At 40.7% G+C, this 144,179-nt stretch overlaps 2 protein-coding genes across 3 annotated transcripts; both read left to right on the top strand.

The window, feature by feature from the left end:
• Positions 1-63,083: 63,083 nt before the first annotated feature.
• On the top strand, positions 63,084-88,643 carry ARGLU1 (arginine and glutamate rich 1). 2 transcript variants are annotated; one of them, XM_058548463.1, is made up of 4 exons: positions 63,084-63,513; positions 71,932-72,157; positions 74,455-74,538; positions 87,816-88,643. In XM_058548463.1, exons 1-4 carry the CDS (start codon positions 63,167-63,169, stop codon positions 87,978-87,980), a joined length of 822 nt encoding a protein of 273 aa, XP_058404446.1. In that variant the 5' UTR covers positions 63,084-63,166; the 3' UTR covers positions 87,981-88,643. The 2 variants fall into 2 exon arrangements, with proteins under 2 accessions (XP_058404446.1, XP_058404447.1); XM_058548464.1 differs by lacking the exon at positions 87,816-88,643 and having other exon boundaries at positions 73,971-74,533.
• Positions 88,644-95,862: 7,219 nt separating this feature from the next.
• EFNB2 (ephrin B2) lies at positions 95,863-140,793 on the top strand. Its single transcript, XM_058548462.1, has 5 exons — positions 95,863-96,148; positions 118,270-118,553; positions 134,719-134,811; positions 135,539-135,652; positions 137,094-140,793. Exons 1-5 carry the CDS (start codon positions 96,027-96,029, stop codon positions 137,480-137,482), a joined length of 1,002 nt encoding a protein of 333 aa, XP_058404445.1. The 5' UTR covers positions 95,863-96,026; the 3' UTR covers positions 137,483-140,793.
• Positions 140,794-144,179: the final 3,386 nt, after the last annotated feature.

Raw genomic sequence — 144,179 nt, 5'->3', positions numbered from 1 at the left:
TAAAATGACTGCTTTGTTTAATGCATCATTGTCACAGCTATTCCTGCTAAAAGTTCCAAGACTTTCAACCACATTCATTCATTTGTTCACAGCTCAGAATATTTATTTAGCATCTACCTCATCCTATGCGGATATGTGGTACTTCTAAACAGTGGGCATCCGAACTCCCCTCTGAGTTTTGCCACAGTCCCTTTTCCAAACATAACAGAATATCAAGCATGTATTCATTTCCTAGGGCTGCCATAACAAGGTACCGCAAACTAGATGGCTTAAACAACAAAAATGTCTTGTCTCACAGTTCTGGAGGTAGAAGTCCAAAATCAAGGTGTTGGCAGGGTTGGTTACTTCTGAGGGCATAAGGGAGAATCTGTTCCATGCCTCTCTCTTAGCTTCTGGTGGTTTGCTGACAATCCTTGACTTGTAGATGCATCATCCCATCTCTGTCTTCATCTTCACATGGCATCCTCCCTGTGTACATCTCTGTCTCTGTGGCCAAATTTCCCTTTTTATAAGGACACCAGTCCTACTGGATTAGAATCTAACCTAATGACCTATTCCCAAATAAGGTCACATTCTGAGGTACTAGGGGTTAGGACTTCAACATCTCTCTTTGAGGGGACACAATTCAGCCCATAACAAGTTAACCTAAGCTTGATTGAATTGGCTATGGTTCTTAGGGCAAACAACGGAATTCCCTCTAGCTATTTTAAACAGAAAGAAATTTATTAAAAGACGTTAGCTAACTCTCAAAACCTCTGAGTGAGTGAAGAACCAGGCTTGGATGCTACACAACCAAAAATAATCTGGTAGAAAAATATCTAGTAGCAGAGTCATGTGACCTGTGCAGTCACACAGGGCCCCACTCAGAAGAGCACCTGTGCTTGGGTTGATGCCCTTCTCTCACTATCTTGAAATTTTAATGATTTTATCTTTGAACTTGTGCTCTATGAGTGAAGTCCAGATAGAATGTGCATGTGCAGAGGAGATATGCAAGATATGCTTGTGCTCCATTCTCAGCTGTCTCATTCACATATAGCATTCCCAATGCCTTGTGAGCTCAGAACCCACGCCTGGTGGTTCAGGGAGACTCAAAGCGAGCGCAAAGTAAGTGTGAAATCTGTGATGAGTAAGCGCTGACAGCCAGGCCACACTTTCCATCCCAACTAGACCTTGCTTCCAACACAGAATGAAGGCACGAGCGACTAAGGAACCCTATCATATCCCTTCTCACGTGTGTTACTTCCCTGTAAATGCCAACGACTTATACTGAAAACTGATGACATGGAAAGAAAGGGCAACTCTTTTCCTTTCAGTCCTTCATCACTCATCAGTAGCTGAAGGTGGAAAGTGTACATATCGAGAGTGAAATAAAAATAGTTGCGTTAGTTTTGTGTAGCATTTCCACTGTTCTGGTACAAACAAAATACGCATGCATGTACGAGCTATGAAACACAATTTGTGTAATTCTGGTGATTCTGTATATGTGTTAAATGCTCTTATCTTTACATTTAAAACTGGCATTGTACAATATAAAGATAATAATAAAATTATGCTAATAACATTTTAATTTTTCTTTACTTAGAAGTATATTAAATAGCAAATAGAAAATGCCAGCACAAGTTTAGAGAGAGACAAGAGGAAAAAAAAGGAAAAAGCTTTATATTTTAATACCTTAAAAGGTACTATTTTCTGACATTTTGAACAAGGGCCCCACATTTCCATTTTGCACTGGGCCTCACAAATTACGTAGCTTGTCTAGTAGTAAAGCCCAACTCACCACCAAAGGGTCCCAAGAGAAGCCCTCTGATCACAATGGGAGACCTGGCACCAATGACTCTCAAAACTGAATGCTAGAGCTAGCTAGCATGGTGCTAGCTTTCTATTAGTGCCCTAACGGATGACCACGCACTTAGTGGCTTAAACATCCAAATTTATTATCTTACATTCTGGAGATCAGAAGTCCAATCTGAATCTCACTGGGTTAAAATCGAGGTGTCGGTAAGGCTGGGTTCCTTGCTGGAGGCTCAAATGGAATCTGTCTTCTTGCCTTTTCAGCTTCTAGAGGCCACCTGCCTTCCTTAGCTAGCAGCCTCTTCCTCCGTCTCTGAAGCCAGCAATGGCAGGTTGAGTATTTCTCATGTTTCAAATCTCTCCTTCTTTTTCGAGCTCATGTCTCTAACCCTGCCAGGAGAGTCTTTCAGATTTTAAGGACTCATGTGATGAGATTGGGCCCAACCAGAGAATCCAGGATAATCACGGCCCCCATTGAAACCAGAGATCCAACCTCCCAGGCATACCCACGTCCAGGTCTCAAGGAAGGGCAGCTGCTTGGCAGGACTGGAGAACATTGCAGCAAGAGGGTTAAGGAGATATGGACTTGCATTTTCCTGGCTGGGTCCTATAGGAAAGCAGAGCAGTTGCCAAGAGATACAGCAGGCAGCATCTGACACGGCACGTCAGTTGGTAGAGGGAGACGGCAGAGAGAGAAACAAGAATTTCAGGTGATGCTGGTTCCAAAGCACCATCATATAAAGCGGCAAGAGAATAGGTTGAAAGGCACGGTCTGCATCCCTACACTGGTGCCCTAAACCCTCACATTGATCTTCACAGGCCCGGGTCTGTAATCTCGCTCTGCTCTAAATGGAGCAATTAAGTTTGCTGTCCTATTTTTTCTACTATTGTTAGATCTCTTTTTCTTTTGCTTGTTAAATAGCCGCAATACTCATGTCAGAGAGAGATTAAGACACTATAGAAAACATAAAATTCACATATAGCTTTTGATTTAAGTCGGAATTGAATTTTTAAATCTGGTTATTATTTATGGTGATATTAAATTTGGTTGTTGTTTTTAATGCAGTTGAAATTGCTATAGAGGCATAAAGTAACAACAACAAAAAAAAAACAATTTTAGTAACACCTAACAAGCAACAAAGTGATTTAGGCTAAAAGCCTAAAACTTGATTAACTCTGGGTAATACAGCAAAGGCCATACACCATGTGTTAAAGGAATCAAAAAGAAGGGGGAAAAATTTATGCCTACATCGATACTAATAGCATTTTTATACTGCTGATTTCCGAGTAAGCAAAGCATTAGAATCAGAGAGTACATTCATTTTTAGTTTGCACATATTTTTTGGAGAAATAGAATATTTTCAGCTAGAAAAAAAGCATGCAACAATTTCAAAAGAAAATGACTCTAAATGCTTTCATACAAAACTCTAATTTTCACACAACCTAGATGAGCTACACAGACTAAAAATGTTACAATAACAAGCTTTTTCTTAAGGAAGCTGGGGCAGGGAGGAGGAGGGAGAAAACTGGACAGCATGGTGAATTTGGTTAGCTGTTCAGTAAGCAGACATGGGAAATAAAATATCAGGATTAAGGAAAAAAAGAGCGGAAGACGGCCATCACAACATCCCATGGCCACAGGGAACTCATACAAGTGAATTTTATTTATATGTAAAATCAAATTCTGTCACAGGCTCTGATCAGTAAGTCAGCATAAATCCTTGCATCTTGGGAGAATAAAGGCGTTTTCCCATCCTGCCTGGGATGAAAGAGACTCTGCTCTTGGGCTCTCAGTTTTGGACTGCCTGGTTCAGCCTCCTGGAGATGAAGGTCATGCGTGAGGCTAGAGGAACGAGGATGCAGAGATCGGTCTGGGCTGGTTCCAGCCCCATAAGGTCTTCCCAGCTGAGCTTTGATCGGACACTAAATTTTCAGCATACATAAAAGCTCTTGATTGGCAATCATACCATCAGGACCAAAACTGTTATAGTAACAAGGCAGCTCCACGGGGATCCCCAGGAAGGGGCTGCAGCTGAAAGAAGAGAATGGAGTGCCCGCTGGTCAATCCTTTTCTCTTTGTGGACGTGTGGAGTGTCAGAATAGAGCACACGTGGCTGAGATCCAAAAATAACTACAGTCTGGTGAGGCACTCCCAACCAGAACGGAGGTCTGCACCACCACGATGCCACGCAGGGCCCCCGAGGCCCCCTTTAGTTGGGATTCTTTCTGATTTATTCCTTCTTTCAAACCTGACTTTCTTTACCCTCCGCCTCTCAGAGACCTGCCTCTGCTGGGAGACAGTGAATGATAAAATGCTGCCCTTCCCAGGACACGTGTGGGCAATCCATGTAAAAGGCGGGTCTCCAGAAGGTTGTAGGAGGTGCTCCCATAGCAGAATATCGGGGCACCAGGGCAGACTAGTAACACATCATTTTCGTCAGGTGGGCTTTTCAGTCTCCCTCAAATTATATTGTCTAGTGATAATCATCATCATTTTGTCCTCTGCTTTGCCGCTTGCGACGCATCTACACACATGATTTTCTTTGATCAGATGTTAATCCAGCAGGTCTTTATCAAGCAACCTGGGCGTGGTGGGGGGACGGGCACCATTCTCCTACAGGAGAAATAGATATGTGGCTGTGATACCAGGCTGAATAAAGATATGCATCTTCTAGGCCCACCGGGGAATTGTTGTCGAGGAAGCAATTCCTTCAGGCTGGGGCAAGGAGGAGGGATGAGAGAAAACATGTGGGGAGGAATGAGTGGTGCCACAAGCATTAAGAGCTGAAGGAGCTGCAGTAGCCAAGGGTGGAGATGTCAGTCACAGGGGTGCCCGCACCATAAACAGAGGGATAAAATCAAAGATGACACTACAGACAAAGGTGCTCTGGAGCCAGATTATGAAGATTTAAATATGATACAAATAATGTGATTTGACCTATATAACAAATATCTTATCCAGATGGGAGAGACCCCATCATTCCCTTTTATAGACAGAGGACCTGAGAGGCCAAACCACACAGCTACTAAGCATCAGGTGTGTTCCTCAAATCCAGGCCTCCTACCTCCAACGCACTCCCCTCTTCACATGGACTAGCCATGTGTTAGACCTCATGTGCTGCTTACTCTTGGGGCCCGTAGACTCAATTCTATATGTCTGTTGTGGGGTGAACTGAGTCCCCCAAAAGACATGTTGAAGTACTAACCACTGGTACCTGTGAAGGAAATAGAGTCTTGTCAAATGTAATTAAGATGAGGTCGTACTGGAGTAGGATGGGCCATTAATCCGATATGATTAGTGTCCTCATGAGAAGAGAAGAGATGGAGAGACCCACACAGAGAGTGCGCCACGTGAGGGTCGGGGCAAAGACTGGGGTGATGCAGCTGCAAGGCCAGGGACACCAAGGGTTGCCAGCCACACCAGAAGCCGGGACATGGCCCTGCTGACTCTGATTCAGACCTCTCGCCTCCAGAACTGAGAAAATACATTTCTGCTGTTTTAAGCCGCCCAGTTTGTGGTAGTTGGTTACGGCAGCCCTAGGAAACGAATGTCATATGCAGAGCACTTCTGAGGCACATATACAGGTCTCTGAGTGTCCAGTTTAGTTCTAAGATGGAATTTACACAGAATCTGTAAAAGTGGACAGGCTACCCTACCTTTGGGCAATGCAAACCTGAAAGTCATCTCGCCTTTCAAAAGGGCCAGAGCTGAACACTCTCCCTACACCCACTCCAGTGGCCATGGTCCCCGTTGGAAGAAAGTGGTCTTGCTCAGAGGGGAAGACATTTGCTCTCTTTCCTCAGTGTTCTATCCACAGTGGGATAAAGGTAAGCTAAACATTCTCCAAAAGGGTAAAATTGGGCCAATCCCAGGCTTATATAATTTGTAAGAGCATTTTAAGCCAGAAAGAGAAACATTTGACTCAAAAGTTTGAAAAGACACTAAAAAAAGTTCACCCTCCTTTGCATGCCCCCACTCCTTCCTCCAGTGAAACAGAGACTCAGTGATTTAAACTGCCTGGTATTTACACACAAACTTTATCCCAGAAACACATTGTGGAGTTAGTAAAATAAGGAGGCCAGGACAGAAAATTTAGAAGGCAGAAAGTCAAAAGAAAAGGGCTGACTTTCTAAAAACTACAGAAACCAAGACCAAATAGCAAAGATTGTTCTAGAATTCAAAACAGCTTGGGAAAAAGTTTGCTTGCCAACAATGGAAAACTCAGTAAGGAGACAAAACAGAGGAAAACTCTAAGCAAATGAAGAAAAGAAGGAAGAGTGGGAGGGAGGAAGCCTGTCTGGATTAAGCATCTGCTTTGCCCAGTAACGTCGAGGCTGATCTAAATGTGGGATCTTATTTCACTTGCAGGAGAAGCCCATGAGATAAATATTATTAGGCTTCATTTTAAAGATGAGGAAACAGAGACACAAAGAGTTGCACTTACTTGTCCAGGTCGCAGAGCTACTGAGCGGAAGAGTTATATTTCAAACTCCTGACTGAAAATCTAGTGTTTCGGTTTTGTTTTTTGTCTTTAGCATTCCCCAGCCAAGGCAAGAAGAGCGGAATTTTGGCATCCTGTAGAAAACATATCTGTACATGAGATGAAAAATCAAAGGAATTAAACTAAAGACTGTGTACATTGGTTTTGGTGTTTTTTTTTTTAATATGGATGATGGGAGATGAGAATTTCCCAGTAAAAAACAGAAAACTTAGTTTTGTTCAAATATCTTTGTTCTAAGGCAAGCGTGAATGAACCGGGCAATAAGGCAAGAGGGAAAAATCTGCTGAGGAAAATGACAATTTTTTGTATCACTTTGAATCTTAAAATATTTGGCACAAACCTTGGGAATAGTTTCCTACCAGCTATAAGTTAAATATTAGAAGTGAATGTCCTCATTGTGAATACAAACATAAATGCAAGAACATAAAACTGTCAGTTTCAAAGAAGATTGTATTTCTCGTGCAGCTGGTATCTTATGAAAGAAGCACGAGCCCCATTCTTTTCTTCGTTCTCATATGTGACCCTTGTGTTGAGGTGCCCATGGCCTGAAGCAAGATGGTTCTCTCTGGAAGATTATAAACAGTTTGCTTAACTCAAAGCATGGGGAGAGGGTGGGACATGGGCCAGCAGGTCATAAATACGAATATTTGAATCCTCACTCTGCCACTATACTGAGGGAAGGCAGCCAACCTCTTTTTTTAAGTATCCTTATCTACAAAACGCAGATATTGTAGAGCTGATGTAAAGACTAAATTAGATAATTTGTGTAAAATACTTGCTGTCCTGGATTTAATGGTGGCCTCCCCCAAAAAATGTTCACTTCTGACCCCAAGAACCTGTGTGTGACCTTATTTGAAAAAAAGGTCTTTATAGATGTAATTAAGTTAAAGATCTTGAGATGAGATCATCCTGGATACCCAGGCAGGCCCTAAATCCAATGATAAGTGTCCTTGTAAGAGGCAGAGGGGGAGAAGACACAGACACAAAGGAGGAGAAGGCCATGTGAAGAGACTGGCATGATGCCACCAAAAGCCAAGGAGTGCCTGGGGCCACAGAGCTGGACGAGGCAAGAGCGGATTGCCCCCTGGAGCCTTCATAGGGAGTGCAGCCCTGCTGACACCTTGACTTCAGATTTTTGGCATCCAGAACTAAGAGAGAAAAAACTGCTGTTGCTTTAAGTCACTCGGTGTATGTTAGTTTGTTATGGCAGCCCTAGGAAACGGATACACCGGGAAATCCTCAAATAACATTCATTTTCTTCTCCCCGTCTTCTCCTTCCCCAGCTTGAGTGAGGCCTTGACCCATGGAACTAGGACATAGTCCCCTAGTGGACAGCCTACCATACTCCCCGCTGTGAAAGAGGAGAAATCAACAGTGTCACCGTCACCCATGGTACTGTGGCATCACCACAGTGAGCAGAAGCCCATCGTACCTTCATGTGCGTTCCCACAGTGACATGCGGTCCTATGGGGGAGGAGAGGCAGGCTGTGATGCACATTGAGATCATCTGTAGAAATATCCAACATGGAGAGACTACTTCTCTGGGCCAAGCACTATCTACATGCTCTCCATGCATCAACACGTTTAATCGTTATAACAAGTTTACAAGGCACATCCAGCCTCATCTTACAGAGGAGACAACTGATGCACAGAGAAACTGAATAACTTGCTCACGGTCATAATGCTAGTAAATGCCAAAGCTGGGGAATTCTTGACCAGGCATTCTGATTCTTGAATTCATACTTTTAACCACTATATTAGTTTCCTGTGGCTGCTGTAACACACTAGGTGGCGTACACAACAAAAATTTATTGTCTCACAGTTCTGGAGGCCAGAAGTCCCAAATGCAGGTGTCAGCAGAGTTGGTTCCCTCCGAGAGCCATCATCTCCCTGTATCTTCAGATTGTCTGCCCTCTATGCATGTCTTTATGTCCAAATTCCCCCTTTTAATAAGGACACCAGTCATATTGGATTAGAGCCCACCCTAATGACCTCATTTTACCTTGATTACATCTGTAAAGACCCTATCTCCAAATAAGATCACACTCTGAGGTAGTAGGAGTTAGGACTTCAGGATCGGTTTTGGGGGAACACAATCCAATCCTTAACAACCACTGTCCCATACTGGCTCTCATAAATGAAAAATGAATGAATGAATGAGAAGGTGAATGACTATCTTTCCTGCCAGAAGTCACCAGCTCTGAAGGACACCTCCATAGCTAGTTCCACTCTTATTTCATTGCAGCCTAAGCTATTGCAAAACCATCAGATCAGAAGTAGTATTCAGTGGATCTGTTGTGAATCAAATCCTGGCTCTGACACCGTGGGACTTTGGGGAAATTTTTTATCTTCTGAGAACCTCCTTTTCCTCTTCTGATGAGAAAAAATACATAGTCCCTACCTCATAGGGCAGTGGGAGGATGAAATGAGAGAGCCCAAGTAAAGCAGAGTGCCCATAAGGGCTCCGTGACATCTGACCCTGTCCTTAGTCACTGCTGCCGCCCTCTTTCTTCCATGACACACGCTGTTCGTGTCCCTTGCTGACCTCTTCCCTGAGCAGCTCTGGAGCTCGCCACTGGACGGGGCCCTCCCCAGTATATCAAGCTTTGATTTCCCACAGGTTTTCCTGTTACCCTATCCTTCCCTTTTTACCATCAATGGGAATTAGGACTTTCCCAGGAACTGGTCTTGGTGGAGCAAGGTGACAGCGGGTCTAGGCATGGCCAGGGCTGAGCAACCAAGGACCGGCCATCAGGTTGTAAGTTGTCCAAATTACAGGATCTAGAAAAGGCAAAGAAAACTCAGACTTGACTCAAGCCAGTGTCTGTTTCCAAAGGGATACAATTCAGCTGAATTTTCTGGGCTCCTCATTTGACTCTTCAAAATCCTGTGAGATTGACAAACCAGATACTATCATTTTTAACCTAGAGAGAGTGTGAGTGGCTTGTCCAGAGCCAGTACAAACGCAATGGCAAAGTCAATGACAGTACAAATGCCAGGGAAATGGGGAGCCAGAGGGCACCACTTGGCTCAGTTCAATTGGCTCAACAAACATTTACTGAGAATCAAGTCATCATTAGACCCAGTGCCAAGCAACAAGAGCACGGAAGTAGAAACAGAGATGTGCTTTTCCCTGCCTTCTGAGCACTCACAGTAGAGGGGGGCAGATGTGTGCACATTATGGGAGGGAAGTGTGCACATGGTTCCGTGGAAGTCCTGCAGAGGGAGTGGCCAACCCAATCGGGGGTCTCAGGGGAACCACTGGTATGGGTGGTAGAAATGTGAAGGATGAAGGAATTTCCAGGCAGAAAGTGGAAGAGAGAAATGAGGACAATGGTGTGGGCAGCCTCTGTAGGCAGAGGAAAGAGCATAGAATTGTGGAAAACAATTCGTTTCTACGAACTGGAGGGTAACTGTGGGAAGGGGAGTGTGCCAGCAGAACCGAAGCTGTACATGGAGGCAGCGGCCAGATGACGAAGGGCTTGGAACTATTTCATGCCCAACATGAATGTTATCTTGTGAGTAACAGAAGGCATTTAAGTGTTTTAAACAGAGAAGAGACAAAATCAGCTTTGGATTCGAAGAACCATTGCGGAGGATGAACTAGGGCAGTGGTTCTCAGTCTTTACTATTAGCATAATAACCTGGTTTATTCAAACACAGATTGCCAGACCCACCCTGAGTTTCTGATTCAGTAGTTCTGAGCTAGAGCCTGAGAATTAGCATTTCTAACTAGTTTCCAACTGCTGCCACTGGTCCAGCCATCTTGCTTTGAACACTGCATGAGAAGGTGGTAATTCCAACGGGAGGGCGGCCAGGCAAGAGGCTCCCGCTCAAGGAGGCTGAGAGAGAGGGCCTGAGCTTAGGCAGTGTCAGCGGGGTGCAGAGGTGAGGCTGGGTCTGAGCGACGTCAAAAAGTAGAGTCTGGTACCCAGCAGAATACGATAAAGGGGAAGGAGCCTGAGGTGCCTGCCCGGTTTCTGGCTTGTGCGATTGGATAGACAGGGGCAAGCACCTAGCCAGTGGATGGTGGGTGGTGGGGAAGAAGGTCCCGAGAGGCAAAACAGGTGAAACCATGACAGGCTTCAAACATCTTTTGTTGGAGATGTCTTCTGTAGAAATGGGCAAAGCTCTCTAATTTGGGGCTCAAGGAAAGTGTCTGCACTGGACAGTAGCTTGGTTTTATAGCCATGGTAGTGACTCATTATATGATCAGCCAGGCAATTAATTAGAAAATTTCAATCTGTGTTACTGCTTTAGAATAACATGATAAATTATCAATACCTCTTAGCATGTGTTTTAAACACCAACTGTTCATAAACACTCCAGAAAAATGCAAAATAACATACTCTACATTTTACATTAATTTTCTAATCACCTTCTTAAAATATTACTTATTACAAAATAAATTTGAAATACCTACAATGTGGTCTGTTTTATGCATCCAGGCTTTATCTTAGGGGATAAACTAGGTCACTTACTTTAAGCACCACAGTGGGAAACGTATAATTTGTATTTTATTATTTTATTATTAATTTTATTCTCCGTAAACTAAATAAAAGGGATTTCACTAAACTGATTATGATTTCTGTTATGGACTGAACGTTTGTGTCCTCCCAAAAGTCATATGCTGAAGCCCTAACCCCCATTGTGGTGGAATGTAGAGGTGAGGACACTGGGAGGTGATTAGGTGTAGATGAGTCCTGAGGGTGGATCCCCCACTACGGGATTCGTGTTCTTATAAAAAGAGGAAGAGACACAAGATCTCTCTCCCTCTCTCTCTCTCTCTCTCTCTGCCTCTGTCCCTGTCTCTCTCTTTCTTTCTCTTTCTCTCTTCCTCTCCCTCCCTCTCCACAACCATGCCAGCACTCTGATCTCAGACCTCCAGCCTCCAGAACTGTGAGGAATAAATTGTGTTGTTTAAGCCTCCCAGGCCATGATATTCCATTATAGCAGCCCAAACAGACTAAGACAGCTCCCCACTGGGTTGTCTGACAATTGTCACATCTCCACCATGGTCTGAGGCTCTTCCTGCCTAATCCTGCCTGCTCCCCTCTTTCCTTTCACAGGTAGCAGATCTGTACTGCAATCTGGAGGTTTCCCTGCCAATCTTGCACAAGTTGTACCCCCTAATAAACCTAACTACACTTCTCACACCAGTGCTTAAAACATTTCAGTGGCTTTCAGTTAAGATGATGATCAAATCCTAAACGTGTGCCGTAAAGCATGAAGGGTGTGGCATGCCCTCCCCTCTAGCCTCACCGCGCGTGGAACTGGCCCTCCCGCCCCCCTCCCCATCTCTGTCTCTCTGTGCTCCAACCCATCAGCATCCCTCCATGATGTGATGTTATATGTACTGTCTTTGCACATGTGCCCTCCCCTCCTGGAACCCTCTGCTTCCCATCACTCCCTCTTCATCAGGTTAACTTTTATTCTTATTTCAGAGCTCAGCTAAATTATCCCCTTTCAAGAAAGCTTACCCTACTTCCCTGATGAAGCAGTTTCTCCTATTATTCATTCTTATTAAACTATGTACCTCTTCTTAGAAACATCCCCATCATTACTTTTACATTTATCATTACAATAGATTTGATTAATATCTGTCTCTCCCATTAAGTCATCAGCTCCACGAAGGCCAGACCACGAGGTCTCGGTCCCCTTGCTGCTTGCTCCTGTGTCATCTCCAACAGGAGGTGCAACACCTGCTGGAAGTCGACACTCACAAAGCGTTTGTTCAATCAATGAATGAATAACCCTTGTAGGATAGACGTGAAAAAGCTGAGATTCTCCCACACCAAGTTCCATGATTAAAAGATGAGAAAATGCTGATTTTCTTTCTTTGGTTTTTGCAAGTCTTTTCCCAGTTTCTCTTCCTGGAATCAATTAATACAACTGCAGCGTATGAGAGCTGGACTCTGAGATGCAGCCCTAAACCAAATGCAGGATTTGTAAACATTTAACCCAGGACACTATGCCAACGAACATATGTTGGAGTGAATTGTAGCCATGCGGCATGGAGCTGCGGAGAGATTCTCTGCGGTTTTTAATTGAATTGGAGGCTGTGGGCCTTTGCTGGAAGGCCCCCCACAAAAATAAAAATTATTTTTAAACCTGTAGAAAATGTCCGTGTTTGAACCAACTCTCAACTTTCACCCCTTCCCACTGCAAAGTTCAAAAGTTGGAAGTTCCTCTTGCTTAACTGCCCAAACTCAACTCCATCGTAAGCTGGGCTTTTCTTTTCAGTACAGTGGCTAAATAGGTCAGCCATTGAGTTAAACTTCCAATCCTCAGTTCAGCAGTGTTGAACCCATAAATCCTCAAGGGAGCATCAGCAATTCAGAAAGAATAAACAGTTTCAATAGGAATGCATTTCTTCCTTCAGTCTCAGCTAGGAATCAGAAATGCCCAACATCAGCAAAGCTAGTGACGCCCACACACAGCTTACAGCCCATACCTGCACGTCTCTTCAACATATGAGAAGTGCATGATGTGAAGAAAAGGATGAAACTAGAAAGATCTTTATGGCTCTATGCCCCTAATAATAAGCTGCATGCAGGCAAATATTTTCGCCTGTGTCATCCACAGCCTAAAACAGTTCCTGGCACATAACTCAATAAATATTCCTTGAATGATGAATGAGTGAATGAATTGAAAACTTAGTAAGTTCTAGGCACTTTTCTAAGCACTTTACATGTAGCAACTCATTTCATCCTGACAAGCACCTTATAAGGTGGCAGCTCTTGCTATGCCCGTTTGCAGATGAAGAAACTAGAGAGAGATTAAATAACTTGTGCAAGGCCACCAAGATTGACCATCACTTTTCAGCATAGGCTTAATCCTGTGCTAGCCAGACCATGAAGCCAGCGCTCTCCCAGTTCACACTCATGTCCCTGCATGCCCACACTTTCAATGAAAAACTCTGGCCTCAAGTCTACATTTCCATACCATATTGCCACTCAACCCTACGTCTCCCCAGATTTCCAGGCGTGGGATATACTAGCCTGGTATGTCGCACTATCACCCCGGTTCTAAGAGAATTTATCTACTAATGTATTTTCTACACTAAGCTGAGTTACCCCTCTGTGAAAAATATCTATTAAGTAGAGCAAGTAATTGGTAGGAGTAATAAGACACTTGAGACTGAAGGAAAAGAAATTGTGCTTTGCTAACGTATATTCTGCATACATAGCTGGCTTCACTAGCTTGTGACTGTGAAATGAGATCACACTTCTTTTTCATACCTATGTAATTTATGGCAAAGCCCCTGGGCCTACATGCCCGTTTGGGTATGGCCTCCTGACTTCTTGCAGCCACACTGTGGCCTCTGCTCTTCAGGACACAGCATCTCCCAAAGATAAATGCCCTGATACCCTAGACCATCTTGAAGAAGGAAGTCTGCCCTCTCGCCTAATCTCCCCAGTGCAAATGACAGCAACTGTGACCTTTAACAAGAATGTATGGAAGGTTTACTGTTAGCAGAAAGACAGCACCATGTGTCACAGTTGCTCCTAGAATCAGGCACTCACAGGTCCCAACCAGACTTCTGCATCCCCGCCTAGCCACCCCAGCCCAGGGCGCCCCCCTGGGAGAAGCCATGTCTGTCTCCATCGGTGGGAATCTTGGTGGCTCCAAACCTCTGAATCCAGACTTGACTTCCTCATAGTCCCAGAGAGAGTTCCCTCTCCTAGTCCCAGGCTCACCTCAAGGAGAGCAGCCACAGCTGTTTCCTTCAGGGTGTATCCCATGTCCCACCCCCTAGCATCTAACTCAGAAAGCCTGAACCAAACAATGACAATAATTCACAGAGCAATACCCAAGTCTGGTTCATTCAGTTTTAAGTAACACCATGTGTGGGAATCTAGCAGCCCAATTCTAGAAACTCTGTGCTGAGCCCAGTTTCATTGTCTTCCATCCCACATGAGGAAAGAGAACATCAAGCCTGCTTGTCCCTCATGCCATGATCCAGTTTTCCAATTCACATCTAAGGGCTTCGGGAAGAACTAACACACACACACACACACACACACACACACACACACACACACCCTCTAAGAACAAGCAATAATTTTGCAGGCATAGAGTACTTTAAATCATGATTCAAGAGGGAAAAAGAACACTGTCTATGATTCTTCAAGAATACAATCTTGGTAAAGTCTATAATTTACATGACTCAGCAGAGCAGTGCCCAGCCCATCCTGATGAACCTGCCTTTACGTTATGCCACGGCATTCAAGGCTGTGCCAGATATCACCCATCTGCCCTTCCAAACCCACTCTCCCCACCCACCCCCTGGCCCACTTTGCTGGCTGCCCTCTGACCTGTTTGGAGTACAATGCCCTCTGAATTCCAGTTAGGCTGGGCCAATGAGGAGTCTTGATGGAGACTGGGACGAGAATTAGAATCTTTCTTCTTCTAGCTCTGTCTCTGTGGGGTCCCCTGGAGCTAGCTGTGGCCCTTCATCCTCCAAAGGTCGTCTTCTCTACATGATTCTCCCAGGCCACAGTAACTCCCCCTCTCCTTGTCCCTCTGGGTCCAGAGGTGGGAACAGCTCTGTTTTACTAGCACTGCTTACTGCACTAGTCTTCGGGACTCCCTAACAGCCCACCAATATGTGTGTAAATAGTCCCTTTATTCAACCCCCTCTCCCCTAGTCATCCTAACTTGAGATGCCACTATTTCCTGGTGGGATGCTGACTGACACAAAGGCTTTTCCAAGATAGAGCTGCATGACTGAAAGAGCTGGACAGATTTGAGCAAAGGAAGGGTTTTCAGGGAGTTTCTGAAATTACTGAATATTTTAAGTCCCTGTACAGTAGTGTTCCTGCGTCCAGTTCTTTTCTCGTCTTCTATCTCCACCCAACACTCTTCCTCATGTTATAGCCAGGCTTTTGTTCCCAAATACAATAAAGAAAAGTGTCTGGAAGTGAACAATACAATTCTTGGCACCTATAGGCAAAATATATTATTATACTTGTTTTCATATGACCTGGAAAAGAAACAACATGAAAAGAAGAGGAATGTTATTATGAGCTGGCAACCTCCATCCTGGTCTTTCTAGGCTAACGTTTAGGACTTATTGCTTTAGAGTCTATTTTATAGAGAATGTTGGCTACAGGCGTATTTTTTCTTTTATGACAACTTGCTTTTTATATATTATTAAACATTTAGCCCTAGACTAAGGTTCTATTGCATTTTTAAATTATAACATTTCTCAAATGATTTGAAAATGTCCATTTAGAGCAATATTAAAGGGCCCAGAGATACTATAATTATGGTGCTCTTAACCAGGGAATGGCAATTCTGTTCAGCTTATGAAATACCCTTTTGGGACTGGGGAGCTACATGCTCTATTGGGGAAACAGTCAAGAGAATCAAATGTAAACAGTGAGATGGACGCAAAGCAGAAGTTTGGAGGCAGTGCGGGGAAGGGAGGGCTCTAAGCTGCTGTGTGCCTGGCGTTCTGGAGGCAGACACAGGTTCAAGCAGTCTGTACGAACACAGTCTGTAATTTTGCATGTCCGCATTTGTATTTCAGTGGGAACAGCATGCGGGTGGTGGACACAGCAGAGAAGAGAAGAAACCCTTTCTGCTCCCCTCCAGGAGTCTTCAGTTCTCCAGAGAAGGTTCATGCAAGTGAGTGTTAAGAGCACCCAGCGCATTAATTTCCCACTGCCCGAAAACCATCCACCCCACTGTGGTTTGTGCTGATTGAATTGGGTTCACGTCAGAGTGGCCTCAGAAGTCATGAACACAATTTTTGCCTCATTTGTTTTCAAGAGACTGGTATCTCCTCACTCACTGACAGGGTTATCGCAACCCTACCTGGTCCACCGGGACCTGCTTCGAGCTGAGGGGGCAATAAAGCCTTCGTCCTCACCACTGCCACTTTCCGTTCCTGCCACGTCAGAGAAGGGAGGAGGAAGGCAGCAAGAGAGAGAGTGAAATATGGGGTTAAGGGGATGAAAAAAGATCTAGAACGTTCATCTCACCAGATGAGACTGTGGACCCCTTCTGTGTGTAGTAGGGAGAAAGGGCCTGGTTCCAAGTAAGAGGACCAAAGTTCCAATCTGGAATACTGCCCTTACTTAAATGGGTTTCTTAAATTCTCCAAACTCTTATGTCCTCGATAGTAAAATAGAGACAATATCAACATCACTAGGCTGATGTGAAGAGAAAGCAAGACAAGAAATACGCAGGAGCCTGGCACAAAGACCAATACATAAGGAGCATGCTGTAACTTAATGGAATAATATTAGAGATAGTTTTGAAATTCCTCATTTTTCTTATTCTGTGAAATGCTTACTATTCTCTCAACAGGCATTTCCTGAACATTTGGTGTCAATGAAAGGACTAGAATAGAGCATGCTATGTAGACACAAATACAGTTTCAACGACCAGTGACACGGCTCCTGGGGAGTGTTTCAACTCTGCTCTCCAGCAAGCACCATGCCTAAAAAAGGAAATGTACTGGGAAAGACTAGAGTGACTGAGAAGATATAGAGGCTCAAACCACACAATATAAAAAACAGATGAAAAAGGGAGGCTAATTAGCTTAAAGAAAAGAAAACTCTAGGGGAAATTAGTCAGCACCTTCAATGGTAATAATAATAATAATCTGTTATTGTGTAGCTACTTTATGCCAGGAACTGCACTAGGTGCCTTATACACATTTTCTCAAATCTTCACAACCACCTGGTAAGTCAAGTTTTATAATCACCATTTCACAGAAGAGACCAAAGGTCAGAGAGAACAGGACTCTGCCCACAAATCCTTCTCACTCTATCTACTGCCTCCCTTCTGAGAACTGAATGGCTGTCACAGAATGGAAAATAGGCCTGTTTCTTTCTGGGTCTGAGGCATATAACTACGAACAATGGGTGGAAATTACAGGAAGACAGATTTCAGTTCGATAGCAGGAAGAACTCTGTAACACTGGGATTGTTCACGGACAGAAGGCACTGCCTTTGGAGACTAAGTTTCCCATCGCTGGAGATATCTGAGTCTTGTATGGAAGGCAGATTTTGGAGAGGAGAATCGAGTACAATTCAAAAGTACATCTGCATTAGATGACTTTTAAGTTTCCTTTCCCCTCTCCTAAAATTCGTTCAGTCTGTGAAACAATCATTTCCCAGATTCAGAGAGAGGGGGACTCCTTTGCTTTCCCCTTCATGTTCTCCTCTAATGACTGAGCAAAAAGCTCTGTAATATGTGAGTGCCCTGGAGAAGAGCTTCCCCCATGTCACCTCCAGCCCAGCCCATAAACTGAAGGGCTCTTAGCTCAGGAGATTGAAAGAAGCCCTGACACCAATCCTAGCATCTTAGCATGTGTGTGATCTTAGCTTGAAAGTGTCCTGAGTCCTCTCCCTCCGGAGCGGGACCATGGTCCAGGCTCTTTAGTCCTTACAATCATGCACTTGGGTGTAGTAATCCAATACCTCACAAAACTTTAGCAAAATAAAATGAACCATAAAATATAAAATAACACAACTTTCTTGCATATAAAACTTTAAAAAGAAAGCCAACTATGTGTTTTAGACATCTCACAAAGTTCACATGGTATTGTGAAATTATTTTTAATGAAGCCCTTATTAGGCTATGAGAATGCAATAAAACATCTGAAACCTGAAATTTCCTATTTTTATCACCTCTTGTAAAATTTTCAAAAGGGCCAAAATGATTTGTTTCAAGACGTGTACAGGAATAATTGGATTGAGAGTTTTCATGCCAACTTTCCATTTGGAATGAAATCTAGAGTCCGTTACTTCATAAACCACTGAAAATATGAGCACAAAATGAAAAGGGTAAAATATTATGGACTATAAGAGTAATCAAATACAACATGCCCTGGAAGGAACCATTGATTTACCGTCTTCCAGTGTGTGGTTCAGCACAGGGACCTCTTTTATATAACAAAGTGTTCACAAATAATTGGTTTTACCTGAATCCCCTAATTACTTCTGGAAAGAGAAATGTTATATACATGAACTTCTGTAAGTGAGAACATAATGCAAAATACTAATCCTGCATTGGTTAGTTTTTAAGAACAGTATTATTCTGGATTGTTCACAAAGATTATATACCAGCTCTCTTAATTTTCTCTTTGCAACACAAATCTGAGTTATTCCTTGTTACAAACTCTGGCAAAAATGTCATCCTTGGGTGCTAAGCAAATGCATTTTAGCACACAAATTGAGTATGAGAAGTTTATTTCAGATTGTGATTTGTTATAACAGTCCTGCCAAATGACCACAAATTAATCATACACCCAGATGTCTAAGTATACAAGGAGACGTTACTAATCTTATTATTTCAGATTTAATTTTCAATTCACATCCTTCTTAAAGCCATGCTTGAAGATCAGTCACTTAGGGAACAGACAAACCCTCCTCAATTGCAAATCAAGTTTCTGTTTTCAGGAGAAGTCCTTTCCAAAGCATTCATCTCTGTCAATATATCCAGTGCACGCTCTTTCATGAACAGCTTCTAGAATTAAGTAGAGCAATTCTGTCTACCATCTGGCTCTGTAAGCAAACAGTTTTTTCTATGCGAAAATATAAAACTGACCTGCCTTCTAATCTAGACTTATAATTTTTCCAAGGATGTCATCCATCTCCTCATCCATTCCAAATGGATGGAATTTTAGATGGACCAGTGATTAGAGGTGAAATGATTGGAATCTTATTTCATATGTTTACTTAAGTTGTTTTTAAAGAACACAGGAACTGGAATCACTTTTTTAAGAGTACCACCATCCCTGGGAACCAGCCCAATATTTACTTTTTAGTATGTGACAATTGAGCACATTTTCAGAAATACAATAGGAAACACTGCATAACAGAAGCAACACGGGTCGTATTTAACAGTTGCAGATGTTGGTGGTTAAAACTACGCAGCTTTCACTGGTTGATCTGGAATTAGATCTCCTACCCTTGGTAACAGTTTTAACCACATAGATTTAGGCTAACATACTAGATAAAATCACAGTTGGGGAAAAAAAAAGCATAAAAAGTCACTATAACAAGAGTGAGCTTGATCTTTCTTTAATTGTTCTTTTAATCCAATGGACTGCCTGCATATGTAAAGCACATGTGGGTTTCAGTCACAGAGTTGTTTTTTTCCTCCATCTTTCTCGGCTCCACCAGAACAATATGCTGTACACCAACAAGTACGGTCAAGGCCACAGCATATGAATTCTCCTGGCTATTGCTGCTGTGAAAATTTTAAATTGCATCATTTTTAAAACACTTAAACCACCATGAAAAGACTTTCTTAAAAAATCTTATTGTCTTTGTTTTACAAATGGCAATTATGAAATTGGTGTCCATTGGGGGATAAAGGGTATTCTCATCTCTACCATGCAAACCCACAGAAATTGAGGCCACCCGGATTCCATCTCATCGTATTCAGCCTAGAATCCTTAAGGATAAGACATAATCCTGCCTGCTAAATTCAGCTTCAGTACAAGACCATCCTCTTTCAGACCTGATAGCAGTGACAATCAGTCAGTGTTGCCTAAAAGATCTTGGTAGACCCACTGCAACGTACCCGAGTCGTCTGGCCTAGTGTGCTGCAAGCAGAAAAGCTCATGCTTCCGACCCGCAGCCGCACGCTCCTCCACCTGGAAGAACAGTGTCGGCACCTGTGCCAAAGCACGAGTGTGCTGGCCAGGCTGCTAGGCTGGAATCTGCCCCTCGCTTCCTTGCTAAGTGACTCTAGTCAAGTCACTTGGCTTCTCCGTGCCTCTGTTGGTCTGAGCAGAGAATATTATAATAGTGCTGACCTCATAACGTTGTTGGGAAGATTTAATGAGTTAATACTTAACAGGTAAAATAAAGAATGTAGGTCATTCTTTCAGCCCCTGACCTGTAGCACAGACATTTTGGGAAGAGAAATTTTCATAAGGACTCATGAAATATCAATTTTAACAAGTTGTGCCCAAGGAGAGCTGGAGGTAAAGCTATGAGCTCCCTCTTCACACTCTTCTCCCACCTCCTAGAATGCTCCCCCTCCCTCTGCCCCACTTCTCACTCTCTTGTTCATCTTCCCCAGGGCATGAACATTGACCCAGCTCCTTACAGGACCATTTTTCCACTTCTTTCCAATGGCTCAAAGTTAGGCTTTTAGAGGCTTACCCATGGAAAGGAGAAAGAGTTGATAATTAACTGACTCTAACGACATCTGCCTGTCAATATGAACATTTGGCTTTTGTCCGAGGTAGGTGTATCATTTCAGGCCGCGTGACACAGGGTAAAATTTTTAGCCGCAGAAGGGTCTCCCTAGCCTTTTTCATATCACACAGCTCACACCATCCTTCTTAAGATTATTGTCAGCCTCAGAAATACACGCATAACCTCAGTATTACACAGTTTTTTCAGTAAAGCATGTTGACTCCACTCAAAAGGCCAATCAATGTGAACAAGATCAATCTTACAGAATCAACTTCTTTTATATTGCAATTCAGATATAAACATTCAGATAAAAATTTTTTTGTTTTTCATCCATTATATTTTATGTATAATAATAGAAAAATACCTAAAAGTCTTGATTGTATGTTATACCACAAAGTTGTTTCATATAGTAATTTTTCATGTGTATATTGTAATCAAATAAAAAAGGATAAATATCTCACGATTTCTGACGAGACTGTCTGTCGAGGCTAAAAGAAAAGCTGAACCTCCTCTGGGTGATAAATGTTTGTCTTCACCCGTTTTAATATCTTTTCGGTCTGCAAGAGAGCAGGTAAGCTGGGGCTCTGGTCAGCCACCTTCCAACGGGTGATTGACCGTACTTGCCGCTAGGGGGAGCTGCAGCTAAGACAGCGGACCCAGGTCTGCAAAGAAGGATGAAGAAGTGAAGAAAAGGTGATGAAGACGATGCCCAATTGAAGGGGAAAAGACGAGGCGCCAGGAGAGAGAGAAGCTCCGGCTGGACATCGGGGATCTTTAGGGAATCAGTCATCAGTTTCTTCGGATTAGTCATTAGGTGTCCTGACAAGTAAGCAAAGGTGGGGCCTGACATTGCAGAAGGCTCTGTTTCTGAGAGAAGAGGAATTTCTGCTCCCTCTTTCTTCCGCGCGCCCCAGGGAATGATGAATGCAGGGAAACGAAGTCTCAGGTTCCTGATGAGAACGGGATTCTTAATCACTTAATAAGAGACAGACGGGTCAAGGGGAGTTTAAAAAGGGGCAGTGGTGGCTGCCCAGGTCCCCTCATTGTCCCCCAGCTTCTGGGAGTGTTGCTGAAGGGAGAACGCCAGGATTTTGGAGGAATTATCAGCCATGACATGGAACCCATTGATAACATGCTTCATTTCGTTTTGTTTTTGTTTAGTTTTCCTACTTAACACAAGTTCCTTCCATAACCTCAGTGAGACAGAACTGGGGAGGGGATGTTGGGCTAGGAGGGGAAAATGCTGAGTGTGGGGCCTTCAAAGCACGCCCCAGTGACCAGCTCGGTAGAAATGAGCATTACGCCTCCAAGTTTAAAAAAAATCTCTCCTCCCAAAAGTCATGTCCTAGTCAGCATTTCCCAAAAATAATGGCAAAAGTTGCCATTGAAATGGATTGTTAATTGCCTGGTTTCAATCACTGATAAGAATGAACCTGCTGAGGTCAGCTGGGCCTTTGTCACTGTGGCTCATAAGCAACATTGTTCCAGCGTGTGGGGATCCCTGGAGGACAAAGGAAGGAAGAGGAGACAGGAGGGAGGTACCCCGGGCAGACGGCCTGGCCCTCTGGAAAGAGGCTACCACCCAAATGCCCAAATCCAAGGGGCCAGAAGAACCCCCATCCAATCATCACCAGGGCTCAGAACTTGTCTCTATGGGAGCCTTTTGTGCCAAGTTAGAGTCTGAACTGTACCCAGAAGATTCTAATTCTTGGCATAGCATTTATCACCACCTAATATTTATCTATCCGTTCAGTCATTCATTTCTTCATTTCTTCATTGTAATTGCCTGTCTCTCCCCACTAAAATGTAACCTCCATGAGGGCAGAGACTTTATCTGTATCACTCACCACAGCATGCCCAGAAAATAATCTCGGCAGGATGTGGCAAATGTTCAATAACTATTCCTGCAGGAATAAAGATTTGTATTGTAGAAAGCATCCTCCAGCAGCAGTGTGGTTGATGGACTGTGGTTTTGGAAGGGAAGGAGAGAGCAAAATTGAACACCAAGACTCAAAGTAAGAAACGTGCATGTGATATATCACAGTCCCACTCCCCGGTGGGTGGTGTTATCAGTGCTGGGAGACAGGAGGACAGGAGCCTGAGTCTACAGCGTGTTAAGGCAGGGGAGGCAGTTAAGGCACAAGTATAGAAGCAGTGTTTAGGGGGCGAATCAGAAAGTCAGGCAGGTGATGTGAACGGGGGCTGGGCGCAAACAGGAGTAGAAGGCAGCAGGTGGGAAACCATGAAGATCCAGGCACAGGGTGTAGTTAAAGCCTTGGCAGTAGATGTGATGTGTCCCCCTGCTCAAAGAAATGTGCATCAAAGAAAAAGCCTGAGAATGGAGCCTGGGGAGAATCCATGCTTAATAAGAGACAGACAGGTCAAGGGGAGTTTAAAAAGGGACAGTGGTGACTGCCCAGGTCCCCTCATCATCCTTCAGCTGCTGGAAGTGTTGCTGACTCTCTGCTGAGCCCCTCTCAGAGAACTGCCCTTAGTGAAGACAGCTGCCCTGCCCAAGTTCATGGCATCTCCCCAGGGGCAGCCCACATCCAATGACTGGTCGATGAAGGGGCGATGTAGAGGCCTGGACTCTCCCTAATAGGAGGACCACTCTGAAAGGCCTTACCACCTCAGATTCCCAGTGGGATTGACTGAGGCCCTTGTTACTACCACAACAACAATTCAGTGTCTAGGGCTACTTCCATTATTTCTTTATAGGTATAGATACCAAGGTCACTCCCTTCTCAGTAAACTTGTTTCACACAAATCTTCATCTCCATGTCTGTTTCCCAGAAAATCGGACCTAAAACAGCTGGTGCCAAGAGTGATCCAAGGAAAGAGACTCTAAAATGGAATTATAGAGCTGGATCATCCACCTGCCAGTTAGAAACAAAAGCCCATCCCTGGTGGTAGGTGAGCTTGCCCAGAGAAGCGCAATTGTTAAAACCTTCATTGGTGATGAACTTGGATGGGATACAAGTGGAAGAAAATGCACTGGTAGGTGTGATACCCAGGCTTTTGAGAGATTCAGAAAAGGTTCCACTTATGAGAACAATGGAATCTGGTGGCTCCTGCTGAGTCATTGATGCATTAGAGAAAGACAATGTGAGGCTCAGGACTGTGAATCATCAACTGAAAGCAAAGTGTGAAAGTTGGAATGCCTCATTGGTGGCATCCAAAGAGAATCTCATCTCCTACAGCTGGACAACAGAAAAAGCTGAGGATAGACAATGCCCAGGACTTAATTATGAGAACAGCAGAACAACAAAGAAGTTTGAATCCTCAGCCCTGGCAAATCTGCTATGACAATGTCAGGGGCCTCATTGGGATGAGTGGGACCCTATGACTTGGATGGGGACATCAGAGTTAATGCTCTCAAAACCTTGAAACCTCACTCAGAGCTGTGTGGGCCTGCAAAGGTAGCCCTCTCATTTTTGAGGCTGCACTCGTCCCTTGTTTGAACATAAGGCAGAAGTCTCTGCATTGCAAGACAATACCGGCCCCGAAGGATCTCATAACTAGAGTCCAGTGCAAACAGGACCTGGCAGGAAAATGTTGGGCCTGCTGACAGAAGAGAATACACCCTAAGGGGGCTGCAGGATCCTGCCCACACGTACTGGCTGAGCTGGAGATTGTTTATGGGACTGGATCCTGAGGATGATAAATCAAAGGGAAGGAAAGATGTAGTTGGATAAGGGCAAGTTTATTTATACAGGAGCTGTCTACTGCAATATGTGATTTGCCACCCTGGCAAGGACTCTGGGAGACGGTTGCATCAAGCTGCTAGGATGACTCTTGGAACTTTGCAGAAAATTATAGCCCACACTAAGTAAAGCTGAAATGCCAGAACTGTTGTCACAGATGGTGGAAGAAGTGGTAAAACAAATATCAATCCCTGAGCCAGTTTTATGACCCAGAACCCACTAATTAAAGAGAGGTCAGGTCTTCAGGAGTCCTCGTGGCAAGTGAATACAGTTATGATTCCCATAGTCCTTTGCGAAAGGGATCTATAGTCATTTACTTAGGAAAGCATGCACTGGAAAAGTGGAATACTCAAGAATGGAAGAGCCTGCACACTTTAATCTCCTCATGTGATAAGTCCATCAGGCAAGAAAAGGAGTGATCATCCTGGCAGACGGACTGACCTTCATTATCAAGAGAAGGTGCCCCTGCTTTGACACAATGGAAACAAGAACATATGTGGTACCAAGTAGTCCACTGAGCTATCTCTAGGTGTTCTCATGACCAATACTGAAGGTAAGTGGACAAATGCTGCAGCCATTGCCTAAGAATGGCATGGTGACCAGGGGCTTACGCCTCCTAGAAATGAAGGTCACTTCACCAGGTAAGGCACCTGTACCAGCAGAGGTGCCTACTGAGGGAGCAGGCACTCTGGAATTGGTAGCAGAGCAGGACACAATGACTGTCAGTTGCAATCTCAACATCAGCTGCAGAGTCTTTATTTCATCCTGCTGTGGACTAAAGGTCTGTGTCCCCCAAAATTCATAAGTTGAAACCTAATCCTCAATGTGATGGTATTAGGAAGTAGAGCCTTTGGGAAGTGATGAGGTCCTGAGGGCAGAGCCCTCATGAATGGGATTAGTGCCCTCATAAAAGAGACCCCACTGAGCTCCCCCACCCCTTCCTCCATGTAAGGACACAGCAAAAGACAGCCATCTATGAACCAGGTAGCAGGCCCTCATGAGACACCAGATCTGCTTGTGCATTGATCTTGGACTTCCAGCCTCTAGAACTGTGAGAAATAAGTTTCTGTTGTTTGTAAGCTAGCCAGTCTATGGTATTCTGCTAGAGCAGCCCTAAAGGACTAAGACACATCCCATCAACCTTCCTCTTGTAACATCCAAGGAAAAGAGACCAAGCAAAGTCTTGAGGAAGCTGTGCCCAGAACTATTCTATGAAGGTAATGGATACAATAGCATAATGAATGGACTGTCGTGGATGCTGTGGTGAGCTACTCAGGTCTACTCTACATCAGCTAAAGAGAGCTTCACCCAAGTTCATGCCCCCTCCCTGTGAAGCAGCCCTGGTTCAATGACTGGTCCATGAGTTGGGGGCAGGGAGTAATAAAGACTTATCCCCTTGACCTTAAGGTGGGACAGCTCCAAATCACCATCCTAACTCCAGAACTCCCCATAAGATCAGAGACCAAGGAGAAAGGGCTAAAACGAAAAGAGATAATAAACAAGGAAGTAGTATCCCAGAAACTAGAGAAGAGCTGCTAAAAGGAGTGTGTGGAAGTCTTCCAAGATTTGTTTTAATATAATCTAGTTAGAGGGGCAAAGAGGGAGAGTGGAGGTAGGCATACACGAAACTGGATTGGCCATGACAATTGTGAAGTTGGGTAATGGATACAATGAAGTTCATTTATATTTTCTCTACTTTGTATATATTTGAAATTTTCTATAATAAAAAGTTAAAAAACAGAAAGGGTGTGGATATCAATGAATATTGTTTAGGTGGCAAACATAGAAAACCAGGAAACCAAGATTTACCTTTTCCTCATCACTCAGCGGCACTGTCCTAGGCACTGGGGATACAGTGGTGAAGAAAACAGGTGGAAATTCTTGCCCCTATGAAGATTACATTCTAGTTGGGGGAGAGACAATATACAAAATAATTAGGACTGGAAAGTGTTTTTGTGCACCTGTCTGGTGACGCTCCTTTTTCTTCCCTCCCCTAAGGTTCAGAGATCAAGGCAGTGCAATGAAAATATTGCATGAAAGTACTGGAATCACAGATGGCACATACAAGTTCTTCCTGGACCATGCTGTTATGTATCCCCTAACCTATGAAGGAGAAATATAGTTTCCTTCTCCTCAAATCTAGCAGGACTTACAGCATGGAAAGAATCACCTATAGAGAACCCAGAGCCAACTATACATTACACTGGGTTGATTTTTACTACAGGCTCCACAAGATGCAGAATGACTATAGCAGCTCCATGCCCTAGAACCTCTGTCATTCAAGTTGGCAGGGAAGACCAGAGTCTGGTTCCCAAGATATTAAGAAAAAGCTCCATTATGTGTGATCGGCTCTGATTGGACCATGTACCCTAAACCACCACTGTCACCAGATGAATATAATGCACTGATTGACTTAGGCTAAGTCTTATGCTCTTTTCCTGAGCTGCAAGTGAAGTCTTGCTTGAGGACAAATCATGTACTACGAATGGCACGATTCGTTTTGACTGTAGAGTTGACAGGACTTGATGAGGAATTTAAAAGAAATAATAGAGCAGTGATTTTTCAACGGGGGTGCCACCACTCAGGAGGGAGTTTCAAATTTTGTGGGAGCATTTGTGATTGATTATCACAATTATTAAAGGGAACTACTGGCATTTAGTAGGCAGGAGCCAGGGATGCCAGATATCCTGCTTTGTATACGGCTGTTTGCAAAGAGCAGATAGCCCTGCGTCCTGCACAATTTCCACGTATCTCATCCAAAATTAAGCCTCCGTGGGCTCTACAACAAGGTGGGCTGCAAAGAGAAGATTTGTTTTCTGTAATACTATCACCATCCTGGACCCATATCATAACAAAGAAAATTATTTTGTCCCTACACTTATAAATAATACACAAAGCTGAGCTCATTTATAAGATTACCATACTTCCTCATTTTTTTCACTTTAACAGTCTCAGTCTGTAACTTGTCTTGACATGTTATCAACTTATCCACTTCAATTAAGGATATTTCCCTCATCCTCTGATTTTATACACTTGTGGGAAAAAAACCCACAGAATATGAAGCCCCTCCAAGATTTTCCCCATGGTCATCAGGGAAGGAGGGGCCTCATACAATCAAATAGGGAAGGTGGTACATCCCGATGCCTAGCAGAGAAGGAAAATGTGCAGCTGTAGTCAAAAATTAGCACACGTTTAAGGGGAAAAAAGTCATTTAGAAGAGTGTTGATGATATGCATTTTTAAAAGATTATAAAATTTGTCCAGGAAAATATTTAGGTGCTATAAAAAAAATCACAGTGCTTGTCCAAGGAGGTAAAACATCAAGGATCTCACTGTTAGTCAAGTTTTTTAACTTAGAATACATGATATGAAGATCACCTGGCTGTAAAGGGGCTGATATTTTTGTCAACATTGGAGTAATTCTAGTTTTCCTAAAACTAGTTTCTAATCTAACACTGGTTTTTAATCAATGTCCACTCAGATCCCTGTTCTTTCCCATTCTTGAACTTTCTGTTCAGAATGACTTCTTATCTTACTTCTCTTCAGTTCAAATGATTCCCTAGAAGTAGATGCAAATATTTCACTAATTCATCATGGACTGTTAGTATCTAACAGTCTGAGTATCTAATCTTAGTATCTAACAGTATCTGAGTAACTCATTGCCCCAAAATTTAGTGGCTTAAAACAACAACATTTATTATCTCATAGTGTCTCTGGGTCAGGAATCCAGGTACAGCTCAGGTAGTTCCTCTGGCTCAGGGTCTCTGATAAGGCTGCAATCAAGATATTAACTGTGGCTGCAGTCTCATATGAAGGCTCAACTGGGGATGAATCCACTTCTAAGCTCACTCACATGGTTGTTGCAGGATTCAGTTCCATGTAGACTTTTGGATTGAGGGCCTCAGTTCCTCACTGGCAGTGGGCCAGAGGTTGTGCATAGTTTGTTTCAACATAGTCCTTTCTATGGCTATGGCTGCTTGCTTCATCAGAATAAGCAAGAACCAGAGAGAGAGAAAGAGAGACAGAGGATGAAAGTCACAGTTTTCATAATGTAATATTGGAAGTGGCATCCCATCATTTTACTGTATTCTATTCATTAGAAGCAACCATTAGGTCCACCCCACACTCAAGGGGAAGGAATGGACACAAAGGGATAATTTAACTGGGAGCCATTTAAGAAGCTACCTACCACACAGTCCAAGCATTTGCATATTAAAATGTATTACCCTACTACAAATTGCTAGTCCTTTTATTTCTCTATTTTATTATGGCTAAGACATTTTATTACCATTTTTATGAGGTGTAAGTTATATTGTCAATGAATTTCATTTTAGGAAATGAGAAAAGAGAGTATTGCAAAATATTTGTTATAAAAAAGAGGGATGTGAGTCTGACAGAGTTGGGTAATAGTATCCAAGATTATGTATAATTATAATAGGAATGACATATCAGAGAGGGAGAGATTGACAATGGAGCAGAGAGAGGGAATAGCAGTCCTTGAGAAGCCAGAGAAGATGGGAATCAGAGCACTCTAGAGGGGTTGGATTTCTATAAAGACAGAAAAATATGTATCAAATAAACTCAGAGGAAATAGGCTAATTATTTTCAAATATCTGAATGGCCATCCTGTGGAAGAGGAATTAGATATATTCAATACTGCCACAACTGGTAGAATTTAGACCAGTGAAGGGGAATTAGAAGTCATGATGGCACATGAATAGGAAAGAAGAAATTTTTACCAAATCAAGCCAACCAAGATAAACAAGGCTGCCAGGAAATGGGTTTAACAAACCTCACTGAGTGCCTGCACTAGTCCATAGATATGTTACTTCATCACATGATGGAAAGTTTAGAACATGAAGTGGCTGGAATAAACGGTCACTAAGATTCCTCCCAACCATAAGGTTCTCCAGACATTATGAACTGACATTTGCTAAGAGACTGTTTTATGAAGACATCTGTGCTATATACTTTTTGTATTCTCAAGGAGCTTGTCATTTAGAAGAAGAGAAGTTTTGTCTTTTTAGTTTACGTCCTGCTTATGTGGAAGCAGAAGTCAGCATCTACTCAAGGTTACAGATCCTTGACGGCAGAAGATATGAACTAGAACAAGGACAGAATGAGGCAAATGGATAAAGCTCATTAGAGAGTTAAATTAAATAAGTCTTTCACTCAAAAATATTTATTGAATATCTTCCATGGGCCAGATTTATGTTAATTATTGGGAACTGTGCTAGAGGCTAGATACAATTTTAATAGCAAAATATCCTCGTCTAAGTGAAACTAGGTCAGGGAGACAGAAGGACCTAGGCAGAACTTCTTAACTACCTCCAAAAGTTTCAGACATGTGATAGACTGGCATCTTGGTAAAGGTTAATTATGATATTTAGAAATGTTTAATATTTGACACAGATGTGGAAAGTTTTTCTCTGAACATCCAGTGACAAGTCACAGAGGAACTGTGTTATGCTGGGCTGCTAGAAGCAGAGCCTGAGAGAGGATATTTGTTCAAGAGGTTTACTTAGAGGATGACCCCGGGAAAAGAGGACACAAGAAGCAGGTTAGAACAGGAGGAAAAGCCAAGCCTGAATGTGGTTTCCCTGGAGACAAGCTTCAGTCTGATCCCACAGGGAGGCTTGGCGCAGAGATTGCACACAGAGTTTGTCCTACCTTGAGGCAATGGGGTGGCCATTTGTATCCGCATGTCATTTAGTCATTGGCCACAGTCCATGTGGATTAGCAACATGAACATCACTCACGACCTTAATGAAAGTAGGTTCAGTGATGAGGTAGTAGCACAAACCTATTGAGTGTATCCAAGAGAGAATGGGAAGGGAGAAATTGCAAACAGTGGGTGCAGACAACTCTTTTGAGATGTACTACTGCATATGGGAGCAGAGAAATGGAATTGTAGCTGGATAGGTACATGGGGTCAAGAGGGTCTTTGTAAAATGGAAAAAATTATATCATATTTTTATGCTGCTGGAGATAACCTAATAGAGTACAAAAAATGATGATGCCAAGAGAAAGTTGAGATTTGAGGGATAAAGGGAGTAGAAGCCAGTGCACAAGTGGAGGACGTGGTCCTAGTGAGGATAATTCATCTCTAGTAACGTGTGAAAAGAGAAGAGTATAAGGGAAACGACAAATAGGAGGGCAGGTATGGTGATGGGAGGATGTGGAAACTCTCTTCTGGTTGGTTTTTGTTTTTCTCTGAAATAGCACAGTCATGAGTGGAGGGTGAGGATGATAAAGAGTAAGGAAGACAGCAGAGATGTTGGAGGTTTGAGGAGAGAGGAGAAAGGCTGAAATAGTCACCTAGAGAGTGAGAACTAAGTGGGATGGGAAAATTTAGGATTACTAATAACTTTACTAATTCAAGTAGGTTTTTAGTTGATGATTTGAGATTCCCTAAGTATACAGTCTGAAAAGAATGACTTCTCATATTCTTTCTGTATCATAGTATGCCCTCTATTTCTATTTCATTCTTTTTGTAGTAGCCAGAACTTCCAAAACACAGAGTTCTGTTGATTTTCGTCTCCTAAATATCTCTCATTCTACTCCTTTCTCTTAATCTCGAGGACCACTACCTCAGGACAAGCTAAAATTTCTCACCTGGACGCTACAATAGCCTCTTAGTTAGTCTCCCAACATCTTGTCTGGCCCTCCTCCAAGCCATTCTCTAATCCAAAGGCTGAGTGAGTTTTTCAACACACAAATCTGATCCTGTCACTATCACTCTAAACATTTCAACAGTTCCCACTGCTTTTTGGCTAAAGACCCTAAACAACCTGCCCCTGCTCATGTCTCTGCTTCATCTCACACCTCTCCCCTCACTGTGTGAGCATCAGCCACACGAGCCTCTCAGCTTTTCTCAAGTAATTGCCTGCTATTCCCTCTGAAATACTCTTATACCTTCCCAACTTTGCTCAGTTAAGGCCTATTCGTCTTTTATATCTTGCAAAATATAAAAGAGAAGTAAAGAGAAATGCAAGGTATATTGAGATGATTAATACATGGCTAATTAGAGTTGCATAACTAATGGAGAGAGAAAGAGTAGGGAACAAGCAATGTTCAAAGATATATTTACTGAGACCTTTCCACAAAGACATCAGTTATTGAGTATATATTCAAATACTCAATAAATACCAAGCACAAAAAATAAAAAGAACTCCATACCTGGACACATCATAGAAAAACTGAAGAACCTCAACAACAAAGAAAAAAACAAATTAAAAAAAAAAGAGGAACCAGCAAAAAAAAAGACAGATTAACGGAGTGGCAATTAGACTTCCAGATCCTTCTCATTAACAAAAATGGAGGCCAGTAGACAGAAGGATACTGTCAAATAATAATAATAAACCTAAAATTATAGACCAGTGAAAATATCTTTTAAGAACAAGGGCAAAGTAAAAATGTTGTCAAAGACTGAGAATTTGCTGTTGGCAGTCCTCACTACAGGATAGCCTCAAGGTAGAAGAAAGTGATCCAGATGCAACATCTGAGATGAAAGAAGAAATGAGGAGCAAAATGATAGTAAATAAACGAACGGGCAAACTGGCTGTGTAAGGCAACAACAGTGATGCCGTCGGCAAGAACTTCAAGAATGATTGAGTCTTCCAAGTCCTTAGAGTTTCCAGCTGTAGGATAAAGTTATTACTTAATTTTAGACTTGGAAAATTTAAGCATAATTGGACTTCTAAAGTTCCAATCTTTGTTTTTTAACTGGAGCATTTGCCTCATTTCCATTTGATTGATAAATTAAAGCCTAGATGTGAAAGACAGAATTTTGAAACACTCAGAGAAATATGGAAGATGTTTATGACCTTGAGGTAAGCAAGAGTTTTTTAAAACAAGATACAAAGGCCATTTATCACAAAAGACAAGATTGATAAATTAGGCTATATTAAAATTAAAGACACATGGTCATCAAAAGATGCCATAAAGAAGGTAAAAATACAAGGCATCACGTGGCTGAAGGTATTTACGATACATACAATACTATTAGTACCCCAGGATATAAAGAACTCCCGTTACTCAATAAGAGAAGACAAGCAAACAAAAAGATGTAAACAGAAATTTTACAAAAGAGAAAACTCAAAGAGTCAATGAACATTTGAAATGATGATTAACCTTATTAGCAATATGGGAAACGCAAATCAGAACCACAGTGAACCAGCACGTCATTTCCAACAGCTAGAAAAATTAAGTCTGATGATACTAAGGTTGTCAACAGTATGAAGCAATGGAAACTCTCATAGAATGCTTTGGACAGTGTGAATTTGTATAACTACTTTTAAGAAATATTGGCAACATCTAGTTAGATTGAAAGTGTACAACCTTATTACCCAGCAATTCAATTCCTAGAGAATCTCTTGCACATAAGATATGTACAATAATATTCATAGAAGCATTATTTGTAATAGCAAACAAAAAAGGAAAAAAACTGGAAACAACATAAATACCCTTCAACTATAGAAAAGATAAATAATCTGAATATATTCACATAACGCTGTACTATACACTGAACATAATTCAGCTACCCACATCAACACAATAGAAATTCAATAATGTTGAGCAAAAAAAACCCTAGTTTTAGGATGCATATGGTAATATGTTTTATACAACAAACTAAAAAATGTGTAGTTTAGGGAGAAACAAAGACGGGAAAACTATAAAGAAAGGGATGATTATCACAAAGTTCAGGAAAGTGGTTACCTCTGTGGGGGTTGGAAAGGGTATGTGACGTAGGAACATCACACAAGAGACTTCTAAGGTGCTGGTGAGGTTCTGTTTCAGACACAGATTTCTAAATACGTCTTATATTTATACGAATAACAGAGTTACATATATAAACAAATACATTTGCTTTGTATACTCTTGAATGCATGATATATTTCACAATGTATCTCACATTTTGAAAAGTGAAAAGTAAATAGCAAATGAGAAAGCTACAGCAATACGTGTAGATGACTTTTTCAAGAAGTTTTTCTGTGAAACAAAGCAGAGAAATGGTGTTGTAACTAGAGGAATATGACAGGTCAATAACAGGTCCCTTAAAGATGGGAAACAAAACAGCCTGTCTGATTCCCCATGGGAATGAGCCATTAAAGAAGTGGACAACGCAGAGAGACAGGGTAACTTAACAAATAAAAGCCTGGAGCAGGCAGGAGAGGGAAAATGGTGCAGATCAGAAGGGAAGGAGCTTGCCTTTGAAAAACAGTAGTGATGTCTCACTCTTACAACAGGATGTAGGGGCAGATAGGTGTGCAGCTTTGGTGAAGGAGAGGTGAGGGATTTCCCATTTGGCTGTTTGTAAGTCAAGGTTGTCAGTAAGAGAGAGGGAAGTGGAGAGGAAAGGATGTAAGAGTTTCGAGAAGAGCTGAAAAGTAGGAAATATTGTGAAGAATGTAGCAGAACCATGAGGGAGTGTTGAGTGCTCACACGGCGCTTGTGGTCATGAATTTTCATTGAAACCCTTCCACTTGGTGTATAATTTTTCCAGATAACTTGTAATGTCTAGTAGGTGAAGGTGCAGAACAATTGGAGAGTTGGGTACTTGGGTTAACCACGGTTGGAGGGTGGTTGTAATCAGAGTCCAAATTTTGTCATAAATTACGATAGAGAGAAGGAAAAGGATCAAAGAATTGAGAATGGTAGCAAGGGAGAAAGGAATTGAAAACAGTGATGTTTCCATTATCACAGATTGATAAGGAGCAGTCAGGTCAAAGAGCTAGAGTTCTTGTGTGATTCAAAAATTGTTGGAGACAGGTACCAGAGCAAGTGAGCCTGAAGAAGGAGTGGTGGTATATGGGATGAATGAAGGAATGAATGAACTCATTGTGAACTGTTGCCTACTTTGTATATTGCTAGGAGGTGGTCAAGAAGCCCCCACGACCAACCCATGAGAGAGCATCTTTGGGGATTATGTGTCTAAACAGCCCCTGCAAGGCCAAAGAAGCTTGGCAGGAGAATTGCCAAATGGGCTAAGTCAAAAGAAGGGCCACAGGGGCTGTAGATGGATGGAGAGGAAAGTTATCTGGAGCTTTGAGAAGCAGAGAGAATCAAAGAGTAAATACAGAGTCCCGCTGAGGTTCACAGGCATGGGGAATGGAACAGGAGGTGAAGCCAAATGGGCAAGAGCTGAGAACACAAAGATGATGTAGACGCTCAGAGGGAAGATGGGATCACGGAAAGAGATCTGACACTTTTCAAGAAAGTTGTCAGATGCCTCTTACTGCAAGCGTTAGCCTAGGTTCAAGGCACAGGGTCAGCAGGGGAGCTAATTCCCACAAAGCAACCTCTATTGGAATCTCAAGACACTAAGAAGTAACCTGGAAAAGTAACATTTGGAAAAGACAAACAGTAGTTCACCTAGAATGGATAAAGGGACATCTGTCCAAACGTGGGTGCGAGGAGAAGACTGGTGTGAGCTGGTTTGTGAAGGTCAGAGAGAATGCGTGGCAAATAAGAAAATAAGTGCTGATTTTTCTTCTCATTTTTCAGATTAAAAAAAAGTGAAGGATGGGCCGGCCCGTGGCTTAGCGGTTAAGTGCCCGCGCTCTGCTGCTGGCAGCCCAGGGTTCAGATCCCAGGTGCACGGTGACGCACGGCTTCTCCGGCAATGCTGGGGCCAAGTCCCACATGCAGCGGCTGGGGGGATGTGCAGCTATGACATACAACTATCTACTGGGGCTTTAGGGGGGGCAAGTGAAGGAAGTTAATATTTAAAATTTAGTTAAGTTTTAAAGCAATAAAATGCTTTTTTATTTTTGTCACTGAAATTGACCTACGTCAGCCAAAACTAATGGAATAAGTCAAACAAGAAGCTAATTTAAGTGTCATTTATATTTTTAGCTGATTATGGAACCTCATTTGCCTTCTAATGTATGAGATTTGAAGGTTTCGATGGTTAAATGACTCCCTTGCCTTGTCATCTTCCACTCTGCTCTTACTGTTCATCTCTTCAGCCCTCTTCTCCACTTCATGGCTCCAGCTTGGTGGTCTCCTCCAAAACTATGATCTTTGCTAATATCTGTGTGTTAACGATTCTTAGATCCTATCTCCAGGCCCAAACTCACTCCTGAGTTCCAACCTCCCATGTATTAAGCTGTGCATTGAAAATCTATTCCCCTGTCTTCTGGGCACCGCAAACACAACCTGGCCCAAAGGAGGCCCCTCAATATCAATGTCTCCCAAAGCCTGCTCTTGCATTTCTGTATTATTGCTCCTGGAGATCCCAATTCCCAGAGCCCTAATCTCCCCAAAACACTGAAGATCACCCTATGTTGCTTTCCATACTCAATATCCCATGACTCATCAAGACTTAAGAATTTCATTTATTGGAGAAAAGTCAAGATGGCAGAGTAAGCAGACTCTGAACTCAGCTCCTCCTGCGGACACAGCCAATTTACAACTACTTGTGGAAAAATTACCTTTGAGACAGAACTGAAAACTGGATAAGAGGAACTCCTGCATCAAGGGACAATCCTAATTGAGGTGGAAGAGGCAGAAACTCCCTTCTGGAGAGGAAAAACGCCGCCTTCACAAGCCGCAGCACCACACGGTCGCCCAGGAACAGCCCACAGGTACGCAGCCCTCCCTGGAGGAGCGGGGCCTTGAGCTGGGGAGCGCCCCTGCTGTGGGCATTTTGTGGACCCAGCACAATCAAGAGGAGTGGCAGAATATCCGACTTTGCCTGCTACTAAAACATTGGGGAGTACCCCCCAGAAAAGCTGGTTCACAAAGAAATTAAAACCGGCTCTTAAAGGGCCCACACGCAAACTCACTCATTTCAGAAAACAAACTAAAATCAACAGAAAGAAAGGTGCACAGTGCTTTGGTGAAAAGAGACTCACCTGATAGGCTCGAGTGCATCTCAGTGAGAGGTGAGACCTGTCCAGGGACTGGGACATTGGCGGCGGCCATTGTTGTGGCCTGGTGTGGGCGTGCTGACACAGACGCCATTGGAGTTTTCCCTGGGACCTGCTAGCCCAGGTCTGCCCCACCCACTAGAGCACCGATTTAATCCAGCTCAGCCAGGGCAGGCAGCCCACCCTAGAGACTGGCCCCACCCAACAACAAGCCCTCAGGCAACTTGTGGGACTGCATAGATTGGTGACTGGATTCTCCACAGCCTGGCAACTGAGCCCACTTCAGTGGGGCAGGGTGTGCACAAGGAGCGGGTGGAGAGTGTGGGGCGGTAGTGGAGTGTGTGGGGCTCCCACCGTGGAAAGACTGGGTCCACTTCAGGAGGTCAGGGTGCGCACACGGGGCAGGACTGTGTTGACTGTGTGTGTGGACCTGCGGGCGGCAGGGCTTGTCAGCTGCAGAAGACTTGTGCTTCTCAAAGACCCACATAGGGGGTTTGCCCCACCTTCCAAAGCCTGAAACAACTGGGTGCTCCCATGCCTGAGGCCAGCCCCACCCAGGTGCAATCCTCAGAGAGCTGACAAGAGACCTAAAGGCTGGAGGCTTATAGCAATTGTAAGCCCCTGAGCCTAACAACCTGCCATGCTGGGGGCCTACTCACTTAAAAGAAATACTGCAACACAAATGTGGTATTAGAACTTGCAGCCAACTGTGCCAGGGCTCCCCACACCTGATAAAGAGACTGAAGGTGCCACAACAACTATAAGCAGCTAAGCATTACAATAACTGGCAAGGAGCATAACTCAGCCTTCCCGGGCGCCTATAGGGAGAGCAAACAGGCCACAACAGCAGGACACATGTAGCCCACATAGGGGTCACACCTGGAACATTGAGAACTGAGGGAATCGCACGGAGGGCCTCCTAAGCCATCACTTATATAAGGTCACCTATCCAAGAGCAGGAGACATAGCTGACCTACCTAATACATAGACACAAGCACAGGGAAAGAGGCAAAATGAGGAGGCAAAGGAATACATTCCAAATAAGGGAACAGGACAAAACCCCAGAAAAGGAACTAAGTGAAACAGAAATGAGCAAAGTACCTGACAGAGAGTTCAAACAAAGAGTGTTAAGGATGCTCACTGATCTGGGGAGAAGAATAGATGAACTCAGTGAGAATGTCAACAAAGAAATGGAAGATATAAAAAAGAACCAATCAGAAATGAAGAATACAATACTGGAAATGAAAAATTCATTAGAGGGACTCAAAAGCAGAGGAGAGGATACAGAAGAATGGATCTGCGAGCTAGATGAAATACTAGAAGAAATTACCCAAGCTGAACAGGTAAAAGAGAAAAGAATTAAAAAGACTGAGGACAGTGTAAGGGATCTCTGGGACAACATCAAGTGCACTAACATCCATGTTATAGGTGTCCCGGAAGGAGAAGAGCGAGACAAATGGGCAGAGAATCTATTTCAAGAAATAATAGATGAGAACTTCCCTAACCTAAGGAAGGAAACAGACATCCAGGTACAGGAAGCACAGAGAGCCCCAAACAAGATAAACCCAAAGAGGCCCACACCAAGACACATCATAATCAAAATGTCCAGAGTTAAAGATAAAGAGAGAATCCTAATAGCCACAAGAGAAAGACAGGTTACATAAAAAGGAAACCCCATAAGGCTATCAGCTGACTTCTCAGCAGAAACCTTACAGGTTAGAAGAGAGTGGCACGATATATTTAAAGTGCTAAAAGGAAAAAACTTAAGCCAAGAATACTCTACCCAGCAAGGTTATCATTCAAAATGGAAGGAGAGATCAAAAATTTCCCAGACAAGCAAAAATTAATGGAGTTTGTCACCAAGAAACCAGTGCTACAAGAAATGTTAAAGGGACTGATTTAAGGGGAAAAGAGAAGAACACAAATAGGAAAACTTATCTATTTCCATGATAAGAGGGTAATGGATACAAATGACAAAAAAGAGGTTAGATATGATATCAAAAACATAAAAGGAGGGAGGAGGGGAGTTAATGAGTAGAGCTTTCAGACAGAGGTCAAACTAAAGAGACCATCACTTCTGTATAGAAGAAGAAAGGAACAGAGAAGGACTACTAAAACACTGAGGAAAAAAAAAGTTAAAAAATAGCAGTAAGTACGTGCTTGTCAACAGCTACCTTAAACGTCAATGGACTAAATGCTCCAATTAAAAGGCATAGGGTGGCTCATTGGATAAAACAACAAGACCCATATATATGCTGCATACAAGAGATACACTTCAGAACTAAAGACACTCACAAACTGAAAATGAAGGGATGGAAAAAGATACTCCACGCAAATGGCAATGAAAAGAAAGCTGGGGTGGCAGTACTCATATCAGACAAAATAGACTTTAAAATAAAAACTGTTAAAAGAGACAAAGAAGGGCATTACATAATGATCAAGGGAACAATCCAACAAGAGGATATAACACTTGTAAATATCTATGCACCCAATGTAGGTGCACCTAAATATATAAAGCAATTATTAACAGACATGAAAAGAGAAATAGACTGTAACACAATAATAGTAGGGGACTTTAACACTCCACTTAACACCAAAGGATAGATCATCCAAACAGAAGATCAATAAGGAAACACTGGCCTTAAATGACACACTAGAACAGATGGACCTAGTAGGTATATACAGAGCATTCCATCCAAAAACAGAACAATACACGTTCTTTTCAAATGCACATGGAACATTCTCTAGGATTGATCATATATGAGGCCGCAAAACAAGTCTCCATAAGTTGAAGAAGATTGAAATAATACCAAGCATCTTTTCTGACCACAACGGTATGAAACTAGAAATCAACTATAGGAAGAAAATCAGAAAAGCCACAAATACGTGGAGATTAAACAAAATGCTACTGAACAACGACAGGGTCAATGAAGAAATCAAAGAAGAAATCAAAAAGTACCTGGAGACAAATGAAAATGAAAATATGACATGCCAGAATTTATAGGATACAGCAAAAGTGGTTCTAAGAGGGAAGTTTATAGCCATACAGGCCTATCTCAACAAACAAGAAAAATCTCAAATAAACAATCTAGCAATGCACCTAAAGGAACTGGAAAAAGAAGAACAAACAAAGCACAAAATCAGTAGAAGAAGGGAAATAATAAAAATCAGAGCAGAAATAAATGAAATAGAAACTAAAAAAACAATAGAAAAAATTAATAAAACCAAGAGCTGGTTCTTTGAAAAGATCAACAAAATTGACAAACCTTTAGCTAGACTCACCAAGAAAAAAAGAGAGAAGGCTCAAATAAGTAAAATCAGAAATGAAAGAGGAGAAATTACAACAGACACCTCAGAAATACAAAAGATAATAAGAGAATACTATGAAAAGCTATACGCCATCCAATTTGACAATCTGGAAGAAATGGATAAATTCTTGGAATCATACAACCTTCCAAAACTGGATCAAGAAGAAGTAGAGAATTTGAATAGACCAATCACCAGTAAGGAGATCGAAACAGTAATCAAAAGCCTCCCCAAAAATAAAAGTCCAGGACCAGATGGCTTCCCTGGTGAATTCTACCATACATTCCAAGAAGACTTAATACCTATCCTTCTCAAACTCTTCCAAAAAATTGAGGAGGGAGGAAGCTCCCTAACTCATTCTACGAAGCCAACATTACCCTGATACCAAAACCAGAGAAGGACAACACAAAAAAAGAAAATTACAGGCCAATATCACTGATGAACATCGATGCAAAAATCCTCGACAAAATACTAGCAAATCACATACAACAATACGTTAAAAAGGTTATACACCATGATCAAGTGGGATTTATTCCAGGTATGCAGGGATGGTTCAACATTCGCAAATCAATCAACGTAATACACCACATTAATAAAATGAAGAATAAAAATCACATGATCATCTCTATAGATGCAGAGAAAGCATTTGACAAGACACAGTATCCATTTATGATAAAAACTCTGAATAAAATGAGTATAGAAGGAAAGTACCTCAACATAATAAAGGCCATATATGACAAACCCACAGCTAATATCATCCTCAATGGTGAAAAACTGAAAGCTATCCCTCTAAGAACAGGAACCAGACAAGGATGCCCACTGTCATCACTCCTATTTAACATAGTACTGGAAGTCCTAGCCAGAGCAATCAGGCAAGAAAAAGAAATAAAAGGGATCCAAATTGGAAAAGAAGAAGTGAAACTCTCACTATTTGCAGATGACATGATTTTATATATAGAAAACCCTAAAGAATCCACCAGAAAACTTTTAGAATAATAAACAAATACAGTAAAGTTGCAGGATACAAAATCAATATACAAAAATCAGTTGCATTTCTATACACTAACAACGAAGCAGCAGAAAGAGAAATTAAGAATACAATCCCATTTACAATTGCAACAAAAAGAATAAAATACCTAGGAATAAACTTAACCAAAGAGGTGAAAGATCTGTACACCGAAAACTATAAAACATTGCTGAAAGATATTGAAGAAGACACATAGAAATGGAAAGATATTCTGTGCTCTTGGATTGGAAGAATTAACATAGTTAAGATGTCCATACTTCCTAAAGCAATCTATAGATTCAATGCAATCCCTATCAAAGTTCCAACAACATTTTTCACAGAAATAGAACAAAGAATCCTAAAATTTATATGGAACAACAAAAGACCCCGAATAGCTAAAGGAATCCTGAGAAAAAAGAACAAAGCTGGAGGTATCACTCTCCTTGATTTCAAAATATACTACAAAGCTATAGTAACCAAAACAGCATGGTACTGGCACAAAAACAGACACACAGATCAGTGGAATAGAATCGAAAGCCCAGGAATAAATCCACACATCTATGGACAGCTAATCTTTGACAAAGGAGCCAAGAATATACAATGGAGAAAAGAAAGTCTCTTCAACAAATGGTGTTGGGAAAACTGGATTGCCACATGCAAATAAATGAAAGTGCACCCTTACTTTACACCATACACAAAAATTAACTCCAAATGGATTAAAGACTTGAATGTAAGACCTGAAACTATGAAACTTCTAGAAGAAAACATAGGCAGTACGCTTTCGTCTTAGCAACATATTTTCAAGCACCATGTCTGACCGGGCAAGAGAAACAATAGAAAAAATAAACAAATGGGACTACATCAAACTAAAAAGCTTCTGCACTGCAAAGGAAACCATCAACAAAACGAAAAGACAACCTAACAATTGGGAGAAGATACTTGCAAACCATACATCTGATAAGGGCTTAATCTCCAAAATATATAAAGAACTCATGCATCTCAACAACAAAAAAACTAACAACCCAATTAAAAAATGGACAAAAGACCTGAACAGATATTTCTCGAAAGAAGATATACAGATGGCCAACAGACACATGAAAAGATGTTTAAAATCATTAACTATCAGGGAAATGCAAATCAAAACTACAATGAGATATCACCTTACGCCCGTCAGAATGGCTATAATTAACAAGACAGGAAACAACATGTGTTGGAGAGGATGTGGAGAGAAGGGAACTCTCATACACTGCTGGTGGGAGTGCAAACTGGTGCAGCCACTATGGAAAACAGTATGGAGATTCCTCAAAAATTCAAGGATAGAACTACCATATGATCCAGCTATTCCACTGCTGGGTATTTATCCAAAGAACTTGAAAACACCAGTGCGTAAAGATATATGCACCCCTGTATTCATTGCAGCGTTATTCACAATAGCCAAGACTTGGAAGCAACCTAAGTGCCCATCAAGGGACGAATGGATAAAGAAGCTGTGGTATATATACACAATGGAATACTACTCAGCCATAAGGAAGGATGAAATCCAGCCATTTGTGACAACATGGATGGACATTGAGGGTATAATGCAAAGTGAAATAAGTCAGAAGGAGAAGGTCAAATACCGTATGATTTCCTTTATTAAATAGTAGATAATTACAACAATAAACAAACACATAGGGACAGAGATTGGATTGGTGGTTACCAGAGGGGAAGGGGGGAGGGAGGAGGGCGAAAGGGATAATTTGGCACATGTGTGTGGTGATGGGTTGTAATTAGTATTTGGGTGGTGAACATGATGTAATCTATGCAGAAATAGAAGTATAACGATGTACACCTGAAATTCATACAATGTTATAAACCAATGTCACTGCAATAAACAAAAAATTAAAAAAAAAATTATTTCACTCATTTAACACCCGACACTAAGTTATTGAACTTTAAAAAAAAAAGGGTTCATCTTCACTAGTAATCAAAAACATAAAAAGCAATGGAAAAGGAAAAAACCATTTTTGTCAACCAGTTTGAAAATATGAAAAAGATAATACCCAGTGTGGTTCACAGTCAAATGAAGTGAGCGCTTTCATGTGCAGCTGGTGAGAAGGCAAAACTTTTGCAGGGCAACCTGGCCAGTGCCTCAGGAGTCTTTAAAAATGCACTCCCTATGCCTCAGTCACTTCACTTCTAGAAATCTACACCAAGGAAATAAACTGGCAAACATATAAGTATTTAACTACACTTAGCTCCACTACATTTTTTTAAATAGTAAAAAATTATAAACAGCATAAACGTCCAAGCAGCCTAAATAAGGGATTTGTTAAGTAAATTGTGGTACATTTGTAATTTCTTTGCAACCATTAAGAATAATTATATAGGTGTGTATTATTGACACAAATGATACCCACATATATTTTATATATAAAGAAAGGTTGCAAAACAATATAGTTTCTATTTTAGTTAAAAAACATATTTATGTATTTTCTAAACAGAAATAGATACTCTAGGTACTATCTGTGCAACTCATGTAAATCTAAAATTATTTCAAAATAAAACTGCTAAAGAAAAAAACTGATTTGCTAAGGACTTCTGTTTGCTAAAAGAGCATATGAACTCCATAAAGTTAAATTTTAGATCAGTACATAAATATGCAGAGTGGACTTTGAGACCATCAAAGGTAGGACGAATGTAAAACTGCAGTACCTGTGATCAGGGGGCAGCCCCTGCCTAATAAAAACACACGTAACTGCCTCCCACTCTCTTCTAAAGCCACCTTCTTATAAAGTCGGGTAAAACAAATACACCTCACCTTTTTATATAGAAATGAGATAAAACAAAACAAAAATTGAAAAGCAGGACACAAGTTCTAGTTGGACAGAAAATACCTTTACTTAAAGTAAAACAACAATCCTAGGCACCATGTCCTAAGGCAAGAGAATTAGGCTGCGGGTGCAGAAGACAGGGCCTGATAAGGTCAGAGGGGAGATCATGGAGAGGGCAGGCTTGAGCCTGACTTAAATCACAGGTCAATAAGAGGAGGAAAGTGTGAAAATATATTTCAATTAAGACACGTATTAAGAAAATGAAATTGTGGATAGTGAGTTTAGGAAAAATTAGGAGACCAATTGAAATGAAAAGAATGCTCTTGTAGAAGAGCTGTGAGAGATAAGGGTGGAAATGTTTAGACATCACACACACACTCAGACGCACACACACCCTACACACATACACACAACACACACACCATACACAACACACATACAACATACACAGCATACACACACATTCACATACACACACAACATACACAACACACATACAACATATACAGCATACTCACACACATTGATGCATACATACCCTACACACACACGCAATATACACAACATACACAACACACATACAACATACACAGTATACTCACACATTCACACACACACACCCTACACACAGAACACACATACAACATACACAGCATACTCACACACATTCACTCACACATACCCTACACACACAACATATACAACATACATACTACACACAATATATACAACACACATACAACATACACAACACACAGACATACCACAACACACAGACACATACAATACACATGCACACCACACACACCACATACACATAAAACACACACAACACACACACAATCCACACAGCACACAATATACACACATCATGTACGTAAAATGAGAGTAAACGCTTAATTCCTTGATCCAAAACAAGTTATATTATGGACAAAATTACATTTAGTTGTAATGTAATTTAATTTATTCATATTTATGGAGACAAAATATTTGTCTCCATCTGTCATGTTTCCGCCCTGCCCCTCCCTCCGCTGGCTTCGCCTCCTGCAGAATCTGGCGGGCTGGGTGCCTGGTGGTGGAGAGTGAAAGAGGCAACCAGCGATGCAACTGTTCTATACTCAGACTTTCAGCATTTCCCTCTCCTTTCAGCCCAGGCCTGTCAGTCTGCTACCACACCTGCGGCTTCCGCTGGCTCGCTTCTTCGTGTTATCCTCTTCTAGAAATGTCTAGATTCCAGATCCCGCCCCTCTCCTCACTCAGCTAGTTACCATTTTGCTTCCACTTTCCAGCTTGTAAAAACATTCTGAATTCATCACTCATCTGACATTGTGTCTTCTCCTATTAATTTTGTCTTTGTGTTTATTGTTTATACTTTTGGATTAAAATTACTATTCTGTCATTCTATTAGGGTTTGGGCAGGGGATGGAGATAGTTAATTACCTGTGTTTACTCTATGTTTAAATGAAAGTCCCTATAAAAGTTCTGATTGTGGAAATGAGAAAGTGGTCTGGATAACAGTGATGATTAAACCTTATTCTCTCTCATCTGAGATAAAGTTTTGCTTTTAATCCAACCTCTAAGTTTTTCAAAATAAATGCACACAAAAGAACACACAGGCACACACCTCCACCCACACACCCACACACAGCAGGGCTTCTGAGACCAACCAAGGAGCATCACATTTAAAATAAAACCATCGCAGGCTCTTGGCTGTAGGAGTGCTCAGCATGATATACAGCCTGTTTAGGCAAAAATAATAATAACTTTTCCCACAGATATAAATTGACTCTAAGCATGCATGACTTTGCATTTCAATCCTGTTGCTATTGGGTAGAACCAACTTTTATGAAACAAACTTAAACAATGAAAAGAAAAGTCAGTTATTTAAAAATGAGCTGGAGTTTCTACTCATCCAAACAAATAAGAAAATCATAGACTTAAATTTCTGGATAGCGTCTGTTTTTCTCCAGCCTTCAGACAGCTAGCACACAAGTGAATCTGTAAAGCAGTATTTCCTGCCATGCGCCAGGCTTTTAAAGGATGAGGAGGAGATTGTCAGTTTTCACAGGCTGCTGATGCTAACATAAATTCCAATACATTGTGCCTTTCTCCCACACCACCAATCCCAGCCTCCAGCCCCTCTGCAAACACACATCCCATTCAGCAATAGGAGAAAGAAGGTATTGACGAGCCAGTGGAATTGGTTTTAGTGGTGCTGCTGATAGGAAATTTAAACACTTTTTTTAAAGGCAGGATTGGTATGAGAAGGGGTGTTACAAAGATAGTGTCCAGGAAGTTGAACTAAAAAACACACTAATTTTTTTTGAAAAGACGATGAACTTGAACAAGGACTCTGGGATCCTCCAACTCTAGCCCCAAAATGGCACTCCCCAGGTAGAATGGCTTCTGAGGCCAGGGGCCTTGTTGTCTTTGTCACTGCTTTGTCTACAGGATCTAGCACAGGGCAGACACATACATCTTTGTGGAGTGAATAAATAGAATTATTAAAGGAAAATAGTTCAATAACAATCCTGTATATGTACTCTGGAATATTGTGCAACATTAAAACAAATGAGTTAAGTGTATATGTACTGAAAAGCAAAAACTCTAAGACATATGGTTGTCTTTTAAAAAATAAAATAGGGGCTGGCCCGGTGGCATAGTGGTTAAGTTTGAGAGTTCTGCTTCAGCGGCTCGGGGTTCGAAGGTTCAGATCCCGGGAGTGGACCTACACACCGCTTATCAAGCCATGCTATGGCAGGCATCCCACATATAAAGTAGAGGAAGATGGGTACGGATGTTAGCCCAGGGCCGATCTTCCTCAGCAAAAAGAGGAGGCTAGGCAACAGACGTTAGCTCAGGGCTAATCTTCCTCACAAAAAAGAAAGAAAATTAAACAGAATAATATATTTGATAAGTATAGGAAAAAAGTCTAGAGGCATATACAACAAATAGAATAGATGTTATTTCTGGGAAAGAGAATGGCTAAGGAAGACTTTGTTTTATCCATATTATATGAATATTTATTTTCAACAAGAGCATATTCATGTATTACTTGGGTAGATAAAAAATAAAACAAATGTTTCTGATTGCCAACTGATGTTTTTATGTTTTGTGTACTTGTGGTAAATTTTCATCTCTTTTATTCCTCTTTTAAATGTCCTGTTTAATTTTCATTTTTTTAATTTAAAATTTTAAATTAATTTTTAGAAATTCCTATTTTTCCTATAGATACTATTATTTTTACTGTAACAAATAACATCTATTTTTTTAAGTTATAATCTTATAAAATAACACACATAAACAAATACACACACTTAACAAAAATTGAACCATGCTATTTTTCAACCTGCATATTTTTTACTAAACATTGGATCTTTTGATATAAGTATTATACATCTATATCAGTATTCATAATGACTTCATTTTATTCCTTTGTACGGATGTATTATAATCCTACAACCCCTTTAAATTTTGGATATTTATGCTATATTCCAATTTTTTACTGTTACAAACAGTAATTCTAAGTATAAATTTGAGTTTGATTTGTTTGCATTTTTAAAAAAGCTTTAGTAGTGCCAGTTACTATCCAGAAAAGTTGTACTAGTTTAAACTTGTATGTGTAGGAATGCATTTTACTCTACTAAGAGAAGGATTGACTTTAGTGTTTAAAAAAAATCTTCATTATACGATAAGAGAAAAATAGAATCATATTGTTTTAATGCACAATTCTTTAATTATAAGTGAAAAATGTTAATATTTGTCTTTATTTGCCTGTTCATGCCATTTGCCTACTGGGACATTCATTTTTCTTATTGATTTATAAGCTCTCTTTATATATTAAGGCTCTTCGGTCTTTGTAGCATACATTGAAATCTTTTTTACCATGTCATTTAACTTTAAACATTGTTTCTAAAATTTTGTCATAGGACACTTTAAGTTCTTATTTATTAAAATTTAGTAATCTTTTCTCTTATTGCTTTTTCCTCGGAGTCATGTTTAAACAATCACCCAAAATATATATGTAAGAAAATATAAATTCTTAAAGCAATAATATAGTTTTGTTTTTTACCCTTAAATATTTAAAATATGAATAAAAAGGAAAATGTGTACCAGAGTATGCAATATATAATAAAATGAATTTAAAACATAAGTTTAAAATTTTAATTCATCTGGAATTTATATCTGTATTTATTTATATGCATAAGGGTAGGAAATGAAATTTATTTTTCCCCAAATTGTTAGTTAACTAATTATCCCAATACCAATAAATATCAATTATTTATCCACTGTAACATAATACCACCTCCATTATATACTAAATTTTTATATAAACTTGGGTTTGTTTCTGAATTTTCATTCATTCATTCATTTATTCGTTCAACCAATCTTTATTGAGCAAATACTATGTTCTAGGCACTGTTTTAGGCACAAGGGACACAGCACTAAATGAGATGGATGAGACCCCTGCCTTTTGTAGCTTTTGTTCAAGTAGTAGGCACAGACAATGACTGAACTGCGAGAAGCAGGAAGAAGAGAAGCAATGCAAAGTAAAGCAGTAGAGTGACCATACAGAGGGCAGGAGAGCTATTTCAGCAAAGTGGTCACAGTACGCCTATTTGAGTAGACACCAAAAAGAAGCAAAAGGAATATGAATAATGCAAGAGCCCCATACGTAATGAGGAAATAAACTTGTGAAATTCTGGGGGTAGAGGAACAGCAAGTGCAAAGACCCTGGGGCAGGGACAGGTTTGGTATTGGGGGGGGGGGCAAAAAGGCCAAAGCAGCTGAGCTGAAATAAATGATCAGAAGTTCAGAAATTTAGACGGGGCTCTTTGCAGGCCAGGGATGAAGATTCTTTAGCTAGGGAGTGTGATCTGATTTACAGTCCTTAAATGAGCACCTTTGCAGCTCTGTAGAGAACTGACATAGTGAGACAGGGATAGGACCAGGGAGGCCAGCAAAGAAGCACCTGGAGTCATCTAAGAGAGACTAAGGTGGGAGTTACCAAGACGGTGAGAAGGGACTGGATTCAGGTGATGTAGCTAAGTTAGAGCTTACAGGACTTGGTGATTTATTGGACACAAAAAAAAGGAAGGAATTTGGAGATGACCTAAGTAACTGAGGTGATAAAAACTGGGGATGCAGAAAGTTCCAGTAAGGAACATCAAGAGTTTTGTTTTGAACACGTTAAGGTTGAAATTCTTGACTATCCAAGTGGTTGGACCTCAGGGGAAAGTTCAGGCTGGAAATACCAGTTTGGGCGCGTCATTCGCACTCAGGTGGTATTCGGTGCCTGGAAGATCTCCTGGGGAAAGGGTGTAAATCAAGATGATCAGAGGGCCCCAGGGAAGAGGAGGAGAATGCAGAGGAATGACCAGTGAGGGAGGACGGGGAGTGGTGCCCTGAGACCAAGAGAGGGAAGTGTTTTAAGAAGGAAGGAAGGATCTGCTCTGTCAAAGCTGCTGAGGGGTAAGATGAGGACTGCAAATGGACTGTGGGGCTTGGTGAGCTGGAGGTCGTTGAGGAGCAGGGCTCTAGCTGAGGAGAGTAAGTGGGAAAGAGAATAGGTCTGAAGACATAGAAACAGTGAAAACAGAAATAAGTGTTTGGAGAACTGCTTGGAGAGTGTGTAGAATCAGGGAGCTTGGCTTTTCTTTCTTTACTGGGAGCTAATTCAGCATGTTTGCACACTGATAAACTAACCCAGGAGCAAGAAAAAATGACCCACGCAGATGATAGGGGACAAAGGCAGGAACCAGAGGGGACAGGATCCGGGCCCAATGCAGTGGTTGAGTGCTGTTTGGGGCAAGGACAGTTCTTCCATTTCTATTCCAACCCAGCCATCTGTCTCTCCCAACCTTGGCCTAAATCCACTTAGTTCTAGAAATCTATGACAGATTGTAATGTCTGACAAAGTAAGGGATATATTGCTGACGTTATTTTTAATTCTTATTTTAAAAAATTATCATGATTATTTTATCACATATATATTTCCAGTTAACCTAAGTTTTTAGCATCAAGTTCATTTCATTTGAACTGATAATACTTTCATATCCCTCAATATTCAAAAGTTACAAAAAGCATACAATGGGAAAAATATCTCCCTTTTGCTAGTATCTCCCAAACACGTATTTCCCCCACCTGGAGGCCAACAATGTCACCATTTCCTGAACATTCTTTCAGAAATAGTTTATGCATATATGAACACATTGATATTTCTTCTTTCTTTTCTCCTTTTTAGACAATTACTGACACACAGTTCTGCCTTTGCTTTTTTCACTTAAAATATATCAGAGATTATTTGGTATCAGTAACTAAGGAACATTCTCATTCTTAAAAAAGAATTCTAAGGAAAAAGTCTCTATGAAAAAACACCTCATAAGAGAAACACAAGAATGCAAGTAAGAAATGGCAAGACAAGACAAAATGAACATAAAAGGAAAAATCATACAGAAATGAAGATAAATTGGAAGGTGAACAAGGGAAAAGAGATACTGTTGAAAACGCAGTAAGAGAAATAGAAGATAGAAATGAGAAAAGTGAATAATGGAAATTAAAAGTTTAAAAGGATTAGAGAGAAGATAAAAGATATAAAAAACTATAAAGGAAAACAACGTACACAAATAACAATAATAATAACAATAATAATGAAATATAACATAGATTTAAACACATAATTTTTTAAAAAAACTTCCTTGACGAGAATATGTGATTCTAAATGAGAAAAGCACACACTATGTCTGAGAAACTGATCAGAATCTTCAACACAGATGCATATTCTAGTCAAGTTATCTGCCCTCAAAGATAAAGAAAGACTTCTTCGGGAAAGTAGGCAAAAAGATCAGCCTGACTTCTTTTTTGTGTGTGTGTGTGAGGAAGTTCAGCCCTGAGCTAACATCCATGCTAATCCTCCTCTTTTTGCTGAGGAAGACCGGCTCTGAGCTAACATCTATTGCCAATCCTCCTCCTTTTTGTTCCCCAAAGCCCCAGTAGATAGTTGTACGTCATAGCCGCACATCCTTCTAGTTGCTGTACGTGGGATGCCTCCTTGGCATGGCCGGAGAAGTGGTGCGTCGGTGCGCGCCCAGGATCCGAACCCAGGCCGCCAGTAGTGGAGCGCGCGCACTTAACCGCTAAGCCACGGGCCGGCCCCAGCCTCAGCCTGACTTCTGATTTCTTCACAGCAATGGTCAACACCAGAAGACAATGGAGCAGTAACTCTAAGATTAAAAACGAACAAACAGCAACAACAAAAACCCTCACGACCCAAGAATTTTATATGCACTCAAGCTGTCCTTCAAATACAAAGGTGACAGAGAGTTTTGAAGCTGCATGAACTCAGTGACCATAACGCCCATGAGACATCCTTGAGGAACTCTCAAAGAATGAATTTCAATCACAACCACCATGGAAGGTCTGGCTCTAAAGGTACTGCGATGATGAAGGGTACAGAGACTAATGTAAATACCATATGCGCTGATGATTTAGAGATGACACAACTAATGAATAGACTGGGGAAGAAAACGGAAGGTAGAGCCAACCCATTGATTGCTGGGAGTGTGATGGTGTGATTTAAAGCTGACACATCGGGTAAGAGAAGTGCAAACCGATGACACTGCTCAAATGTAAATACTGAGAAATATATTATTACTGATTAAAATCAGGTTATAGAAGGAAAAAAGAGAGGGGAAGATTCCAATGCCATCATTGTCATCTAAAAGCTAAAGGAGTAAAAGTGTAATATTATACCTATACCTATATAAAAAGTAGCTAATAAAATGAGAATACAAAAAACAAAGAAAATAGATTACATAGTGAAAGACTTTTTTTAAATACCCTAAAAACTGAAATACAACATAAAGTAATGTGACAGAGCTAATACCAAACATATCTGTTAATCGTTAAATGAAAATAGGATTAAATCATTTATTGAAAGAGAAAGATCTTCAGATTTTATCACAAAGCAAAATCCAACTCTTTGCCATGCACAAGACACACACCCCATAAAAGTGATTCAGTTCACATGAAAATAAAAAGATGGGCAAAGTACAACTAAGGGAATACAAACAAAAAGAAAGCTGTGGTCCTGATATTAAAATCAGACGGAGTAGAATTCTGGCCCCAAACCATTAAAAGTGACATGAAAGGCATTTTAAAACGCACTAAAAACCCAGCAGCAATATTCACAAATAAATTGTAGGAGATACAAGGAGAAATAGACACAACCCACTAGAAGGAAGAGATTTTAATTTACCTGTAAGTAAATGACAAATTCACAGGACAAAAATAGATAAGTATCAATAGCCAAAAGACACAGGAATATCAATAAATTAGAGAAAAAATATTTTCAGTCATGTCCAAGACAAAGGACTGAGCTTCCTGATGTAAATGAGTTCCTAGAAATTGAGGAGAAAAACAAAAACTTAATAAAGCAAAAAAGAAAGAAAACACACGCAAAGGACACCGACTGTTCACAGAAAAACTAATGTGAATAACAATTAAACATATGAAAAAATGCTCAACTTCCATCCAAAATAAGAAAAATAGTTAATAAAACTATACTGAGATACACAGTTTCTCAACAAACAGAAAAGCAAAAAGCCCCCAAGTTTAAAGCATACTGTGCAGCAGAGGCTGCTGGTTCTTAAACCGGCCCCCTGTAGATGGAGGGCAAGGAGAGACTGAAGATAGAGGCGTCCACTCCAGGTTGGTAGGTAGCAGGTATAACAAGCAAGGGAGCTTACATACGAGGCTGTCTTGGGTGGCTGCAAAATGAGTAGATCTCTGCACCCAGATTCTGGAATATTAAAAGTTTACATAGAGACCTTAACTGGGTTCTGTCACGTATCCAGTACAGACAGTCTCAACAACACCTTGCTCTCTCAAGCCGTCCTTGAAACGGCTGCTGGTGTGGGAATGGTGGGTAGAAGGTACATTCAAAGGACAGGGGAGGAGGGGAGGAGCCTCTGATTGCCCAGGTCCAGCTCAAGGGTCAATCAGCAGTCAGTTCTGTTGATGATGCCTCTCCGAACAAAGGTATTCTCTTACAGAGCTTGTAGAGTGAACTTCAGAGGATGAACAAAAACAGTGTTCCAAGTGGAAGATGCCAAGTTGGCAAATCTGAAGGGATTTTAGGGTTGTGTGGTGAAGAATAATGAGCAGGTCCCAGCAGTTCACGAGTGTAGCAAAAGTTTCCTTGACAGGAAGAAAAATGGAAAGGGTATGTCATTAGTGTCGTGAGATTTAGCAAATAAAAATACAGGGTACCCAATTAAATTTGAATTTCAAATAAACAACAAAATTTTTTAGTATAAACATGTCACATGCAATAAATATGTTCAATGCAGTATTTGTGACATACTCCCAATAGGTCTAGTTAGAGTTTTGTGGCAATGTACTTCACATAGGACTTCAGTTGGTCAGGTCAGACACTCCACCCCCACCCTCCACCCCTCCCACCTCCTGACTGCTTTCTATTGTGATAACCACACCAAATTTGCTTCTGATGCTCAATAGCCTTGATCCTGGGCTATTCTACTGGAGGCTGAGAAGGTGGCCATCACAGTGAGGTGGTAGGCCTGGGCAGACCCCCTCAAAAGGTATCTAAAGAAATACTGAGGCTAGGGTTGCTGTGAGCATGGAGAGCAAATGAGTCAAAGAAATGGCAACTAGCAGTTGTAATAAACGGTAGCTACATCCACTAGTAATCACAAGAGGAAGAACTAGAATGGAAGGATTGAGATCAGATGTGTTTCTGCTTCATTCTGCCCTAGACAGCTAAAAGTGGCATAATAGCTTCATCTCAGATAAATGTCAGCTGTAAAATTCAAACTAGAACCTCTAACATTTTGATTCATACAATTACAGGAAGACCAATAAAATCAGAGCTCTGCAAAGGAGCTGTGGAACCCACCTAGTGCAGCCTTTCATCCTGTAGTTGAAGAAAGTGAGGACTAGAGAGGTGCACTCTCTTACTCAAAATCAAACAGAAACTCGACAGTATCTTCCAACTAGAATGCAGCACCATTTTAATTACACGTTACGTGAAACATTTATTCATGAAGGTATTGTGATAATTTTTACACAATCTGCATATTCTTTGAACTCTCATGGAGAGTTCCAGCTCTCACCAAGAAGTGGTATCTAAGGCTCCTCCCATTAAATCTGGGCTTAAGTTAGTGACTCACTTGTAACCAATAGAATGTACCAGAAGTAAGTGACACAGCTTCTGAAGGTACATGAGAAAAGGCAAGAGAGCTTCTGCCTCTCTCATTCTCTTGGGTCACTCACATTTGGAGCACTGAGCTGCCATGAGGCTTCCACATTGTGAGGAAGCCCAAGCCACATGAAGAGGCCACATGTAGGTGATACAGCTGATAGCCTCAGCTGAGGTTCCAGGCAATGGCCAGCCTCAACTGCCAGACATGTGCAGCCCCTGGCCATTGAGTCATGGATCTCCTTCTGCCTTCTGCCATTGAGTCTTCCTAGCTGAGCCCTCAGACATTGTGGAGCAGAGACAAGCCACTCTCATCACCCTGTGTCTGAATTCCCGACCCGTGGAATCTCAGAGCATAATAAAACGGTTGTTTTATGCCACTAAGTTTTGGGATGATTTGTTACGCAGCAGCAGGAATATGAACACCATTTTTTTCCCTATTACTAAGGACCTTTAAGTGGGGAGCAAAGAGGAAAAATTCATTCCTAGTCTATTTTATCTTCACTCAAAGCCAACTAAAGCCAAAATACGGTATTTGATTTGAGAAGAGAAATCAAATAAAACCTGGTTCTGAATTTTAACTTTCTGCAGCACAGATTCTTTGAGGAATAAATATAAGGCAATCCCAAGAGGTTTTTCTTTTTCAAACGTCACAAGACTTTCATATGATAAACACTTGCTCAGCAATACAGTTCCCAAGCAAATATATAGGCAGTTCACCACACGTATACAAGATTTTTTCCTGTGAAGAAAATTTTTTTTGTTGAGTAATACAGCTTTACTTTTAAAAGTATTTAAAAACAAAGCAAACATGGGGCTTCTCTGCTCTAACGCACAACATGGTTGATTTACTTTCATAATGTAAACACTTTTTTTCTCTAATTTTCTTAAGCCAGGTAAACAGCAAAGTGGGATGAGGGCTTGTGTTGGTGTAAAGTGCTCTCAGCAGCCACTGACCGTGCTTGATGACAATCCAGCAGGGCAGACAGACACATTCAGAAACATGGAAAACCTAGGAACTGTGTTAAGTGTTTCCACTAGTTTCCTAGGGCTGCCATAACAAATCACCTCAAACTTGGATGCTGAAAACAACAGAATTTTATCTCACAGTTACAGAGGCTAGAAGTCCTCAATCAAGGTTTTGGCAGGGTCACATTCTCTCTAACGGCTCTAGGGGAGAATCCTTCCCCGCCTTTCCCAGCCTCCGGTGGTGGCCGGCAACCCTGGGCCTTCCTTGGCTGGTAGCTGCATCACTCCCATCTCTGCTGAGTCTTCACACGGCCTTCTCCTCTCTGTGCGTCTGTGTCACACTCCTCTTCTTATAAGGACACCAGTCATATTGGATTTAGGGCCCTCGACTCCAGTATGACTTCATCTTAACATGACTATATCTGTAAAGACCCTATTTACAAACAAGGTCACATTCACAGGTATCAGGGGTTAGGACTCAAACACATGTTTTGGAGGGACGCGATCCAACTCACAACAGTGTCCTACATAAAGGGCTGTAGCTGTGGGGAAGACAGGGTAACTAACTGCGGGGCATCCTTTGTTACTTCCTTTGTGGTCTGAAGAAGCTGGATTTCAATACTGACCAGCTGTGAAGCCGTGCAAAAGCCATTTCACCTCTCCAGTCTCAGAGTGCTTATCTGTGAGTGGGGATTAATTGAGACACGCGTGGCCACAGACCTAGGCATCAGCTCGTGAAAACGCTGAAAACTCAGGCCCCACCCTAGACCAGCTGAGCCAGAATTTGCATTTAAGAGACCTTGCATTTTAGCCAGATCTCTAGATGATTCAGGCACACATTAAAATTTGAGGCACACTTAGCACAGTTCTTGGAGCATAATAATTTGCCATTAAACGCTAATCCTCCCTAACCATAAATACCACAAAAACACTTAAATAAAACAGCTGAGTTTATATTTAGTTTAATAACTGTGGACTAAAATGAAAGAGAGAAGGGAGGAGAGTAGGCCTTTTTTTTTTTTTTTTTGGTGAGGAAGATTGGCCCTGAGCTAACGTCTGTGCCAATCTTCCTCTATTTTGTATGTGGGACGCCACCACAGCACGGCCTGATGAGCGATGTGTAGGTCCACACCCGGGATCCAAACCTGCGAACCCTGGGCTGCCAAAGTGGAGCGAGCAAACTTAATCACTACACCACCAGGACAGCCCCAGAGTAGACCATTCTTAAACTGCTTCATCCAAAAAGAAATTGGTTATCTAGCAATAGGCTGGTAGTAAGACACTAACTTTTGGGACTCTCCTGAATATCTCAACTTGTTTTTTTTTTTTTAATTTAAGGAAAGATTGCTCATAGTAAATGGGGAAAAGAAATCCAGAGAGGGGACACAGCTCAGACACATTTTTTAAGATTTTATTATCTGAAAGAAACAGGTGAATTCAGAGATATACTAGTGTGTGATTCTTGTTGGAATTTTTTAAAAAATTAAATGTAAAAACAAACCAAAACAAAGATACGGAAGTCGTATCTCGCTCCCTCAGAACAAGAAAAAAGCTGCACAAACTGAAAATCAATGACTTTTCTTAGATCTATTAGAGAAATGAGTCACAGGATAAACCACCACCCTAAAAACTGAAGAAACAGATGAATACAGACAATATAGACCAGCTTTCCTGAAGCAGAAGCCACCAGAGCCAGGAACAGGTAGGAGCACGTAAGTGGTACCTTCAACAAATTGCTGGAAGCTGAGGGTAGACTAACTTGAGAATTAAAAACTCCCAGGGGCCCAGTCTAAGCAAGGATCCCCTGCATTTTCATGGGTTTTCCCCCAGCACTCCCACCAGGATCTCACAGTGAAGACAGAATAAAAATCCCCTCGTGTTTGGCTGGGGTTGGGGAGTAGCCATTTTGAAATACATCACAACAAATGCCAGCAAGAAACAAGACTTCACCAGTGCCTTATCTAACCTGGGGTAAGGGACATCAGCCAACTCCAGCCCCCTCTAGCCATCATATCTCATTTGAGGGGAAGGAAAAGGAGCTGAGAAATTCTTAGGAAGGTCACAGCCCAGGGGTACTCATTGAAACACTAAGACCTAATTATAGTCATGCACCACTTAACAACAGGAATACATTCCGAGAAATGCATCATTAGGCAGTTTCATCTGTGCGAACATCATAGAGTGCACTTACACAAACCTAGATGGTATAGCCTACTGCACACCTAGGCTATATGGTACTAATCTTGTGGGACCGCAGTCACAGATGTGGTCCGTCATTGACTGAAACACTGTTATGCGGCACATGACTGTATCAGATTATAGAATGATTCCCCTTCCCAACACCTTACCACCAAATTAATAGGCCTCCTGTATAATAACAGGGGATTACAGCTAAAAGAACTGCAAGGCCCTCACTCTATTTAAAAAGGAGTTCCTAGGGAAACCCAAAGACAATGGGGAGACAAAAACAAGGACACCAGAGGAAATTGAAGACTCTGACACATAAAGCTACAGTAAACAGTGAAAACAGCATAACTCCTAGCCAGATAAACATAAAACCTCATACCAAACGCCTATCTACCTCAGTTCCTATTACCCAATACAGCATGTCTGGCTTTTAACAAAAAGTTACAAGGCATGCCAAAAAGCAAGAAAAAACACCATCTCAAGAGACAAAGCAAGCATCAGAACCAGACTCAGATATGGTAGAGATTTGGGAATTATCAGATTGGGAATTTACAATAACTATGATCAAGATGCTAAGCACCCTAATGGAAAGAGTAGACCATATGCAAGCAGAGAGATGGAGACTCTAAGAAGAACTCAAAGGAAATCTTAGAAGTCAAAAACATTGTAACAGAAATGAAGACTGTTTTTAATGGGCTCATTAGTAGACTGTACAAGGCTGAAGACTGAAGCAGGGAGCTTGAAGATATCTCAATAGAAACCTCCCAAACTGAAATGAAAAGAGAAAAAAGAATGAAAAAAAACTGAACAGAATATCCAAGAACTGTGGGACAATTACAAAGGTGTGATACAAGCTAATGGGAATTCTAGAAGGAGAAGAGAGAGAAAGAAGCAGAAGAAATATTTGAAATAATAACGTCTAAGCCTTTTCCAAAATTATTGACAGAAATTAAACCATATCCAAGAACCTCAAAAAATACAAAGCATGATACATACTAAAAAGTGTATACCTAGGCGTATCATACTCAAACTGTAGAAAACCAAAGAAAAGAGAAAATCTTGAAAGAAGCCAGAGGAAAAAAGACATCTTACCTACAGAGGAACAGGGGTAAGCATTACACCAGACCTGTGCAAGCAAAAAGAGAGTGGGGTGAAACATTCAGTTTTGGAAGAAAAAAAAATCCACCAACTTAGAATTTTGTACCCTGCCAAATTATCCTTTAAAAGTAAAGGAGAAATAGGGGTCAGCCCAGTAGCATAGCAGTTAAGTTCGTGAGCTCTGCTTCGGCGGCCTGGGGTTTGCACGTTCGGGTGTGGACTGACACACTGCTTGTCAAAGCCATGTTGTGGTGGCGTCCCGTATAAAGTAGAGGAAGATGGGCATGGATGTTAGCCCAGGGCCAGTCTTCCTCAGCAAAAAGAGGAGGATTGGCAACGGATGTTAGCTCAGGGCTAATGCTCACAAAAAAAATGTAAAGGAGAAATAAAAACTTTTTCAGATAAACAAAAACTGAGAGAATTTGTCACCAGTAGACCTGCTTTGCAAGAAATGTGAAAAGAAGTTCTTCAGAGGGAAGGAAAAGGGTAAAGGTGAGAGACTCAGATCAACATAAAGAAAGGAAGAGAGTCAGAGAAGGAATAAGTGAAGACGCAGGTCGTCCTTGGAAGCCCTTACAGCAGGCAGTGTTGAATGTTACCTGAACGCCATGCTCCTGAGAAACAGCGAAGACTAAGAAATCTCCCACCCTTTGTGTTCTGGGAAATGACTTACTGCAAGGAAGTCCTCTTCCCCAAATCACTAGATAAGACTCACAGGAGCCCCGCCTTGATTACCTAGGACAAGGCCACACACAGACCCTCCAAATTCCCATTCTTTGCCTCATAAATGAGCTGAACGATTTTGTCCCCACTGATCAATGGGAACAAAATGCATGTTAATCAGACTTTGGTTAAGCTTCTCTCCTGCCCCAGGTACCTAAACTTTGGGCCACCCTCAGCCTGAGCCAGTAGACAGCCCCTCCTTGGTACAGGCTGACCTCTGAGTAAAACATTCTCTGATCTACATCCGACCATGCCCCCTCTCACCCCACTCCCCACACTGGGTCTTTCTAGCCTTATTTACTCCTCTCTACAAAAGGAAACCCATTTTTGCCTAACTCTGGACACGCCTGCAGATCTTATGGATGTGACATTCTCCCTATTTCCATAGTCCCCCGCCCCCTATTGCAATAGGCTTCCTTCTCCCCACCCCACCCTCAACCCCTTGCTATAATTCTTTTGAATAAAGTCTCTCCTTACTATGTCCAGATATGCTTCTCATTTGACACTAAATTTGGCTTTCCGCTTTGGACTGGCTCCACGTGAGAGCCCGCCAAGCTCACACTCCCATCTCACAGAGATCAGCTCTAGTCACTGCCTAGTCTGAGCGAGTTTCCGGAAGGGCTTCCTCTGCCTTTCTGTGCTCACAGCACCAAGACCTTTTACTGCCTTGTTCTCCAGAAAAGACATAGATCTCTGCATTTGTTGCTGCTGGGTCTATCTGTATGTACTTATCTCAGGCTGAAAAGACTTTTTTCTGCTTTCTGAGTAAAGGATTCCCTTTCTGTTTCTTAGACAAACATTGGATTTTTTTCTTTTTCTTTTTTTTTTGCACAGAGACACATTTACAATTTTACAATTAACCTTGCCTAGCATAGGGCCTCCTGACAATAGTTTTAGATGGAGAATTAGAGTAATATTTGTGTTAGAAAAAAAGGCTATATGTTTTGTATAGAACTGAACATTTTGAATTGATTCAAAAGATAGTTTTTGGAGGCTAGAGTTTTACTGATTTTATTGCCAAAGCTGTGATGAAATCTGTTTACTCTATGTTCAAATTATGTAATATTCTCTAATTTTGAATTGTCTAAAGCAGTTTTAAAAGAAGCTATGTTAAGGTTGCTAGGGGAAACTAGACAGCACATCCATGTTTATTTAGCCATTCAGATTGTTTTGTTGAATGCTTCCCATGTGCAAGGTACTAGGCCCAAGATGAGCATACAGCAGTGAACAAAGTGAAGAGCTCACTTTTTCAGAAGAGAGATGGATATTAAATAACTAATTAACATTTTTTAAAAAATTGCAAATATGAAAAGTGCTGCCAAGGACAACTAATCTGCCAAATGGTAAGGAATTGAGTAGGGTAGGGAGGGCTGGCTATCAATAGGGTCTCAAAGAGTCCAGGGAAAATTTAGGGAGATGATCTTCTGAGAAACAACAAAGAAAACTGATCAGCAGATAAGTGAGATTGGTACCCGGTGCCCAAGGGCTCCATCTGTACTTTAAGTGTAAGTATAAATCTATGAGCAACTAGCACAGTATTTTTCACAAACCAGGCACTCAATAATTGTGACCCGAATAAATGCTGCTTCATTAACATGTTACAGAATACATCTCAAATTCTGAAAAGTTGGCAAAAAAAGGTTGAGGATTAGTCATTTAAGAATTAGGAGGAAAGATATATTTAGGAAACTCGGTGGTGTTTTTTACACTAGAAGATTGTTCTTCAGAATAATCTGTTTTTGAATGATCTGTCATTTATATATGGCTATTGTAATTATTCAAAGAGGAACTGAGGAAACACTTTTATTGGGAGAAGGGAATGGAGGATGGGAGGCAACTGGAAATTTAAACAGTCTAAAAACGATGTACTAGATGTACTAGAGATATTAATGCCTTGCTAAATATTGCAAAGATTTTCTTCCAAAGTCTTGTCTTTTATTTACAAAGACAAATAAATTAACCTATTCATTTACACCAGTGTTTCTCAAACTGTGGTTGGTGGAATGCCTACAGGAGAATCACATGGGGTGCTTGTAAAAAACGGAGATTCTGGGGCCCAAGTACTGTATAAAAATCTCTGGGAATAGGACACAGGATTTTGTATTTAAAACAAATCTCCAGGTGGTAGAACAACAGCTCCATAGTCTCTTATTTTTATGTCTTACATGATTATAAAAAATTACTTGCTTTTGAATATATTTAGATTTCAATCCATCTTAAATTTATTTTTGTTCCTGTTATGATGCAAAGATCTAAATTAACTGTATTTTATTTTAATTTTTTTCCTCTTTTTTTTTTTTTCTGAGGAAGATTTGCCCTGAGCAAACATCTCTGCCAATCTTCCTCTATTTTGTATGTGGGTTGCCACCACAGCATGGCTTGATCAGTGGCGAGGTCCGCACTCGGGATCTGAAGCCGCTGCAGCAGAGCACATGGAGCTTTAATCACTTGGCTGGCCTCTGTATTTTAATGTCTTCATTTTAATTAAGACAGCAGCATTTATTAATAAACCATTATTTTTCCGCTAAATTAAAGCATCATCCTTATCATATATCATTTTGCAGAGTTTCTCACATTCCTGTGCTTTTTAAAAGAAACATCCCTTTATTCTTTTTCTAAAATATCATACGCTTATTATAAAGAATTCATGACATGCAGAAAAATACTAAGGAAAAGTTTTTTAAAAATCCAATGTGTAAGTAAGTTGAGTGAACTTATTTGGAAATAGAGTCTTTGCAAATGTAATTAAGTTAAGATGAGGTCATACTTGATTGGGGGGTCCTAATTCAATCATTGGTGTCCTTATAAGAAGAGGACAGACGCACAATGAATGGGATGTGAAGACAGAGACAGAGAGTGGGAGCCAAGGAGTGCCAAGGATTGCCAGCAACCACCAGAAGCTAAAAGAGAGGCATGGAACAGATTCTCCCTTAGAACCTCCAAAAGAACCAACCTTGCCAATATCTTGATTTTGGACTTCTGGACCACAGAACTGTAAGTAAATAAGTTTCTGTTGTTTTATACCACCAGTTTGTGGTGCTCTAGGAAACCAATATGCCAACTAATTAGAAATAACTATCTTTAACATTAGATGGGCATCCTTTCATGTGTGTGTCTGTGTGTCTGTGTGTGTATGTACACATATATTAGACTGACAGAAATATTTCTGGAATAATTGGGTAATTCTATACATCCTACAGTATTAGATGTTTTCTTACTTGAATGTATCTGAAGAAAAATAATAGGTCTATCCTTCTATTCCACTGATTATTTTCCTGTGTCTGTGCTAATACCTTGACGTTTCTTTTATTTCATTTTTTTATAGGGCAAACCCTTACTACTCTTCTTTCTCAAGGGTTTCCTGATAATTCACAAGTATGTGATCTTCCATACAAAATTTTAAATTATGTAGTTAGTTCTAACACATCCCCAAGAGAATTTGGGACTCTGATGGGAATTGTGCTAATTTTATAATTTGACTTGGGAAGAATTGGCATATTTTTGATACCAACTTCTCATCCAAAGATACTGAATGTTTTTCATCTACTCAGGTCTTTCTGCCTTTCAGCAAAGGTTGAGAGATTTCCTCATTAAGATCTTACAACTTGTTAAAGTTTATTCCTAAGTATTTTATAGTTTTTGTTGTCATTGTGGAGAAAATCTTTTTATTATTTTACTTTTAATAGGTTATTGCTTGTTCGAAAGGAAAATTTCTAATTTTCTTCTACTTACCTCTCTCGAGTTAAGCCTTTTGCTGAACTCAGTTTTAAAAATTGAGGCACCTAGATTTTCAAGGTCTCCTATCATCTATGGATAGTAATGTCGCCTCTCTCTGGGGCGTGATAGTGACACTGTCGTACCATATAGGAACATAGCTTTTCTGGCCAGGGCTTGGTGGGGTTTACAGGTCATGTGCAAGGGCTTTTCACCATAGGTACACACCCGTGCTCTGCCACCTGCTACCTGTGTGACCCAGGCAACTTCTTTACCCTCTGGACCTCAGAGTCCCCGTCCCGAAAATCAGAATCGAACACCAGTTAAGAAACGCAAAGCGCTTGGAACAACGCCTGGCCCCTGAAGCCCTGTATTAGGCATTGGCTTCCATTTATCAAAGCGTGCTGCACACTTGATCTCCTGTAAGTCTCACAAGCACCTCACGAAGCGTAGGTAGTAGCTCCACTGCACGAATCAGGAAGCTCAGGCCAGGGAGGCAAGTGATCTGCCCAGGGTCACTCTGATACAATTTAGGGCTGCCTCACAAAACCAGCTCCCAGAAAATAATGCAGTCAGTTCGTGCCAAGGCATGATTTCATTCGCATCAGAACGTGACAGGTTCATTCTTACGGTGTCGGCAAGGTTCATCCTTATGAAGTTGGCATTTCACAAGATAGCAAGAGCGTACTACAGCAGACGCGAAGGACTTCGGCTCCCGCGCGTCAGGCTGGGGGCGGGGGGGGGGAGTTGGCGGAAGGAGCCGAGCGCGCTCGGAAACGTTCGCCTCTCCTTCGGCAACAATCGTCTGGGGGCGGGGCGCGCGCCACGGCGCGTTTCGCGCGGGGCATTGTGGGAAGGTCGGCCGGTGCAGCCGCGGCTGCCATCTTAGCAACTCCTGCCGTTGCGGCCTTGTCGTGGAGGCGGGCTTCGTGGCGGCCCTCGGCCTCAGGGAGCGGTAGAAAGTCAGCGGCCTGACGGCTTTCCTTCCCCCGGCCTCGACAGGACGGTCAGCCCGCGTCCGGAGGCGGAGGCGAGGGGAGCCGGGCGCGTGTGGAGCCTGAGGCCAGCGGTTAGTCCCAGCGTCGCCCGGAAGGATGGGCCGGTCTCGGAGCCGGAGCTCGTCCCGCTCCAAACACACCAAGAGCAGCAAACACAACAAGAAGCGGAGCCGGTCCCGGTCGCGGTCCCGGGACAAGGAGCGTGTGCGCAAGCGCTCCAAATCCCGGGAAAGTAAACGGAACCGGCGGCGGGAGTCGCGGTCCCGCTCGCGGTCCACCAACACGGCTGTGTCCCGGCGCGAGCGGGAGCGGGAGCGCGCCTCGTCCCCGCCCGACCGCATCGACATCTTCGGGCGCACGGTCAGCAAGCGCAGCAGCCTGGACGAGAAGCAGAAGCGCGAGGAGGAGGAGAAGAAAGCCGAGTTCGAGCGGCAGCGAAAAATGTGAGCGCCGCGGGGGGAGCGGCAGCCGGAGGGGGAGGGGGCCGGGCCGGGGGGTAGGGAGTGGGAGATGGCGGGGGGATGCGGCGCCGGGGGGGCAGGGGGACGGGGCGGTGGAGGCGTCGCAGGAACCTGCCCGAGAGGCTGCAGCCCTGGCACGTGGGAAGCCTGAGGCGGGACAGACCCCCGAGTTGGTTGGGAAGGAACACAGTGGGGCTTACGTAGGAAAGGCTTACAGGGAGAAAGCGATTTTGGCGCGAGAGAGGAGGAGAGTGCCGGAAGTGGGGGCGGAGTTCCGAGTGGGGTTGGTGAGCCGCGTCGGCCCGAGGAGCCAGCTATCCTGAAGATGTGGGCAGAGAGCGTTTGCTGGCCGCTGGAGAAGAGCAGAAAATTAACCCGTGGGATGCGAGTCGCTGCTGGCCAGAGCGCTCGTGGATTGCAGCTTAAATTTGGGACAGGGCTTCTCGGGAATAAGACACTTTAGGTGGTCCAACAGTACACCCCACAAAAATGCGTTTCACTTTAGTGTAGTCCTCTTGTTAAAGATGTCGCGGTCACTTTTATTTTCTCGGGACTGCTCGGTTTTTGTTTTTGTTTTTTGAGGTGTAAAAATGCGCAGACCTTAAGTGTACAGTACGCTGAATTTTGATGCTCGGATTCACCTGCGTAGCTGCCATCCTAATCAAAGCGTACTCTTTTTTACTTTCTATTAATTTTGGTGTACATTCTTCTGTAGCAAGCTTCGCTGCAATCCTCTTATTCGTTTCTCCTTGTAGTGTTCTTGTTGTTTAGAAAACACTTGACTATTTGCTTTTATTTTTGCATTGCTCACATACAGAACTTTTATGTAGGGAAAATCAGTCACAGTAAGGTTCTGACTTGAAATACCGTTTGGGTAAAATTTATTTCTGAAAAGGAGTCACCTCTTAATTAAGTATTTGCATCTGAGAATAGGTGCAAATAATCCCAAGGTAATGAACCTTTGGTTTTAAAATGTAGGATTTTGTTTTGGTTTAAGACCATGGTACTCTGATGCTCTGTTCGTTTCCCAAAGCCATATTGAAAGGTCAAGTTAGACAGATGTGCTAACTCTCCCTATTTAACCACCCTTCTTCCTTCGTACTTCATTGCATGTTTAGAAAGTGCTCACGAGGCAGAAAAGTAACTGAATTTAGAATTTTCCTGAGACAAGTTTGTGTGTACTGAATTGTCTAGGGGTTTTTAATTTTTCTGCATTTGGGTTGGTATTATGTAGATTTTCCAGCAGCGCTTGTTTGTAAAAGAAAAGTTATTAAGAGGTGGGGGACTGGAGCACTAACTATAATGTTACAGAGGAAGCAGTACCCGGAGAACTGTTTTGCTACATTCCTTTAAAACGTGCACCACGCTTTCATTTTTCTTTTACTTCTTAGAACTCTCAGTGGTGTATATATATAAAAACCAAGTATAAGTAATTGTTTCACCACAAACCTTGATTTTCCGGAACAAGATTCTTAACTGTAAAGGTTTAGCTCAGAAATAAGTATCAACAGATGAACATTTTTAAAAATTACATAAGAAGACATCTCTGAGATAATTTTTCCGTTTGAAAACAAAGGAGACCTCCAAAGAGTAATGATTTGCCATTCACTAAAAGCTAAGACTTGTAGGAAAAGTGAAAGGAAACTTGGTATGCGAAGAGAAGCTTTTAGCAAGCTACGCATGAATGGCAGAGAAGAAATCCAGGGGTGAAATGAGAAAATAGAGCAGCTATATAGTTCCAACTTGATAGAAGAACTAAACTATCATTAACATTTGTGAAGGGAGGAGAGAGCAGAGCTAGTAGCCACCTGTATACTGAGTTCCTGTATGTCATGTAATAGGCACTATTTAATATGTTCTAATGCCTTGGAAATAATGCGAAGGAAACAGTGGAAAGACCTTGGTTTTGGAGCCTTGGGAATGGGCAGAAGTAGTCGTCTGTCTACAAATCCCTGTTGGTTAGTTCATTCATTTATCTAATATTTATTGAGCATTTAATAAGTGCCAGGCACTATGCTGGGTGCTGTTAATATGATTGACCCCTCTCCAAAATCTTTTCTAGCTTGAAGACAGCTAGGTAGGTAGGAAAGTAATAATGCAGTGTGGTAAATCCAGTGATAGTGATGTGACTGTAAACAGGAAACACCCTAGAAGGGTAAACACCTTAGATCTTGGAAGGAGTGAGTGGCAGGTAAAAATGAGACTGTCAGGCTTGGCTTGGGAGGATACATGTGGACCAAAGGAGAGAGTCCCCTCCACCGCTGCCAGAATAACGGGAGAGGGGCAGAGTGGTCTTCAAGTGGAGTAAAAAGGTGAACGTTGACTGGAACATGCAGTTCCATAAGTACTAAAGTCAGGTGACTGGGGAGGTAAATAGAGGCTGGAAATCATGAGAACGGTGTGGTATGCCATATTAAAGAGCCTGGATTTCATTCTGGAAACAGGCAAGATTTTAAGCAGGTAAATGGCATGGGGCCTTTTTAAAAAAAAGAAAAACGAGGCTGGCCCGGGTGGTGTAGCAGTTAAGTCCTTACATTCCACTTCTGTGGCCCGGGGTTCGCCGGTTTGGATCCTGGCTGCGGGCGGACCTACTCACTGCTCATGAGGCCGTGCTGAGGCGGTGTCCCACATAGAACTAGAAGGACCTACAACTAGGATATACAACTGTGTACTGGGGCTTTGGGGAGAAAAAAGAAGAGGAAGATTGGCAACAGATGTTAGCTCAGGGCCAATCTTCCTCAAAAAAAAAAAAAATCACTGCTGTAAGTCCACACAGTAGTGAGGGAGCAGGTGTTGGAATGGAAAATGGGACAGATTTAAGAAACATTTAGGGCAAATAAAATTGGTTGTGAAACAGAAGACATTAATGTTGGCTCTTATGTTTATATTGTGGCTATTGCATCTCAACCACCAAATGTTTTAAGTAAATACGGTGTCAGACACTGGTTAAAATGTCTGAAATGGGGTGGATGGGGAAGAGGGAAAAATCAAGGGGAGTTTCCTCTTGGCACTGCAACTGTGGGCACTAGTTTTTGGATATAGTGAGTTTATCCAGGGTTGACATGGGGGAATGAAGCCTAGGGAAAACCTTGAGAGTAGATAGAATGACCCAAGAAGAGTGTGGAGGGAGAAGAGCAGTTAGTTCATGGACTGAAGGAACCTTAGGGGATGTTTGTATTTATAGTTGGACAGAGGAAGACAAGCACATGGTGGAAGCAAAGTAAGGAGTACCAGAAGAATGCAGAGTGTACCTTCAAGAGGTCCAGTGTAAAATGGAGAGAGACAGGAAAGTTAGAATCTTCTTTTGGGCCTAACCAATTAGAAAGTCTGTGGTAAGACTGGAAACCAGATTGCTTTGCCATTCGCAATTCCGAGGCCTTGAATAAATCACCTGCCTGTGAGCTTGATTCCTTTCTTTTTTTTTTTTTTTTTGTGGGGAAGCTCAGCCTTGAGCTAACATCCATGCCAGTCCTCCTCTTTTTTTTTTTTTTTTTTTGCTGAGGAAGACCAGCCCTGAGCTAACATCTATTGCCAATCCTCCTCCTTTTTTTCCTTTTTTCTCCCCAAAGCCCCAGTAGATAGTTGTATGTCATAGTTGCACATCCTTCTAGTTGCTGTATGTGGGACGCCGCCTCATCATGGCTGGACAAGTGGTGCATTGGTGGGCACCCAGGATCCGAACCCGGGCCGCCAGTAGCGGAGCTCACGCACTTTACCGCTAAGCCACGGGGCCGGCCCCGAGCTTGATTTCTTATCTGTGAAATGGAGGTAAATGTCTTGCTTATTGTGAAGGTTAGAAATAGTGCATTTTAAGTATCTAGACTATGCTTGGCATATAATGGGCCTCAATAAATAATGTTATTTAATTTATATACATGCATCCAGATTGAGCCTGGTGAATTTAGGAAGTGATCTTACAATGCAGTAAAAGGCAGACCTTAAAATTTTTTTTCTCATTTTTGACTAGCTACTTCACATGGTTCAAAATTCAGTTCAGAAGTTCTTCTCCTCTTTGTGTCCCAGCCATTCAGTGTTTTTCCCTCTCTCCCCTCCCCTGCACCCTTATTATCATTTTCATATGTATTCTTTTGAGATGCTTTATGCATGTTGTATTAACTGTTGAAAAAAAGGGGGAGCTAAAAATGACTTGGAGCAAATCAGGAAAATGTTAATGGCGTGGTAACTTACTGTAGCCTGTGATATTAAGGTTCACATATAGTTAACACTTCACATATAGTTAAGTGTTCAATTGCAGATCGAGACCCTTCTGAATTAGAGTATCTAAACTGAACTGGAATCTATATGAGTGATTCTTAGAAGAATGAAAAGCTCATTGTGAGAGCAAAGAGCAGCTTTTATGAGCAACTTCAGTATATGGAACTGCGTATTTCAGGCAGAGGAGGTGAGGGTTTTGAGACAGAACATTAGGGCCTGAGATCTAGCTGATGTTGATAAGAATTTTATAAATTTTTAATGCTTTTTTTGGTAGCTAAATCCTTGTGCGTGGCTTTGCCTCTCACATTGGTCCTGGAGAAGCAATGTAGGGTAGGATAGTACTTAAGGTCATTAGCTTTGGAGTCTACCTATGTTGAGATTCACCTCTCAGCAACATGGAGTGACACAGAGCCCAGCTAGTAAACTGCTTAGCCTCAGAGATGTAAATGATGACATGGTGTGTAAAGCTATCGGCACAGTATTTGGTACCTGTTCAGCGCTGTGCTGAGTAAATGCTACTTGCTAACGTTATGAAGCGATTCCGGAAAGTAAGCTCCTAGGGTTGAGTTCATACGTTTTGAAGACATTTAAAAGTAATATTGCCAGTTGTTCTTTACAAAGTGATGCTCGTTTACAGTGCTGTATTGCTGTTTTGTTTTAATAGTTGCCCTTTTAGAGTTGATTGTGACTAGGGTCACGATCAAATGCCTGGGAGCATGGAGAAAATGAGGACCTAATGTTATACCATTTCCACTGAAAAACTTGAAGATTTTGATTCAGCTCTTTCATCAGTGGCACAGGTTCTTGGCAAGGGAATGGATTTAGCAGAGGTGCCTGAAGATTAGAGATAAAAGAACATCAAGACAGTGGCAACTCCTCTGGCAAAAGTTTTAAGGAGTGGATAGGCAATGATACTAGATGATACATCGTTTGTAAGATACTAATGACCAAAAGTGTTTGTGGTTTTGTTTTTGTTTTCAGTGCCTCTTGTGAAAGTTAGCCTAATAGCTGCTTTATCATTGATTATGGTAATAAATTTGTCATCAGTAAGGATGAATTCATGCTTAATTCAGTTGTACATGTGCCCATTGGTTTTCTGAATTCAGTGTGTGTAGGTAGGGGAATTAAAGCAATATTGAGCTTTAACTTTTTCAACACTGGATCTAAAAATTGATTAAAAATTTTTTTCTGATTACTGAGGTAGCAATGTTAACCTTAGCAAAAATAACAGCAGCAACAGAAATTATATTCTTGATAATACTTGCAGGGGAACAGTTCTGCTCTGGTGCCCTGATCTTGTCTGTCTCCACGTAGGACACAGCAAGGCTTAATTACAGTCATGGTGGATGCCCTGTGGTTCCTCCAGGAACAAAGGGAAATAAGCAGCCTAGTGAGAAACTCTACTAGGCCATTTCTCTTCTGGTTTCAGCTGAGCTTGGGACTTTCCACTTGCCCTCCCCTTCTGAGCTATAAAAATGCTGAGCTGTAGTCAGAATTGACTCCTTAGCAGCAGAGCAGCCCGCCGCCTGTGCCTGTACTGCCTGTCATCTGGCTCCTCTGTTTGGTGTCCGTCAGTGGGAGCAGAGACATAGGGAGCTGACACCATGCTGATCTGGCTTTTGTTGTAAGTAATAAACTGAATTGGTTGAGGCTCGTTTTCTCCTTACTGACTGAATCTATGGAAATGTGGCCCCATTAGCCGTTGTGCTATTGCTGTTACTTAGGAACTGCTTGACAAAAACCCTGAATATATATCAAGTCTCTTCCACCTTTACCAAATTCCTCAGTTAATTTGGCAACTTTTCTACTGATAAGCTAACCTAAAGCTTTGTCCAGTTCTTTTTCCTCTTTTTTACTTTGTGTGGAAAGTTTTAATTGGAACTATTTACAGTCTTTCAAGAGTTAAATTTTATCATTTTTGAAATTTTAAAATAAAGTTTATTTTTAGGCTTCTCTGCATTTACTAATTTCTTAAGAACCAATTAGCAAAAGTATATGTGTGGTTGTATATACTTTTAAAACTTTGTATTATAAAAGCTTTCTAGTTTATACAAAAGTAGAGAGAGTATCATAATCCTAATATACCCATCATCCTGGTTCTATCTCTTATTTCTCTCTTTCTCTTTGGATGAAGTAGAGAAACAAAATTTTTATATTTGATGTATAGTTTAGTTTCCATTGAAATTGCTCCTGATTTCCTTTAGATATTCCTGATGATTCATTTTTCATGTTGGGGTAGGTATCTGTTCTCTTTTACTGAGCTGCTATAGATAAAGGCTTATTGAAACTACGCTAATACTGAATTTTACTGTAAGTTAAAAAAGAAAAGGAGCGTAGTTAGAGTATGTGTTAGGCTTTCATTTCTTTTTTTTAAATAAAAATCACCTAGGGGCCGGCCCAGTGGCATAGTGGTTAAGTTCGCATGCTCCTCTTTGGCGGCCTGGGGTTCACAGGTTTGGATCTCGGGTGCGGACCTAGGCACTGCATTATTAAGCCATGCTGTGGCTGGTGTCCTACATGTAAAGTAGAAGAAGAGGGGCACAGATGTTAGCTCAGGGCTAATCTTCCTCATAAAAAAAACAAACAAAAAAAATCAATAATTTTGTGTTGGGGAGGAAATAGTTAAGAAACAAGCAACAGTCTTCAGAATGGGTATTGCAGATATCTAGAACCTAAAAGAAATTATGCTTTCTCAAGTAGCTACTATCTCCTTGACAGAAAAATGTAGAGATATAAATGCAGAAACTGAAATGAATCAAAATGTTAAAGATAGATAGGTGTTAGTATGATATCACTGTGAATAAGTAACAGGAGTTGAGAATGAAAGCACTTGAGTGGGAATTGAATCTTCCCCCAAAAAAGAGTTGAATTGAAGTAGATTGGGAGGTGTTTAAAGGTCACTTAGAAACTGTAAAGTCTTTACTAAACAGAAAAATTGAATGACTGTCTGATACATATGTATGAGTCATCAAAAGATATAAAGGTTACAGGTTTTATTTAATTTTGTGGGTTGTGAAAAAATTGAAGCATTAATAAATTCACCTCTTAAGATTTAGATATACTTCCAGAGCCTCTGAATTTGTTCATTCAGCACAAATTATCATCTCAAATAGTGCTGTTCAATAGAAATATAATGTGAGCCACATATGTAATTTAAAATTTTCTAGTAGCCACATTAAAAAGAAACCAGTAAAGTTAACTTAATATAGTCCTAGTCTATCTCAAAATATTGTCATTTTAACATATAATCAAATAAAAATATTTGACATTTTTTATATTTTCTCTTCATACTAATCTTCAGTTCAGACTAGACACATGTGACTAGCGGCTATCATATTTAATATCAGTGGTATAAAATGTGCAGGATTTCCACTATAGTCCCTTGATAAATGTTACTATTTTCAGCACAGAATTTCACTTTGAGTAAATAATTTGGTTTATAATATCTGAATGGAATTAAAATAATTAAATTAAAACAGTATCATGCTTTGTTGAACTTGTTATTAGAACTGATAATAAAAATATATTTTCATCAACTTTCTCATCTCTAGAAGAGCTTTTAATTGAAAATTAACAAAAGGAAGAAAAGTTACAGTAAAGGGTATAAAATTCAGAACCTCAATAAATTGGTCTGTATTCTCACTAAAAGCTAACTGGTATTGCCTTGGCGGTCTTAATCTCTTTTGAGTCTGTATTTATTCTGACTTTACTTGGGGGGAGTGGGGAAGAATGAATTTAGCAGGTCTAAATTGCTTGCTACATAATAGTTTCTACTGACTTCTCTGTAGCTCAAGCTTTAGACTGAGTGGAATAGCACGTGAGCAAACTACATATTTAACAGCTTGTTCTTTCCTTACGAAGTTGATAACAAAAGTAGATTTCCTTTTTCATATTTACAGTTCCTAAATTAAAACTAATGAATTAAGCTCTTTGTATATACTAGTCTTTTTGTATTTAGAAAGTGACAGAGGGAACACAACAGATGATTTTATATTTATTTGAATTTCTCTATCACTTAACATCTTGGTATCCGTCATTTCCTTGAATGTTACATTAAAATGAATTGTAAACTCTTAGAAATATGTAATCAGGCTCAGTGTTTTACAGACTTTTAACTAGTTTTATTTCAATTCTTGGGTTTATTTCTTATACTGTCTAAATCATTTTTTACACTTTGTTTGCTAGTCGGCAGCAGGAAATAGAAGAAAAACTCATCGAGGAAGAAACAGCACGAAGAGTAGAAGAATTGGTGGCAAAAAGGGTAGAGGAAGAATTGGAGAAGAGGAAGGATGAAATTGAACGAGAAGTTCTCCGAAGGGTGGAGGAAGCCAAGCGCATCATGGAAAAGCAGTTGCTCGAAGAACTCGAGCGACAGAGACAAGCTGAGCTTGCAGCACAAAAAGCCAGAGAGGTAACGCTCGGTCGTTTGGAAAGTAGAGACAGTCCATGGCAAAACTTTCAGTGTCGGGTGTGCCTCCTGCTCAGTTCAGAAAGAGATGGAATACACACTAATTCCTTTCTCATCTAAACTTAACATTGCTGCGAAAGTTAATTTTTTAGCCTATTCAGAAGTGCTGACTGATATTTAAAAGTTATTTTCATAAAACATATTCAAGGCTACTTTTTGATTTAATGGAACTGGCTTACGTATTTGAGAAGTGTTTGAAACTTTTGCCATGGCTGCAGGACTTACATTCTTTTTTGGGAGGGTTGGGGGACACAGGGAGTGGTAAAGGGGAAAGGTTAAAAATCCACTTGTGGTTATGTATTCTTCTTTTCTGTTTATCACTCTTACTACCTAGACTGTGAGAGGCTTTTTGCCTTCAGTCAGATTAAAAAGAGCAGGGCCTAACATTGAGTGACAGCACCTGCTTTTGATAAATAGGTTTTCTTGCTCTTCTTTTTTTCCTTCTTTTACCCCTTACCCCCTACCCCAAATCGTGCTTCGACACAATGGACTAATTCTAGCATTCTGATCATAAGGCCCTCCATTTTCCTAATGTGTTTTAAGGACTCTTTTTAGGAAAAATGTCCAGATTATTCATCCACTTTTTTAGTATCTACTAACAACTCCTTTTTTTCTCTAGAGAGTTATGAAGGAACAGGTTGTCCTTGTCTGGAGTCAAGCTAAACACATGATTTGTTTTATCAGCAGCTGGAGCAGAAGTTGAAAATGTCTTTCTGTGAGACAGTAATTTGCTACTGAAGCTTTATGGCTTATTTGCACTAATTACTCCAGGATCCTAAAACTTGTTGAAAGTCACTGAAACAAACACTCAAGGCAAATTACTTTACAATATTGAGTGTCCCTCAACATAGTTTGCATAATGAGTATGAATTCCGTTGATGTGTACCATAGGAAATCCTGTCATTATATTTTCTTGAACTTAAATATTTGACTCAAAATATATGACTCATTGTCATTTTTAATCTTGGCATTATTGTGGACAAGTTGACATCATATTAAATCTCTCTGTTTTCCAGTAAGCTTAGCTTTTCAAATGCATTTTCCCTTGTGCTGTCTTTAACTAGATATACATGTCTATATTTGGTAGATATCATAGACTATGCAATTGAATGTATGAAATTTTTATATATATCTGTGCTTTTAATGAAGATATTTTTGGAGTAATAGTGCTGTCTTGTAGCGAGTTATTAATCATAGGAAGATTTTTTTCTCTTCATTTGCTTTTTGTTTCATATTAACAATTTTGTTTTTCACACGGACACAACCCTCTGACAGTCTTTCCAAATATTAAAATCATTTGAATATGTATGCTGTGATCTGAACACTGCCCAAACCATCAAGCAATCTTCATATAGTTTGCATTATAAAATCTCATTAAATTCTCCAAGAAAAATAAATTACAGAATTTTATTTCCTGACCATGCACCCCCTGGATTCCTGAATTTCAGTTCAGACTGTAGATGACAAGATAAGCTGCCTTTAGAAATTGTCAACATCTGAATGTTAAGTCCATTTTCCCCATGGAAGAAGCCCTTAGTTCCATGAAGTATGGATTACCATTTGTATTTTTCACTAACAGTAAATGTATTTTTCTTATTAATTGTTTGCCTTAGGAATGATGAATTACATTTTTTGTTCCTTCTTACCATAAACATCTGCATTCCTCAGCTCAGCCTTCCTTGTATGTTGTTTCTTTATAAATGGTTGAGCTGCTGATGCAGGTATTGCCAAGCTAACAGTACAAATCATTTTAAAGAGGAAGCTGGCGCGTATGGCAGCCGAGGAGCACACTCTGCAGGACACTGGACAAGACAGTAAATATTCAACTTTTAATGCTGATTAAAGGAGTATAGGTAAAGAATACGTAGGTATACATAATTGGTGAGACAAATATTCACTTTATTTATATTTTATATATTATTTTTTTAATTTGGTAAATACTATCCAGTTTGTAGTTGTCCTTGTTGATTTGTGTGATATTAAAGTATTAGTAATAATTACCAGGAAACTATCATTAGGGAGGGTTTAGTCGGTTGCTGTTTGGACTGGGAGGGATGATTTAAATTTAGTGCTAGAAACAAATTTTAGTGGCTGCACAGTTTATCGTTTGTCAGACAGAAGGTAGCTATAAAGCTACCCTGTGAGTCAGATCAAAAAAGTTCAGAGGAAGATTAGTAAATATTTATCAATAAAAATAAACATTTTATTTTTCTAACATCTTAACATATCCTCCCCTTTAGGAGGAAGAACGTGCAAAACGTGAGGAGCTAGAGCGAATACTGGAAGAAAATAATCGAAAAATTGCAGAAGCACAAGCCAAACTGGTATGTATAAAGCATGCATGAAAAATATTTTGTATTTGCTTTATTTTTTTCAAATTCTGTGGAATGATTTTATGCTCTGTAACTGACTTATTTTTTAGAGTTTTCAGGGTTATTTTAAGAGATTTGAGGCAAGAGTAGGAATAGTTGACTAGATTTTAGCTACTGTCTTCCAGAGAAATCTATTTGGGGACAATCCAGAAATTATAATTAATCTGGAGAAAATTCCAAAGTTTGCAGTGGTTTAAAACAGGTTTCCTGGGGGAAATTGTACTATCCCCCTCTCCAGTTTTTTCTCTCCTAACCTCATTCACACTTCTCCTATGCCTAAAAAACAAATAAAAACAAAAGCTTGGTGGGGGCTGGCCCCGTGGCTTAGCAGTTAAGTGTGTGCGCTCCACTACTGGCGGCCTGGGTTCGGATCCGGGTACGCACCGACGCACCGCTTCTCAGGCCATGCTGAGGCCGCATCCCACATACAGCAACTAGAAGGATGTGCAACTATGACATACAACTATCTACTGGGGCTTTGGGGGAAAAAAAGGAAAAAAGGAGGAGGATTGGTAATAGATGTTAGCTCAGAGCCGGTCTTCCTCAGCAAAAAGAGGAGGATTAGTATGGATGTTAGCTCAGGGCTGATTTTCCTCACAAAAAAAAAAAAAAAGCTTGGAGGTATTTAAACCAACTAATACTTAGCATTTCACTTTGTAGTAGTTGCCTTATTACCAATTACTAGACGGAATAAATAGGTAGTATATATTTGATAGTAAGTGTACCAGATTAATAAATACTTTTTCTTGTTCCAAGTTTATAATATAACAAGGAATACAGAGACTTGAATAATTGTGATATGATACAGAGATGTAAAAGGTAATACAGGGCAATTTTTAAATTTTAACAAAGAAGCCAATATAGGAATATTGAAGTAATTTTTTAATAATAGAAAAAAATCTGTATCACTTCTATTTTTTCTTTCAATTCTGTTTTTTAGTACTTCTCTATTTTTTTTAAGCACCTAACTAGCATTTAAAGTGGAATAAAACTTTTGGTTTTTTCACTTAAGAATGTGAGTATATTTTGAAGTGATCTCAGTATGATGAAGAAGAAAACTAGAACGAAAGGACTATGGATATAAATAATCCAAAAAACAGAGGAGGATAGTTAGGTGTTATGAGGAAAAACTTCCTTTTCCCCATGAATGTGGCATATAGGAATTCTCCTTCAAAGTAAGAATATAAATCCGAGATGGAAGGAAATTTACTTAAGGTCAATGGTGAATAGTGGTGTTTAGTGCCCAGGAATGAAGACATGACCCAGGAGAGACTCTTGGTTGTAGATATCTAGAAAAGCTTTGTTTAGTTAGAAATGTGTTGAGAATAAAACAACCATAGGAAGACATTTGCTACTAAATCATACTGTTGACTGAGGAAGAAAAGCAAGTTGTACACTCCACTTAAGTGGTTTAGAAAAAACAAATTCTATGACTGTGTTTATAAAGGCATGTAAAAAGACCTGGGAGGGTCTAAGTAATTGGATCCCGTTGACAGTAGGGGTGAAGGAGAACCATAAATATTGTGTCCTGCAGTTGATAAGAAGGTAAAAAGTTAAAACTGTGGGGCGGTTGGTTCTAGAGCAGGATCTCTTAAAAGATAATGTGCCCCAGATAAGAGCCGATACTGGAACTATCCTAAGGAACTTAGTGAGCTTGACATAATGAATTCTTAATTATCACTGTCGCTATTGTGAAGTCCATAATGGAAGGGGAAGACTTAATCCTGCTTTCCCAATGAAAAGATCTTAAAATCTGCCTAAGTAGAAAAAGTGGTATGAATGTGAACTGGACAAGTAGTCATTTTAAGATATATCACTACATGCTCATTAATAAGTATGTGATAATGCTTTTTTAGTCATTCCATGTAAGGAGAATATCTCAGTGCAGGTAGGAGGAAGTAAGATGGAAAGTGAATCTTAATTTGAGTTTTGAAGTTTGAGCTTTGAAAGGTAAATACGGCCTGGTTTGTAAGGCATGGATATTTCCAGAAGAGAGGAACAGTATAATTGGTATTTAAAACATTGAAGCAAAATTATCAGGCAGGTGGGAAGGAATCCTCTTAAGACATGATAAGAGATTGGATAGTGAGTTCAGTTTGTGGGTGGCCTGGAATGCCAAGTTGTGACTCCTACAGCAAAACTCCTCAACTTGGTATGCCTTGCCAAGATCTTGATCCCTTCTAACCTTGGGGTGGCTGGCTGGGTGCTTAGGGATAACTTGGCTGCCTTATATTTCTCTAGCAGCCTTCTTTGTTTACCCACATGAATCATAAAAATATAACTTTCTTTGCATCATTACTGGGAAAAGATTAGCAAGCATATTCTAGAGCACTGCTCCTCAAGTGGTGGTAATTGGCCAGTATTTTTGTCTTTTAATCCCAGTTTGTCTCAGACCTCTCCTTTTGCAAAATACATTTAAAGTGAATTATTAGAAAAATGAGGTCAAATTGCTATGTAAAAGCTTCTAAAACACTTATTCTTGGTTTCTACATATCTTGTAGATCAGTTACAGTTGGCAGACTGTCACTGGTTCATGGACTGTACTTAGAGTAGCGCTGTTCTAAAACGTTTGAGTTTGGCCTGACAAACAGTATTCTGACACTATTTTGACTGTTATCACTAAAACTTCCTGGAAAAGATGTCTTAGGGGAAAAGAGGCTTGAATTTGAGAAAATTTGGTAAGAATTTGGACGTAACTTATTTGCTTCTTGTGTTCTATAAAGTTGGAAGCATAAGAAATTATTGTTGATGTTGGAGGAAATTAATTTTTATTTGGTTTTGTTGGTAGTCACAGGCTTGCAGGGAAACGGAATATATAGGAGACAAAAAAATGTTATTGTATAAAGATACAATGCACATATTGAGGTTTCTTTCATTTTTGTTGTCTTTTCCTCTTCCTCTCAATTTTGAACACAGTTATTTAGTCCTTATACACATGCATTAGGAAATACTACCTGGAGTATATTGAAAGTCCCATTAAAATAATAGATATTTAAGAAAGAAAGGGGAGTATAATAGAGTGGTGCAGACAACATGGGACTTTTCCTGGCTATGTCAGTAGTGGTAGTTTAACTTGTTGAACTAACGGTTCTGTTTGCTTCATGACGTAACAGATATGCTAGAAATGTGGACCAGTTCATTGTTCTATATAAAGCAAGGAGAATGGGATGCATTCTTGCATTTATAGAAAGTGAGAGAGGAAGAGAGAAGGGCCAAGCTTAGGAGCTAACTATTCACATAATCTCTACTGAGAAACTATTTTGTATCAAAAACAATTTTGAGAGAAAAATAGACAGGACATTAAGTTCTTTTAAAGAATTGAATGTATTAATTGTAGAGACAAGGACAACTGCAAGAAAAGTTAACTAATAATATGGAAATATTTGGTAAATGGTATGGACAGTGTGAGATAATTGACCCACCTGGCGTGGCCTGGGAACCTTCCTGGAACAGATATCCCTGAGCTGGGCCTTGATGGATAATTAGAAATTGAATTTAGGATGGGGACAAGAGTGTGAAGAAATGAAGTAGGGCAAAGGCCTTTCAGGAAGTAAAGTTAAAATAAAGGCAACAATGTGGGATCTCTCAGGATAGTGGGGAAAGTAGTAGTAATTGTCGTAGTAAACCAGCTTTATGTGTGGTAAGAAGTTTGTGTGATAAGTAATGGGAGATGAGGTTTTGAAAGACAGGTTGCAAAAGAAAGTACCCTGGGGGAGATTTTTTAAATGTAACCATGAAAGAATAATACAACGATCTCTTACAAATCAATAAAGAAGACCAACTCCCTAATAGGGAAAGAAATAAATAAATAAACAAGTGAGAAATGTACAAGAGGTAATTCACATAAGTAGAGCAAAAAGTAGCTGTGATAAATTCCTGAAGATATATTCCAGCTTGAAGGAAATGCCCCTCTCTTTTCTTTTTCTCTAATAAGAAATACCAAATTAGAAAAGAGTTTTTCCTTTCATTAGTACCAAGTGTTGGCAAGGATATGGTGGGAAGAGACCCTTTCTTTATATGGTGATCCCAGGAGTTTAAGTGGGTATGGCCATTTTAGAAAATAACACAAATTGGTAAATATCAGAAACCTTAAATTAGTTCTGCTTCTAAGAATTTGTCTTGGGGAAACTGAATCGGATACAAATAAATTTACATGCAAAAATATTCTTCTCATATTATTTATAATAGTGAAAATTGCCCGGATTTTTAGATAAATTATAACACATGCATACAGTGGATTTTTCTGTAGTCAAAAAGTATTTGATAATACAGGGGAAAACAGCTAAATAGAAAACTTCTATGTACATTATGATTGTGCTAATTTGCAAAGTATATTTGCACATTTTAATAGACAGGAAAATATGCCAAAGTGCTAAGAATAGTTCTAATTAGTAGACTTATATGGACATTTATACTTTTGTCTAGTTTCTACATTTTCTGCAAGTAATGTATACCACTCTTATAATCACATAAAAATAATTAGTAAAAAAAGTAAATTTGAGCCAAACTTTAAGTAGGTCCTTGTGGCAGAAATTCAAAGCTTGGTTCCACTAACGAGTATAATAGGAATGCATTAGCTTAGCCACATGGGCTCTCTCATATCTGAAAATAATGTTAAGTGCTCTAGACCAAGGGTATTTTTTGCTTGTCTCAATTCCAAATTGTTTGTCAAGATATTTGATTTTGTCTGTCCATAAGGAGGCAAAAAAAATTAACCAACAGATATACTTGATTTATAAAATTAAACAAGAATTAATCCCAGTGTGGCTCAGCTCGATTTGGCTTGGCTTTTTGGCAGATTAGTTCCTAGTTCTTGGGTTAGTAGTGGCAGTGCACAACTGTCTTTAAATATTTGAAAGGCTGTTGTTAACACAGTGGAGAATTTTAATTTTCCTTAAAATGGTAAAGGTAGTATTTAAAAATTTTTAAAATTCTTCTTCTCTATAATTTTTTTATGATGTACTTGGGAGAAACCCAGATATTATTCTGAAATGTATATGAATCTTATTTATTTAGAAAGGAAAACAGGCTAAGAAAGGTGGTAGGTGTTGCTGAAATGTTCTTCCAGGAGGTTATATCAGTAGGAAAATGACCCTCAAACTGTCCCCTGGTGAGGATGGTAGTAAAATGGAACCTGGTTAGTTAATGTGGATGTAAACACCTAAACTGTAGTAAGAGTTAGGCTGACAGTTTCTAATAAAATTATAAACATGCTGATAAGAAGAATGACAAATTAATTTTAATTGGGGGATGTTCTTTGAAGTTTTAAAATATATGCAAATTATTTGTTCTAGATCTACAGGATATTTCTTCTCTTCAATATTGACATAGTTTTCCCCTTACCCCTTGCGAAATAGGGAAATTTGCTGTGTTAATCATACTATAGCACTGAACCTCACCATTTTGAGACATGAAAAAATAGTACCATGTTTGAAAGTTAGTATATATGAAATGTGTTCCACATACAGTTAGCCCTTCCTTTCCACAAGATCTGCGTCTTTGGATACAGAGGTCCAACTGAGAGGCTTGAGCATCCTCAGATTTTGGTATCGCAGAGAGGTCTTGGAACCAGGTCCCTAGTGATACCAAGTGACGACTGTACTTAAGTTTAAAGTAAATCAGATCTCACTTTGCAGTTAAGAGGTAGCTCTGAAAAGAGTTCTTAGAAAAATGTAAGCAAGTGTTTTTTAATGAGTTGATGTGGGAGGCTTAAAAATAGCCCCACCACCAAAAAAGATATCCATGTTCTAATCCCTGGAACCATGGCAAAAAAAAAGAGCTTTGCAGATGTGATTATGTTAAGGATCTTGAGATGAGGAGTTTATCCTGGATTATCCACTGTGCCCTACATGCCATTACATGTATCCTTATAAGAGGAAGGCAGAGGGAGATTATTTTACCACACAACACACACAGGAGAAGCTGAAGACAGCAGAGAGCGATTTGAAGATACTGGCTTTGAAGATTGGAGTGATGTGCTCAGAAGACAAATCCTGGCAGCCACCAGGAGCTGGAAGAAACAAGGACTGGACTCTGCCCTAGAGCCTCCAAAGGGAGGGAGCACAGCCGTGCTGACACCTTAATATTAGTCCAGTGGTACTGATTTTGGATTTCTGGCCCCCAGAATAATTTTGTGTTGTTTTGAGCCAGCAAGTTTCTGGTAATTTGTTACATAGAAATATGGAAGTGATTTTAGAACTGGACAGTGGGTAGAGGCTGGAAGGATGTTGAGGCACATGATAGAAAATGCCTACACTACTTTAAAAAGACTCTTCATAGAAATATGGACTTTAAAGGTGCTTCTGGTTAGAGCTGAGAAGCAAGTTCAGAACCTGTTATTGGAAACTGGAGGAAGGGAGGTCCTTGTTAATAGAGTGGTAGAAAACCCAGCTGAATTGCGTTGTACAGTTGTGTGGAAGGCAGAACTTATAAGTGGTGAACTTGCATATTTAGCCGAAGATATTTCTAAGTAAAGTATTGAAGGTGCAGTCTAGTTTCTTCTTGATGTTTGTAGTAAAATGCTAGAAGAGAAAAATTGAGCAAAGAACTGATAAGTAAAAAAGAACAAACACTTGATGTTTGGGCACAATTTCAGCTTATCTAGGTTGTAGAAGATGCTGAAATTAGGAGGTTCACTGTTAAAAAACTTTCTCTGGAAGGAAGGCCAAGGGTATGACTGGACAGCCTTTTGCTAGTGCTGAAGAGATTGTGCCTGTGACTCATAGGTTCCCTCAGCCATTTTACAAAAGCTAGGATTAGGTGAGATTATCCAGGAAAGATCTGTGGAGGAGCCTCTTATCTAACAGCCTGACATACATGGGAGACCCACAGTGTTTTTGAGGATGTTATATTAGCAGAAACACTGCCAATTCGGACTGAAAGGGACAGAGAGAAAACGTAATGATGGAAGGCTGTCAGGCTCCCAGTTGACTCCATTCATATAGGAAAAGGTGATATGAAGACAGAATGGAGAGAGATTTGAAGATACTGGCCTTGAAGGTTGGAGTGATGTGTCTACAAGCCAAGAAACCCTGGGAGCTGTCAGAAGCTGAAAGCAGCAAGGAACAGATTATCTCCTGGAACCTCCAGAATGAAGGTGGCCCTGTTAGCACCTTGATTTTGTTTCAGTGATACTGATTTTGACTTCTTGCCTTCAGAATAGAATATGTTTTTGTTGTTTTATGCTATCCAGTTTGTAGTAATTTGTTACAGTGGCTACCGGAAGTTTAACCTAGTTGGAAAGACAATGCGGGCATTTATAGTAGAGTGAGCTTATATAAGTAGAAACAGCACAATACTTAGGATAGCTAATAGTGATATATTTACATATTTTAAGAGACAGAAAAATATGGTATGGCACCAAATGTGAATGTCAATTAACTGTTTAGTTTGAAATGGTGGGAAAGTTAGGATTTTCAATCACTGAGAGATTTGTTCCCAATTGGTAAGGTAAAAAGCTGATTTAAGATTATGTTAATATATTCTAGACAACAATTAAAAAAAAAAACTTTCTGGACATGAACGTATTGACATTGTATAAGGTGGCTTGAAGGATGGAGACTGAAAACAAGAAAGCCACTGAAGGCCAAACAGAAGATGAGGGCTTGAGTTGGTGTGGTGGCAGTGGGTACTGTAAAGAGAGACTAGATAAACTTGGTGAGTGGTAAGGGTATACAGAGGGAGGAAGAGGGAGAAAAGGGGAAAGAAAGTCTGTGTAGGACCCAGAGAAGACCTGATGTAATCATGCTGATGGCCAAGGAGCACCAGGCATTTAAGGAAAACTTCCACAAAAAGGAATGAGTGACCAAGACAAGCAAAAGAATTCACCTGAAAGAAAAGAGAAAATTTAGAGTACAGAAAATTAAAAGAACCATGTCTAGATGAGTACAGATTTTTTTTGAAATTTTGGGACATGAATGATAAAATCTTGAAGGTATCAGATTTCTCTTTTGCCAGTATTACAGAGCAGTCTCTCCAGAGCTCTGGAGAGCAGCGAGTTTTGTACCTAATATTCCGTATGAAGCTCAAGTATCATCAGTTCTTTCTTGAAGCAGTTGTCTCCACTTTATATTGGATCTCAGGAATTATCTAATGTTGAAGTTTCAAAAAACGTATTGAAGGTTAGAAAGAGAACAAAAGGGCAATTAAAATGAGAAGAAAAAGGGCTAGAGGGAGTGGGGTGGTGGTATGCATTCTCTTTAGATGGTAGCTAATGATATCTCATATCTCGTAATGATAGTATATACCCTAAGGAGGTAACTATCAGAATAACTAAATTGCCATAAGCCCGTAGGGAGTAGGGAGGATTGCTTTTTTTAATCCTTCTGTTATTTTTTTTAACTTTGTATATGAATAACTTGAGAAAATTTTACTAATGTATAGTTTGCTAAGGGTCAGAGCTAATTACGTCAAATTTCTTTTTAATAGTTTATTATTCGTTGTTTGCCTAAAGTGGGATATATATAATACTTGTTATGGGAGGGAAGAGGAATCAAAGAGTTAAAATTACACATGGCAGAGTGGAACAGGGGTGTGTATCCTGGAACGTTAAAATGCAGAAATCCACATTTCTGAGTAGTGGCATGATTCCTAATTGTAATGTTTTTCATTCTTTCCTATCATTTCTATAATCACTCCTGATAAAAGAGATTTCTATCTTCGCATTTTTTTTTATTTTGTAAAATTTCATATATATTTCAAGTAGAGAGTAGTAGATTTCAGTATCCCTGTTTGCTAAAGAGATTGCTGCTAATGATCATCTTGATCTACAATTATAAACAGTGTAAAAAGGAGAATACTTTGAAAAGAGTAATTTAAAAAAAGGCAGGAGGACCTCTAGGCAAAGGAGGGTGGGACAGAAGATAAGAAAGAGGGATGAAAAGGCTCTTCTTCTATAATGGTATATTTTGCTTTTGTGTGTTTCATCTCACTAATCACTCTTTCAATTGGGTGCAGGATTGAAAGCCACCTGTGTGAGACAGCGCACAGTCCTGGATGTAATGGCTAGGAAGGCCCACCCTCATGTAATGGCTCCAGTATTGTGCGTGTTAGCTTTCTCTGGCCTGCCTGAGGTCCTCCATGTAATCCTTGTAGGAGAGTTCAGTATTGTTTGTCTGTACGAATACACATGCACATACACTCCCCCTGTTGAGAATAATGCTTTCTTTTGTATAAATTTGAAACAAAAGAAGAGGGGAGAGGAACGATGGATGTCTTCTGGCAAGTGGGGTCATCAGGAAGGAAGCAGCATGTCAGGCAGTTACGGCAGAAGGTGGTTAGGGTTTAGAAGAATACTTAGAAAGTTAGGTATAGGGTCATACCACACTCATAGATGGGCAGAAAACCAATTTTTCATCACTTGAGAGCCACTATTTTAAAATGAACCGTCTTTGGTTTTTGCTCGACTGGTTTTTTTTTTTTTTTGCCAAGCTGTAATTGAATAACATTTATCCTTAGTTTAAAGCTATAATAGAACAAAATACAAATATTTATGTGTAAAGACAGGAAATTCACTTGCTCAATTCATTTTTAGAATCATTCCATTATCATGTACTTCTAATAGGCGCTATATGCTTAGCACTAGGGATAACACTGTTAGCTATAGTTCCAGAGAAATTACAGCTCCCCCTCTACACACATACACACTTTTATGTTTGTAGACTTGAATGAAACTGGAACTTTTCTTTTTCTTTACCCAATCTAAAGGTAATTTCAGTGCAGTAGAATTAGTATTTTCTGTCTATGAAGGATGTTACTTTAAATATCTTGTTTGCTTTTAATTTTTTGATTAGGTATTGTGATCACATGATTTAAATTTTTTTTTAAAGAAAAATAAACAATGAAGTCTCTCTACCTTTTTCTCCCATCCACCTACCTCCCATCCGCGTCTCCAAAAGGTCTATTCAATTATGGTTTTTGTTTATTTTTCCAGTTTAAAATGCATATTGAGGCAGATACAAATACCTTTATTTTTATTCTCCCTCTTTTTGCAGAAAAGTAGGGTACAATACATACTATTTGATACTTTGCTTTTCTCACTTAATAGTATAACTTAGAGATTTTTCCGTTTTGGTATATAGGGATTCCTATCTTTTTGTTTTTTTTTTTTTTTTTTAATAGCTACACAGTATTCTGTTTTATAGTTCTTCCATAATTTATTTAATAGTTCCAAATTGGTGAATATATGGGGTTTTCTATTCTTTTACAAACTATGTTGCAATAAATAACCTTGTTCAGTTTTTCATGTGTGCAAGTATATTTTTAGGATAAATTCCAGAAAGTTAAATTGCTGGCTAAAGTAGTATGAAGATGTAATTTTGCTAGATAGTGCTGGAGTACTCTTTATAGGATAGCATTTGGTATTATACTTTTGAACTTCTGTTAATATGATAAGGTAAAAAAATGTTATTTCTGTAATTTTAATTACATTTATGGGTTGAGGTTGTGATGTTCAAACCTTTCACTCCCCAGGGTTCTAATCTGCTTGCCTGGGGGCTGAGTTACAACCTTAGGGGAAAATGAGTCTGGGTGTTTATAATGGCAAGCACATGCACACACACTAAGAGTCTTTACTATACGTTGATTCAGTTGCACATACCAAGCTGTGTGATGATGATTTGAAATGGATTTTGATGTATAGGTAGGATTTCAGTAGGAAGAAAGAATGGCATGTGAGCAAAGGAGAGAGGGAGGCAAGATAGAAAGAAAGGAAAATTTAAGAGAGAAAAGTAGAAACAAAGTTGAGCCAGATTATAGAAAGTCTTAGAAAGTATGCTAATGTAGCAAGTTAAGCCCTGTTCTGTGCGCAGTGGAAATCATTGGAAGTTTGAGGGCAGGAGAGAGCAATCAATACTCAAGAGAGGTGAGACTAGCAGCATTGTGTAGGGTGGATTGAAGGGCAGAGACTGGAAACGAGGAAACCATTTTAGGTCTGCAAGAGATGTGGGGCCCTGAACTGGTATGGTGGCAGTGGAAATGGGAAAGAAACTCTAGGTGAGAGAAGATAAAGGAAGAGAGAATATAAAAGGAGAATTAACAAACATGATGACTATTTGGTTGTGTCAGGGGAAGAGGGAGGAGATAAAACTGTAGAATGTGGATGGCAGTGGGGAAGGTAGAAAGGGCTGTTTTATTTTAGGGTTAGACTTGAGGAATTTAAATCTTGAGTGTGTAGAATTTTGAAAGTACTCAGAGGTCTCCCAGCTGGGTGTACAGTGGAAATGTAGCTTAGGAAAAAGGTCTGAGAAAGAGAAGATATATTTCAGCTCCCTGTGGGATTTTCCACCTTATGAGAATACAAAGATGAAAATCCACTCCGTTTCTCCATCTTGCCTACCCACCAAATTCCCACTGTTTTTTTTTTTTTTTTTGGTGAGGAAGATCAGCCCTGAGCTAACATCTATTGCCAATCCTCCTCCTTTTTTTCCCTTTTTCTCCCCAAATCCCCAGTAGATAGTTGTGTATCATAGTTGCACATCCTTCTAGTTGCTGTGTGTAGGACGCCGCCTCAGCATGGCCGGACAAGCAGTGTGTCAGTGCGCTCCCGGGATCTGAACCCAGCCCGCCAGTAGCAGAGCGCACGCACTTTAACCGCTAAGCCACGGGGCCAGCCCCCAAATTCCCACTGTTTTTAATTCTGATCTTCCTCATCTCTGACCTTACTTGATTTCAGTGGATTTGCCCCACTGTCCATCTTCCACCTTTTAGTCTACGCCCCTCCACACCTTGTCTTAAAGTAAAACAAACCTTTTGTATTACTTACCTATTTAAAAGTTGGGTTTTTTTCTACCCATAAGATAAAATTGAAAGGAACATTTTGTGTTGCATATCAGAATCCGTTACTTTTCCCTCTTCTGCCGTAAAGTCTATAATTTAGTCACTGAATTTTACTATTCCCAAAGCCTATAAGTGGAGACAAACAGGACTAATCAGGTGGAGGACCTTCAGTGTTTTGAACCTTAGTGTTTCGTATTAAAAAATGTGTGGGAGGAGAGAAATTTTTTTAAAGACTGAAGTTCAAGTGAACAGAAGAATGAATAAAGAGAAAGGGCACTAAACTTGTTAGTTTTTGACCATCTAGAAAATAATTTCAGTAGAATAATGGAGATGGAAGCAATGACTTTTTAAAATTTGACTTTGGGAATAAAAGGGCATTCAAAAGATGCAGAGAATATTTTAAGATCAAGGTCAGATAGGATAAAAAGGACAACTTAGTGATAATTGAGATTAAAAATTCAAGAGTTAGAGCAAATTTTCTCAACCTTGGCACTATTAACATTTGGGGTTGGATAATTCTTTGTTGTGGGCGGCTATCCTGTGCATTGTAAGATGTCTAGCAGCATTCCTGTACTCTACCCATTAGATGCCAGGAGCCGCTCCTTAGTTGTGACAGCCAAAATCACCACCATGTATTGCCTAATGTCCCCTGGGAGAGAGGAGTAAAATGGCATCTGGTTGAGAATTAAGAAACTGGGCATGGTATCTTTGGGAAGGAGGAAGGAGAGACTTGATGAGGAAGGAGCCCATGAGAATGGCCTGAATTTTCTTGGTAAAGAGAGAAAAAATGTAGAGAAAACAGGAAATAAGTTGGTTGCTTGAGACTAAAGGGGTTCAAGGCACTGCAGGAGTTAATTATACCAGTGTTGATTTGAAATGATCAGATACCATTTTACAGTCAGCCAGGCCAGTAAGGTTTCTGGATTTTTTCTTCTCTAGAGAAAGGGGTCTTTAGTGTTTCTTGGTTGTATATTGATAATATAATGTAGCACCAGTGGGGATTTTTCCTTAATTTTTTGTATGCCTTTCTAATTATAAATTGTTATAGCAATTGGTAGATAACATACTCTTTGAATAAATCCATGCCTTGGTTCATAATTGATAATCTGTTAATCTGATGCATTGAAGATATAGACAAAAATAGGTAATAGGACAAAAGCTACACAGATTTCAAGATATTTGTAGAAATTTCTTTCCATTTTCAAAATGTGTAAGTGCTTTCCTACAATTTGTTCATATATTTTTCTTAAAAAAACAAATTAGAATATACAGGAATAAGTAATAAGGAGTTCCTTTCTAATTCCTCAGTATTTTCCTCTATCACTTTTTGTGTGACCTTAGGCAAGTTTTATTAAATATACTATTGATTGTAAATTTTCACCTGATTTCCCAAATAATACTAATAGAAGACATGAAATTCATAGAAAGTTCTAACTTTTGCTTTTAACTTTCAGGCTGAAGAACAGTTGAGAATTGTTGAAGAACAAAGAAAGATTCATGAGGAAAGGATGAAACTAGAACAAGAGCGACAACGTCAACAAAAAGAAGAACAAAAAATTATCCTGGGCAAGGGGAAGTCCAGGCCAAAACTGTCCTTCTCATTAAAAACCCAGGATTAAATTGCAAACTCTGAACTTTTTACCAAGAAAAATGGAAAAACTTTGTATGGTAGCTTCATGTTGAAGTGGTTTTTTTGTTTTGTTTTTGTTTTTTTAATTTGGAAAATCTGGAAAGTTAGCTTGTTCTAATAGGGGCTATGCTCTGCAATTCCTTTCTTTTTCCCCCTTAACTTTTATTAAGTCAAATCCTTATCAGATCATTGTTGTCTTCTAAAAAGTGATATATTTTTCACCTGTTTGGATTCTGTATTAGTGGTCTGGGAAGAGCAGATCACTTTGTAAACTACGGATGGTCTGATAAGGTTTTTACTCACCCACTGACTTCAGAGTTATACTCTGTTTATTACGTCATAATGCTGGTTTTGCTGACTTTTTGTTTTTTTATATATTTATAAAAAAAGAAAAAGTTGGTAATTGCATTGGAAGCTCCCAGAGTGTTACTGGACCTATGTGGTGTATTGTTAAACCAGTGTCCTCGAGATACTGTTGCTCTTGATGTTCCCGATACAGGTAAGGAAACAGTTGGTCAGCTGTGATACAAAATATATATACAGTCAGTATTGTCTCTCTTCCATTTGTTTTTATTTCATTGACAAAATCAAACCAGCATTCCCCACTGTGTAAATAAATGATTTTGCTGAATAAAGTAAAGTCTTAAATTCGTATGTTGAAGCAATTTTTTTTAAAGTTCTGTTAAGTCTTAAAGAGGGTGGTTTACTTTTTGATGGTCAACAATTTAGAAATCCTAGAGCTCTGCTATATTTCCCCTCATTTATACTTTTAACATAGGATTTATATATACATTAAATATACTTGTGAATTAGTATTTAACAGCTATTTTTACAGATATCTAATTTATGCTAATAGAACAATTATGACATCAGTATTACCTTTAAGAAAGACTAAGCATCCAGAAAAAGATTTAAATTCTCAATCCTGTGCCTCTGTTTTAGGATATAAGTATTATCACCACAAATTGTACTTAATAAAGACTAGAAAAATGCTTCTAAAAATTTATAGAATCTTAGATTATTTTCAGAGTGGGCCATCAGAAAGAACTTAGCTTTCACAAAAGGCTAAGGTCATCAAATCATCTTCAGTGTAGGGTACCTGCACGTTTATTTTTGGGACGAACACATTTAAACTTCTTAGGAAGTTTTTGTTTTTGCATGTGATATCTTATGGATGACTCTTTTATACACTAGAATCTTCCTCATTTATCTTTATATGTGTTTAAGTCTACTGGTAATAAAACATTTATTCAAGAAAAGGATATGGATATAAAAATGCTACCTAAGATGCAGAAACATGTCATCAAAGTAGAGAAAATGTTCTTCAATATTTTCAAGTCAGTTTGATCACTCTTTAAAAGTGAAAACGTAAGTTAATGAGATGACTAAATGGTAGATTATTTTGTGTGTGCATGCTAAGAAAAATGCTATTGCTTTAGTTTGAGCTCTTCAATAAGTCTAATTGTGGTAAGGAACAATAAAATCAGTTTAAATATCGTTAAAGATAGAATTTTAAATAGGCATGAACTGTAGTGAGAACTGACTTTTAGTAAACAATGATACCTATTACTCTAAAACATTCACTTTATTTACCTAAAGAACATAGGTTGCTTACGAATCTTTTTTAATCTCTAAATATAGGTTAGCTCTAATTATTTCGTGATTCTTACACTTTTTTTTAATGTAACTTTTTTTGGTGCAGAACCATTGTTTCTAAGTTGTGTACTCAAGTTTTGGGAAATGTCTATTTAAAGATTGTTTTACTATACAAGTGTTTCTAAACATTGTATCTAAGAGAGTAGCCTGGACTTAAAACATTTGAAATCAGCTTATGCGTGCCTTTTAATTTTTTAAAAATTTCTTATTGCCACGTAAGATATAAGATGTGAAATCACAGTAAGTTGCTTAGTGACATATTGCAGTCATCTGCTTGCTGTTTGGAGCCTCACATCAGATATTGGAATTGTTCCTGTGCCAGGCTACAGGAGAGAGGATGTAATTGTTAATAAAATGCACCCAATCTTTTCTGTGCTGCAACAGTGTGTAGTAATTTGTTTTCTTCATTTGTTTCCACTGCCTTTGTGTACATATTATAGAAGATCAAATTCTCTCCCAATCTATTAGCAGTTCAGCTGTTCCCTAATTTATTAAATGCCTTTATTCACAATTTGTTTTTTAGGTTATTCTTAATGCATTATAGAATTAACTGACTGTTTATTTTTATTACAGTATTTAAAATATGTAGTTATTGCCATTTATATTGTGGAGTTTGCAGAATTATGAATTGTATAAACTAAACCTTTAAATTAGCTTGGTGTGAGTACTCTTTAATGCTTGCAAAGAGGGATGGGGTTTGTAGTTAAAGATTTACTGCTCTAGTTTCCCTTTTAAAGATGTAAATTATTCTCTGTCCTCAGTAAACTACTGAGTTGTTACTTGTGCTAGTATATGTCCATAGCTTTTTTTAATGGTCACCAGAATCTTAAGAATTTTCAGTGGTTTTGTACTTCTTTTTAATTTTCTGAAGTAAAATAAGCATAGAATCTTGGCTAATCGAATTCTGTATGTCATTTCTAATGCCTCATTTTATGTTAAGTATCCTCCACTTGTCACTTAACTAAAATTTCTCAAGAGCTGTTACTGTTAACTAGATCTTGCTGTCAGTTGTCTCCGTTTTCTGCTCCTTTACACCCAGAACCATCCATCTGTTTTGTATTACTGGCCATAACAAATTCTGAAGACAAGGTATATTAGTTTTTGAGACTTGCCACTCCTTCCAGGAGCTTATGAACAGTCAAATACCTACCAGAGTGTTATTAAGTAGTGAAAGGACCTAAAAGGACCACTGAAGGTAAAAAAGAAGAGCCTCAATCTAGAAATGTAGAATGGGTGTTGAAGGCTGAGCAAGTATGCCCTACTTTTTCGTTTGTTGACTTGCCACTTACTGGTTGGTTTGATTCCTTCACTATCACCTTTGTTATTCAGTTTTTTGTTTGCTCTTGTGTTTTTTTTTTTTTTTTTTTGACATTCAGTTGTCCATAATTATGGAGTTACTAGTGGTGTAGTAACCTGGATTTGCATTTGCTAATACACTGCGCTATACATTTTGTAGCAGATAAGCCATTGTTGATTTTCAGATGATTAGATCACGTAGCTTGATCTGTATTGTGTAGCTATAGTTACTAGAGTACTTTGCAGCTAGGAAACAATGGAAGAGGGATATGTAGGGGACCCCATGTAAATTAAAATGGTGGTGGGGGTGTGATTGAACTTCATTGGAAGTCATTTGAAAAGAAGATTGTTCTTTTCTTGAGCCTCCAGTGGTTAGAGGATGTTGAAACAGTTGTATTTTTTATACATATTTAGTTTTTTATGTCTGAAGCCAGTAAGTTAAAGAGTAGAATCTTCAATGATCCAGCAGTCTCATCATCACTCAAGCAAAAGTGTGTGTGTAATAGTGTTGGTATATTATCTAAGATGGGTACAACTCTTAGTTACTAATCCTGGCTCATTAGGGTTAGAAGAAAATGGGGTGGTTCTTTGCATACTTTTAGGTAACAATTCTTTCCTCCATTTTCCAGGCTTTCACTATGGATTAAGTAAATGACAAGTAACAAGGAATTAACAAAGGAATATATAATTGCAGCTGGTTCTAAGTGCTGTTGAATCTCTTATAGTAATAAAGTGGCATAAAGAGGGAGCAAAAATGGTTTTATGGTCCCATAATAGGAGATCCGTTATCTCCTATTACTGCTGTCAGTAATATCCCTTATATGTTTAGAGCAGAATTTAACTTTTTGTTATACAGTATGTCTGTATCCTATCAGTCCTTAAAGTGGGAATCCTGTTTGGAGAGGTTAAAGTATTAGAATTAATGGATGATGAAATCAAAACTGCACAGCTAGCTGTTAACTCCTAATTTTACTCCACCAAACTACCTAATTGGAGTGGTGACTGGAGCTTGCTTGGCTGGTGTGCTAAACCTGTTGGTTTGTAAATAAGGAAATGAGGTTTTGTGCCAAGTGCCTAGGCTAGTTGAAGCCATAACTATTCTTTGCACATATGCTCCTTTTGCATTAATGATGTTATAAAAGCAGTGATAAATGAGCTACAGTTAATTTAAATGACTACTATAGTGGAAAATACTTTGGTTCCATAAGGAATATGTTGTTACGGTCTATGAAGTAATGAGTTGTCACTCAACTTCCCAAAGGGAAAAATGATTTTCTTTTCACTAGGAGCCCAATGTAATAACCAATACTTTTTCTACCAAACTCAGATAGGTAGACACTAAGATAACTTCAGTGTGTAATAATCTGAACTTTAAAAGCAGATGAGGGAGGAGCGAATGGCAAAGTTGAGCTAAGAATTGGTTTTATTTTACTCTTGTTTCTAAAGGTCTTCCCCTCAAGTAAATTGAGCAAAGTGCCATTTGCAGAAGAATTCTAGAAATATCAGTGACTTGTATGAAATGAACTACACGGAATGCCAGGAAACAAAGATAATAGTTTTAGTAGAGGCTTTCTGCTCCAAAGAAAGTTCATGGCTTCCACAGACAACAACTAATCAACATACGTATATCGAATTTCAGTAATTTTTCTGTAATGTTACTTTAGATAAGGCTTTTATTCTTTGTTTTTACAGAAGCTATGTTAAAGATGTCTTTTGAACTACGTCTTAAAATTGATGGATTACTGTACAAGGAATATATAGAAACGACCATCAGTCCTCAAGACCACAGCATGGTTAGGGATTCAAAGGGGCATGATCATGAGTATTTAGTAAGGTGCATTTTCTTGGGCAAAATTGATTGCCCTCTTATTTTTTAACCTGGAATTATCCAACTTTTATATTTGCCACTTCATTCTATATTCAAATTTATACATCCATCACCTTTTATAATTGACTATCTCCCAAATTCCCCAAATTTTTATTTGATTTTTAGAAACTTCTTTCTTAACTCTAGAGACACTTGAAGTAATTTCCTCTGCTGAAATGAAATCTCAGTTTTTAATGTGAGGTTAAATATGTGCTAGTAAAAGTACAGAATTTCAAAAATAACCACGTTTTTTCAACAATTTAATTATAAAATGAAATCCAAATACAAAGAGGTAGTAAACTGATGTGATTGGTTCTCCTTGGTTTGGAATGCTTTAAAATGTCAACTTTGTCTTGTACATGCTGATGTGACTTATCGTTTTGTCTGGTATGATATATGTACAATAGTAGATACAAGTGACTTGAGGTGATGCTTTCAATTACTGAAATTATCATCTAAACAGCAGTGGAACATTACCATGTTGAAGTTGCTACTGCTGATGCTTTTCACAGTCTACAGCTAATTATTCCCTCTTTAAGTTGATGCATATTCACACACAAGTTATACAGTAGGAATGTTTGTGTAGGATTTTATTTTTTGGTCAAATATACACTTTGTTTTAAAGGAAGCAATTTTTACATGTAATTTACATTTACATTGGATGTGAGAATATCTGATTTACTAAAAATGGAAGCTAGGGTTATTTTCAGACAATGCAAATTTCCTTTATTTCCTCTAGTTTACTTGGAGAGAGGATGTAGGAGCTAAGAGGTCACAACTTAAATTTCACAGTATAAGTCTGCTAAATATGAAACATGGTACTGAGATACTCAGTTCTTTTAAAAGATCACTAAGCTAGTAGCTTTATATTTCAAATGAATTCCTTCAATAATACCACCTGCCCCTTCCTGGTATTTTAGTACTCCTGGGAATTGGCCGATGTCTTTGAGTCATTTTACCGACGTTGAGCCTTTTAAAAAATTTTTCTTCAAATTGAAGGCTTTATTTAAAACTAGCAATTGTGGAAAATAAAGTTGTTTTCTTCTCAAAGATCTACTTAAAATAATATGTATTCGGTACCTCGCGTTCCTTAAACAGTGTTTTTAATCTTAAACTAGTCCTTACAAATTTTTAACACTCGCAGTTGAAATGTGCATTAATGTTTAATGTTTCGAAAAACGAATATTCAATACACCATAAAAATCTTCAAAAGTTGTTATAAAGAAGAGCCAAAGAAACACTAGTAAATGTCTGAACTAGATGTTTTTACCATATATTTTCTCTTAAATTTAGCTTAGTGGATAATTTGGCTAAAGAAATACAATTTGTAGGAATACTGTCCAGTTCGTTGGCGTTTGAAACATTAATCCTGATAGGATTTTGATAGGATTTTTTTCTTTTTAAAGCATGTTGTGAGTATACGACATTTGTTTTTCAATCTGTGAATTGTACATTTGTACTGTGCCTTATTTCTACCGTGTTCTCTCTGCTTTGGTCATTTAAGAAGATTCTGCTTTGGACTTGCTGCGTGGTTAGATTCGCGGGGTTCTGGTTCCGGGTGCGTAGACCACTGTGCTCGCGCACGCAGAGAAGTCCAGCCGGTCGCTAGTGGGCGCTGTGGGTCCGTGGAAGCCGTCGACGTGGTGGCGCTCGTCCAAGCCCTTCTGCGGGCGAGCATTTCGCCGAGAATCCAAGCGAAGAATTCCTGCCACTTCTCCATTTCGGCGCTATTTGTCACCGTCGCCCCTAAATTCCCGGTCACCTTGGGGAGGACGTGAGTGTGCCCCGGAGGCTAATTAAGGAGAAAGTCCCGCGGCGGGCGCGGGTGTGCGGGCGGCACTTGCGGGACAGTGCTGCCCTCGCGGGAAGCGAGGCGCGGAGGGTGCGAGGCCGGGACGTCTGCGCCCCAGTGTCGGCTGCCCCGCCGGCGCCGCGGCCCGGGAGTCGTTCTGCTTCTACCGGCCCCGTGGACTTTGGTCGGGCCTCAGCTGACGTTTGGAACCGAAATCAGGTGTGAAACGCATCACTGAGGGGCCTGGTGGGGGCAGCGAAGGGATGCGCGTGCGGGGTGTGAGCCAGTCCCTGCAGAAGTAACCTTTCATTTTAAGGAGGAAGACCCGCCGCGAAACCCGCTGCCTTCGACTCCGCAGGGAAAGTTTCGCCGTCGACGTTGTCCCTCTGTTGAAGTTAGGACACTTGCCGGGCAGTGGAAGGCGCGTGCTGGGCGCGGGGACAGGTGGCCCGTGCTGTCCTTGCTCCTGACTTGGCCGTCCCTATCAGCGTCCCCACCCCGCCCCTCGGGGGGCGCCCGGTGCACGCGCAGAGCCCCCTCCTGCGCCATGTCCCCTGCGCTCGGCTCGCGCGGCCGCCCGGGGCCGGGGGCGGGGCTCACCTGTCAGCCGGCGCCCCGCCTCGAGGCGCCCAATGTCAGGAGGGGGCGGCTGAAGGACGGGCCGACCGCCCAACCGGCGCGCGGCTGCCTTGCGGCGGGCCAATGGGCTGCGCGGCGCGGGGCGGGGCCCCGCGTTTATAGTGCTCTGACAGCGCGCCGGCGGCGCTGACTCTCCTCGGCGGGGACGGCGGCGTCGGCTGGAGCAGGAGCCGCGCGCAGAGCCGGTCCCGGCGCCCTCCCCGCACACAAAGGCCCGCGCGCGTCCGGCGCCCGGGCGGGGACCGAACCCCTGCTGCCTGCTCCGCGAGCCGGGAGCCGCGAGGACTGAGGAGGCTCCCGCGCACCCAGAGGCGCCCCTCGCCGCTCCGCGCTTCGCGACATGGAACCGCGCCGCCACGGCGCCCGCGCGCTCGGGCCGCTGCCCGCCCCCCTGGATCTATAGTGCGAGGCAGCCCCGCTCGGGGCGCACCGCCCGCAGCCCGCCCGCGTCTTCTCTCTGCCTTTGTGTCCCGGCCGCGCGCCTTCCCCGCCGCCCCGCGCCCGGCACCCTGGAGCCGCACGGGAGCCGGCCGTCCGAGCTGCGTCCGGCGCGGCGCCCCGGAGCCCCGAGCCCGCCGCGCCGCCGCGCCTCGCGCCTGCGCTCCCGCCCCGCGCCCTGAGGGCCCCGAGGGGAGCGCCCCCGGCCTCGGCGACTGCTGGAGCTGCTCGGCGCGCCCCGGAGCTGCCTGCCGTCTCCTCCTTGTCTGCCCGGAGGACTGGGGCTCCTAGCCCCGCGCCCCATCCCTCCGCAGCCCGGAGTGCGCGGAGCTGGGCTCGGCTTGGCCATGGCCGCGAGGAGGGACTCGTTGTGGAAGTACTGCTGGGGAGTTTTGATGGTTTTATGCAGAACTGCGATTTCCAGGTCGATAGTTTTAGAACCCATCTATTGGAATTCCTCGAACTCCAAGTAAGTGGCGTCCGCGATCTCCTTCGGTCCCCGCCCCGGTTCCGCCTCGCCGCGCCGTCCGGGCGGGAGGAAGGGTCGGGCCGCGGAGCCTCGGAGCCCTGTTTCTGGAACCTGGGTTTTCTCCGCTCCCCTAGTTCTCTGTCCCCCACCCCCGCCACATTTCACTAGGTGGAGACTCCTTGCTCGGCTTTCCAGCCGGAGCGCCAGCCCCAACGCTCCCCGCCTTCCTTCCCCTAGGCGCTCCCGGCGCTAAAACCTCCTGGCGGCTCGAGTGTCCTGTACGGGAAGGTGTCCGATGGCGATACCCGACCCTCACTTCTTTTCAAGGACGGAGAACATGGCCACAAACAGGGCTAGCTGGCGCGTGGGGCTGGCGGGCTCTGGAGAGAGGCGGGGATGCTGCGTTCCGGAGGAGCGCCGGAGCTGGGTCCGGGCCCCGCGGGCGGGCGGGCCCGGGGCAGTGGAGCGCACTCCGGAGAGGGGAGCCAGTGGTCCCTGGGCCGCCCGCAGCGCCCCGGATCCCGCGCGCCTCGGCGCCGCGCCGCCTGCCCGAGGGTGCGCGGGGAGCTCGCCTGTTCCGCCAGAGAACTCGGGCGGCGAGCCCTCTCCTCCCCGCCCGGGAGACGGGGCTTAGGCTTCTCCCGGCGAGCCCTCCGCACATCGGCCTCTCCCTTAGTTTCTAAACCAAGGGCCCCAAACTGTGCGGTTCCGATAGCTGACTTGATTTTTAGGACGCCTCCTGCAAAAGCTTAGGGCCTTGCCCAGTCGGCACTGCTCCTGAAGCCTTCGCGCTTGGGCAGCCTGGGCAGGAATGGATCCTTGGATACGACCTGCTTTTATCAAACAGTGCAGCCGGGAGAAAGCCAGGCCTTCTGGAGATTAACTTGGAGTGTGAGCTACCAGAGTACATTCAGAATTTAGAACAGGCGATCCATCCGTAAATATAAATGGCCATGATTCGTAATTAGTCATCTGTGCTTTCAGTATTCGATATTACCTCATTCTCGGGATACGTTTCGAATCACAGCCAAGAATGTTTTACAGAACCATGGAATTTTAGCCTTGGGAAACTTGAGGGAAAGTATGGAGACATTGGCTGGTTCTTGGAGTAAGCATGTGAGATCAGAAGCAAAATCGATGGCCTAATTCAAGTCGAGCAAGTTCGGCATGGATTTAGGAGTAGAGATGAGAGATTGATTTAGAAATGACATCTTAATTAAAGGATTGTGTCCAATCTTTAAAAAGTGGTAAATTTCAAATTTACCGACATGTTAATCAAGAATTCTCTATTACACAGGCGAGCACCGCAATAGCTGTAAATCGGAGTAAACAAATTCTTGCCTGATGCTAGGTGGCACTTTCCAACACTGTTCATATTTAAAAGTTACTTAATGCATCCTCCTTCCAGGTAGCCTGATCTTGTATGGACTTCTGTTTTTCTTCATGTAAGATATTGTATTTGCCGAGAAAGTAGTGGCAGTGACATCTTTACACGGATCCCGATTTGGGAGGCACCAGGGGGTCCTGGGCTGGGACCTGCGCTCAACGGCCGGCGTCCGGGCGAGGCGGGCCGGAGCCGGGGCTGGGGGAGCCGGGATGAGGCCAGTGCTCGATTTGTGCCTACAGAGGTCACTCTACCATGCACAATGCTCGCGGCGCCAGCCCTCACCACCTCCCGCAGGCTGCCTGCTCCGCTCCACTTTGCACTTTCACTGATGGACTGTCTTTGGAGGCTGAATTTTTTTCCCCATCAAGATTTAAATTAATATTTAAATCTTGTTTAAAGAAATTCCCATTAATGCCTCCAGCGTTTGGCTCAGTATATGTATCTTAGCGTTAACTACTAGTTTGTGTGTATCCGGGAGGAGAATTAGAAATACCTACTTGGAAAAAAAGGTAGAGCAATAATTATTACCACCTAAGGTTTAGACATTAATATCTTCTTTTCCTAATGTGTTGGGGGGTGTGGTCACTGATATTTACTCACCATCCTATTGATTAGGATTGGTCTGTTTTTCTGAGCTATGATCACAGAGTTAGAGACCTGCTGGAGGCTTGTGTTCTGGAGAATCCTGCCTCCCAGCACTGATGATGTTGCTGTTGATGTGATTGCTCCAGTCCTCAAGAGCAGAATTTCATTTAGAATTCTCGTGATAATGGCTTGCCTGGAGGATTGGATAATTTGTCCCTGGAAAAGGTCTGCTTAACAAAGTATACAGCTGAGTGCTATCTTGAGAGATCAGGAAGATTTCTTCCTGGAAGAATGATATGAGTCTTTTCTAAGTTTGAGAATGAGTAAAAACCCCTGGTGCCAAGGAGTTGCTCTATTTGGGGAAGTTGCATATTTATTTCCAGAGGAAAGTTTCAGTCAGTAAATACGATGTGGCAGGAAGGTAATCAAATGCATTGAAGTTTCACATCAGTTCATGTGAACTGCGGAACAATTCATTTGTAGTGAAGCAACCATCAGTAATTAGATTTGTTTCATTCGTAGGTCAGCTTTTTTAGCAGGTGGTCGACATAGGGAGCCTGCAGCAGCTGTTTGGACACAGAGTCCAGAAAATCCTTTGTAAATTCACTGTCTCCATAACTACTTTAATCACACTGTCTGCTCCCGTCCCTGACAGTTTATGCAGTTATGAAAAGAAGTTCTATACACTGAAACATTAGCAACTGCCCTATTAGATTCTTCACATTGCATTGATAGGCTCTGGTAGAGTTGCGTCGCTTGTAGCCATTTAGGTTGTTGAGCTATTTATTTTTTAACTCAGGAGAGAGTAGCAAAGCCTGGCTTTCATTTCTAATTAACGTTTCAGTAAAACAATTTTTTCCAAGCAGGATGTTTTTGCCAAAATAAAATAGTTGGCTCTTTTTTAAAAAAAATGTTAATTTCACTTTGGGGTGAGCAAGCCTGTATTGGTATGGTATTCTAGAGTGAATTACACTGACTGTTGGAAATTTCAGTCGAGCATTAGTTTCTTATGTCTGGCAGTGCTGTTCCTGACACACCACATACTTGTTGGTTAACAAAGCATTTTGCTTTTCCCATGGTTTTTCCCTTCATAATACTGAATTCCTGATATTGATTGACTTGATACAAAAGAATGGCTGGATAATATCCAGATAACCTGTAATACATGGGCCCCACCGCAGTCAGGCTCTGAATAAATACGGAGCTGTCAGAGATTGATAAAATAAACTACAATGGATAGCGCTGTTTAAACAGTCCATTCAGTACCATATATAAGCCAGCCTGCCTTCCATTGTGTCCGAAATTCTTATTTTTGTAGGTAAACAAATGCGCATTCAGCACAGATTGAATAGCCCCTTGAACTATGCTCCACAGTTTGCATTTGGGTTAATCTTGTCGGTTTTAATACAGAGAGAAAAAAGCACAAAGCACCAGGGGTGGAATTGTTAGTGCTTTCCTGTCCACATTCCTCACATTTTGTCAGGATGATAAACTGTAGGTGATGGACTGTCGTCGTTCCACCGGACAGCTGAGCCAGAGGAGCACAGAGACGAGCTCGGTGATATCTTACAACATGCTTGGTAGCTTGCTTTTCAGAGAGAAGAGAATTTATTTGGGAATCGTGTGTCTAGGGACCGCACTTTTTAACCTCAGCAATTACCGCCTCGAGCCTCAGAAATGGGAGCCGGAGGTTAAGATGATTTGTTAAGCACTTGGTTCTAAATCTTTCACAAAGCGTAGCTGTTGACACTTGTCCTACCCATGCAAAGAAATGCAAATGACTCCAACATTGCTAAATGCTTCTGACTCCCAGGCTAAAGTGAGAGGACAGGTGAATTAGCTATCATCACCAGAACAGCTAAAAATGACATTGCAATGGTTTCTCCATACAGAGTCAGCTGAAGAATAATCGGTATATTTAGATTAATTAGCGTGAAACCACTTATCTGTACGTTTACTGAGATAAATCCGTTGGTTGGTGGATCTGCACGACAATTACCTTCAGACCCACATTGCAATTCGAGCTACTAACTCCTTGCTCCCTTACCTTCCCCTGAAATGCTTCAGGTAGCTCCCGGGAGGTCGAGTGTGACACCTAGCTTAGAGCGATGTTTCCCGGTGCGTTCACCTAGTGGGAAACGACTTGAGATCCCAGCATGACCGCAGTGATGCGTCATAGGAATGGGAGTGGCAGGGAGGGAAAGACAGACTGGACCCTCATCCAAAAAGATTTTTTTAAGAGGGATATTTCTTGAACATGTTATGAAAACTTTATTCTTCAAGTCTTCTATTGCAAATTAGACAAAAAGAAGTGCTCTTCTAAGAAAAATAATAGTTAACGTGGTACTCCTGTCTGCCTAATCTCTGCCTTCATTTGTTGCTGACATAAAGACCTGTTTTTCAGGTCACTTATCATACATCTACATAGATTTGCTTATGAGCTCACCCTTTGTGTGGTGGAGCAGAGCCTTAAAAAGGAGTGTTCAACTGTTTAAAATATTTTGATTAAAATATGCAGAACCCATAGAACTATAAGCTTCTAGTCAGGAATTAGCTCTTTCAGAGAAGAGCCCCCTCCCCACTTTTTTTAAGGCGAGGAATTAGAATGGAGCTGGGAGAGGAATATAAGAAAAGCAAAGAAGGAATGATGGCGAATGGCACAGTGTTCCGAACAGCTTGGAAAAACTCCTGTGGCTTCATTGTCTCTCTAAAGCCAACGAATACAAAGACATAAGCAATTCAGTCCTTCTCCCATGATGGAAAATGTAAACCGTTGACATGGCTCCCCTGTTTAACTTGTTTAATTCTCATTTTAAATTCAGTACTATACTAGCCGTGTGAACTCTGAAGATTTCTTTAGTAATCCATTTTGTAGTTCCGAATCAAAAACAAAGTGAAAGGGTCTGACACAATTTGCTTTTATTTTTAGGCAAATCAACCCTGGTCATAGTTAATAAGGGGATTACAACCCAGACTAGGTCTTTACAGATGTAATGTAAATCAAGGGCAGAGTATAAAGAAACTGATCTCTTTTGATTGAAGTATGGTAAAAAGGCATAGAGAAACTAGCAGCAGTAATCTGATTGTATGGCAATAAAACCACCATTTTCTGTCTTTCAGATAAAAATAATGTGGTAAATCCATGCAGTTCATAAGATGTAAAGGCAGATAAAGGGTGAAGCCATGGCAACATATAGATTAGCTTGATGTTGGAAATGACACGTCTCTGAAAAGAGAGTGGAAGCGAAGGCCCTTGCTCCAGGCTGTTGGCTATTATGTGAGACGCACACAGACTTGGAAACTGGGATTAGAAGGTATGAAAGCCCTGCTTGTGGCCTGGGGATGGTTAGAGCAGGAAAGAAAAGCTGATCAGTTCTTGCTCACTGGTGGCGGATAATATAGCAAAGGTAGATTTCATTGACAGCCTGTTTTAGAGACTGAGATTGGGGCTGATTAAAAGTTCAGATCAGTGCAGTTGTGAAGGCCTGCGAGATCTCCCTTTTTAACTCCTGGCCTAACAGCGGCAGCTATTCTGTAGGATTAACTGCACTTGGCGGTCCTTGCCTTAATCTATTTGGGCTTCAGGCAGGGACATGCTGGGAAGAAACAGAGACCAGAAGGGATAGGTAGAGCTGGAGTTATCTGGAAAGAAAAGAGAGACCTTTGATTTCAGCCATCTTTCAGACCCAGTGCCATCTCACACCGGGTGAGAGAAGCAGAGGTAAACATTATGTATTGTCCCTCGCCCTCAGTCAGATAACTCTGAGTTTTGTCTTTCTCACCCTGGAAAAAAAATCTAATAAAATAAATAAAAATGGGAATTGAGTTTTCATTCAAATCAGTACTAATTCAATATGCCAAACCCATGGGCTCTATCTAGATGAAATTTTACTCATAAACGTGAGTCTTAGCCTTTGCGTCGAATGGGATGGGTGCCATTCGTGTAAACTAGAGGATTGTAAACATGTTAGCGCTGCCCAGCTTTAAAGTTAAAAACGAAAAAGAATCACCATGCTGTTGAATCTTATTGCCCTCTGTCCTGAACAACCTTGTAAATAAGCTGGACTTTTGTTTTTGCCTTCCACACTTTGCATTTTAGTCATTAAACAAAATAAGCCATTGAAGCCGTGCTTGGGTTACATGCAGAGAGACATCCGCAATTGGGTCAAGCCAGAAAGGAAATATTTGCTTTATTGCCTCCTATTTGGTGTTGCAGAAAAGTCTCAGCACTTCTTTAGCAGAGTCTGAACTCTTAAGACATTGGCAATACTGAAAGCTACAAAACAGCCCAAGTGTCTTTCTTGATGGAGTGGATAAGGGATTCTGTGCTGTGCTCCTAACAGTAACTTGGGGCCTTTCTAGAGTAACACGTTCTGTGAGTGTCTGAAGATCTACGTTAAATCCTAAATATTCTATTTCAGACCCATTTCATTGATTTTGTTCCTAATTCTCAGCCGACTCCACCATCTGTTTCATTCGATTATAGATTTATTACATTTGTTGCCTGTTTTTCTGGTCATTACTATGTAGCTTTCACCGATTAAAAACATTTAGAAATTATTGCCCGTAGACCTGCCTTACCAGTGCCTGCTACTTTACCTTCCTTTCTAACATAATTCAGAAATCTGTATCAAAAGATCCATTGCACTTGTGTGTATTCGTATTCATCAAAGAGTAGGGACACCCTCTAATTTACAAGCTGGTCGCATCCGAGCACCTTGCGTTCTACATTTGACAATGATTGTTAATGGCCCATTCAGCTAAAGTATTTGCTTGTTAACAGGGAACAGAGCATGATAAATGTCCAGCAAGCTTGCGGCCTCCTTCAGCTTTTCAAATGCAGACTGGTGCATATTTATGGCAGGCAAATGACAAAAGAAGAAGCTGAATTGCCCTGGCCTCCAGCTTTCTATTAAGAACAGGGTTAAAGTGATTAAAGAAATGATGCAGGAAATCGCTGCCACTTGTTTGCTAACGTCATCCACCATTTAGCTTTGCATTCTACCTCTGTGAACTTATTTTAGAAGCCTTAGAGATAAGGATGGTTGGATCTGGGAACCAGTGAAAAGAGAGGTGATCAATTATGAAATGTTTTCCTTGCACACTGAATGCCAGGTGAACCTATTTCTGTTGCTCCTGCAGAGAATCAGCAGTGGCTCTTTATTTTCGTTTTCATGTATAAATTCAAATATATAATTCTAGTCCAAAGCATTTTGTGGCTGGTGAGTGCATACTTGCTGATTTCAAATAAAAAAACATAGTAGGAGAAAGGTCCGTTAAAGGAAAACAGGTTGTTTCTGCCCTTAGTAATTCTCTAAACAAAATATGAACAAAAAATTGGCAGTCATGAAGTATTAATAGTTTGCTATTTCCACTCTCTAAAGCACGGATAGGGAGACGTTCTAACGTCTCAGTGATGGGCAGACATTCAGAACGCTATGAATGAACCACTGGTGTTCTGCCTTGCTCTGAAAACTTCATTTTCTTCAGTACTGTAGATTCTTCATGTTTTCTATATAAAACTATTAAAGAATTCAGTTCATTTTCTCAGTTTAAATTGGGTTGCATCCAGTTTTAATTACAGTCCTTGTATGTTCTTTCAGTACTTGCTAGTCAAGTCCCTACTGCCCCAGAGGCGTTAATCTGTGCTTTTCATGTACTGATTACTCTTGTATCACTCCAGAATTCTTATGAGTGCTACCCACATTTCTTAAACTAGTAGGATCGGTGTGTTTGTGTTGAAGGAAAACAGGTGATTACAGACCATCCTAAGGCTTCAGCTTGTTTGGTAGGGGTGTGAGTGTGTGTGTGTGTGTGTGTGTGTCAAGTGCAACTCCCTACTGTCTGCCCACTCGACTGTTGCTCCCCAGTCCACACTCCCTGCAGGATACCTAACCTTTGTGCATATCAGAATCTCTGACCTCCAGGGCCACAGTGTCTGAAATGCCCTCTCCCAGCATCTCTTCAGCCTCTCGTGTTCCAGCTGAGGAACCTGAGGCACAGCATGGTGCCACCCACCTGATGAAATGCTTTTAAATCTTGCTCTTTGCTCTTTCCACCAGTGAAGCTGGCTCACTGTGGCCTGGAAACGTTTGCCCTGAATTGAAACTGCCTAATGAGTGAGTGGGGCTGGGCCAATTATGTTCAAGGCCGGCTCAGAATGTATCTACCTGCAGAAGAAGTTAGAAAATGTCAGTTTTCACTTAACCACCAGAACTATATTTTGGGTACGTCGTAGATAAAAACGATCTCTCGTAAGCCCTGAATCCCCCTTTGTCTATAGGAAAATGAATCTTCATTGTAACAGACTGTCCAGTAAAGTTCACAATTTTCCCTAGGTGAGTGCCCTGTCTTTATGACAGAGCAAACGTAATTTCTTTAAATCTTTTCTCTGTAATCCCACAGCACGTTAGTTAAACATCTAGGGCATAAAAAGAACATTATACTGTACACTACACTATCATGATTCATATGTAAGTCTTAGTCCCCTTCACTTATCCCTAAAAAGGCAGGGACAAGAATTGCTTTATTTCATCCATCTCCACCTGCTAGCTAACACTGACGTTCGCTAAGTATTAGTCAATGAACAGACACAACCCAGATGTATGTTTTTGGCTGCCAATGTTATGTTAACATACCACCTGCTACGGGAGCTCTACCCTCCAGACCAGCAGCTCTAAAACTTTAGGGCATCAGAATCACCTGGAGGACTTGTTAAAACAGGTTTCCTGAGGTCTGGGTGGGACTGGAAATTTACATTTCTAACAAGCTCTCTGCTGGTGCTGATGCTGGTCTGAGACCACACGTTGAGAACTATTGCCCTAGATCAACTATTTTTGGAAAACAACTCGACATTAGATCATCATCCTCTTAAAGGCTGTTTAAGAATCTGAAGAAATCTGTGGTGCTTGCCTGGCTGCTCTCTTCCCCCATTCTTACCATGTTGGAGACCATAAGGGATCATCTAGATCATTGACGGTGGATAATTCACTGATTTATTCAACAGCATTTATTAACTGTGAACAAACAAAATATGAACAAAATATGTTACTAGACTCAGAATACGAAGAGGAACAGTCTCTACCCTCAAGAGACTTAAACCCTAAGGCAAGTAGAAGGAATTCCCGGGGGAAACAAGTACATTCTGTGCTGTGGTGTGTGGGAACTGTGTGCAGGGGGAACAGAGGAAGGGGATGGCATTCATCCTGGAGGGCTGTCGAGAAAGCAGGCCAGGGGAGAGGAAACTGAGTCTGGGGAGATAATGAGCATTTCTAAGCAAAGTCACAGTAGATCTCCGAAATAAAGAAAACAGTAAGCAAGTCAAAGTGATAACATTTCAGCTAAAGGAAGTGTGTGTCTACAAAGTGTACATCTGCCAGCATCTAAATTAGTTCATACATCTGACCATAGCTCAAAGACAGATGCCACAAATGAAACAAATAGACCCTGTGGGATGGCTAACCCAATGATTTCAGCTACCTTTTTAATATGAGAATTAGCAGTAACTATTGGTTTTCAAAATGTGTGTGATGATAATGGAAAGGTCAGGCAATTTGATTTAGCAAGCCGGGCAAGTGCTATTTTAGTTAAGAGTACATGCTTTGGAATCTTTCTATATGGCCCAATCCCAGTTTCTCCATATTTTAGCTGTGTAACTGTGGGAGCAGTATCTTCTATGTCTCTCAGTTGTCCCATCTCTAAAATGGGGACAATAATCTAATAGTACTTAATAAAAGAGTAATAAAATTGTGGTCAGGATTAAATGTGGTCAGGATTTTAAGAGCAAAGCTCTGTGCTTGACACAATGAAGCAATAGAGGTCAGCTCTTGTTAATAAAAATTAAGTGAATATCTATTAATTGAATGTCTAATATCTTGGCTATGGTTCAGTTTGCTTTCCACGTGCAAACGCAGAATAAATAAAAATAAAATGTTAATAAAGATTATAACATGGTACTTTCACCTTTTAAAGTCTCTGATGTTATATTGTATCTTGCTTATCTGCCAGACTTCTATTCATTCTTGAAGACTTCTCTGCTGTATGAAGCACTTTTTATTTCCGTTCTACTACAAGTTACATGCTCTCTTCTCTGCTTCCTACCCCTGATACTTTGTTGTGACATTTATTACCCAGGACATGCTCATTCAGCTTCTCCACCACGGACACTGGTGGCCTGGGCTGAAGCGACCTTGTGTGTTCTAGTACAGGGTACAGTAAGAGGCTGGGTTGTTGAACGAATACACAAATTCAACCTGTAGGGATGGGCAATGTAGCATTTTTTGCATTAATATTACAACATATTTCTTATTTAGAAACCTACGTACCTGATGCACATGGTTTGTTTTATTTAACGACAGTTGTGTTTAGCTCTGACTATGTGCCAGCTGCTGTTCTAACTGCTCAACAAATACTGCCTCATTCATTAAATCTTCCCAGTAATCATCTGAGGGGGGTACTTTTATGATCCCCATAATATCAGTGGGGAGACTGAGGCAAAGATAGGTTAATTAACTTGCCCAAAATCATATAGCTAATAAGTGGTACAGCCTGCATTTGAACTGGATTACTCTGGTTCCAGGTCCCTCCTAATTCTCTACCTCTTTCTTACACCATTGCATGGAGTAACTAGAAATTTACAATTTCTAGAAATTACAGTTAGAAATTAAGCATGCCTTTCCTCAAAGCAGTACCTACAAGGTGGATAAAAAGAAAGTTTTGGATATAATTCTTCTCTTGTCCATCTTGATTTATAGTCTTTCCTATGATGGGCATGCAGTTCTAAATGGATCCTTTGAATCTTTGATATAGCAAGGTTCTACCCAGTGGAAACTAGGCACTTATGAAAGTGTATAATGTTAATGCACTTATTGAGTGTTATTTCTTTGACTATTAACATTTTCCTTTCAACAATTTAAATATTTAATTCTTTGCTGGGAGAAAAAGAGGTTAGATTTTCGAGGAGAGTTACATTTGGTGAGATGCTGAGCGTGTGTCAAGCTAAGGAGATAGTATGACATCTTTTTTAGAGTCTAGTCACAATTAAATGCCATTTTATTTTGGATTTTGGGATCTATGCCAGCTTCCAGCTTGTCAGAGCTGAGAAGACTCAAATCAAGTCCAGGCCTATTTCTACAGCAAACTGGGATGCTGGCTTCTTGCCTGTGGATTCATTCAGTATAGCCCATCTGGCTTTCGATGTTGTGCAAGTTTGGAGCAGTTTGTTTCAGGAAGCCAGGCGATGAAGATCGGTGGTCCTGGGCTTCTCTTGACTCCACAGTGAGTCTCCGTTTGCATTTTCCCTGGGGCTTGTGGTCTGCTTACCTGCAGCCCAAGCAGCCAGCCGGAGGTCTCAGCCAAGCTGATCTTCATTCCTGTTAGAGCTCAGAACCCCAGGGCATCCTCAGATCTCCTCCTTGTCCGATTGCCTGGAGTTTAGTTCAGTAGCAGCCTGGTTGAATAAATTACAGGATTTAACTTTTGGTGTGTTTTTGTTTTTTGGTCAAGGTAATTCCAGGCTGCTTGTGGTGACTGAGCAGGAAATAAATACATTGTCCACAGAGTTACAATGGCACGCTGTTCACGTTTTTATAAGATACACAGTTTTGGGATGATCTGTGTGGAAGTCAGTGACCCGATCCGGTTTTACTCCTTTTTAATGTTAGCAGCGCAGACCTGGCTGCTGTGTAGCCCGCTTTGTTCTTCTCGCCTCTCCTCTTCCCGTGCTCTCCGGGCTGTTGCAAAATGAGAGGTGCAGGAAAATGTCTCCTGTCCTACGCCCACAGCAGACCTCTTCCCGACCTTGCTCTGGAGCCCGGGAAGAAGGAAGTGTCCAGGGGGCAGCCATTTCCGTGGTTGCAAAGCGATTGCACACAGCCTTACAGATTGTGTTGCTAGACTTCTTATGCTTGACTAGCAGGGAGAATCTCCTCTTATGTCAAGAGAAAACTAAAAGAGTTTTGTCTCTTCTTAAACTTTGCTTATTATAAAGTGTTCATTCTATAATTAAAGAAACATCTATTGAGCAGCGCTGGGCTGGAGGGCTCGGGGTCCAGCAGTGAACACAACAGGCTATGTCCTGGGGTCACACTCCAGCTTGAAGAGCAGGAATCGGATCCCCTTGGTGTACACTCTTTCTTTCAGTGCTATTTTCCACACCAAGGGGGAGAGGTTTCGTTCACCCGTAAAACATGAGCGAATTGTTTTTCTAGATAGGCAGAATTCTCTTAAATTAAAAAGATGTGATGATGAGAAGGAAAGGGAATAGAAAGTCTTGATAGAAAAGATACACCCAGACTCTAGATTGTGATATTGGTATGCACTAGGATCTTAATTCCATTTCTCTGAGTTTTTAAAATGCCAACCCCTTCCATGTATGATTTATGTGTGCCTTTCATCTCTGTGATTCTCCCACTCAGGAGGATGAGCAAATGGATCTCCACACTCAAATCTAAAACAACAGAGAACCAGCTGGAAATGCCCTTTGAATTTCTTTCCATATGAAAGCCATTCTTTCTGGTGCCTCACCTATAAATAACAAGAGTTCCACCTTCCTTTATAGACTCTTGCTAAAAGCATGGTTTGGAACAAGACTGTACAGGTGCAAACAAATTACAGTTGGGACAGAAGCTTGCACCGTCTCCTGCCTCTGAGGGTTATGAAATACTTGTTTCGGTAATGGAGCTGGTATGGTGGAGCCCGCGTGACAAAGGTTGGCCTTAGTGATTCACTGGGCTGCTCACTTTCCCACCGCACATCACAGCAACCCCGTCTTACTTTCAGGTCCCCTAGTTTTGCCTTACCTAGCTACAAAATATGTCGGATTTTTTTTTTTTTTTTTTGAAAGTTTTGAAGGAGGACATGGTTTAGATCAGTTCCGTAAATAAAGGCCTCTATTTTTTTTGTTTTGCCGTAAGTGGTTGATTTTTGTTTTTAATTCCGTGGCAAAGATCAGCTAGTCTCTGTGAACTTGTGAAGAGGAAAATGGTATCTCTGCATCACACACTTAAAGTCTGGCTTACAGACACAGACATGTCTTTCCACCTCAGCTTGCTCTAGGCTGCCTTTCTGTGAACTGCAGGTTTTTATTACTGTGAAAATCATGGTATGGATAAAAATTAAATAAATACTTGTGTCATTTTCCTGAAAGAAAGTGTAAACTATGAGAATATTATCTTTGAGCATTTTCAAATAAAATTTACCTTAGCCACCAGTGTTTTGAGCATTATATCACAAATAAAAAACAAGATTAACATCAAAAGGAGTCAGTTTTCATTCAATTGTGCAGCACTGTAGGCTGTGAAATTTAATATTATTTTGACTTGTAGGGTAATTGTAGAATGACAGAGGGAAATGTATTAAGTTTGAATAAAAGTGTACTCGGCAGCACACACAGACTGCCAAATGCAACTTGAGGTCATTGGTCCAAGAATGGGGCCCTCTAGCTCTGTCATTGCAGATCAGAATTTTATAAATAAAACTTTCTTTTAGACTCTCGTTTAATACTTCCTTCCCACGAATCATAGATGAAGAGGCACCCACCCCTTGAAGAGTTGCTGAACTGGTTTGTGCGCCCATAGGCTCACAGTCCATTTGAATTCTGTGCTTCTCATCTTTCCTGTTCTTGAAAAGATTTTCCTTGTCGTTGGTGTGAAGTTTGAAATGCACACCCCCCCCATTCTGAGTCTCGGATTTATAACACTTTAAAGGTCCCAAACTGTATAGCCTGCTTTTATGCCTCTTTTCTTTTCCTTGAATAAGTCAGGTTCAAGTTGCAGATGCTATTTGTTTTAGAAAAGTGTGAAAGAAGGGGCACCTGTGAAAACAGGCTGTTGTTCCAGCACACATCCACTCTCGAATTAAAGCAGAAAATGTCAATTAGAGCCTCCAATTACTACCTTGTTTCTGGAATGTTTAAAGCCACTGAGAAGATAGTGGAGCACCCATTGAAGTTTGAAGATAATTACTTGTTACTCCAAGCAGTGGTATCTGGTAACCTAATTCCGTATAAACCTGATACCCATAGCTACACCCCACTATCTCTCTGGTTTCAGAATAAGTTTATGCAGAAACCTGTTCTGATGTTAAAGTGCAAAAGGGGGCAGTAAAGTGCTATCCACAAAAAAGGAAATATTTTTTCCCCAAGTATTTCTTATGGTAGATATTGCCTAAGACTTTCTTGGGCCCTGCTTTTACTTATTCATTTTATAACAAACGCTTCTGTCTGGGGCATTTAGAGACTATCTTATTAAGCTGTAGCTGCAATCTAAGCATTCAACGGAAGTAATGCAAGACGGAATATCCTGCCTGTGTATGAAATTTGCCATCAAATTCACATATGCACGGATTTAAGTCGTTCTTCTGGGGGCTTTATATTCCTAAGTGCACAGAGCGTGTCTGAAAGGAATCCTGGGCTTTTCTGCGCTAATGCTATTCTCACTCCGTGTGGACGTGGAAGGCCCAAGTGCATGGTGAAGCCAGGGGTCAAGGGTTTGGGCTCATGCAGAGCAGCGTGCATCCTTTGTCAGGAGGTAACTAGAAAGACCAGCCAGTTCCAGTGAAGCAGCCGAGTGCGTTTCCCCGTTCAGAATTTCAGACTAACCCATTTACAAACTGAGTGCTCTTCTTCCCTACAGCCTTTGACATTTAATTAAAATAAAAATAAAATCACTTTTATGAGAAAAGTACATGTTTTTCAAAATGTGGTAAACTCAGAGTGTGCTTAATACAGAAAGAACTCTGGCTTGTGAATAAACCTATTATGTGATGTGATTTTTGGTGTACCAACTGCTAGGGTAAACCTGTTCCTAAAGCTGGGACTCAGATTTCCCGAAATGTTAGCCAACTCCTAGATTTGTGCAGTTCAGTGATTAAGCATAAACTGCATCCCATATTTTTCATTTATTTGAATAAACTCAAATGTTGTACATTATTACAGCTTTTGTGGACTCAAGAATTGATTTATTAAATAGGCCACAATTCATATTATAATAATTTTATTTAATTGCTTTCCAAGGAACTGCGTCAAAAAAGTTAAAAATCTGGCCTTTAATTTTATTTATTTATTTATTTTTGGTGAGGAAGATTAGCCCTGAGCTAACATCTGTTGCCTGTCCTCCTCATTTTGCTGAGGAAGATTGGCCCTGGGCTAACATCGGTGCCCATCTTACTCTACTTTGTATGGGACTCCGCCACAGCATGGCTTGATGAGCGGTGCATAGGTCCGTGCCTGGAATCTGAACCTGCGAACCTTGGGTCGCTGAAGCAGACCATGTGAACTCAACCACTACACCACCGGGCCGGCCCCCTGCCCTTTAATATTTTAAATGCTTATTTTTTAAACCAGAGTTGTGATAAATTGCTCAAGAACATGATACAATTTGTTTTCTGAAACTGTACATTAGAGCGTAATGTTCCAATCTGATCATAAAGGCATTTAGTGTTTATTGCAAAAAATTCTGAAAAAATACGGAAAGCTAAGGATCACCTTAAGTCCACCCTCCAGTGCCCAAAGCAGCCTCAGGTAAAGGCCCTGTGTTTGACCATCTGTGTATGTTTTCTCTGTGTCATCAGCAAAATATGCAGAATAACAATCCACATAATTGTGATGTGTGTATATCTTCAGCTGAAATTAGCCATTTACTTACAATAATCATGTACTGTAATGATGTAATTTTGAAATGAAAGGAAAAATAAAAGCAATTCTCCATGAAGAAAGTAAGGTCTGTTCACGACTCTTGCTTTGCCTTGCCATGTGCTCCAGAGATAGAAGAGCATCACCTGTGGGTCTCCTGCCCCCTCATTTGCATATTGTCAGGATTTGCACTGGTCCTGTTACATGAGTAACATGGTCTCATTTCTTAGATGGATGATACCTGCCATAAATATGCAGAAATATTAGATATTTAAATAGATTTTGATGTACGTAATAGTACATAGGCACGGCTCTGGAACTGAGCTGACACTGTTTAAATTAGAAGCACTGTCGTCATGTCTGTCTGGAGGGGGTTTGCCTGACCCAGTTATTGGTTTGCATACAGAAACTGGTCATTCTTGTCTACATCTTTTTATTTTGTGTCAGCTTGATATTTTTGCATTCAGCTACAACATATTGATTTGTCCTTGTTTATATGGTACTTTTGCATATTCTTCGATCATTTACCTCCACATATCACTTCCCTCAGGAGAACCAGGTCTTCTGTATTTCGTGTATATTTTCACAGACTGTCTCAGCGTGAAGAGGCCACTTAGTGATTTGGCCATTCGTCTAGGTTAACCTACACAGTTTTGGCCAACCTTGAAGAAGAGTGTAGGAAATCCTTGGAGGTTTGTCCTAAGGTGCGTGTGTTATGGTCAGGGGCAAATGCAGGAGCAGGTAAGGGAGAAAAGAGAAGCAGGGAAAATGGGGCATCCCTGGGGGTGTTGGGGTTCCCCTACGCAGCTATCCCTGAGCATCTCAGCTACTGGCTTCCCATGGATCCTCCTGTTCCATCGGGCCAGGTTCAGAAGGTGAAGGCAAGCACTGCCTCCCCCTGATTTACCCGGCAAGACCTGGTAATGCAATACTGGTCAACAGAAGACTCCAGACTTGAGATCACAGTGTGTGATGCTCTGGTCTGTCAAAGAAAATTGCGTGTCATGACCCCTGAATTCTTAAGTGGCTGGTTTAAATGCATTCTGCTAGTTTTTTAAACAAGCATGGATTCCCATTGTGGATTAAAACATTGAAAAATATTGTGTCACACAATGGCTGTAGTATTGAAAAAGTTTCTACAATGATGAATATGAAGTTGAGATATCTAGATTATTAGAGATTGAATTTTTAGATCTAATATTTAGATTATCAAATATTAATGTCTAATTTAGGTTATTGGATTGGTCCAGAATATTCCCCTTGGAAATATTAGAGTCTATTTTGGTGAATAACTTTTAAAAACTTGGATGAAGTTTGATAAGTCATCAGAAGATAAAAACAGATGCTGACATCAAATCATTTCATTTCAGGCAGGTTAACTTGGAAACCCTACTTAGAGTTTCCATTTTATTCCACAATATATATTGTTTCTATATTTGATTCAAAGTCATCACCTCTGTTGTCTTGCTTAGCAATGATTCATTGGGAAAAACCGTAGGAGTTGCCTATTTCTTCTCAGCATGCCCCACTCTTGTGGCATCCCAAGGAAGCCCTCCAGTGAGAAGCACGAAGCCACAGCTCCAGTGCGCAGGAAGCAGTTCTGAGCCCCAGGTTCTTCTGCCTGGGAGGAAGATGTGGCTTTCCCCTTCAGGAAGGCAGCAGGGTGACTGCTCTGACTTGGAGTAGCCTGGATCAGAGAGGGCGCTGGCCTGGCTGTGTTCTCTCTCCCATACTGGACAAGAAGCACTGTAGGTCTTTGTCTTTTGTTTTGGATTAAAATCCAGCAGACTTTATTAAATGACACCTCTAACCACTTTTTGTTTGAACGTAGTGTAACAAATACAACCTCATTTGTGTGGTATGAGTTGTAACTGTGGGTCTTTTCCACTGTGCTTCTTTTAGTTACAAGATGAACATTATCTCATGACACAGAAAAATATCTGTTTTTGATGTCCACTATGGAGAGTCAGTTTAGTAATTTAAAATCAGCTATGTGTCACCACTGTAATTATTCTTTTTCTTTAATACTTCCAAAGTCAACTTAGGTTAAGTATATTATTGAATATTACAAAGTATTCAGGGCATGGTTCTGCTGTGTAGTCTGACTTATTAAAGTGTCTAAGCAATCTTGAGGTAAAAAAAGACAAATATAAATGACCTAGCTTCAAAAACAGAACTCAGTAGTTACTGACGTGATTTTAACATATGGGGCGCATTGTTTTCCATTCAAAAGTGGTATTATTAAGAAATTCACCCCATTTTCTTTTCAGGTACGTTCTGCGATTCTCATAAATTGTTTGGAGTCCATCTGTAGTGTTACATTTAAAACACAAATTCCGTGTTGGTCTGTTTCTTCCTCACCTTTTGGCTCTTAGCCTCCTGGGGCAGGGCGAGGACAACAGAGTCTCAGGTGATTCCCTCAGAAGCAGCCTTGGCTTTAGGCACAACTAACGTGCGTGGCGTGGAGCTGGACTCTGATGCTCACAAACCTGTGTGTGGATTGACTTGCTCTTGATTTTCCTTAACTTCATGGCGTATCTATGAAAAGCTCAATTTAGAAAAAATGCACTTCATAAAACCAGATTTATGCTTTAATGTGATGCAGTGAGAACTGAAAAGTGTGCAGGGAAAGGGGCTTTTCCTGTTGTGTCTTCTGTTTGGCATGGGCGTGTCTTCATCTGTTTTGCATGTCATGTACGTGTGCAGTCATTAAACGAAGATAATGTGATGTAAGGTGCTTTGATCAGTGCTTAGCAAAGAGTGGGTGCTCACAAGCAGCAGTGTTCTTGTTATTAGTAGTTCTGGAAGTGGTTAGTTGCCTTGCGTTTTAAATAGGAAGGGATCGTGGAGGACTGCTGATAGTCATACACCCCCAGAGAAAACGGTCCCAAACTCCATCTGCCCTCTCCTTGCACTCCAGAATCACACACTCCCGGATGGTGTCTTCTGGAAATCCCTTCTCTGCTCTCAACACACCCCTGTCTCAGCTCTAGGTGGTTCTATCTTCAGAATTCCTTCCCTGCCTGTGATCTGCAAATAGTTTGTGGCAATTGACTTAAATTTAGTTCTTTTATACCTTAGCTTCCCTTTGTTCTTTCATATTGTTTTCAACTAATACGTTTTTTATTGCACATCTACCATATGTCAACCCTCGGGCATTCAGAACTGACTCAGGCATCCATGGGAGCTGCCTGCCCTCAGGAAGCTGGATAGTCCATTCCTGGTGATCAGGATCTTCTATGTTTCTGTCACTCAGAGCATCTGGCACAGAATAGGTTGCTTTCGTTGTTACAATCACATTGCTCTTGTTTGCTCTCATGTTGCCTTAGAAATTGTGAGGGCTCCTGGGAGGCAAAGGGGCTTCTGGGGCTCAACTGCACATAGTGGTAATGTGGGCAAGAAATCTGCGATTCGGGCTCTCGACTCAACCACACCCTTTGCTCAGAAACTATAATCTCATCAATTAAAGTGATGGTGTGCTAACAGGCTTATTTATATCTATAAATACTTAAAAAGTAAACCTCTAAATCATTCAAGTATTTGGTCCTTTCATATGGATTTAAAGAAAGAAGCAATAATTTTTTTTAAAGAACTCTTGGAACAATTACTTTTTTGGAACAATTACAAAGGATCAAATTCTTGCCTTACTTTTTTGCCACTATGTATTCTGAAACATGAACTAATTCTTTTTGAAGCGTGAGGAATAGTGGGTTTTGTTGGGATTTACTTTGATGGACATATCAAATATGCTTATTGAAATCTGAGATTCCTCCCCTTCCCTTCCACTTTGATAAGCCATCCCGTGGGTGACCTCTCCCCACACATCACTCCCCCATCGCTGACCGGTATAGCTCTTTATGTAATTTGTGCCTTCTGAAATGTGGAGGTCCTTGTATGTGGCCAAACCAGCCCATATGTCCTTCTTGACCTCAGCCCATCTGCACCAGCAAAAGCTGGAATTCGGATTTGATGAGTGACGAGAGAGTCATGCGGAGTGACTTACATGGCCTGGCAGGAATCTCCGGTGAGTCTTTCATTAAGCAGGGGAAAAAAAGTCTTCATGAAGGGAACAGGATCTTGGGAGCATTTTGAATGAAGAAAGAACTTAGTGAGCCGAACTTTAGACATAGGGTGTGATGTGGGAGAGTTCTAAGATATGCAGAGGTGAGATAACAGCTTGTGGGTGGGGGCAGTTCCAATGCATTTTCTTAAAAGAATTGACTGTATGGACAAGAAAATTGGTCCATCTGGCTGCTAAGAATTGTGATCTCTGCAGCCTGAGCAAGCCCCCGGGAAAGTGGTCCACGTGAAGGTTGATGGGTGTGAAGATCAGAGCTCTGAGAGGAGGCAGGAACGAGCATCCAGGCTGCAGACCTCAGCTCTGATTTACGAATACTTCTAACAACACCTGATATGCGGTGCTCGCTCTGTGCCAGCTACTAAAGGAGCAGGTTTAGGATAGAAAATGTTTCGAGTGAGGTGGGAACCCCCAGGCAGGAGTTGGCCTCTGGTTCTTGGATGCAGTGAAGATTTCCTAAGAAGGTCAAGAAATACGACGTGAGAAAAAGGATGTGTCAGGAAGGTGAACAATGTAATGCTCACGGTATTTCATTTGTACCTACTGCCAGGCTTCTTGCACCTGCTTCCTAAACACAGCCACACATCAGAATCACTGTTGAGGGTGGGAGTAAAGACTAAAAAGCCTTGTCCACAAACGTTCTGATTCAGTCCTTCAGTCTGCCCACCAAAGCCCAGAGTTATGTTTCATGCACAGAGAAGGTGGCCTCGCCTAGAGAGAATACGCAGGCATTCAGGAGGTGGAGGGAATGCATGCCCTGGGAGTCCTTCAGTCCCCTGGAGGTGAATTTTCAAAGCATCTCCCCAGAAAACTGGGGAAGAAATGGCCAAGGAGGTCACAGAGAGGTTCTTACTAAGTGGTGATCTACGTTTGTCAGAAGTTCTAGAGAATTCCTCAAGGGTGCACACGTGGTTGTAGGAATTTTTTCATTGTTATAAAAAATAATCATTTTGAGTTCTTCACAGAGAGATTTTGTTAGATGATTCTTGTTCACTTTTATTTTTTCTTGAATGAGTGAATGTCGCATGTCCTTGCTAAAGAAGCTCAATAGGAAAAAAAAAAAAAAAGACCATCATTTTTGGGGGTATCTACGATTCATTGGGATTATAAAATAACATATTCCCAAAGAATAGTGACAAGCTACTGTGTGCAGCGTGCATTTTTCCTGCCATAAAGAGTATTAGTTTTTAATATAAATCTATCACATAATTTCTGTGGGGTTCTGTGATGCTTCATAACCAATCTCATGCACTTTTCAGACAATTAACACCATTAGTGTATATCATAACCTGTTCCCTCAGTATGGATTTGAAATTGGGGGTGCCGCATCATCCTGGCTTTCTGTCTCAGTGAATTATGACCTGTTAATCAGCATGGCTGGTGGGCTTCCCTGGTTAAATAAAGGGTTGGATGGAAGGATTCAGACGTGACGCTTTGTTCTCGGGCTTTAATATTTTAATGAGCCTGCAGGCTTGGCTGCTTATGGAGGAACAAGATGGGATTTCTAAGTGTGTTGCTAGTGTTAGCACGTGTAGAAGGGTGTTCATTAGGAAGCTCTTGTTTCAGTTTCTCAGAGAAATTCCCCATTAAGAAAGATCTTTCAGCAGCGTGGCTAGCAAGGAGAAGGGAGGAGGGAAGCTTTTAGCTTTAAGCATTAAGGGGATATTGTATCGGTACTCTTAGTTCTAAAGATTTGCCTCTAAGAATTAATTGGAGCAAATACATCTCAAGAGGGAACAAAAGGTTTGCAGAGCGAGGACAGTAGTTGCTGTCCCTGCAAGTCGGGGACTCTTCATCTTGCAGCTGAATCAATACTACGACTAATTATTTCTGGTTATCTTTTATGGGTTTGTAAGACATTTCTTTTGTTCGGTGTAATAAAAAAGCCATTGTTTGATCAGTGACTGACTAATTATGATAAGTAATTTGAAACATTCTTGATGAAACTTGTCTGTTAATTAACATCAACAGCAAATGGAAACTAACAGGACAACAAAGTATTAGGGCATCCACTGTTCCCTGGAATTGATGCCTGCTGCCTTTCTGTGGCATGCCCAATAAACTAAAGCTGCCAATGGTTAAAAAATAACAAACAGGTGGGAAAGTCTGACTCACCATGGAGGAAAAGTTATTGTAAAGCTACACAAAGGAGTACTGAAATATTACAAAGGAGGGGGGTGGGGAAGAGATGTCAGCAGGTTGACTGATCCTACTGCATAGAGTAAGCAGAGTGGTTTCTTTCTTTCTTTCTTTCTTTTTCTTTAAAGCTTAATTCCTAAATACATTCATCCATGCTGATCTGAACTAAGATACTTTGGTAAATAAAAGTGTGGATCTATAAAATAGTAGTTTGGAATTATTGACATTGTCAAGCTATATTGTAATTATCATTAATACTGTTAATTTTTATCAACTCAATGGCTTTTTTTTTATGCTTTTAGATTTCTACCTGGACAAGGACTGGTACTATACCCACAGATAGGAGACAAATTGGATATTATTTGCCCCAAAGTGGACTCTAAAACTGTTGGCCAGTATGAATATTATAAAGTTTATATGGTTGATAAAGACCAAGCAGACAGATGCACTGTTAAGAAGGAAAATACCCCTCTCCTCAACTGTGCCAGACCAGACCAAGATGTAAAATTCACTATCAAGTTTCAAGAATTCAGCCCTAACCTGTGGGGTCTAGAATTTCAGAAGAACAGAGATTATTATATTATATGTAAGTATAATTCTATTCATTTATTTTATAGAAATTAGGATAAGCTAAATAGGTTTGTATTGATTTTTATTTCTTTAAAATTATTATGTGGCAAGTATTTGGTGAGAATCTTTGCTGAAAATTGTCCGTTTTTTTTGAAGAAACCTTAATTGAATGTGGGACCCTGTGCTAAGTACTCATTAAATATAAATATCTAAAGAGAAAAAATCTCCTAAAGTTTTTATACTATTGAAATAAATAGATATATATGAATATACTCAGCATCTCTACTGACAAAACCATTTTTAAGGACGATTGGTGAGATCTTGATAGGTGAATCTTGTGTGATGACTTTTCTCTTCATCCATCCATCCATCCATCCATCCATTGGCTCATTCATTTAGTATTTCCTCTGTGCCAGACACGGTGCCTAAGGGCCTGGGATTCAACAGTGAACAAGATGGTATAACGAATGGTACCCTTTCCACATGGAGGTATCGATCTCAAGAAGATAGAGCTCAGAGGTTCAAAAGATGGGGGTTATAGGCAAACCACAGTTATACATGGGCATGTTCAAACCAGATTTAGAAGAATGAGGCAAACTCTGGTTTGCTCAATGAATTACTTTTTTTTTTCCTATGTAATAATTTGACATTGTTTCAGGAACAGATACTGTGTATCCTTTGGGTGATATCTGAGCTACTGTTCGCTCATGAGGCTGTGAAGTCAGGTGAGACATCCCCTGGAACACATGCCTACTAGGTGTAGATCACATGCTGGCACAAAGCTAGGATCCCTCCAGGGCCAGGGTTTTGTCAGAGTGCAGTCTGAGTGACTGAGACTGCTCTTCATATCACTCAAGCAATGAAATATTTTCTTTTAATTTCTTTGGTGTAAAATTATACTGATACCTGGGTTGGGGTTTCCACTCATTTGTTATCATAGGCTTCAGTTCACCAGGGAACGCTGAACTGCTGTCCACGGGCTGCACTCTCCTGTCTCGTGGCGATCTTATTCAAACTCTGGCTTTCTCCTCCTACTAGCTGCTCTTTAGAGCACAGAATCAATAATTCACTGAATACCTATTCAGTGTTCAATAGTATACTACATTTTACTAGGTTAGTAATTAATACAAAGATGGTCATAGCTGTCTAATTATCTTGTGGTCCTTTGCTGTGAACCTGAAATGCCGCAGAGATTGAAAACCTATTTTTAAGCCAACTTGATACACAGAGAGTGGCTTAGCAAGAATAAGTAAAAAAGAAAAAGAGAAAGTGTTAAATTATAGATTTAAAGGAATAATTATCATAAAATGAAAATAAAAGTATTCTCAGGGATGAAACAAGCAGATGGGGTGGTAAAGTGTACAAAATAATAGAAAAATCTTTGGGAAAATAAAAGAGGTATTTGGTAAAATAAATGGAAACCTTAACCTTTTTGTAAGTCTAACAGTGTATTAAAAAAAAGAAAACTTCTGAAGTAAGACTCTACCGAGGACGCTAATGTTTGGCATACCATTTATAGGAACTGAAACTGACCTCCAGTGAATTCTTGAAGAAGGTCAATGCCCCGGGTAGGGTGGGAGAAAGAATGAGGAGGGTGCCTGAAGAGTGGGGCCCTAGAGTATCAGATGTTGCTGCAGTGTTAAACGTATGTCACTAGAACTGTGCACGCAGCCCGAGTCCACGAGCTAGCTCTTCCGTGGAGATAAGCCAACAGACCCAGGTTCTCTCCTGTAACTTTAGTTTATGACTTTATAAAGATGGCTTTGTAAATTCTAAGTTTCCACTGAGTGCAAGTGGGATTTCAGCAAACGTGGGTTTAGCCTTTCATCTGAAATAATGTACAAGAAATGCAAATAAATACATAGTTTATCAACATCTTTTTGTTTAATGTAGTGAGCATTTAATAACTACTTGTTATCAATACATGACAGATTTGTATTTAGAAGCACAACTTAATGTATAGTTATAATATTAATCTACACAATGATGGCATCTCACTTTTCTTTTTCTAAAAACTTATATTAGGTTCAGTAGCAGGTAGCTGAGCTGTGCTGGCCTCCAGAACTCTCCTTAGAATTATGATTTACAGTCCAAAAGCATGTGGTAGCCTGGGATAAAAGAATCTTTCTTAAAATAGAGTTGAGGGTTTGGAGTTGAAACAATGCGAGGCTGTTTGGATGCTGGCAGCTAGGTGACTGTCACAGGGCTAGGGAGAGGGCCCAGGGCGCAGGAGTTTACTGGGAAGTCCAGGGAGACTTGCAGCAGAGACTTGAAAGACTTCCGCCCCATCACAGACATAGGAAGACACTTCAGATACTGGGAAAATGCAGATGCTGGGGTCTCACCTGCCCTGCAGCAAAGCTCATTGAGGTACAGCTTTCCCTGGAAAGGAAATGAATGATGAGAAGAACAAATTTTAAAATAGTTTAAAAAGTTAATGTTGACTTTCCATTGCTTCTTCAAGAATCCCAAGATTTTTACAAGTCACTAATTTCCACATCAATACCTCACACACACACACACACAGAATCACACGCTACTTAAAACAGGGCTGTACTAGGTAGCATGATAGAAAGTATTCAGATTTACAAATATATATTTTTTTTTACATTTTTTTTTTATTTGTGAGGAAGATCAGCCCTGAGCTAACATCCATGCCAATCCTCCTCGTTTTGCTGAGGAAGACTGGCCCTAAGCTAACATCGGTGCTAATCTTCCTCCAATTTATGTGGGACGCCGCCACAGCATGGCCTGACAAGCGGTGCGTCGGTGCTCGCCCGGGATCCGAAACCCGGCCGCCAGCAGCGCATTGCACACACTTAACTGCTGCGCCACGGGCCCGGCCCCTACAAATATATTTTTAACACTTCAAATCACTGATTCACCTTGAGACAGTTAATAATATTGGTATTCGAGTTGCTATAATGTGTACAACGTATTCAACTCCAAATCTTAGTGTCTAGTTAGTGAGCACCTTCTTAACCAAGAGTATTAGTGTGAACATCATCATTATTGTGTGCTGGTTTCTTTCCATGGAAAACAAAAAGAGAAGTGATAGTGTGGAGTAGTGCTTCGTTCCCCCAGAGGGGAACGGTCCAAATTACCAGTGGACTGAATTGGTGTTACATAATTCCCTAGATGAACTGACTCCAGGAGCACTGGGCCAGCAGCCCAGAGCCCTGGGTTCTAGTCCTGTCACCTGAGCTTAACGAGAAAGTCACTTTATTTCTTTGAATTTTAATTTCTTTTCTAGAAAGTGCTTTTATTGTTATTGTTGTTGTTCTGGCCCTTGATGGAGTTATGCAGTTTCACGCCATTTTATGGTTGGACATACACATCCAGTATAGGACCTCTGGTTAATGTGTCTCTTCTCCAGTTGAAATGAACAGGATCTGCTGTACATTCTTTAAGGACATTTAATTTGATTTACAGTGTTACCAAATTAAAATATAGTCATCACACCTTTGAGTTTCAGAAGTAAATATTAATTTTTAATTGGAAGTGTATTTTTAAACCTACCCAGTATGCACTAAATTCCCTTAGGAAATGACATGACAAAATGATATGCATCCTCATTAACTCTTCTCATAGATGATTATTTGCTTTGACATGTGGCAAAATGATATATATGTGTTTTCTTAATGTTTAGAATTGACTTTTTCAAGTGACCTATTTCAGTAATTAGCCTTGGGCCTGATTTGCGTAATAAAATCTCCTCATGTTAAGTGATCCAAAAGTGGGGATGTTATGACCATTTGGTCTGAAAAAGCCCCGTGTTCTTCATTACATTCAGATTCTTAATTGCCTTAAAAACGTAGTAAGCATTTTACATTATCTATAGTTATTTTTATTATGTCTTTAAAATTTAAAAAAGCTTATGAAGTAACTATCTGTTCTGAAGTTGTCCATTTTCAAGGGAAGCTTTGTCTTAGTAAATACTCCAATTAATATTGGGAAAGCATTGCTAACTGCGTTCTCAGCCTTCATCCATATTTGTGTCACAGTTTTCTTGTAGACACTTTCTATGCTGGCTTTACAATTTCTTTTTAGAAGTGATAACCCCGAGCAGAATGAGTCAGCAGTTTTGGTGTGTTGACCTTTTGCAACATCTAACCTTATGAAGCTTCTGTGAGTTGGTTGTCCAGCCTCAGCAAAGAACCTTGCACGCTACCTACAAAGAGGTTTTCATCACACTACCAAAATTATGAGTCAGAGATGGATGAGAAATGAATGCCATTGTGTTAATACCTTTTAAGTGAACAGTGGCCATGGCAGAGCTGTTAGACAAGGAGCACCACGTGCACAGGGCACCTCCCAGTTTAGCTTTCTGTGGCTTTTATGTTATTTTTCTTCAAATCCGTAGCTAAGACATGGACTTGTGGAATGTCTAGAAGTCATCATTTCTAATGATTGATTAAAATTGTTCTATACTGTACCCTCTGCCGTGTTCACAGTGGTCATTCCGCAAGCTGCCCCTCCCTTTCCATGCCTCAAGTCTTCCTTGAGAAAAACACTAAATGAATTTGCATGAGTCACCATTTCTTAAGCCCTTCACTGGTTTAGTTCTCTAAGGCATTTTTTTTAATCAGAGCATATAAAATTGGAAGGCTCCACAGTCAGCTTTGCTATTTTTTAGGCATAAACTCCACTTCTGAACAAAATTGCAAAATAAGTCAAAATGCTTGCACACAAATATAATGAAACACTATTCTTAAGCAAAACAGAAGAACAGCAGATTCCATTCCTGTGTTTTTGTTGAGCATATATATATGTTTGTTTGTTTTCCTTTTGGGTTTTTTTTCCTTTTCTGTTTTTGACTTGCTAATCCTGGGGAGTAGATATGGCAATTGGCACTAAAATATGCTGAATGTACTGGGACCTCTTTCCCTAGCAAAATAGTTGTGGGAGCTTTCAAATGTCCTTTTCCATATAGATTTCTTTCAGGATATATAAGAATGTGTGGCCTCTGTAAAGTGATTATGTGCTGTATTTTATGAATTAATTTATGTGGTAAATGTGGCAAAGCTACATTTCCATCAAGTTTAATGATATGGCAACATCAGCCTGTCACTCATGTCCTCTGACTTTGGGGTGAGGATTTATGTTTGATACCTTGCATATAATTGCTGAATTCAAGCATTTAAGCACATTTTTACTTTTAGCCTACAGCTGTCATCTTTGTAAGAGAATGTTCATCAGAATCTTGGGTGGTTGCAGGATATATCTACACACCACTTAGAGCGACAGATCAACATAGTAGTTAAGAGTCTGGAGTCATACAGACCAGGGTTCTTGAATGCCTGTCAACAAGTAACTTAACCAGTCTCTGCCTCAGTCTCTTCCTCTGTAGACTGGGGGTGATGACAGTCCCTGCCTTCTCAGGTTGATGTGAGTTTAAATGGGGTAATGTGTGTAAAGTGCTTACTTCCATGGCTGGCCCCTAGTAAGTACAACGGAGGGCTGTCTTTGGGGCGGGGGAGGATGTCTGAGGCAGAAGACTGAAGGCAAACCTATGCTTTCCTGCAAGCTCGCTGGCGGAGAAGATGGGCTCAGAATGTATCATTTATTTCAAAAACCATCCATAAAATGAAACTCCGGAGAGTTTACAAGTTTCCATAGTGCTGCATAACTTAATTATAAGATCTTCCCTCTTTGTCTTCCTGGAGTGTTATAAAAATTCTTTTGTCTTTAGGCTCCCTTACCAAGAAACATGCATTTATGTATCTTTTAGTTGGTGGAATTGCCCAAGCTTGTTAGCAGATCCTCTTAAGACCCAAAAGAGACAGACTGGGAGGAGTCTTCCCTACATAATCATTTTCCCCACTTGCCTTTCACCAACCTGGCCAGGGCTTTTTCTCACTTCCCTAGTACACAGAAGAAGTGCTGTATTTTTATTGATAATTTCAGCAGCATCCTAATGTAGTATAAATATTCTTCTAGAGAAAAAAATGTGTCATAGTTGCTTTGTCCCTGAGACTAGCTGGAAAAGTACATCATTTCATTGTCTGATAATTAGAAGAATCGTTTCTATTATTTTTTAACATAATGTGAAATCCTTTTCTGATTGTATTGAAGGCTCTCCCAGAGTGTATCAGTAAGGCTCCTTGTTGAATTTAATATGAATAAAGCTTGCATTCTTTACCCTTAAAGAATAAAGTCTCAGCTTCTGCTTAACTGGTGATTGTGCTGAGAAACTTCTGGCCTGCGGGTCTAATGGACTCCTTCCCATTGGGATATTCATCCCAGACCCCTCGGAGTTTAGGAGGATAGGGCTGCTGTGGGTTGAAACTCTGTTCACATTCACTGGTGTCACCTAGGCACTAGTGACAGCTTATCTCATTTAAAGCTAGACAGGACAGAGAGAGTCCTGTGAACGCTGTTCCTTATTCCCAAAGTAACCAACCAAAGAATAAGATGACTCTGGTGCTTAAAGCTGAGGGGAGAAACTGAAAACCTCATATGCAAAGTAAGAGCAGAGCAAAAGCAGATGAGAAATGAAGGAGATCACTTGAAAAAGAAAAAGAATTATTTAGGAATTGCTCAGAATAAAACTGCCTTCACTGTTTCATGCAATACATCTCAATATCTTTAGCATCTATATTTATAGCTTTCTAAAAGTTCACATAGGTTTATAAATACTTAAACAATATTGGAGACCTAATACAAGCATGAGAGAGAACAAGTTTCTTTCTTAATAACCTTTAAATATTCATCATGAGGATCAAAATGTAAAGCAAAATAAAACACTTTATAAAATAACCAAGAGGCATAGACAGACATGAAAAGATTACTTGGAGAAAACTTATTTGTAGAGTTCTTAAGAATCACACATTGTTCCTAACATTCTGAAATCTCAGGCTGGGTGTTTGATCACTTAGGGGCAAGTGTTATGGCCTTGCATACTTTGTGTCACTTTGCAGTCTCCAAACACAGGCGATAGAGGATTTTTTATCACTGTGAGAAAACTGAAGCTTAGAAAGTGTGAGTAGTTTGGTAACAGTTCACACAACCATGAAATGTCGGAGTCAGAACTCCAGCCAGAGCCATCGGACCCTTAGATCAGCGTCATTAGTTTATGACACTGCCTCCTGGGTCGCCACGCACGTAAATGCATACACAGCGAGAGGAAAGATAGTATAGTACCTATTGCATCACACACAGAGTACAGTAAAGAGAGTGTACGTACACCATGTCACATACACAGTGACGGGAGAGAGAGGATCGTACATACACAGCAATGACAGAGAAGCTACGGATGCCTAATGAGGTCTGTGCTTGTATCAGACGTGTTGGGCCTGTTGCCCTGTCCTATGTAGTCTAAGATGTAACTAACTTCAGGCGTGTTCCCAAAGTTGAGCTAAGAAAATCCTACAGAGCAGTAGGAACGGAGAAAGGGCCATTGGGAAAAGGTGGTTGTAATAGCAATTTGTCAGATCTTCTGAATTTTCTTTTTCTTTTTAGATCTACCATCTATTAATCAATTTCATTTCTTCAATAAGACTATGCTATTTTGTGTTTTTAAAAGGTTATTAAGTACTTTGAGCTCCTTAATAGAAAGTTGCAAAATAGTAAAATTAGAAAAATAAAAAATCTCTCAAATATACAAATAGAGGCAATAAGAGACTTCAAATTTCCTTAGCCAAGTACAAGTGCTACAGTTTGGATGGATGGATGGACGAACGGACAGACGGACGGACAGACAGACAGATGGGCAGACAGAACCTCTGGCAGGGGCATAATTGATCACTTCATGGAGGAGCCAGACTAAAAGACAGACGTGCTTCGCAAATGACTTTTTTTTAGTGAGGTAGCCCAGTTTTCTTTCTCCTAATGTTAAGCCTGGAGATGAAGGTATTCTTTTATTGAAGCAAACATGTGGAAAATTGCTCTGGATTCTTTGAGTACAGGACATGTCCCCTGAACGGAATAAGGTTCATGTGTAGGGCAGATTCAGACAGGGCACTCCACTGGGGTTACCGCTGGTCTCCAGATGGTCAAAGCAAATAATGTTATGTCCATCTAAACTATTATGCCACGAGAGTGGCGCCTTTTCTCATCTGCAATGTTATATTCTAAACTGTCAGCAAACATTAATTCAGTCACTGGTGAAGTCCTACCACCCAGAGATGAACTCTGTCTCAGATGGATGTTTTCCACCTCAGTGCTGCGGTCTCGCAATTACTGGGTCATTAATATCATTGCACGCCATTAGTGACAGTAGGATGAGCAAGAGGTTTGTGGCTGTGCGCCCTCCCCACCATGAGCTTTTTACTCTGACTCTTTGCTGTCCAGATATTTCCATATCTCTACAAAGATATTTTAGTGATTAAGACACTTAAAATCTGGGGAGTGGGCAGTAGAGAGTGTGCTAGAAATAGTTAACTCAAACACATGCTTCTTCATGGTTTGGAATATTTTCCTTAGATATTATCACTATCTCTTGACTGGAAAGTCTCATTTTTAAAAATCTGAATGCTAAAGTAAAGCTAATATAGACAATAGGGAATTATGTTTTATCTTTAGAACTCTTACATCATTCTTGTTTTGTTTTTTTCATGTGAGTTTGGTCATTATATTGAAGTGGTCATCTGGCCACCTATTTTTAAAGCACAATTCGTCTTTCTTAGTAGGTTTTGGCCCGTATTAAGGTTGACTCTCATGTGTAAAGGCGATTTTTCTTTTACCGTTGCCTATCACATTCTCACAATGTTAACTTTGTCTAAATCACTGTGACAATAAGATAAACTCTAGTAAAGCATACTAAATGAAAAGCTTTTTTATGAAATCATGTTGAAATTTTTTTACCAATTGAGAGATTCCACCAGCATAAATCATGATAATTTTTAGCAATAAAATCTTAGACGTTGAAAGGATGTTCTCCCTCAACAGAATTCATTAAAAATCAAGACACCAAGGTATTGCAAGCAATATTTTGAGGGGAAATAAAGTAAACCACTCTGTAAATAATCTCATGTGTTTAAGCATGCCTCTAGTAAAAAGAGGGGCAGGTAGTTTGTTGCCAGGACTGTTTGATCTTTCTCAGAGAAGTGTCAGTGTACCGGGTTGAGCCTGGAGGGTGTTTCTTTTACATCTTCAATGACTGTCGTTTACTTGATCTTTGTATATAGTTCTTAATGATTAAAAGATTTTAGGGCCCGGCCCCATGGCCTAGTGGTTAAGTTCGGCATGCTTCACTTTAGCGGCCCAGGTCTGGTTCCCAGGCGTGGACCTACACCACTTGTCGGCGACCATGCTGTGGCAGTGACCCATGTACAAAATAGAGGAAGATTGGCACAGGTGTTAGCTCAGGGCAAATCTTTCTCAGCAAAAAAAAAAAAAAAAGATTTTATGGTTAAACTATGATAGAATGTCTTATGTCCTAGATGTGGTGTTTATTACTTTATATTGTTACTATTCTCTTGATAGGTTGACCTCCCTCAATGTCCACATCTCGTTTGATATATGAGATATGGTAATATGTATTATATTGGCGCCTTAAGACTCAGTTCTACATAGTATTCTCATATCTCCCCTCTTCCCAAAAAAGTAATATAAAGTGGCAAAGTAGTATATGTCAAGTCTTTCAGTGAACACACAAACAAAACAGTTTACTAAACTGTTTCAAGGTTGTTACATTTTTAAAAACGCCTCATTTCTGAACTGTCAATAGAATATCCTGTCATTGGTCATGATGAACATTTGAAATTGAGGAAATAAAATTATATGGTTTTATTCAAGATCATCCATTTATACTCAATCCCTGGTATCTTTACTCATATTTGAATGCTAGAATACAGGCGGGAAGGTCTAAATTGTGACTCATTTTAAAATTCTTTTCCAAATCATTCTATCTAGGGGAGAAACTAATTAATTGTGTTGTACAGAAGTCACTGGGTCTAAGCCAGTTATTACTGCTTAATGCATGATTTACTGCTTCAAAATTTCAAAACACAACCATAGTGATGTGGGTTTAAGTCAAGTGATTCTTCTCATCACACTGTAACAATGTTTCCTTGGGTGAGAAACACACGAATCCTACATCTAGTAGCTTGTACAGTGTTTCAACTGTGAACAATTCCCCACACTGAAATCAGTTAAGCAGATGTCCGTGACAGCCATCTCATCAAGTAGAGATTTAAAAAAAAAATGAAAACTTTCTGTGAATGTATGTTTCTTTTTGAAAATATCTTCCTTTGTATTTTTCTTTCTTCAAATTGAGGCCATTTTAAGAAGTATTTATAAAACTTTTACTCTAAGGTTAGGCATTATGGGATGAAATGCCATATTATTTGAAATAATGCTGGACTTTTTTTGATAATACGCCAAGCAAAAATAACAAGGCCCTTGGAAAGTCATGATGGAATATTCCTCATTTCTTTCCCTGTAAGTCCACAGAGCAAAACACATAAAAAGGAAGAAGTTAGAAGAAGTGCATTTTTCTTCTTCCTTTTGGCACATTATAACAGATGTTTGTTTCAGAAGTTTTTATTAATTAAAGGAAAAGGCAGGGGGCCGGCCCCATGGCTTAGCGGTTAAGTGTGCGCGCTCCGCTACTGGCGGCCCGGGTTCGGATCCCGGGCATGCACCAAGGCACTGCTTCTCCGGCCATGCTGAGACCGCGTCCCACATACAGCAACTAGAAGGATGTGCAACTATGACATACAACTATCTGCTGGGGCTTTGGAGAGAAAAAGGAGGAGGATTGGCAATAGATGTTAGCTCAGGGCTGGTCTTCCTCAGCAAAAAGAGGAGGATTGGCATGGATGTTAGCTCAGGGCTGATCTTCCTCACAAAAAAAAAAAAAAGAAGGTGAAATCTATAAGATTGACTGGGAGAGCAAAGGCGAGGAGGAGGTGTCAAGGATAGCAAGTTTAAAAATAAAGGAAAAGGCATTTATTTTTGGCATTCAGTGAACATTATCATTTCCACGTTTAGAATTTTTCTCCCAAGTTAGTATCTTAAAGGATAATCATGATACTCAAGGTATTAAACTACACTGAGTTCTAGAAATTGGATCCCTGTTTCTGTAGCACATATTTTGAATTTGCACCACACATTTTGAATTTGAGTGGATGTCAGGGTGTTAAGTAGATCTTAGCTTCCTGGATATATGTTCACATATTAAGTAATTACATTTTTATCAGCCTCCTTATTTTTCAACTTACATATCTCATTCTATTTTTTTTTTTCTTTTAGACCCTCACAGAGTTGCTAGCCCTGGTAGAAGAAAACAATAACCTAGTTTGTATGTCATGTTTTTTTTAACGTCACTTGATTCTGCTTCTTTTAGTTCCCCAGTTGGCCAGGTAATAGGCTTCTGGTTCTTCAGAAGTCTGTGTTGAGCTTAGGGAAACTGATACGTAGGAAGGCTGCCCTAAGAAATCACAATTTTGGGGGCTAGCGTGTGATGACATGGTGGAAAGGAATACAGTCACGCGTTACTTAACAGGGGGGACACATTCTGAGAAATGCGTCCTTAGGTGATTTTGTCGTTGTGCGAACATCATAGAATGTACTTAGACAAACCTAGATGGCGTAGCCTACTACGCACCGAGGCTCTATGGTACTGATCTTATGCGACCACCATAGTATATGCGGTCCGTTGTTGACTGAAACATTGTTAACGCAGCGCATGACTGTAGTACAAAGAGGATGAGATTGATAGAGGATTTTCATAAAATGCTGTTTGTTTCCTAATCAAATAAGAGAGAATTATGTCATGGGCAGCTTTATATAAGGACAGGGTTTTTATTCTTACTGGAAAACTGAACTCTGTGGCTTTCCTGACTGTGTATGCTTATTATCTCTCTCCCTTTGGTGCACTTCTTTGAGGTTGATAGAAATATTTGGTTTGAGTGTCCATTAATCCCCCACCCCATTCCAGCCCTATCCCAATAAGGTACATTTTAAAAGAATTTGAAATATCCTCCATAGTACCAGTATATGTTGGTGTTTCATTCTTTCCATCATAATCTAAGGATTTTCCTTCATAGTGATGCTATTGTTCTGTAGAATTTTTTTGTGCTGCCCTCATTCTTAACCTCTGTGAATGGGACCCATATATGGGCACAAATCCAGCAGTTGAATTCTCCATCTGATTAGCACAACCTACCGATGCGATAGACTAAAAACAGCCACGATCCAGTGCAGCAACTTAGTCTCCTGGGGTGCAGAGCAATAACAATCAAATGAAGACATGTGAAAATGCAATATTACTTCCTCTCCGTGGGCACCATCTAAAAAACACAGCCAGAACTATTCTTGCCCTTTAGTCTGATTTACTCACTGGCTCTCCTTTTTTGTAATAACCAGTGTACTGTTCCCAGTGAGTACAAACTGCAGATAAATTCGTGTGCAAATTCATGGGAAACCACAGATGTTGGCTGTATAGTTTTCAGATATTAAGAGAACTTGCGGGCGATGTGAACTCAGGGTACTTTTTTGCTGAGCGATGATGTCCACCCACTGAAGGTCAGGCCCTGGGGGAACAATGCAGTGATTTCAGGACACTCACTACAGGCAATTAGATCCCTGAAGCAAAGGCTTTTAAAGCAGGCTATAAAATGCCCATGTGTCTTTATTAAACCTATTTCCTAACTAGATGGAGAAACTTTTCTAGTAATTTTTAATTTTATAAAGTCTGTTTTTGCCCTGGGCCCAGGAAAAAAAACTGTCTGGGCACTAAAAGCTTTGGTATAACAATGTTATTTTTTCTCTCTAAATGATTAAATGCAATTTCATCCATTTAGTAATGCCGTGTTTGTGGGGGCAATAGATAATGCTGGTAGAGAGACATCAGGAAAACTAAGTATAATTCAGTAACAATTTATTTTTACTCTAAGTTAAAAATTCCCAATACATTCAAGTCAACAAGAGAAATAATCACAAAATTATCTTCTGAACTGGAAATAGATTTTATTCCCAAGCATTAGCAATTTCTTGTTGTTTTTCAAAGTCAGCTGCTAAGCCTTTTAAAGCTTGTTGGTGACTAGCTGTTGTGGCAGAAATCAGAATATTAATCTTGTGGCTTTATTTCAGAGTTCACTGCTCAGGGCGGGGCAGGAAGCCCTCTAGAATTAGACCCACACTCCCTGATAAGGAGGTCGTAGGGAAGGGAGAGGTTAATTTTCACTATGGGGTCAAATATAAAATAAGTTAAAGTCACTCCGAATTATTTTATAATTTCTATAAAGTTTACCTTCTGAAGATTCAGTTGGTACTAACTTTATTACAGGGTTTTCCATGATTGACAGCTTAGATCATTCCTAACTTAGGGCAAAAATCTTTCATGGCAGAACATCTAACTGTATTTTCAGTTTATCCTCTTTTTAAACAGCCAAGTGTCTGGGATGCTATTTTAACTTTGGTAATGAATTTTTCAATATCTTCTAGTAGCCTTTGCAACTTGCAAGTTGACTTAAAGGGGAAAGAAGCAGCATCTGGAATGTAGTGGAACAACCGTCTTCACTCACAATGTTCTGTCCCTTGACCCGCCCTCGTCCTTCACCCGACTCTCCCCTAAACCAGTAGCCTCTGGCGTCCCAAAACTCTGCAAAGGCAGCATCTACGGATTTCCCTCGCTGCATCTCCAAGGCTTGAAGGCTTTTTTCTCCCCAAAGAATAAAAAATTTTCAGCCATTAGAGATGCAAAGGAATTTCATTCTCATGCTACACAGTTGTCCTACTTTCTTAGAGTCTGTGGATGTTAAATTATAGATTGCCATTTAATTTGAATACTTAAGAATTCTTTGCACTTGGGGATTATTTGGACATCATTTGGGGTAAACCTGGGGAGCTCTGCACAAAAGGCATTGGTATTCAGAAAAGGCAATGACCTGCAAATTAAAATCAAAAGAACAAGTCACTCAAATTATGTGCACCTCTTCTGCTTCCAATTGGCAAAGTATAAGTAGCCAGTAGTTTCTGCCTCTGCTGGTGCAGTTTTGAATTATATTTGCCAGCGACTCTTCTGCACCAGGCCTTGTCTTATCCTTTCTGGTATTCATTTATTTATTTTTTTCTTTCAGACCTAAATTGTTGAACTTTTTTCCTCAAGATTAAAACAAACAAAATCTATATTCTTCCCCCTTTTTTTTTCTGTGCATCAGCCTTCAGATCTTATTTTTATCATTTGTCAGCTTAGTTAGTGTCAAGCTTTTAACAAGAAAAAGTTAGTCATTTAACTTGGAGTTTGGGTACACTTTGGCATGTGGGTGCATTTATGTGTATATGAATTAGAAAGCATTGAGATTCCACTTGAATTAAGTAAACTAAACTTTGAAACCAGCAGCCAAAAAAAGACATCAGTTTTCTACTTTTTTCTGTATGAAAACATGTCCTAATTTTTGAGAGAGATCAAATGAGAAAACTCTAAATAATTAAGTGAAGATTATAGAGCTGCTCTGAAATTATCCAAAAATAGTGCCCTTCATAGATATCCATACTGTTCTAAGCCTTTAGGAGAAAAGGATAGTTTGAAATTTAGGCACATATTTGGAGAAGGATGAAGAAATGAGGAAAAAAAGATGATTTTTTTTTTTTTAGGTTCACAGAAGCATGCGAAGTTTTTAGGTATTTGTTTTAACTTATCTGCCAAACATTTTTCACAGCAATCTACCAGAGGATACTATCTACTTTTTACCACCCAAAAATTATTATGGCAATTTTTGCCGAGTTTCCCAGGAGAAACTCAGTGTCAGCAATAGCAAAAGAGTGAGATATGATTGTGAGACTGGGAACCTAAAGGAAACACTCAGATAAGCAAAGAGATATTTATACACATAAGAGGCAGCCATTGTTTTTAAGGAAAACAGTGAAAGTAAAAGTTGGTAACTCAAGAACACAAAGACAAGTAAATAAGTGATGTGTTTTCCAGCTCATATAATTATCTTTGGTGTGCATATTTCTATACATGCTGGTAGAGCCTGTTTGCTGACCCACCATTTGGAAAACAAATAACCCATTAAAAGAATGTCTTTTGGATTTATTTTTACCAGAAAGTCTGTCCCTTTTTCAGTCCCCTTAAAAGTATAATGTTGGTAGACAAGACTTTGGTTATCAAAGTAGAAAATGATTTATACTGCAGAAAGGTATATGAAACACTTCTGTTCTTTGCCCCTTGAACTTTAGAGGAATGAAAACATCTAGCACTCTCCACTTTCTTTTCTGGAACTTGACCTGTAATGTAAATCCTGTTCCTCAGCAAAGTACCTGGCAGCCTATATTTTTACAGCTTCAGTTAACCACGCTATTCAGAAAACTCACCGTCCTAAAGAGATAGAACAATAACGTGTTTAAACAGAGTAGAGCATAGGCTGTGTAAAAAAAGACTGAAAATGGTCGAATATTCTGCCCTTCCTCCTTCTCTCCCTCTTGAAGTGGAAAGGTAATGAAGTTGGTGAGCATGAGGCTGGTGGCTGCTGGAATCTCACCTTGTATCTCAGGTTGCCACAGGACCCTAACAGAGCAGAGGGCCTGTGTGGTCCCCTGTGTCCATCAGAGTTGTCCTACAACAGGTAGCTTGTTTGAAGAGTTTGACTGAGGTTGATCATGGTAATAACAACACACTCGTTCTTTCTGGTTTACATTGGTTTACAATATGATGGAGACAAACTTCAGAATTTGAAGACCTGAATTGTAGTACACTTCTTAAGCTCAAATGAGGCTGGGGAAAGAAGAAAAGGGGTGTGGGAGTCTCCTCTCTTAATGTTTACACAACTTGGATGCTTGACAAACAGGGCGCATCAAGCTGATTGTTCCTGAAGCAGGAAATCTGCAGTAGAGGAAGCAGGTGTTGTGTGATGATTACCACGTTTTGAAATGACTGTATTAACTGTTTTGCGCTGTGGAGTTTGACCCCAAAAGAGTCAGTAAGCTTTTTGGAAGATACTGTCCCTTTTATCTATAGATTAAATCAGTTGATTGTGAAGGAAGGAGAAAGTACTTAAGTAAATTTGAAACCAGATAACATACATGCGGCAGTCTTGACAGGATCCATTTTTCTTTATTTCTTTTTTTTAATTTTTGGCTTTCAGCATCCCATACGTTCAGAGAACTTGTGACTAAGAGTGAATTCTTATTTTTCAAATTGTTTTCAGACATTTCATGTTCATGTAAACTTGGCTTATTGATTTCCTGATTTTTCTTTATTTTTTTGTTTTGTCCATTTTATTTTTAATCAGCTACATCAAATGGGTCTTTGGAGGGCCTGGATAACCAGGAGGGAGGGGTGTGCCAGACAAGAGCCATGAAGATCCTCATGAAAGTTGGACAAGGTAAAGACCATCTGCTGCTTCGTGAAGCCACTGTAATCTGGTTGAGCCCCAGCTAGTGTGGCGCCAATGTTGCTAACACTCACCTTCATTCATGCTTCTCTTTAGTTTTGAAAGCAAACCTTTCTCTGCACCTTGAGCCACTGACAGATTTCCTCAAGTCAATGGAACAAACGTCTTATATTAGAGATATCTCTAAAGGTTAAGGTCAGCCAGGTAGACTCTCTATTGCTATATACGTATATATATATTTTTTTTTTCTTCTTAAAAGCAAAATACCTCTTTGGTTCAAAATTAAAATATCCAGAATGAAAACTAAATTTCTGCAGTTTCGCCCATTTCTGCATCTTGACTACAGAAGACTTTTGTTTGCTGAGCCTTTTCACGTATAGATAACCTATTGTGCAGAAAGAATTATTCTTCTAATTAGAAGTTGGTATAGTAGTCAATCAACTCGCTCAGTTAAATTGAAGTGTCATCTGTAATGCTCTGCCTGCCAAATGCAAGAATCCCTATAGTTTCCACAGATGGCCTCCCAATCTAAACCTCTGAAATAACTAGTGTAACCGTTTTGTTTTAAAAGGAAAATTATATTCTCGTATCTCACAGTACTTTGCATAAGGAATCTTATGTTCATTGCTATTCATGCCTCTTGAGATATATATCCAGCTCCTAAAGCTAGAACTTATCAGATGTCTGCGCTGTAAGTAATCATTTATTTTTCGTATAGATGCAAGTTCTGCTGGGTCAACCAGGCATAATGATCCAACAAGACGTCCAGAACTAGAAGCTGGTACAAATGGAAGAAGTTCAACAACAAGTCCCTTTGTCAAACCAAACCCAGGTACAGCAGCATGACCTGTGTGTGTAGGTTGGTGTGCACTGTACACTTCGTATCTCAAGAGGTGGCACAGAATCAAAGTCCTCTGACACCAGTGGGGTTAACTTGTTGTTACCAAAGTCAGTAATCTTTGCTCTCAGTTGGTTATTATTAATTAATAAGAACAAAATAATTCATTCCCACAAAAGTCCTGCATTCAAAAGAGTAGAATTCATCAGATTTAAGTGCCATTTATTAACACTACTCTCTCAGACCAAAGTTGTTTTCATTGGCTGACACTTTATCATGCTGGTTGCAATACTGGCTTAAAGCCCATGTTAATGTACGTATAATTAATGTTCTAATCCCTAATTATATCTAATCCACAGAAAGCCTGATTGATTCTCTTCTGCATTTTAGATGGTAATGTCTTAAAATATTGCATAATGCCATGTTTTTCAGGTGGTTATTGTCAAAAATTTTTTTTCACTTTAAAATAAAATATTAAGCAGATCCCTGGGAAAAGTTTAGAATACCAGATAAAACCAGCTATCATTTAATTTCATTTTCTTAACAGTCTTTGAACAAATAGCTATGTATTTGTTACCATGCTAATGAATGTTTTATATGGTGGCTGTTGAGCCGACGTCAGCAGTTTTGTATTAGGACATGTAGGCCTGGTTGGTAGTCATGTGAATTTAGCATCTGCAGAATATTCCATCTCTTTCCAAGTGTCAAGGAGGGAGGTTGTTATTTCTAACTTTCAATGACAAGATGTGTCAAATTCTTGTGACAAACTGATAAATGGATAATATAATGATGCCAGGCAATTTTTTAGTGCTTAACATTTGGGTTGGCAGTCTGTTCAGTGTGAGAGTTTCTGCTGCCTTCCAAATATATTTTAAGTGTAAATCAAATAATACAAACGAGTTACAAGTAGAATGTTTTCCCAGGCCCCATCACTCCTTTCGCATGCTTGTGCCGTTCTGCCAGTAGGCAGGGCTTGTCTTTAGAAGGCAGGCTGTTGGGAGGCCGGTGAAGCCACTGTACCTAGAGGGAGGCTGGAGAGCAGGACAGCATGGGCAGTGAGCGCTAACCTGGAGAGCTGGCTGCTTCCTTATTCCTCCCTGCCGTGGCCTCGGGCTGGCTGACATGGGTTCAGACAGGGCTGGCTGTCACGACCCATCCACGCAGCTGCTGGATGGTGATATCTGAAAGGGAAACCATGGGTTTGGGAGCAGCAGGAAAGTCCGACCTAGAGTCACATCTCCTTTCCTATCCATCACTGACTTCTGCTATTTGCATTTAGCTATTAAATGAGGTAATTAGTACATCGAAGTCTGGCTGCCAGTAAACTCTTTGGCCCTGCTTAGTTTTCACATTTGAAGGGCCCTAAACGCAGCTCGTCAGCACTTGGGACGGCGATGACCGTTCTGGTTCTTCTGTTCTTCCTCAACTTCTGCAGGTTCTAGCACAGACGGCAACAGCGCCGGACATTCGGGGAACAATATCCTTGGTTCCGAAGTGGCCTTATTCGCAGGGATTGCTTCAGGGTGCATCATCTTCATCGTCATCATCATCACGCTGGTGGTCCTCCTGCTGAAGTACCGGAGAAGACACAGGAAGCACTCACCGCAGCACACGGCCACACTGTCACTCAGCACGTTGGCCACGCCCAAGCGCAGTGGCAACAACAACGGCTCGGAGCCCAGTGACATTATCATCCCGTTGAGGACTGCAGACAGTGTGTTCTGCCCCCATTATGAGAAGGTCAGCGGGGATTATGGGCACCCAGTGTACATAGTCCAGGAGATGCCTCCCCAGAGCCCAGCGAACATTTACTACAAGGTCTGAGACTTGGCAGTGCCTTCGCTTCCCCGGAGGAAACTTACTGTCCCGCTGCCGCCCAGAGGGTTTGATGACCCCCTGTGTCTCGAATGGACTGAAGCACAGCGGGGGAGAGGGAGCACTCCTTCTCAGAAGAGCCCTGTTGAGTTGGACAGCTTACCTAGTCTGTAGCGTTTCGGCCGTGGTGATACAGATGCTCACCGACAGCTGGAAGACTCGTGTAGAAGATGCCCATTCGGACTGCGGCGCTCGCCTCACACCGCTCATCCTCGAAGCCATGGGCTGTAGTCACTCAGGCCTACACAGAAGCCAAGGGAAGGCAGAGTGGTGGGTGGACGAGAGAGAGAGCTGTGAGCATCCTGGGAAGGTGCCCCAGGATGCCACGCCTGGAAACGCCGTCTTCTGCCTCGGGTGTGTACCTCCGAGGTGCATCCCGGACTTGTCGCACAGACTCTGGCTGACTGAGGCTTTAAAGAGAGAGCTCTAGCTTCTAGTCCTCACTGTTGCACACACTCCCTCTGTTATCCAGGGCTCTGCAGTACTTCACATGAGATTTCCTCACTCCACATTCTGCATCACTAATGGAACACTAATGTTTGGAGTCTCCGACTCCATCCATTTGCAACAACAGCTCCAACTGAATGGGTCACGCATTTATAGGAATTGTCTTTGCTAATGAGGAGCCTTCCAGCCAGACACTAGGCTGTCAGCCGAGGAAGACTAGGAGCCTGTGGAAGGGGGTAGGCCGGGGGAAAGGGCTGTCTGCAAATGCAGTTCAACGCTGCTGCCTCTGAAACCGAAAGTTGGAGGGAAAAACCCAATTAGGTAGCACAGCACTTTGGTTTTACTAAGATTCTAAGAGGCAAGTAGGAGACACGACAACACGTGGTGGATTAGGGTGCATTTGAAGGAATTCACTATCATTATCAGATAGCAATGTGCAGGAAGAAAGGTAGTCCCTCTTCGCTGGGAGGCACAAAGGGGCATTGTTGGTAGAGGAGCAGGCTGGGAGGGAAGGGAGAAAGTAGGCCGCTGGTGACGGATTCAGGCAGGACTGTCGTGGTACTGGCAATAAGATGTACAGCTCCGAAGCTGTAGGAGAGTCAGTCTGCTTTGGATGACGTTTAAAGCAGACTCAGCTGCTATACTTATCACATTTTATTAAACACAGGGAAAGCATTTAGAAGAATAGCAGAGAGCCAAATCTGACCTAGAAGTTTAAAAGCCAAAGGTCACACAGGCTGTAATTCCATCATCATTGAAGTTATTAAAGAATTCTCATATAGAAAAGGTAGGTCAGATCCCTGTCCCCACAGTGCCCCTCCCTGCCCTCCTCCCTGATGGAGCCCTACGACCCTTTGGTTTATGGCGGTGCTGTCCCGGCTGCGAGGCCGCGGGGTAGGTACTGAGTGAGGCCACCGCCACGAAGGGGCTCTGGGTCAGGGTGAAGCACATATGGCAAACCTCTTAGAGTCCTTAAGGCAGAAATAAATTATGATGTCGAGGGGGAGAAGGAAGATAGGGCGTATTTATAATAGCTATATAGAACACAAGGGATATAAAGTGAAAGATTGTTACTAATATATATTTTAAGATTGCACACAATACACACCAGAAGATGTGAAATTCATTTGTGGCAATTAAGTGGTCCCAACGCTCAGTGCTTTAAAAAAAAGAAAATTGGACAGCTACTTCTGGGAAAAACAACATCACTCCAAAAATAACAATAATGAGAGCAAATACAAAAATAACCAAGCCCTCTGAAGGCATCTCACGTAACTGTAGACTAGGAAATGCAAGTCCCAATACCAGGAAATCGATGTGACTGCATCATATATCTAACAATGACAAGATGTTCCGGCATTTATTTTCTGTGCTGTGTTTTCCCTTGCCTTATGGCTGAAGTGTTCGCTAGAATCCACCGGGTCATATGGAGGGGGTTTCAGCTGAAAGTTTAGCTGTAGCTCCCTCCTCCCTCCCCCTCCCGTGCCCCCTCCCTTCTGGGAAACAAAAAGAGTAAACAGGAAACCTACTTTTTATGTGCTATGCAAAATAGACATCTTTAACATAGTCCTGTTACTATGGTAACGCTTTGCTTTCTGAATTGGGAGAAAAAAAAATGTAGCAACAGCATTTGAAGGTTCTCAAACCTCCAGTGAATACCTGCAAAAATGAGTTGTCACAGAAATTATTCTTCTCTATTTCCTGAACCTGAAAATGATGTTGGTCCAAAGTGCGTGTGTGTATGTATGAGTGGGTGTGTGGTATACATGTGTACATATATGTATAATATATATCTACAATATATATTATATATATCTATATCATATTTCTGTGGAAGGTTGCCATGGTGACCAGCCACAGTACATATGTAATTCTTTCCATCACCCCAACCTCTCCTTTATGTGCATTTGTACAAGATTTTCTTGTAAGCCATCAAAAATTACCTTTAGAGTGGGGGAGAGGGGCAAGAAGGGGAAAAATGGGAAATAGTCTGATTTTAATGAAATCAAATGTGTCTGTCATCAGTTGGCTACATTTTGGTTATATGCTAAACTGTGAAAAATCAGATGAATTGATGAAGAGTTACCTGCAACCAATTGACAAGTGTTCTGTGCGTCTGTTTTGTGTCTGGTGCAGAATATGACAATCTACCAACTGTCCTTTTATTTGAAGTTGGTTCAGCTTTGGAAAGTTACTGTAAATGCCTTGCTTGTATTATCATCCCTAGTCACCTGACTTTGGAATTTGCACCATAATGTTTAAGTGAAGATGCTGTAAATAGGTTCAGATTTTACTGTATATGGATTTGGGGTGTTACAGTAGCCTTATTCACCTTTTTAATAAAAATACACATGAAAACAAGATAGAAATGGCTTTTCTTACCCAGATTGTGTACATAGAGCTATGTTGGTTTTTTATAAAGTCTAAGCAAGATGTTTTGTATAAAATCTGAATTTTGCAATGTATTTAGCTACAGCTTGTTAAACGGCAGTGTCATTCCCCTTTGCACTGTAATGAGGAAAAAAATGGTATAAAAGGTTGCCAAATTGCTGCATATTTGTGCCGTAATTATGTACCATGAATATTTATTTAAAATTTCATTGTCCAATTTGTAAGTAACACAGTATTATGCTTGAGTTATAAATATTTTTTTCTTTCTTTGTTTTATTTTAATTGCCTGTCATAGGTTTTCAGTCTGCTTTAGTTCCACATTAGTTAGCCCCCAGAAAATGAAATCCGTGAAGTCATATTCCACATCTGTTTCAAACTGAATTTGTTCTTAAAAAAATAAAATATTTTTTTCCTATGGAAAAAGTGCCTTCAAAGTATTTTCCTTTCCTTCTTTTTTCTTTTCATTTTTCTTTCTTTTCTGTTTGTTATTTTAATCTGCCTTCTACTCTGGTTCTCTGTAATTACAGTTATCTGGAGCCTTCTGCCTGTGGGCGTCTGTGTCCGTTTTTTCAAATCAGCACATGCGCATAATGTGAGTGTTAATCTTGTGAAGAGCCCATTGGTCTCCCCATAAAACTGCCGAACTCACGGTTCACAAATAACATTTTATCATAAAGTTTTATGAAACCCTAATCATCCTGAACAGACAGTGTCTCTAGTTTCACCTGGATTGCACAGTCCAAAGTCAGCTGTGAGAGCAAAAGGAGGGAAATGCACTTTTATTTCAACACTTCCTTCCAGATTGATCTAGTTTCCATTCAGGCAAAGCAGCTTGCTATTGACAGCCTCATTTTTCTTCACAGAATAATCCCAGGAGGAAGGGAAAAGTCAAATGTTCGTAACAATTTAACATTGATGAAAGCACGTTTTGTGACACCAGGTTGAGGCAAACCAGAGGCCTGTGGTGTATTTAACCACATTTTCAGTGCTGGCCTTCCTGGGGAAGGTGGCCAAGTGCCTCGAGGGTTGGGAGTGTTGTCCCTTGCTCTTGTGGTCTTTGAGGTCTGAGACTTCCCACCCCCGGGGGAGAGCTTCATCACCCGCGGGATCTGAGGGTAGAGCTGTCCCGCAAGACAGGAGCAGCTGCTAGTCACCAAAAAGTGCTCAGCTCTCTAGCTATGTTATCTTGAGTTAATCCTCACCTTAAGGAGTGGAGCATTTTAGGTAGAGAGGATGAGAAAGTCCCCTGAAGTGAGGAGCCGGAAGGTTCTCCAGGCCAGACTGACTCGCCCAATATCACAGCCCCAGTAAGGGAAGAAGTCACGTATGTTTCAAAAGCTCCACAGGAGAGTCTTGTGAAAGGCGGGTTTGGGAAGCAGGGGTCTCTGCAGCATCCACCTGGTGTACTTGTACTAAAGAAATGTTTGTCAAATAAGTGCTCTGCTCACACACACATACACACACATTCTCCAGAGGCGCACAGTTCTTGATGATGCTAGAATAGTAGTTTCATCTACTCCATCATTTTATTCCGCTGCACCTAACTGCCCCTCCATCGCAAATCCAAGTTTAGGGGCACAACTCACTAAGCCGAATGCTGGGCCCTACCTACCAAGATCACTAATGATGAGCCGGGGTAAAAGAAAAGAACACGGGAGGACTGCATTTTCAGCTTTCACTAGGTGGCCTCTGTTACAATTTAAGTTACCAAATACACCCTGTCGTAGTTTCCACCTTGTTTCTGAAACCACGTTTTCCAAATTAAGTAAACCAAACTCAACTAAGAGAGAAGTAGAGTGTGCCCAGCTGTTACACTTTTCAACTGGCCAGAAGGACTCTCACACAGAAACTTCTCGCGTAGGTTGTTGGACCAGAAGCTTCTGGTTCTGTCTGAAGGGTGAGCCTGCTGCTACACCGTCACTGCACCGTGTCGCTGAGCATTCTTGTGGCCCACCGCTGGCCCGCACAACTACGGGACAGCTCGCACTACTGTCAATTAGTTCCCTTTTTGGTAAAACAGTCGCCCGTTCAAACACCGCGATAAGGGTTCACAATGGAAATGAGGAAAAAAGTCCATAAAGTATCAGTCACTGGGTAACCGCTGTGCAGCTTGCTGTTAGTCCCTGGACCTAACCGAGAGAAGAATCAGTAAAAGAAAAAAAGTCATAAAAGCCAGGGGAGTAAAACTCGCTCTTCCAACGTGTGTACAGAAGGATGACTACCCTGCTTTTTCTCTGGGCAGCAAATAGGTCTTCAGGTGGCTCAAAAGGAGACAATTGCTACTGTAGCACAAAGGACGCTGGGCGGGGTGTTCTGCTTCTTTTGTTTTTGTTTGCAGTGGATTTGGGGTTGTTTGTGATACTACAGTATAGATGTGCTTGAAAGCAAATCAGTGTCGTAGTGGAAAAGAGTATTGTCCGTCCTGCTCATTCTCATTGGTAGAGAAGCATTTATCAGTGGTTGGAGGGGTACTAAAATGCTATATTTATTTGTAATAAAACATAGCACACCAGGTAGATGAATCAATTTTTTAGTGATTGAACTGTGTCCCCAGATACATTCATCTCAAGATTTTTATACTATGACAAACTGAGTAACGAAATCTCTTAAAAACAATTCTTCATATGAAGTTAATTATATTTTAGGAAACAATCAACCCACTCATAAAAAATCTCCCTATATATTAATACACAGCACGAGGATAATAATACTAATAATACCACCGCAGTTTATGGCCAATCATAGCTAGTAGCTAAATGTGTTAAATGAATGAAAGGTGAGACCTGGCTTCCAGCTCTATTTCTGCTGTTGATGGCTCCTTGGCTTCCAGCAAATCTCTCCATGTCCTATGCCTCAACAGTATCACCTTTAAAGTGAGAGAGTGGGACTCTAATACATTGAAGGTCACTTTTAACTTTTTACAGGATTTGAAGCAAAGCCATCAGCATTTTCAGCTCTACAAAAGCATCTCCATGCAAGCTTCTCTTTGTCCTGGCATCCCACAGGCAAAGCTCTGAAGACCTCTAGATCGGTCCACAGTCAACCCCCGGCCTCACATTTGGCTGCACTTGACCGCCCACCACCATCTCCATCAAGAGCCGAAATCCGGGGCTCAGAGCTCTGCTGTCCTCCACCCTTCCTAGCATCAGAACTCAAAAAATCCAATAACTAGCAATTTATACATATGATTAAACTGGGGGCTGTGCTCCTGTGTTTTCAGCCTTTTATCCATAATTGTTCAGTAGATCTTTTTTCTTTATTTACGAAACATTTTCAAGCAAGCAGGGCCTCGGCTTCTATTTAAAGTTTTCATGAAGGCCCCCTGGCTCAGGCAACATGTTGGGTGTTGGCGGTGGTTCTTCCACCAGTTAACTCAGCCCAACTCACTTTGTCTTCCTGGTAGACTTGAGATTACTTAGCATTTAATTCTTTTCATGCTGGTATCTGGAATACATCCTTATTATTTATTTATCCTTTATTATTTATACCTCTGATTCTGTAGTCTGTGGCAAAGAACTGTATAACTGAGAAAACATCTTTTAGTTGATAATAGAGCTATTATTTCCTAAGTGCCGTTCATGCTTAGTGAAGAGATTAGAGTTTTTGTGTGTTTTGTTTTCAAAGCCATGGTGACTCTTTATCTTAAAAAGTCCAAGAACAATAGGGGAGATAAAAGTCATCAAAGAAAATTGCGTAAAATCAACCAATGTCTTAAGCCAAACCCAACAAGATTCCTCTTCAGGTGTATCATTTCTGTACAATGGCTTCATTAACGCAACATTAGAGGAAGAGCAAAAACAGTGGTAGA

This window comes from Diceros bicornis, chromosome 9, assembly GCF_020826845.1.
Source record: "Diceros bicornis minor isolate mBicDic1 chromosome 9, mDicBic1.mat.cur, whole genome shotgun sequence".
In the NCBI taxonomy this organism is placed as follows: domain Eukaryota; kingdom Metazoa; phylum Chordata; class Mammalia; order Perissodactyla; family Rhinocerotidae; genus Diceros; species Diceros bicornis.
This window is presented reverse-complemented; position numbering and strand designations above follow the sequence as displayed.

Excerpts from the sequence above, each read along its gene's own strand:
- ARGLU1 (XM_058548463.1), top strand. The coding sequence starts at position 63,167 with ATGGGCCGGTCTCGGAGCCGGAGCTCGTCCCGCTCCAAACACACCAAG. Across the intron at positions 63,514-71,931 it reads TTCGAGCGGCAGCGAAAAAT|TCGGCAGCAGGAAATAGAAG; the intron begins GTGAGCGCCGCG and ends TTTGTTTGCTAG. Across the intron at positions 74,539-87,815 it reads CAGAAGCACAAGCCAAACTG|GCTGAAGAACAGTTGAGAAT; the intron begins GTATGTATAAAG and ends TTTAACTTTCAG.
- EFNB2 (XM_058548462.1), top strand. The coding sequence starts at position 96,027 with ATGGCCGCGAGGAGGGACTCGTTGTGGAAGTACTGCTGGGGAGTTTTG. Across the intron at positions 118,554-134,718 it reads CAGAGATTATTATATTATAT|CTACATCAAATGGGTCTTTG; the intron begins GTAAGTATAATT and ends ATTTTTAATCAG. Across the intron at positions 134,812-135,538 it reads CCTCATGAAAGTTGGACAAG|ATGCAAGTTCTGCTGGGTCA; the intron begins GTAAAGACCATC and ends TTTTTCGTATAG.